The 144179-nt window shown below is 41.5% G+C and overlaps 2 protein-coding genes and 1 long non-coding RNA gene across 4 annotated transcripts in view; 2 read left to right on the forward strand and 1 right to left on the reverse strand.

Moving 5' to 3' along the window:
- Positions 1 to 15561: 15561 nt before the first annotated feature.
- On the forward strand, positions 15562 to 30788 carry MSH6 (mutS homolog 6). Of its 2 annotated transcripts, none has more exons than XM_059835797.1 (10): positions 15562 to 15809; positions 17645 to 17847; positions 20196 to 20371; positions 21807 to 24351; positions 25747 to 26012; positions 26642 to 26759; positions 29001 to 29090; positions 29580 to 29734; positions 29919 to 30118; positions 30619 to 30788. In XM_059835797.1, the coding sequence occupies exons 1-10, from the start codon at positions 15562 to 15564 to the stop codon at positions 30698 to 30700; spliced, it is 4083 nt and encodes a 1360-aa protein (XP_059691780.1). In that variant the 3' UTR covers positions 30701 to 30788. The 2 variants fall into 2 exon arrangements, with proteins under 2 accessions (XP_059691780.1, XP_059691781.1); XM_059835798.1 differs by having other exon boundaries at positions 15793 to 15809; positions 21810 to 24351.
- Positions 30789 to 30836: 48 nt separating this feature from the next.
- FBXO11 (F-box protein 11) lies at positions 30837 to 108160 on the reverse strand. Its single transcript, XM_059835799.1, has 23 exons — positions 108148 to 108160; positions 70617 to 70744; positions 70427 to 70508; positions 63647 to 63791; positions 62207 to 62336; positions 61040 to 61123; positions 60824 to 60956; positions 55714 to 55820; positions 55504 to 55615; positions 50323 to 50429; positions 50100 to 50237; positions 38747 to 38964; positions 38344 to 38429; positions 38168 to 38262; positions 36982 to 37104; positions 36791 to 36876; positions 36358 to 36434; positions 36102 to 36245; positions 35065 to 35175; positions 34097 to 34204; positions 32675 to 32783; positions 32184 to 32282; positions 30837 to 32105 (listed from the first exon to the last, which is right to left on the reverse strand). The coding sequence occupies exons 2-23, from the start codon at positions 70722 to 70724 to the stop codon at positions 31976 to 31978; spliced, it is 2532 nt and encodes an 843-aa protein (XP_059691782.1). The 5' UTR covers positions 70725 to 70744; positions 108148 to 108160; the 3' UTR covers positions 30837 to 31975.
- A 34519-nt stretch (positions 108161 to 142679) lies between these two features.
- The window catches only part of LOC132321985 (uncharacterized), a 7144-nt gene continuing 5644 nt past the window's right edge, over positions 142680 to 144179 (forward strand). The window contains exons 1-2 of the long non-coding RNA XR_009484983.1: positions 142680 to 142787; positions 144067 to 144161. This is a non-coding gene — a long non-coding RNA (uncharacterized LOC132321985). The remainder of the gene's footprint in view (positions 142788 to 144066; positions 144162 to 144179) is intronic.

Consider the following 144179-nt stretch of genomic DNA (forward strand, 5'->3'; position numbering starts at 1 on the left):
TTAAGGGTGGCAAAATGTGTAAGCAGGGAAAAAGATGATCATAGCCTGGCAAAAATGAAAAACATTTAGAAGAACCCACTACTGACTGTACTTACTGGCAGGATTTGAAAATACTGACAACTACAACAGGGACAACCCCCCTGCATATTTCTTTACAATACTATGTAAACTTGGAATTTTCCTAAAAAGTTATCTCATGGTAGAGCATTGTTCGATTTTACAAATGACCCCAAAGGTTACAAAATCTGCAATACTATTTTTTTTTTTTTGGTTTGTTTTAACTTAACAAAAGCTCTGGAAGAGGGGAAATAACGAGCAATCAGGCTAACCAGATTCTGTAGTCTCAATGTATTATTACAAGAAAGTATAAGTCATAAAATCATCTAAAGGATCTCAAAATTGTAACATCTTTCTATCAGTAATTTATGGTAAAAGTTAGGTTCAACATATAGCTAGTAACTATTTTTAAATGACAACAACGTCATCAGAACATAAACAAACTCACCATAACCCGAATCTGCAGTGTGACTCCCAGTGATTTAATCTTTTTGTTTACATATCTGATATACCGCCCAGGACCCACTTATAATCTGTTGGTTTTGTTTCATTTTTAAAAATAAATTATTTTCTTTTCCTTTTGAAAGTAAAATAACCATCCTGGGTCCAGTTTATCTAACTTGCAAGCATAAAACCCAGAAAGTTGAAGTAATCTGAACTCAATTATACTTTTAATGTTAGGAAAATACACTTTCTCCATCCCTTCGATACTGAAAAAAATTAGTCTACCCTGTGCATTAAGCAAAAATGAAAATTGAACAGCAATGACATAAAATATTATAAAAACAACATAAAAAATTGGAAAGTCTTGAAGCAATAACATTCTGCAACCTGTTTCTAAAAGATGCTTCTTTCCAGGCAATAAAAACAAATTCTAGTAAAACCACTTCAAGTACAACTTAAAAGTGCATGATATGTAAGCCTAACCCTATTTCCAGAAGCGAGTGGGCAGCCTTAACAGAAGCCCTTTAAGAAGCAGATACATACAGGGAGGAGAAAGCACCGTTTGACCATGTGTTTGTATTCTTTGGTCTTTAAATGCCTTTACAAGTCTGGCTCTTGAACATTAAAAAAAATAAATACCTTTTTTCCTGAAAAACCTATCAGGTCAAGATTCGGCAGGTAACTACGTTAAACTTTATTTGCTCTGTCTGTTGTAAAAAAGCCGTGATTAACATTGTATTAAGCTGTCACAGTTGCACTCAAAGGCAATAATTCCCAGTGGTGCTGCTAAACTTTTAGCACCTGGAGTTAGGAATCATTTTTCTAATTAGGTTATTTCTTCCAGTGTGCGTGAAGCACATGGAGGTATCCAGTGTCCTAACACGCAGAACATCATACTGCTGGAAGATGAGAGATAAACAGAAAAATCGCTATCATTGAACCAATAGAAAGCACGTTACGTACTCTTGCAATTATTCCTTTTTCTTCAGAGCTTTGGTCACTGCAGCAGACGTGCATATTTAGGTAAACGCAACGTTGCTGGAAAGTAGTTGAAAAGTGTATCTAACCTGTAAGCTGAGGCAAAGTGACCCACAACCGTCTAACAGAATAAACCCTTTTGGGTGGGGTTCTGCGTATCAATGTTCCTCTTTGATTACGTTTCTTACTGGGACAGCTCTGATTTTGTACTGGTTAAATAAATTGGTCCTTTGTAGTGATGGAGGAGGCCTGAGCATTCGGTACACGTGTTTCTTTCCATAGATCATTTTCTACCCAAGCAAGTGAGAGTTCACTTGGCTGAGGGACGTTGACGGAGAAGGAAGGTAAGTGCAATGTACTTACATCATCAATTATGGATGGTGATGATGTGGCTCCCTCTACTGCAGTATCCCAGATGGTGTTGCTGGTCCCTGGCAGGGTTCTCTGGCTTGGCTTTGAGAAAAAAGAAACAGTGCTTTTAAATAAAAACAAACCAACCAACCCCAAAGATGACACTAATAAATTTGGCTCACTAAGAAATAGCTTTACGATTCTCTAGAGTAAGTCACGAAGATATACCTCATTTCAGATAGTAGAGCTGGCAGAAAGACAAAACGCTCACCAAAAGAGATTCAGGTGCAGCTGGAGCCTTGTAGCTCCTTTTAAGGCAGGGAGGTGCCTTAAGGAGGGGGGGTGTTTCTCCAGAAGGGCTCCAGATACAGTCTCATGTCTCTTAGGGTTCCTTTTCCTCCTGCTTCCATTGATTACTCTTCTCCTTTTTCAAGTGCTTTTCTTTCTCTCTCCTATGCCCTGATCCTTGTTATCTCCTTTTGGTTTTTTCTCCCCTTATTCTTTTGGGCTTATTTTCCCTTTTTGATATTCTTTGTCTTACCACTTCTTTATAAGGCAAAACGCTTGGAAAGGAGTTGTTGGTTTTTTTCTGACAATAGCATCGACCACTGTCACAAAATCCTTGAAGTGGAGAAAAATGCACTGGCAGCCCAAAAAGAAACTGCTTCCGTGTCCTGATGCTGCAGTTATTACAGTGCACCAACCCCAGGAAAACTGAGCATTAACCACCTTCTGCCACCCACACAACCACGAGAGGAAGTATGCTGGGGACCGCGGGGCAGAGCTGCCTCTCTACACGTGCCCCATCTCCGCATGGTACGGCAACAGCGCGACCTGTCATCCCTATGCTACACAAAGCTGGTCTCCTCTCAATTAATCAAGTAGAAACAAATTACTGAGGCTCGGGGACTACATTTAGAACTGATGTGGACAATGGTTGAATAGCAATTTGCACTTATTCGAAGCACACTTGTTTGAAATCAAGATGTAAATTTACATCTACTTTGCAGACACCTGGGATGAGTACGGTGCTTGTGCAGGAGGTCACTACCTGGTCTCTCAGCAGCAGAGTAACGCTGCGTGAGTGTTATTCCTTTGTATCTTTGCAGTATCAGTGAACAGCCGTGATTTGAGCTCACGTCTAACTTTGTGGTGGAATTAATTGGCACTGAAGTTTTCACATGGTCGCCTCCATCTGAAGCAGATGTGGAAGGTAACGTCCAGCTGGTAGATGGCTATGAGTACCTAGCTCTTGTGCCATTTTCACCCACTTCAGCTAGGTCTGTTAAAAGATGTACAGCTACCCCCTTAGACCCTCCCCAGAATCACAGAATCACTAAGGTTGGAAAAGACCTGTAAGATCATCGAGTCCAACCATCAACCAACCAACCCAACCATGCCCATTAAACCATGTCCCGCAATGCCTCGTCCACACATTCCTTGAACACCTCCAGTGATGGTGACTCCACCACTTCCATGGGCAGCTTATTCCAGTGTCTCATCACTCTCTCAGGAAAGACATTTTTTCCTAATATCCAGTCTGAACCTCCCCTGGCGCAACTTGAGGCCATTTCCTCTTGTCCTGTCGCTTGTCACTTGGGAGAAGAGGCCAACACCCACCTCTCTGCAACCCCCTTTCAGGTAGTTGTAGAGAGCAATGAGGTCTCCCCTCAGCCTCCTCTTCTCCAGACTGAACAACCCCAGCTCCCTCAGCCGCTCCTCATCAGACTTGTGCTCCAGCCTACTAACAGGTACTTTCTCCGTCTCAGTGGGCAGTTCATGAAAATGGACTACCCTTCACGTACTACTGGAAAGATGGTCACTTCGGGAAAGGCAGCTTTCTGAATTTAGCACCGTGTGTCTGTGTTCATACCCAAACCCATGGGCAGACGCACTAGGTGATGCTCTCTAGCGAGGGCGCAGAACTGCCCCGTTGTGTACCGTCAGCTGCACAATTGCAAGTCCCAGGGTTTTTTTTCCGTGAAATTCACAACACACGATACCTTTTGTGAAACCCCAGCTTCCAAATCCCCAGGATTACACGAGAATTGAAGTTTTTATTTGAAAGGAAGGCAGGTTCTTAGCTTTCATCCTTCCAGATAAATATCTGAAAATTAGACCACTTGGAGCTTGAAAAAAATCACAAGGCAAATTTAAAAGTTCATTACATTTTAAAAACTTGTTATTTTTTAATGCCTAAAGCTGGCAATATAGCATAAGTCCTATCCTGCTGTCAGCTCACAGATTTTACTTAAATTAGATACTAAAGGAGTTCAGCAGTCCTCACCAAAAAAAATATGGGGCCATCTGTTTCTGAGAGTTTCTTCTAAAATTATGAAACCCCGTTGCGAGTGCTGCCCAGCTGTAATTGGCTGAGAGGTAAGTAAGCAAGCCACTGCCCGAGGGGAGAGAAAAAGACAGTGAACAGAAACTTCACCCAGAGAATTAACAAACTATACTTCAGCTATTTCATAATTTTTTCCAATACAAAAGCGTTTCAAACCAATGAAGTGCATTTTCCATTCGCAGAAAAAGAAATGTGTTTAAAAAGCGCACCAATTTGATGAGCTAGTTTAACCATGAAGCAGGGTTTTCTTTAAGAGACCCTGTGTTAAGATTTAAGGAAGAATGTGGGAGGAGACAGCAGATGCTCCAAGACAAGTGAAAATTATTTAGGTGTACTTCTATCAGTACAAAAGCTGCACTGTGTTATTACTATGAACGCAGGATAGTCAAGACACATGGTAATAGAGAAGTCAAGCAATGATGTGGGAGTCTTCCTGCTGAAGTTACCTTCCGGAAACTATGAAGAAAAGAGAACGTGTCAAACAGAAGACCATTAAATGTGAAACAAAAAAAAACAGTAACGAAAAGGTAGTGTGGAAAATGAGACCCTGTCTCCTGATAATCCTATGGGAAAGTCAAATTTAGCAATAGAGATTATATCTTAAATTATGCATAAATGAATGTCACAGCTAGAAGGTTTGACTTCTGAAGTTCGGGCAGCACCGATAGCAGGCTTGCCGTGCAACTAGTCTAACCTCTCAACTGCTCAGTGTCAAATTTGTGAAAGTGCCAGTGCCCACAGAATGAGCAATATAGATATTTTCTGTCTGGCCCAGGCACATGAAGTCACATTTCTGATGCGAACTATAACAGCTCACAGGTTATAGAGTCACATAGGCAAAGATACCTATCATTCATGGCTATGGCAGTTCTGTTTAGAGGTGCGTGATTATCCCGCTACAATTTCGCAAAAACCTCTAAAACCGTGCACTTTTTCAGCATCCCTTTAAAATCATATTTACTTTATATGTTTGTGACACCTGTGTTACACCTAAGATGAATATGGGTGGTGCCCATAATTTTTTAACACCCATCAATGTTTTAACGTAAGGGTTAATTGGACTTGGTTCTGCAAAGCGATGTAAGAAGCCCATAGGCAACGTAGGAAGCCCTTGGATAAGGAAGAGTACCACCAGGGTCACCCAGTATTTGAGGAGGGGGACCAGCTACGCCCAGCCTGCTTGTGCTCTGGATCACACAAAGGGGGTGGTTGAACATCAGTCTCATGATGAGCGCACGAGGGCTGGCTCTCATCCTTTCCATGACTCTACGTAGCAGGCTACCTGCTCTGTCCTGGCAAAAAGCCTCACGCACCTCTCTTCCAAATTCTCCACAGGAAAACAGAGAAGAAAATACTGCAGTGAGCCTAAAAATGGACCTTCAAATAACGTTCTTGCTCAGTGCAGACCATCAGGGTTGCATGAAGTCCCACTGCTATTGGCAGTGCGGGACCGCGTGGTTCCAGGGCAATACAACGGTCACCGGACCACGACTGAATTGTTGGCTTTAGCAGGGAATTAAAGGAAGGGATGGAGAAGGACAGCTGTATATAGTAGACTGTTTCAGACGTCAATAAATCTTAGGGGTTTTTTAATTAAAATAATAGCAACTTGCTTGAGAAAGGAAATAATTTTTAGAGCCTGATCTATGGAAAGAATTAGTGTATTTGGCACTATCTCTAATTTGGGAAGATACACCTTTGTCCTTACCTGAAATGCATTTAGTTTTAAATCCCCTGCCTCTCCAAGGTGCGGATGCCAGCTGCACAAATATATCCAACAATTCTGTGCTGTGGGCAAATTGCCCCTGTATCACTCCTTGCCTGACTGGCTCCCCAGCCTGCTTAATTGCCATATTGTGTCATCAAGTAGCATGCCAGCCAGATACATCTAATGTATTTTTATTTTCTTTTAACAACTACAATAGGAGATTACTAAACTGATTCCAGGTTATAATATAATTTATCAGCAAATAAACTGTGTACCAAAACAATTATACTAGCAACTGATTTCAACAATAACTATTAGGTACCCACTAGAAGACCAGTACTGGTTGTATCATTCGATGCTTTGATGGTATTTTGCCCTAACTTTAAAGCAGTATCAAAAAATAATGAACTGGATTTTATATCCAAATGTGGTGGTATTTGTCTGCAGGGTTTGCTGCTGTTTCGATTCAGTTTGGTGGTCAAAACTTTGTAAAAACTAGAAGGGGAATGATGACAGATTGGTAACCGCCTACAGATCAACACCTTGCAGCACAACATTGCCCTTACGTATGTCAGTTTTGAACAGCAGCTTGGTGGAGCGTGTAATATTAGCACCCTGCATGGCTTCCTTCTCAAAGAGAAAGAAAAGAAAAACAGCACCAAGTGGAGCTCTTGGCAGGGACTGGAGATGCCTGTAGAGAAAACGAAGGCTTACAGAAAAAATAAAAGAACGGGAAACCTTGTGTCCCCAGCATGTGAAGAGAGATATGGTACACACAGCAAAAAAAGGAGATAACCACAGAGAGGGTCCCGAGCTTGGGAGGGATGGCAAAAATGGTACAGAGAGGAGCAAGCGGGGTGACACACAGAGCCGCTGCCATGTACGGGCAGGAGAAGAGCACGGCACAGAGAGTCTTCGCCTTCATGGGGATGAGCGGGATGAGAGCCCTGGTAACTCCACTGAGAGCTCTCAACATCCCTGCTTCCCCAGGTTTATATTCCACCACACACAGCAGGGAGTGAGCCCTGCTCTACCTCGGGCCAAGCACGAGTTGTTTCTCTGCGTTTGAGGAGAGGTCATTACTGCTGTCTCAGAGATCTCAAGCTCTGTCTCTCTGGAAGCTTCATGTTATGTGGCTCCCAAGCCTGGCTGCTGAAATACAAAGCGAGAGTGAAAACCAAGCTACATTAAAAAAGCAGTGCTCTAAAACTGAAGCATCTTACAGTGTGAACTACTAGGTTAGAGAAATGTGTCTTGAACCAGCTCTCTAGTGCAGCCACAAGCATACAGGCAGTGATTTTCATGAAAATGAACTCTTGTTAAACATTTGAATTCATGTTCTGAGTCCCTCAGACCTTTTCCCTTTGTGCTACTTTACAAGCACTTACTTGGCTGTTATGGGGAAAATCAATTTCTAGACTCACTTCAATCAATAAACTGTTGACTGTCACAAACTCAGTGTACACATACTTTAAAAATAAATCCACACAGAGCTGCAAACAAAACAGAAACTTCAGGAAAGAGACTTCTCAGAGCATCTGCATGAAGAAGCCTGCAAAAAAGGGCTCAGAGTAGTAGTTCTAACAAGCTATTAATTCCCAGAAAGCTGACTGGTTATTATTTCCTAATAAAAGCATACTCATTCAGCAAAGGTTCACAGTTAAACTACATCTCTCTCGCTATGAAAAGCAGTTGTCAGCTGAGGACTGAGTCAGGGGATGGATCCAGCGTGGACAGGGCTCAGCGGGCACAACGCTGCTCCAGCGTGAAACTCAAAGCATGGTGTCATAGCGGAACAGAGACCACCTCGCCCCGGGTCACCTCAACCTTGTCCCGCTCTGCACCTTCAGCAGAGAAACAGCTTTTGGAAGACGTTTCCCAGATTTAGTGCCAATGTCGCTTGGCAGGAGATTAGCTCCCCATAAGGGATAAAGTTATAGATTTAAGAAGGAAATCAAGAAGCCTCTTCATTTTTTGCCCCCGCATTTTAATTAGGAGGAACCAATCTTCCTTTGGCTCTCCGAGCAGTATCTGGCAGGGATGCAGAACTGAAACATTTAATTCTCCAAGCAGTGACCGTACTTGTTCTTCATCACCAGGCAGCTTTCCCTTTGCCTCTCTCACCCATCATCAATGCTGACAGGTGGTATCTCTGAGGTAAGAGAACATCAGTCATGTAAAATACAAATACTTCCTTTTTGCAACACCGATTTGCTAATTCAGTGCTGGCAAGAAACCTGGAACTTGCTTAACCCTACCCATCCAGCTCAAATTTATGTTCCCTGCCTCGACAGCTGCAGATATCTCATGGTACTTAATTAACAGACCATTGTCATGATCTGTCTTTGCAGACCTTTAAATCAAAACTGCTTGTTTTCCACAAGAGATTATCTGATTTAAACAGGGATTGATTCAGGGAAATCCAATGCCCTGTGCTATGCAGGTCAGATTGTTTGATTACAGTTGTTTTTTTCTGGATTTATGAGTTATTTTTTCTTTGCAAATTGAAATTATTACACTGTATCATTGAAAAACCCCACAAACATTCATACTATTAATAGAAGCACAATACAACAGAAGGCAGGAAGCAGGATAACAGTGGGTGGCTACTACACTTTCAAAAAGCAGAAGCATCTCAAACCCAATGAAATCAGCAGCTGAATGTCCCTGCTCTGTGGGAGCAGGATGGAACCATGGAGAAGAGTTTGATCATCTTCAGCCCTGGCCCATTTTTCTTTTGTTTCCTGTGGGTTTTTTTTCCTTTCTATTTTTTTAGGACATTCTATTATTATGCACAGATCTATACTGTATCACATGAGAAACACCTGAATTGGAGATGCAGTCTGTCTGCGGCTTTGGTTGCGAATCAATTTCACGGGTTATTTTATTATTTCTGAACTCTTGTTTTTGGTAGTTCTGCTACACGTCATTCCAGCAGCTCTCATCTCACTTCAGACCTGCATCTAAAAGAAGGCACAGTATAAACAGAACATCCTAAAATGTCATTTATTCAGAAATGTTACAGTTTCATCTCTTCTTTATGCTGCTTTGTCATGTAAGAAAAATAGTAAAAAGATTTTAGTCATAGACTGTGTAATTAAAGGGACCCTAAATAAACATGCATTTCTTGCTTCAGTTCTTGCTGCTATACAAGCTCTTCTAAAACTGGCACAAGGAAGCTGCATGTCTGCAGACATGCAAAAAACAAGCAAAGAGGAAATTCATTCTCTTCTGTTGCTAAAATAAAGGCGGTATCTCAACCTAACTATGGAACAATGAGCTACTGAATAAACAGCCGTCTCTGACTTACTTTCATACTCTTGCTTAGCCCTGTAAGTATGCTGGATGCTGAGGGAGAAACCGAGAAGTAGTAAACTTAGCACTGGGGAAAAAATGCCCTGTAAACATGCTTTTACAACACCCTTACATACTCATTTTTCCAAGCCTGCACAAAATTAGTATATTAGGGTATCTGATTCTTACCAGCCTACCAGATCAAATCAATTTAGGTCAGAATGACCTCAGTACTCATTAACATTTTGTCATGGTTGTATTTTTCTCAAAACTTCACCTTTCACCGGTTACCTTATTTACGGCGTACATAACACAGAAACATCTCATGCTTAAATTCTCCTTCGGGGGGATTTCTGAGAAAGGTCAACGTTGTCTTCAGTCCTGTCTATATTAGCATGATGAAACTATTTCTGCAAATTGTTCCACCTCACAATCTAAGATTGGTCCGGCACCTTTTGTCACCAAGGTAAGGCCCATAAAGCATTTAGCACTGCTTTAAGGTTCCTTCTGATCATCTCACCTCTATGGGTATAAAAGCAGCTCAAGGTAACCTCAGAGAAAGGACACACATTAATTAAGTGAAGCAGTGGATTCTTCTTTCCACCCCCCAGTAAGCTCTTTGCATGCCAGAGTTATTTCACTTGGTTTTGATAGAGTTACTGGGTATTTGCAGCAGCCCTATGAAAAATAGTTAAGACTCACGATCTTCCTCTGCAGTCATGTCTTGTGCCAAAAAATGAAAATAAAAGATATTAAAAAATTTTCAGAAAATGCGTTTATACTAAAGGGAAAAAGTGAAAATTGTTACATTTGTCCCAGTGGGATAACTGCAGAATATTGGAATGAGAAAATCTTACAGTTTTGTTCAGAATGAAAAAATCCTACCTATAATAGCCAGAGTTTTTTTTCTCACTTCAAGAGCTTTCTGTTAGCTCTGGAAGACAAATTTGTTACTTTGCTCAGCAGACACATAAAGAGGGGTAGTGCACCTCTTTTGTCCTTCAAACACCCACCAAAGTGAATTTCCTAGACTGCTCTTGACATTAACCATCATAGATACAGCTCTTCTCCCACTGGTTTAGCAGATTTTGCCTGAAGAGCTTTCAGAAGTTTGTTATCAATAATTTATTTGCTGTGGTCCCCCAGCCCCTGCCTCCCAGATGGACCCTGGATCTGATCCACCCCCTCACCTTGTCCGGGGCTGTTGTGGTGATCAGTACCCTGCTCTGCCCACACAATTCCATATCCAAGTGGAAACCCGTAATGACTAGTGTCCCTCAAGGGTCCGGACTGGGACCTATACTATTTAATCTTCATCAATGACATAGATGGTGGGATCGAGTGCACCCTCAGCAAGTTTGCAGACAACACCAAGCCGAGCGGTGCGGTTGACACACCTGAGGGATGGGATGCCATCTCCAGAGGGACCTGGACAAGCTTGAGAAGTGGGACCATGTGAACCTCATGAGGTTCAACAAGGCCAAGTGCAAGGTCCTGCACCTGCGTCAGGGCAACCCCTGGTAACAATACAGCCTGGGGGATGAAGGGATTGAGAGCAGCCCTGCAGAGAAGGACTTGGGGGTACTGGTGGATGAAAAGCTGGACATGAGCCAGCAATGTGTGCTTGCAGCACAGAAAGCCAACCGTCCCCTGGGCTGCATCCAAAGAAGCGTGGCCAGCAGGTCGAGGTGATTCTCCCCCTTTGCTCTTGTGAGTACTGTGTCCAGCTCTGGAGTCCCCAGTATGAGAAAGACAGGGACCTGTTGCAGCGGGTTGAGAGGAGGGCCGTGAAAACGGTCAGAGGGCTGGTACACCTCTCCTATGAAGAAAGGCTGAGAGAGCTGGGGCTGTTCAGCCTGGAGAAGAGAAGGCTCTGGGGAGACCTTGTAGTGGCCTTTCAGTACTTAAAGGGGGCTGATAAGATGGAGAGAGACTTTTTACCAGGGCATGTAGTGACAGGATAAGGGGCAACAGTTTTAAACTGAAAGAGGGTAGATTTGGGTTGGATGTAAGAAGACATTTTTTACTATGACGGTGGTGAGACACTGGAACAGTTTGCCCTGAGAAGTTGCGGATATCCCATCACTGGAAGAGTGCAAGGTTAGATGGGGCTCTGAGCAACATGACCTAGTGGAAGATGTCCCTGCCTGTGGCAGCAGGGTTAGACTAGATGACCTTTAAAGGTCCCTTCCAACCCAAGCCATACCGTGATTCTATGATTCAGGTGCTGTGGGTCTGCATCCTGGTCAGCAAGGGCACTGCCTGTGCCAGGAGCACCCTTGCTCCTGCTGCTCCTTAAGGGAGCAGCTCTTGGCTGTACCTGACAACTTCAAGAACAAGATCCCTCACCTGAGGAATGACTCTTCCTTTCTGTCAAATGTTCCTTCTAAAGAATATTAGAGATAGCAAACACTACAGAAGATAAACAACGAGGCACCTGGTCTCAAGTGTACTTTGCTTTTCTGTTGCAGTTGTTCTAGGTATCCTTCTTGATTTACATTATTCCATTTTCCCATAAAGACCTCAGAATTACCTGGTCAGCATTTTCCTTATTCCAGCATCTAACAAGATAGAAATGATTAACTCCAAACTTTAGAGGGAAGCCTAGGTATATGGTTGGACTTGATGATCTTACAGGTCTTTTCCAACCTTAGCGATTCTGTGATTCTGTTATTCTGTGATCAGGGAATCACTGCATTGCAAGCTAGCTCTTGGATCCACTATTAACACAACAGTCCATCATCCTTTTCTGTATCAGCTGTAGAGAAGGTGCTGTATAATCTAGTAAAGCAAGGGATATCTAAAGTTGTTTCAGTTTCAAAAATTTTGAGATCTTATCTTGAAAAAGCCAAATCCTTGCCTTTTCCAATGTTCCTAGAATGGAAATCGTTCAGAAGCACTTAGGGAGCTAAAAAGCACAGTTGAAGGCTGTGTGGGAGTATTTGCGTATGCATTGGCAGGGGGAGAGGGAGGAAAAGAATTAAGATAAATACAGCACTTTTCAGTATTCAGCTGAGCTTGGTGTAAAGTCTGCACTACAGCAACTTAACAATTCCCTATGGTTTTCTCTTCAAAAAAGGAATGTTCAAAAAGAGGAGGAAGGGCAGAGGTGTTTATAATAAGTTTTTAGTAATGCCACCTTTCAGAGCTTCCTATCAAAGAACTTCAACAACTTTCATGTTTTAATTATTCTATAACCTACCGTGCTGAGACTGGTAGAAAAATAAGTAGAATTACATCTTTTACTAGAGAGAAACTGAAGACCATGTCATAAAAGCCCCTTCTGTGTGAGTCCGTGTGAATGGCTCTACCAGCTTCATGTAGGGATGGAGAAATAGGTACCAGAAAACAGAAGGCTGAAAAGAGGGAAAGCACGTGCCAGGCGGTAGCATGCTAAAGTCTGCCAAGAACTGGTAAGCTCCAGAGACTGGCAGTCCTGCTGAATCCACAAAAACGGATAAACTCTGAACACTGAGACGCTGCCGAATCTGTCCAAATCCACTAGCATCAACCATGGGTCGTGCAACCCAGGCTACATCCAAGAAGGCTGCTATATGCAAAATGACAAGATCTAGATCTAGATATCTATCTATATATGTATATAAATATATAAAATATACACATACATACATATATACAATGAAACAAATCATCTGGAGGGACTTCCTGAACGCCCGCCTCAAAGCCCTTGGCAGATCAATATGTGCCTCTGCTTTTATGTCAACAGCTGGGGTTGGTCTCCCGACTCTTACTCCACCTGGGTACTCGTTAGCGCACATTTGTGAACTGCGTGAGGGAATAAGTGAACGCAGCGTGCGATGAGTCCCTCGTTATTAATAACAGCATAATAAAAGGCTCTCTAACAGATGCTGATGTGATCTGCGTTTCCCCCAGACTGATCCCACCGGAGAAAAGGGGATGTACAATAATCCAGTATTGCGAAGTTTAACTCCTGCATTTTTGTGGATATCAAAGTGTGGAACTATCCCGCCTTGGGGAGGGTGCCTGACATTGGATCCAGACTTTCTAAAACACGGACTTAGATATGTTTCCAATGTGGCATTTCTTTACTTGGCTGTCACCATAAATGGACGAATGCCCAGACCCAGACATGGGGAAAACACAGACCTGGAGAACTGGTATCTTTGCATGGGACAAATTAAAAAGCTGCAAATCAAGGTATTAATCTTCTCTAAGGGACATGCTCCAGGCCCCTCGCTCAAGCTTTTGGACCACGTGGTCCATAAATTCCAAGGACCACAGTCTCTTCTCAACATCCACAGTTGTGCCAAATCAGTAACATGCCCCTCTTCCAGCAGAGTCACCAGGACTGACTCACGTGCTCCTGCCAGCCTGGAGAAATCCCAGGGCTATCAAAACCAACCCCTAAACCAAAGTGACTTCTGTGGGGCTCATACCATGTTGGCTCAGGAGGCCACCAAATTCAGATGACCCTTCATGTTTTCCTGTCATCTCCATTCCTCATATGAACTGACAACGCTCATCTTGAGCAAATGGCCTCAAGTTGCGCCAGGGGAGGTTTAGGCTGGATATTAGGAAAAATTTCTTCACCGAAAGGGTTGTCAGACACTGGAACAGGCTGCCCAGGGAGGTGGTGGAGTCACCATCCCTGGAGGTGTTCAAGGAACGTGTGGATGTGGCACTGTGGGACATGGTTTAGTGGGCATGGTGGGGTTGGGGTGATGGTTGGACTCGATGATCTTACAGGTTTTTTCCAACCTTAGTGATTCTGTGATTCTGTGATCTCCAGGGAGAAGCTACCAGGATCCATCAGGAGTCTGCTCAAAACAGGCTTCATCTTTAAAGACCGGGGCTGCTTTCAGCATTCTCCCAAGTTTTTCCCCTCCCTGCCTCAACCCATCTCCCTGCTTCTACCTGCCAGTTGGATGATCAGAGTGTAATTTTCCAGACAAATTTAAATAGGGTTGCCTATTTCTTGCAAACAATTGACGAAAATGTCCTACCCAAACATTTGTGCAGGTACCAGTCCCAGCGAGTGTTTTTGATAGGAACAGCAATACCTGCCGAGGGGGTTATCCTGCAGCGTGTTCCACTTCCAAGCACTTCACAGTCCACGTGCTTTGGAATGCCCTGGACTATTCTCAGGAAAGTAAACGCAGTTGTTTTTCTACTCCAGTTTGAGGTGTGCGTAGGTGAGGGCACATCAGATTGTTTAGGAAAGCAAGAGATGGTAAGCCAAACGGAAAGTTCGCTTTGAAATTAAGCGGAAAGAATTCTTTTAAGAAGGAACACGCTTTTAAAATCCTTCAGTATGGTTTGGGTTTGCGTGACCTCTCGTGGTCAGATCTCTACCTTGCAGTTCCACTTTTTCACTCGCAGTGGGAGCGCGCCTCTGACATTTTTGGCTACAGTTGTGCTGAACCGTAGGAAAGGTTTTGGCTTGCGATATTAAAGGGCAATTTTAGTGAAAGATAAAGCTATGTTAACAGACTTCTAGTGACAGTAAATAATTTTTCTCTGAATTTATGCTGATAGAAGTTCTTATTTTTGCTCTGTAATGCCGTAGCTTAAGCACAACAGTTAAGAACCGTGAAATGGATTGTATTCTAATGCTTTTAAAGGACATCGCCTCACCTACGAATATGAAAAAAACCATGTAGGTAGAGCGGAGGGAGAGATCCTATTATTTTAGCTGCCATTTGGCAGCTCTAATGCGCATCTGCCGGTAAAGGCGGCTGAGAAGTGCCATCTCGCCGCCTCCTTCCGAGCTTCTCCTCTGGCCACGGACCACCTTCTCCTCTTCCCACCACACCGCTGCCCTCGCCCTCCACTGCAGAGGCGGGAAAGCAGTTCTCCAAGGCAGGTGCCACAGCTTTTCCTTCCCTGAGGATGTTTTTGCGGGAGGCCCCCGGCTCACCCCATCCCAACATTCACCACAGCAACCGCTCTGGCCTCACTGCCGGCGGGGAGCGGGGTCTGAAGGGCTGTAGTGAACCAGGACAGGCCTCGCCGTGAGGCACTGAACTGGGGGAAGGCCTGCCTGGGAGAGCGCGGCGCGGCAGGCCGGGCCGCTGCCCCTCGGTAGGCCCGGAGGCGCCCCAGGCCCTCTGCCCGCGGCGGGGAGAGGCGCGGCGGGGCAAACACAAGCAGGGAGGGCTTGAGGAGCACCCCGCGGGCCGGGGCTCAGCCTGCCAGGGTGGGCGCGGGCGGCGGAGCGGGCGGAGGGAACCGCGCGGGCGCGGCGGAACCGCAGCGGCAACTCCCCCTCAGGGCGGCTGCTCGCGCGCGCGCCGGGGGGCGGGGCGGGGCGGGGCGGGCGGCGGCGGCCACGCCCGGGGGCGGGGCGGGCGGTGGCGGGTTTGGCGCGCGCTGGCGGCGGGCCGCGCTTCCCGCCGTGGCCATGTCTCGGCAGAGCACCCTGCTCCGCTTCTTCCCCAAGGCCTCGCCGGCGCCGCCTCGGGCGGCTGCACCGCCACCCGCCCCTCCGCAGGCCGGCGCGGGGACCCGCCGCCGCGCTTCGGGGGAACAGAATGGCCGCGAGGCCGCCAGCGGCCCCGCCAGCAACGGCGCAGCGGGCAGAGCTGCGGCCCGGCGCAAGGAGACGGGGGAGAAGGGCGGAGGGGAGGGCGCGGCCGCCAAGGCCCCCAGGTAACCGGCGCAGCGGGCAGAGGAGGCCGCGGGAGCGCGGCCTGCGTGAGGGGAGGGAGGGCGGGAGCGGCAGCGCGCGCGGCGGGGGGGTGGGGGGGGGGCAGCGCGCGCGCGCCGACTGTTGCGGGAGGGGGGCGGGGCGGGCGCTGTCGCCGGTGGGACAGCGGAACCCCTCAGGGAGCGGCGGCCCCGGTGTCCGCCGTCCCCCGCCCCGCACTCCCCCCGGGAAGCAGCGGCCGCCCGCCCCCGGGGCCCGCCGGGGCCTTCCCGGGGCGGGGGGGTGGTTTGCGGCGAACCCCGCGCTTTTGGCCGCCTCAGGCCGCGGTGCCCGTGCCCGTGCCCGTGCCCGTGCCAGGTGCGTGTGTCTGCGTGTGTCTGCGTGTGTCTGCGTGTGTAACCTCCGCGCCGAGCGGGCGGGCGGGGCCCGGGCACGGAGGAGGCGCTCCCGAAAGCGGCGTGTGGTGGGGGGTGCAGGCCCGCGGCCTTCCCCCAGCCGGGGCTCGGGGGGGCGGGATAGCGCCCACATCTGCGGAGAGGGCGGCTTAGGTTTAGTTTTTCCCGGTTTGAAATACGGTTTTTCACTCGTGCACCTGTACTCGGCGCTGGGGAGGCCGCACCTCGAATACCGTGTTCAGTTTTGGGCCCCTCACTCCAAGAAGGACATTGAGGTGCTGGAGTGTGTCCAGAGAAGGGCGACGGAGCTGGTGAGGGGTCTGGAGCACAAGTCTGATGAGGAGCGGCTGAGGGAGCTGGGGTTGTTCAATCTGGAGAAGAGGAGGCTGAGGGGAGACCTCATCGCTCTCTACAACTACCTGAAAGGGGGTTGTGGTGAGGTGGGTGTTGGTCTCTTCTCCCAAGTGACAAGTGACAGGACTAGAGGAAATGGCCTCAAGATGTGCCAGGGGAGGTTCAGGCTGGATATTAGGAGAAATATCTTTCCTGAGAGAGTGGTGAGACACTGGAACAGGCTGCCCAGGGAGGTGGTGGAGTCACCATCCCTGGAGGTGTTCAAGGAACATGTGGACGAGGCACTGCAGGACATGGTTTAATGGGCATGGTATCGTTGGGTTGATGGTTGGACTTGATGCTCTTACAGGTCTCTTCCAACCTTAACAATTATGTGATGGTAAGTGTCTCAAGCATCAGCTAACAGAATGTCGTCAGTTGTTTGGCTACAGCCTTCAGGAATGCCCGCAGTGGAGTGTGGCAGTGGCTGGGCTGAAATCTCGGGGGAGAAGGAGAGAGCAAATAAAAGCTGCTTCAGGTGCTTTGCAGTGGAGATGGAGGTTTTTATGTATTCATTTATTTTTTGTAGCTTGAGGGCTTTTTGAAATCTTATTCATTTCCTTTATGTGCCCTGTTGAGAATTAGTCTCTACAGGAAAACTTGTCTTAGTTATGTAGGTTGACAATTTATAATAGGTAGTCTGCAGTCTTTTTGTTAATGTCTGGTTGGACCCAGTTACTTTCTCCCCCTTCTTTAAGAAATCCACTAAGAGTCTGGTTACACATAGCTCTAGGTGGCCCTACTTGAGCGAGGGGTTGGACAAGATGACTTCCAGAGGTCTCTTCCGACCTCAGCTGGTCTTCTGTGACTGTAAAGCTCTATCTCTGTGGGGATCCAGTAGAACTTGGAGAAGCAAATCCAAAAAATTGTTTAAGAGAAGTATTGGTGGTGGTATAGAAGGACTACATAATCTAGGTTGTACCACATAGCAGCCTTCCAAGACCTTCGGAGGGCATGCTGCTCAGAAGCAGCGTGCAGTTACGTTTATGAAGAGAGCTGTTTTAAATGTTGTTTGTGTTCCTTAAATTACACATCTGTTGTCTTTGCAGTGTCTCCTGCGAGTATTTGCCTGGTGACTTGGTCTGGGCCAAGATGGAAGGTTATCCTTGGTGGCCGTGTCTCATATACAACCATCCGACGGAAAGAACAATAGTCAGAGGAAAAGGGAAATCCACTCGTGTCCATGTACAGTTTTTTGATGACAGCCCTACAAGGGGCTGGGTCAGTATTAAATATCTGAGGCCATATAAAGGTAAGACATATAAATAAAACTTTTCGAAATGGAAATATGCCACTTGTTTTGGAAAAATAAGCATGGATTATAGGGTATGGTATTCTCCATAGAGAAAGAACAGCAGAACCAAGATTAGTGTTGAGTGGGGAAAGCATGTTTTGTACTTTGTAAGTTAGAGAAAGCAAGTTTTTGAGGGTTACAGGTGCGTTTATGGTTATACAGTTCCTTAAACATCAAACACTAAGCCCTGTTGTTTATTACATGGAACACAAACGTAAAGCTTGCTTATGTTTTAAAGTTTTCTCCTTTATCTCTCCCATCGATATAAAAAAGATCTGAAAGGTAAATGCACTATTCCAATTTTTAGCCCTGAAATCCTTAAAATATTAGGAATGTCAACTCCATTTTTTTAAGCAGCTATTTGGGAGCTGCAGTTTGTCCAGAGTCAAAAGACTAGGTGCAGGATGTTAGGTAACTAAAATTAATTCTAAATTCTAAACAGTTTCTTCCTTTTTACAAGTCAGAGTTCCCTCTCATGTGATGATATAGTCGTCTTTCTTTGGCGTGTTTATACTTAAATGTACTGCACTTAAGCCATAGGTAGTTTTAAATTAACATGGTAATGTTATTACTATAAGTGTTAGCGTAATTTAACGCAAATGAATTGGTCCATGGTTTATATGTGTCTTTCCTGAAGGTATTTTAAAAGAATCCACTGCACACTGTTAAAATACATTTGTACTTCGAAGCAAATACAGGTGAGGAGAATTGATCTGTTTACCAAAAGAAAATGGCAGAAAAATAAGAAGCATTCAAAATGTTTAAGCGTAGAAGCACTGGTCTACCTACAAGAAATGTGGTTAATGCAGAACAGAGTAAAAATATTTGAAATACATGCTTTGCTTTTAAATTCAGACAAAAAGCATCTTTCTATACAAAGTAAGAGTGTTGGAGTCTTTGGGTAAGAAAATGGAGAAGTTTCTTATGTTTGTGTTATTGTTTGTAACTGACTAAATATAGACAGCACAGGGCTCGACTTCTAACAGTTGGGTGTGCTAGAAGTGGATTTTCGTACAAGTTGGTTAAGTGAATAGTGTTACACACCCGAGTATGCAGTGAAATTACGTGATGAGATTTTTCTCCTGCCATTGTTAAATTTTCAATATGAAACGCAAAGTATTTTTGGAATGTCTCACTGGATTTGCAAAACTGAGATGGAGATCTGGTTTGTTAATGTGTTGCGTTTGTGCTGTAGAAGCAGCTACTTGTAACTCTGTGCTTTGCTACTGTAAGCTCAGAGAAATGAAAGTGAGAAGGAATTCTGTTTTGGCTTATTTCTGAGATGGTTGGCCTCCTTCCTGCAAGTCAGCTGAAGCTTCAGTTAATAGCAGCCTACGAAGGGATTCACAAGAGCAGGTGTAAGGACATTTTCAAGCAGATCCTACTGTCGTATGCAGCCAGCTAAACTTGTAAGAGCAGAAAAAGTAATCGCCCTTCCCCATCTATAGCATACTCTTATCTCCCCCTTCTTTCTTTCCCCAAGTTGAATATGTAGTATGTTATATATATACCATTCATTTCTTGAACATGGCATTATGATGAACCTCAGCATCTTTGGGGACCCTTTCTAGAAATCAGCCTGTAGATTGGTTGGCTTTGGTTTTGTCTTCGCGTACAGGTAGTGGAAGGAGGAACTGTGGTGCTCAAGGGATATGAAAGAGGATGAGGGAATGGTGCGGTTATTAATAGTAGGCTTTGCTTGATACCCTGCAGGGTCAGGGTGAATTGCCAGCGTGATTGACGATCCGCTCATCTGGCTAATAGGTTGGCGTAGGGTCTGGATGCCTTGCTGCACTTACAGGAGCAGACTGAATGGCCAGTAGAGCTTTAGCCAAGAGGTGTATGTCATAGATGACTGATACCCATAACTTGAAGATGAATTTGTGATTGAACTTAATAGCTAAAATAGCCGTGTGGCCTCAGTCAGGTCCGCTGCACTGCTAGTATAAAGTGTTGCTTTTCAGTAGTAACTGTGGTTAGTGTGAGGGTGTTTAGGGCTTAGCTTTGAAGTACTCGGATGTGTTAATGAGCTACAGAAATAGAAGCAATTCTTCTAGTGTTCATGTACTAGGTAGGCATTTCATTTGTGAGTGTTTAGACTTTCTCTAGGGGTAGTTTATCAGGCTGAATGAGCGATGGGTTGCTATATTTAAGACGTGGTGGGAATGACTGGTAACAACACAGAATGTTAGATGATTATACTAGTTGTCTGAATACACTTAAAAGTGAAGTATGAACACTAACTAAAGGACTGGCTAAATGCTAGACTAATTTCAGTTTCTGACAAATTATTTGTGGTTTTACAGGTTCATCAGATGGGGAGACGCTGAAGGGAGGTATGTTTTATAGTACAAAGCCTGAAATTAAAAGAGCAATGGTGCTAGCGGACGATGCAATGAGTAAAGATAAAACTAAGCGGCTTGAACTGGCAGTATGCAGTGAACCTTCAGACACAGAGGAGGAGGAAGAGGAGGAAATGGAGGTAAAATTTTTCTTACTTGCTGTCATTTTCAGAAATAGTGCTAGAACTTAGAAGCTGCCTCTTGGAACTAAGTGACAGAATCCTGCAATTCTCTGGTACAGTAATCACAGCTTATCTGCTCTTTAGTCATGCATGCATGTCTTTTTTTTGGTACTGATTCTGTATTGTCAGGTCATACGCTGGTCTCTCACCTTGTCTAGTTGGAAAGACAAGTCTAATATCTCTTTGGTGTTCTGTATGGTAAGGACTGACCTCAGAAGTTGCTTAATTTCTCTAACTCTCTTCATTGATCACTCCCTGGGTAACCCAGGTGACCCACTTTCTCACTCCTAAATTACTTTTTTTTTTTTCTGGTGCATCTTTTTATCTTCTTTATCTGCTGTTTGTGTTCCAAGTTCCCCTAAGTTCAGTCGGAAGGTTTAATTTTTAAGTATTTCTGAGTATTCATCTTAAGGTGTGAAACTGGATTTTTGGAGCCTGCCCCATCTTGCAGAGTAGCACTAAAATACAAATTCTTGTACTGTTAACACCAATCTGTTGGTGTTACGATAAAAGAGTACTTTTATCGTATTGTATTCACATTGTATTGTGCATGATTCAAATATTATTTCAGTACCACCACGTGCATTGGAATAGATTTCTTTCGAAAGGAACGGTATGAGGAAACGGTCACTGGGAGAGTGGTTTTCCTTACCTCCTCTGTCAGCATGGCCCATCTACTCTTTCTCCACTGGGACATTGCCCCCATGGACGGGTGCCGCTCCAAGCGTTGTGTTATGTTCGTGGCAACAGTGCAGCGGGCTCTGGCACTTTGTACTCGTTACAGTCCCTCCACTGCTGTTTGTCTCCAGCACGGGCGCTGGAGTTCTTAAAGTTTCAGGCTGAAAAGGCAAATAATGGAGTTTCTTTTCTTTCTCCTAGACATGCACGATCTTCTTGAAGGTTACTATAAGGTAGTATGTTCATAGGTGGAAACAGGTAGTTAACGCAAAAAAAAAAAAGGGGGGCAAAACTCACATGGGCTGATACTGAAAGGCTGCAAACCCCAATCACATTTCTGACATAGGTCAGTAGGAAAAATATTACAGCACAGAGCTAGCTTACGGAGGTGTTTCTCCTTTGTGCTGAATTTCATATACCGTATGCCTTTTGTCTGGTTTAGATGTTTTGTTCATCAGCATCACTTAGGCAGAGTAATGAATGAGGCTGTAAAGAGTACAAAGGGGAGTAATTATGCCACTGGCCAGTAGCAGTTCGTTATCCAGAAAAAAAATAAATTCTGTGAAGGTAAATGGAATTGGCTGTGGCTGTACTGTCTTTTGCTTGAAGTATCATAGCTACTGCATTATTGTACATTTTTGTGCTGCTTTTTGGAGCAACGATACTTTACTTTGTAGCCAGAATTTTCCGTAGGTAAAATAATTTATTTTTCCAGCAGATGAGCGAAAGTGCCTCAGGCAACAGTGATGACTGCAATAGCGAGGAGGATGTGAAGAGTAATAAGCGAGTAGCGAGCAGGGAAAGTGCCGTAAAAGTCAAAAGAAGAAGAGTGTTGGATTCTGACAGCGATCATGATGGCTCTGATGCAGAGTTCAAGCCTGATGTGAAAGAAGCGGCAAGCAGCGAGGAAGCTAGTAGTGGGGTGGATGAAAATGAGTCCACTGACACAGAGACAGATGCAGAGAGTGTTGCAGAAAGTCCCATAAAAGTCCCTTCTAAACGAAAGAGAAGAGAGATAACCAAGCCCGCTAAAAGGAGTAGCTTAGAAAATGAACATTCCGAAACGCCCAAAAGAGCAGTAACGGTTTCTTTAGAAGCCAAGTCTAAGCTGACATCGTTTGCAGCACCTGAAAGTTTTGAATCTCAAGCAAATGCTTGCAGTGGAGGCAGCAGTGGCTTCGCAGTATGGGAACACGAAAAGCTTGATTGGCTGCAGGAAGGGAAAAAGAGAGACGCGCACAGGAGGCGGCAGAGTGACCCTGATTATGACCCGTGTACTCTGTATGTACCCGAGGACTATCTCAACAAGTGTACGCCAGGAATGCGGAGGTGGTGGCAGCTGAAAAGTCAAAACTTTGATGCTGTGATTTTCTACAAAGTTGGAAAATTCTATGAGTTGTATCATATGGATGCAGTCACTGGCGTAAATGAGTTGGGCCTGATCTTTATGAAAGGTACTTGGGCCCATTCAGGTTTTCCAGAAACTGCGTTTGGCAGATTCTCTGATGTTCTAGTGCAGAAGGGCTACAAGGTAGCCCGTGTTGAGCAAACAGAAACTCCCGAAATGATGGAAACGCGCTACAAGTCAATGGCCCACCCAACAAAATTTGACAAGGTTGTACGCCGAGAAATATGCAGAATCATCACCAAAGGAACTCAGACTTACAGCGTTCTGGACTGTGATCCCTCTGAGAACCATAACAAATACCTTCTGTGCGTTAAGGAAAAAGAAGACTCCTCTGGACAACGTGTTTATGGGGTCTGCTTTGTTGACACGTCGGTGGGGAAGTTTTATGTAGGCCAGTTCTCGGATGACCGGCACTGTTCGAGGTTTAGGACTTTAGTAGCGCATTACACTCCTGTGCAGGTGTTGTATGAGAAGGGGAACCTGTCTGTGGACACGCAGAAGATACTGAAGGGCTCACTTGTTTCTTGCATTCAGGAAGGGTTGATCTCTGGTTCCCAGTTCTGGAATGCATCTAAAACACTAAAAGTCCTTCTTGAAGAAGGATATTTCAAGGAGAAACAGAACTCTGAAAATGGATGTTCTCTGCCCTCTGTGATCAGATCTCTGACTTCAGAGAGTGACTCGCTGGGATTAACTCCTGGTGAAAACAGTGAATTAACTTTGTCAGCTCTTGGGGGATGTGTCTTCTATCTCAAAAAATGTCTGATTGATCAGGAGCTGTTATCGCTGGCAAACTTCGAGGAGTATGTCCCTGTGGATATTGATACGGCAAAAACTACAAGTTCAGGTAGTTTCTTTGCCAAAACTGACCAGCGGATGGTGCTGGATGGAGTCACCCTGATGAACTTGGAAGTCCTGCAGAACGGAACCAATGGAACCACAGAAGGTACTTTGCTGGAAAGGATTGATTCCTGTTGTACACCATTTGGGAAGCGACTCCTGAAACAGTGGCTCTGCGCTCCGCTTTGTAATCCTAAATCCATCAACGATCGTTTAGATGCTGTTGAGGACCTTCTGGCAGTGCCAGATAAGATGTCTGAAGTTAGTGAGCACCTGAAGAAACTGCCTGACCTTGAAAGGCTGCTCAGCAAAATCCACAGTATTGGATCGCCACTTAAAAGTCAGAACCATCCTGACAGCAGGGCCATCTTTTACGAAGAAATCAAATACAGCAAAAAAAAGATTGCTGACTTCTTGTCTGCACTGGAGGGGTTTAAAGTAATGAATGAAATTGTCGATGTCATGGAAGAAATTGCCAGTGACTTCAAATCTAAAGTCCTTAAGCAGCTAGTCACCCGCAAAGCCAAAAATCCAGACGGCCGCTTCCCAGACTTGAGTGCAGAGCTTAAAAGATGGGATACTGCTTTTGATCATAACCAGGCTCGAAAGACAGGAGTGATTACTCCAAAGGCGGGTTTTGACCCCGATTATGATAAAGCACTACAGGATATCAAAGCTGTTGAGCAAGATCTTCATGAGTACCTGGATAAGCAACGCAAACTGCTTGGATTCAAATCCATGCTGTATTGGGGGGCAGGCAAAAACCGATACCAAATGGAAATACCGGAAAGTGCAATATCACGTAATTTGCCTGAGGAATATGAGTTGAAGTCAACCAGGAAGGGATATAAGCGATACTGGACCAAGGAGATCGAGAAGATGCTGGCTGCAATGGTTAATGCTGAAGAGCGCAGAGATGCAGCACTAAAAGACTGTATGAGGCGTTTGTTTTACAACTTCGATAAAAACAGCAAAGACTGGCAGACGGCTGTGGAATGCATTGCTGTGTTAGGTAAGAGGTTTTCTTCATTTTGACATAGATTAAAAAGACTCTTGTGTAGTAAATGATGAAATCTGATCTGGATAAGCAAAAAAGGCTTGTTGCCAGCTTTTAATGTGTAGTTTAAAAACTCTGTGGTAACAGCATTGATAAGTAACAGTGATCACCTGTTTTCCTCCTGTCAGTAAATGGCAGAACAGTTGCTGGGTCTTGATGTTTGCAAGCTCTTTCTTCATTCCTGCTGTGTGGTTGTAGGTGTGCAGCTGAGTATTTCTCACAGCTCGGCGTAGCCTTGGTGGGTCTGTCGCTGCTTCTAGGATTCTCCTGTATGGGTTAGTAGCTTCTTATTAAATGAAAGCAGTGATGCAGATGGAGGTATAAAAATCTAACCTGCTAGTTGTCTCCTTTCCATCTGAGCAGGCTGCTTTCTCAGCAGCCTTTGAAAATCAAAAAGTGGTCATTGTCACTGCCTTGAGGAAGGTAGTCTAGTGGGAAGACTTCCCCAAATCTTCCTTAAATTTCTGGGGTAGAACAGTCTCCTGTATTCCCTTCTCAGGACTGGCGTACTCTGGTATGGTGAATTCTCTGCTAGCACGAGGCACTCTGCGATGTCTTTGTTCCAGGGAAAAATGAAAGCACTCTCTGAATGCCACTGGGGCAGAAAAAGGAGGACAGGCGGGCAGCGAGTGCTGTCCAGGAACGCATTCTCCGAGTGGGCTGGGAGAGGTGGGAAGCGGTCGCATTAGCAACGCCAGAGTACCGGGGCAGGTGCTGAATTGATTTTCAGTGGGGAGGGAGACCGCTTTCAGGCTCGGCTATAATACGCGTACATAAAGTCTCTAAAATCACAGAACGCGGTCCCATTTAGTAGGTGATCGGCTTTTAGAACCCTTAGAGCTAGGCTAATTGAGGGGGGTTGTGCTGCTGCTTTCTGCTAGGCCAACAGAATTTTAATACTTACATAAATTTTATTCTGGCAACTTTCAAGCAGTATTAATGATTCGTAACAAAGTAATTCACTGTCACAGAAGCTGATTTCCTCTTTACTTATCTTGTTCCAAACCAAAAAACAATGCAAGAAAATAATATTTTATACATGTACATTAAAAAAACAGCTTTTGAAGTGAAATGATGTGGATTTTAAAGACTTCTAAACTAAAAAAAAGAGGGGTGGATTTTTAATCTGACATCAGTAGAAATCTGGAAGGAATGAGGAAAGACGTTGTGAATATCCCCACCTTTTACTTTTCTTCTGGAGGACTTCTTGGGTGTTTTCCTTAAGTGGAAAATGGAATGGAAGTGGAAAGTGGTGTTTACAAAAATGCTATTCAATGAGTAAATGCATTCCAGTGCATGAACAAAGAAAGGTGAAAGCGTGACTTACTGGAATTTCTCTTAATCTTATAGATGTCTTGATGTCCCTTGCTAACTACAGTCAAGATGGTGATGGACCACTGTGCCGACCTGTAATTCTACTGCCTGTGGATAGTGCTCCTCCCTTCCTGGAACTTAAAAATTCACGCCATCCATGCATTACAAAAACTTTCTTTGGGGATGACTTTATTCCTAATGACATCGTGATAGGCAGCAAAGATGAAGATAGCGGTAGTGAAGCTTCCTGTGTGTTAGTGACTGGCCCGAATATGGGTGGCAAATCTACGCTCATGAGACAGGTGATTGACTGTCTACCTAAGATCGAACGTATCAGGGTACCTCTGTGTTTTGCATAAAGAAATTACATGACTTGGCCGTTCATAAACGTCAGAGGAGGTCCCAGCAGTGGTCTTCAGACTGTACAGTGCAGTACAGCAATTACACTGTACAGACAAAATATAATGTGGTAGAAAATGCCCGTGTTTAGACAGTAGATTTTCTACTTTCACTTACTTTAGTGAGGAGTAAGTTTTATTTCTCTTAGGAGAGATGGTTGGGGAAAAAGCGGTAGCATATCTTTTTATCTTTTTCAAGTGGCCTTATCCAGGACTTGGCATCATCTGGCAGAAGATGCTCTGCAGGTTGAATGAGATGGAAAATAGAGATCAGTGACAACTGGGAAAGCAGCAGGGAGTTTGCTTTATAAACACTGCTTGCTGTGAAAACTTGTGTTTTGAAGGCTTTCAGAGTAGTTTAGCCTTACTTGAGATTATGATGCTGCAGCCTGGAGCTGTTAAAACAGTAGGAAGCTATATGTACTCTAGTCTTTGTTTTCAGGGAAATACAGTTTCACTCCTTCGTTCTCTCTGTGGAACTGAAGCGCCAAGCACATAGTAAAAATTTAAATGTTTTAATATTTGTTCTGCAGGCTGGTCTCCTGGTTATAATGGCTCAACTGGGATGCTACGTACCTGCTGAAGTCTGCAGTCTCACACCGATTGACAGAGTATTTACGAGACTTGGCGCCTCAGACAGAATTATGTCAGGTGAGTTTCTGAAATCCAGCTGTCCAAAGTGCTTTCGCCACTGAATGAGTTTCCTCTCTTCGAGTGGCAAGTTGGAAAGCGATAGTCCGCTGATTTTGCAGGGAAAGTTGGGCAACTAATTTGTTGTCTCCCATCGTTCAGAGTAGAAAGAGGATTGTAGTTCTGCTTGATTTGTTTGATATGCTTGCCCTCCGTTGTTTTTGACAGACACATAGGGCCACTTCTTAATGAATTTTAATATTAAAAGCCTGCCTTCCAGCTGGATGCAAGTCTGAGGAATACCGTTTGGGGTATCGTACAGTTAATTGTGTTCTACCTACATAGGTATCTTTGTCTAAGTGTTCTGGAATAGGACAGTCATGTTCAGGTAGCTGTTGTAGTGGAGTTGTTTTTGTACCTTCTCGCAAGGACTAGAGGTCCCTTGTTTCAATCAGAATGCCTGCCTTATGTCTGAAATGGGAATTCTTCAGAGGATGAAGAGAGAGGCGGGCTTCCTTCTTGGAAGCAGCAGCTGACAATTCTTGCAGTGTTTTGTTTCTTCCATGGAGAGGAAGACAGAAGTGGAGGATGACACAACAACTGGAATGGGGAACTTTGCCTGTGGTGGTAGGCAAAGTGTCACGAGGCTAGAAAAACAAAGTATTTCTTGTGGTAATGAGAGTAGTATCGCAACTCATTTAAGGAGAGCGCAGATTTTCTGTGATCTTTGTGCTGAAAAATGTGGGTCAGTGAATATGAAAGGAGTTAAGCCTACTGAACTTGTTGCACGTAAGGAATTTGGAAATGAATCATTCTGAGTTCTTAATTTAAAAAAAATATTTACGCTTCCCCAAATCAAGGCTTTTCTTTGCAGTCAGAGAATTTTATTAAGGCTTTCTTTGCCCAGCTGTTTTCCATTTTGTTTAATTTCAGTACAAAAAGAAATCTTAAGAATGGAAGAGTACTTAAGTGCTTATGGTAGAAATAAAACCTGCTCTTTCTAGGCCACCTCTCTATTGCAGAAAAATGTAGCATTTTCAACTTTTTTTCTATCAACTGAGAGCTCTTCTTTTCTCTTCCAAATACGTGCACTGATGTTTTAACATTTCACGCCATTAGGCTGAACGCTGCGCAGCAGAACTAGCTTTGAAATTTGTTCTCGATGCACCGAGTTTCCACACTGTGTAGAAATGAAAGCGCAGCGGGAGTTGTTCCATCCAGTTATTTCGTTAACGGCTGTCAACAGGACTTGCATGAAGTAACTTTTAAGTAACGTGATTTTAAAATTGCCTATGTCATTTTAGGGGGTTATTTTCTAAAGTGAATAAAGTTATTCCTAAACATTGTTAAAAATGTATTAAATCCTGGAAACTTCTTTAAATAAATGCAGAAAATCAGGATTGCTGGACACTGCTTAACAATTCATGTTGCAAAACTTAAGTTAGAGCACAGCAGTGCTCATGAAGCATGTGTACAGGAAGTAAATACTTGCTTGCTCTGGAATTACATTAATTGCTGCTGCATGTGATTATTAGGCATGAACCCTACAAAGAACCAGTAAATCTGGACTTTATACATGTGGGTCTGAATAATTGTGTATGTACTTCTGCTTGTCATCTCCTGAAAGACAATTTTGGGTCTGAATTTCAGGCCTCGTATTATCTGGGTTGCTGGAACTCCTGTAAGATGTTCGGTCCTTAGCAGCAGTGTATTTCTTTTGTCATACTTCACTCAAGTAGAGTACAGATGAGTACAGCCTTAATCATCTGAATAATTCATTACCTTATGACATCAACAACCCAATCCATAAGCCTAGTCTCTTAGTCCTTTTTTTTAAGATTTTCTGCTTGCTTTTTCACACTGAAAAGCCATGCACCTTAGGCCTGCCTCCTGCATTTAAGAGCAAGAAGGGGCAAAAGATTCTCCCCATCTTGTATCCTTTGTGCCCCTCTCTTTGTCCAGCTGGTACATCTGACCAGCGCTATTAAAAGTAGACAGGTAAGGTCACCTAAAACTTAATTAATTGTACTTGTGCCCATGCCTGTACCCTTAAGGAACCCAAACGTGCGGTTTTTGGCAAATGGAGACCTACCGTTTTCATGCTGGGAAAAAAAGCTTTATGTTTTTGTTCATCTTCACTTTGCTGTCAAGTTTCATTTTAGTATGACCAAGACTCTGGTGCAGATCAAATAGGGGTTTAGTTGTGGTTTTCAGATCTTTGACTATTTCACAGCTTTTTTTTTTTTGTCATTTCTTTTAAAGGTGAAAGTACCTTCTTTGTTGAATTGAGTGAGACTTCCAGCATTCTCCAGCATGCAACAGAGCATTCCCTTGTTCTTGTGGACGAACTGGGTAATTAGTCTGTTTTGTAATAGATGGCAATTAAATCTAAGATTAAGGACTAGCTGTTGGGCTGTCCAAAGGGCAACTAAGTATACAGGGGCAGTTTTAGCATAATGCTCCTAAAATTTAACTGGTCAGTAGCTATGTAATTTTCTCTAAAACATATATTTCGTAGGTGCCCTGAGAGCTAATACAGCACCTGCCACCCCCCAATCCTTATTAACCTATTTCTAGTCAAGTTTTCCTGCTTTCCTTTACGTAACAACTTGCAGCAAGTCTCAGCAGAGCAGAAATGTCTTTTTCTGCACTGTGGAAGAATGTGTGATTGTTCTAGGGCACATACTCTGGTCGCTTCACCCTGACACTGGTGGCTCTGGCTACTCGCTGCTGTTTGTCAATCTGCCGTGTTGCAAGGAGAGAGAAAACCAAGCAATCCAAAGCGATACGTGGCAAACAGCGCACTGCATTGGTCTTCTGTTTTTTCTGTTTCTTCTCCAGGCAGAGGCACAGCTACTTTTGACGGAACAGCTATAGCGAGCGCCGTTGTGAAAGAACTCGCGGAGAAAATCAAGTGTCGGACTCTGTTCTCCACGCACTACCATTCGCTGGTAGAGGATTACGCTCACAGCGCGGCTGTGCGGCTGGGTCACATGGTAGGCGTAACACGCAGGCAGTGGGTGCTGATGTATAGGATTTTGCCTTGCGGCTGGCAGATCCTTGTGCCGTGCATCCTTCTCTGCACCCTTCTGCCCAGAGGTATCCTGAGAAAAGCATGGGGTGTTTTATGCATTTATTATTAAGTATTACATAGGCTGACTTGTAACTTACTCTTTCTAGGCATGTATGGTTGAAAATGAGAGTGAAGATCCAAGCCAGGAAACAATTACGTTCCTATATAAGTTCATTGAAGGAGCGTGTCCAAAGAGCTATGGCTTCAATGCAGCAAGACTGGCTAATATTCCAGAGGAAGTCATTCAGAAGGGGCACAGAAAAGCAAAAGAGTTTGAAAAAACAACCATTTCACTGAGAATATTTAGGTAAGACCTTGGTTTTCTATTCTTAAGTTGCCCATTGCTTCAAATGGATGCCTACTAACATTTGGGCAGTGGCTTTTGCAGAGAGTCTCAGGGTAGAGGGGGAAGTAAAAAACTCTTCCTTTGAATATCAAATGTACTTCACGAGCAGCGAAGGGGGAAGTACTAAAGCCTGACTACAACAAGATGGTGCATGTGATGAGTAATGCAGGATCTTAAGCCTTGGGGCACTGTGCTGGTCCCCAGGGCTGGGAGCTTGATTTGTGGGGAGGTGCTGGGCCAAGCTGAAGGAATGCGTGAGTAACCCCAGTGCTGGGGGGCACTGGGGGACATCACTGCTGTACTGGAGCCTCTGCTGGCCTCAGCATCAGGCACTGGTGGCTGCTGGCAGCCTTACACCAGGCACGAGACGGTGTCCACGTCTTCTAAAGCTGTGCGAGTAACGGGAAGCTCAGGTTCTGCCTGTGTTTGTTTGGCAAAGCTGACTTTGTTCTTTCGCTTAGGTATCTCTGTCTGGTGGTGGATGATGCAACAGGTGATGCAAACGCTGTTCAGAAACTGAGCACTCTGCTCACTCATCTTTAAGAACACAAGTGGTTTTGTACTGGCGGTTTGTCAAAAAGGTGGTATCAGACAACGTTATGATCTAATAAACTTTATTTTTTAAAAATGACCATTTTTCCATTGTCTTTCCTAGGAAATTAAACCCTTTAATTCTTACCTACCCTCTACATAATGGTTATTGAGTACTCCACAATATATTAAGTCTAGATGTTATGGTACATGCATACACTTTCAGGCTGTTGATTACCCACTGTCACCAATACACATAAATGGAAAAAAGCTATGAAACTGTATAGGGCTGTATATATACTTGTCTCAGCTTCATTAGAGCAGGAAATGGCTGTCATTTCCAGCCAGTTATGTAAGTAATGTCCAGACTGTTCAAAAAAAACTATGAACAGAGTAAAGTACAAGACTGTTTTGAGGAGACTTTCTACTGCGTACTTTAAAACATCGTAAAATCTCATTCACAAAACTCCGTTAGGTGGGTACTTTGTTTTATAGTGCATTATAGCCTAGGAAGTCTCATTAAAACACTCGCTTTTTTTCTTTTCGTTAGGGTGGTTTGAGTACAGACTATTGCTGGGGCAGGGAAGGAGATTATTCTAACTTCAGAGGACACCAGAAAAATTGCTGGATATAATTTAAGATTAGTGTTTTCTCTTTCATAGAAAGAACGTACATACTGGGACATGAGTACAGTTACAGCAAGTCTAGGTGTGCTAACAAAACAGGACACATTCAAGTACAATAAGATTTTTTTTTTTGCTTGAAATTAGAAACAAACTACATGAGATTAAAGCATTAAAATCATATTTCTCAATCGGAATAAATGTTAAAAAAAAAAATCAAAAGAAATGCAGAAGTGCTAGCTCACATTTTTTACCATGTTACAAAAGCAATTGGTACCCATGTCCATAAAGGCAGCAACAAAGAATGCTGCTTGTCTACAGAATAGTACTACTGCAAATTGGACTGCGCCTCAATGCTACTTGTAAAAACACCAGCTTTCGGAAGTTGGTATCTGTACAAAATTGCAGCTTATTTTTCTTCACTTCTGTCCCTTCAAAGTCTTTGTTTACACAGTAATGCTAAAACGCCCAGTTCTGGTATCCTGAGTCAACATATTGCCACTTTCTTTTTTGGTAGGTTGAGCTCCATAGTGTCACCACCTCAAACATCCGCTTTATTTAACACAGTCTCTTTCTGCAGAAATGGGCAAATATCACTTCCTCCAAAAAAAAAGTTTTAACAGTTACGATGTTAGAATGGCAGGACTTTCTTTCTGAAAGGAATTCAGTTGTGCTGCAAGGTATTAGATTCTATAGGTGGAGCAGAGTCATATAGTGTATCTGTATCGTGTGTAGGCTCTCCGGCAAGCGTACAGGGGTTAGACAGTGTTCCAGCACCGCAGTCACAGAAAAACCTGGGGAGAAAGAGAGCTCTTTAGTTTCTGCTTGACTTGCGCTGTCAAAATTGCTCAACGCGCTCGTTTGAAACGTACCTATCGTGCCTAATGAATTCTACGTCATGTCCTTGATGGCACTTCTTAATGCAGTTCACACATATGGCGTTGCGGTCTGTGGTGTTACAGGTGTGACACCTGAAGGAAAAGGCATCCCATGAGGCATGGATCAAAAACGGGTGAGCTGAGAAGACTGCACGGGGAGGGTGTGGGGGCAGAACTGCACCGAGGGGAGATGGGTGCAAAACTGTGACACTTGGGAATTTTACATGAATTTGGATTTTGTCACCTGTCCCCAAAAAGCAGTTCTGCCGTGTAAGCCCTCAGGCTCACGGCGGCGAGACATTTTCCTTAAGCCCACAGTAAATTCAAGACAGCGGAAACCTCTTTAACCCTCTTCCGCTGCAGCTGAGGAGGAGCACACGTTTGTGTGCTAACAGGCATACAGCAACTGGTTTAGGGGTCCTGCTGGAAGAGGAATGGTGTTTATTTGAAACCCTTACTGTAGGGGACGGAAAAGAACTGGTTACCTGTAGAAGTCGTGCATCGGATAGCTGGTGTAGCTTGATATCTTATACAAACACTGGCCTCTACTGACAGCTTTTTCTATGGCATCTTGATTGTTCATTATTTTGTTATCTGTTGGGGGGGGAAAAAAGCCAAGAAGTAGACTTTTTTTTTCTTGAGGTGTTAAGGCAGAGGGGCCCCCCCACCTCTTTTGAAGAGCTAAACCCATCAGGAACAGTTAGTTCTATGCCTGCATTTTAGTTTTGGCATTTAAGCCTATCAAACCTCCAATGCCAGATTAGCAGGCAGATCCTCAGACCAGACTGACTGCTGCTCTCTGCACGCAGTTGCATCAAACGCCTGATAAGCCTTCATTTAAATACTCTTTGTGAGCTGGTTTGTGAATAAACAGTTAGAGAAACAAGCCTTCCCATCGGGCTTTCTGCCGAGAAGGCTGAAACCCAAGTGTTTGAAAGCCTCCCGGCTGCCAAAAGGACTGTTACGCACCCCTTAGGAAGCGGAACGCCATGGCTCTCCCCCAGGGGAGTTCAAGAGTAAGGCACCTCCCAACACGACACAAGTGGGAATTAGGCCTGACCGCCTCCAGCATTTACAAGATGCTTCCAAGGCACAGTGGATTTGCCAATCCTCTGTGTTACTCAGCTGCCAGATCTCCCGTCTAGTCCCAGATTGCGCCTCAAACTAGCTTTGTCCGCTCCCAGTAGCGTCAGAGCACTGACGGATGCAGCCAGTGAGCCAGGAGCTGTGAAGCTGGGAGCCAGAGCCTCTGTTTTAAGTGGTGTGAAGAAAACCCAGGAAAAGGCAAACAAGCACAGCCAAGCAGGTAAAAATTCTGCAAACGGAACCTTTTTCCTCTAGAATAACCTCCTGAGGCTGTTTGGTGTTCAAACCATCACTCCAACCTCCTCCAAGAGGATCTTGTCACATGCACGCTTCCCCGCTATATGTGGGAATGTTATGTATGTAAACTGTTCCTATTTTCTGAAAAAAGTGATTTGGGATTGTGAATATTCATGCTGTTGGATCCTAAACGCCAAGTGAGGCATGTTTTATTTACTGGACGCTTGTTTTCAGATATGAGACAGAAGGCTTTCCATTATACTAACTTACAACTGGAATTTGAGATGGGCCAGAGGCCAGTAACCAGTTCGGAAACAATTTTGAGACAGAAGAGCTAGTAACAGAGTTTTAATATGACAGGAAAACCTTAAGTTGCCTTTGAAAGTGTCTGGCTGTCTGCAAATCTAAGATAGCTTAGCTTGGCTTATTACCTTCAGCCAGAATTCTTAGTTACAATTCAGCTTCAGGTGGTACCAAATCTGAGCCAAAAATGGAAAAAAAAAATGGTACGATAAACCCAAAAAGCAGCACCAAATCAAAAAACGCAAAGCGAAGAAACGCCACCAGCAAGGGCCCGGGCTCACCTTTCATTGTGACATTGACACCAGATGCTAGAAATAAACCTCCAAAGCGGTTGTTGAAAATCTGATTGCCTTCTAACGTTGCAGTTGCGTGATTTGTTATTTCAATACCTTTATCGGGTCAGGGGAACAAAGAAAAGAAAAGAAAGTGGAGAAGTTAAATCCTTAGTGGTTGTGCATTTGTACCTCTCTCATGAACTATAGTTTGTTTTGGTTTTTTTTAAATCATCATCAACTCAGGGGAAAAAAGGGAAAGTGACACAGCTAGAAATTGCACTGTGATTTGCTATAAAACTGAGGTTCAACTACTTCTGTTGAATCCTTTCGAAGAGCTACAGCTGGCATGCATGGCTTCTGCTAGTAACAATACACTACCAGTTTATCTGATGATAAAATAGTACTACGATCGTGTATTTTCAAGGGGGATATGATTTTTGGGTGCTTAAAGCTGTCCTCTTCACGTATATTTCAAAGTTCTTGTGCACATACCTTACCCTTTTTAAAACAGCTTTTTAAAAAAGTTCTCAAGGTGGGGACCTACAATTCATGTCTTTAAATCTTAGCTTTTATCAGTAACCTGTGTCTTCCAAGCCATTTGTCCAGGACTGCTCTTGACAGCAACCTATCCTTCCCCCCCCACCACACTGAAACAACACCTTTAGAGGCTCTTCTCAGAAAACTTGCTTCTTCTGAAAGAAAGATGGGAGAAAACTCAAGAATCCAATTTTAGTCAAGCTGGAATGGAATGCAAGACTTACGGAATTGCCATCATTAAACAGTAAATTGCACAAAAATCACTATTAAACATTCTTCGTCTCTTCTGGAGTAAGAAATGCTCGTTTTAATGATTTTTCAAGTATGAATGATATCCCAACCTCTGCTAAAATGTCTAAATACTGTTGGGTAAAGAAACTCAGAGTTAGTTTTATTTAAGCTCTAACACTTAAAAATTTGATTTAAACAACACAAACCTGCAGCAAATCCATCGAATATCCGATTTTTCCTTAGCACTGGGTGGCTGTTGGTGCTGATAAGAACACCGGCTTGAGCATTCCTGAAGATATCGTTCTCTTCCAGAAGGCCTGTGCCAGACCAACAAACACAACATGTCAGCTTGTTAACGTTTCCTTACCCGTAACCCTTCTGTGAAATATTTTCAGATCTCATGCATCATCACCCTGCTAATCCCTTTCATTTGGGGAATACCCACCGACGGCACTGAAGTTAGTCCTACAAGTTTAACGTCATTCTCAGTGTATGATCATGTAAGTGTATTTTTTCAGTTTAGAGAATAGAATTTGGGATTGTATGCTCCCTTACAGAAAACTCCGTTTTATTTTTGAGGAAACACGAAGTCTTCTCACTTTCCAAATTTTTCTTCAATTTTTCTAACACCTTTCTGTTCTTGTCTTCTAAAACAAGCAGCCTGCCCAAGCAAAGCTTAACTTGTATTTTTGTTATTGCAGGACAGGATTACTTTAAAATGCTTAACTTACAATTAAAGCTCACTTAGAACAAGTGATTTATCTACGAAATATCAGAAGCTGATATCAGGACACACAACAGTCAGAGGATTTCAGAGGAGGACCACTCCTAAATTTACACGTATACAAGAGATTCCTTAAAGATCTGGTTTTTTTCCCCCTAAGTCACTGACACCAGCAGAACCTGAACCGTTCAGATGCATGATTTTGGTTACGCAACTTGAATTCAATGCTGTCTTTCAGTCAAATGGCAAAGTTTACAAAAGCAGACGGGATAAAAGCACTGTCCTAAGCAGCAATCGAACAGGCTGCTTGGATGAGATTAATTACCTCTCTGCCTCCCACAGAGTTCACTATTACTGAAGTAATTATGGCTAAAAAGCATCAGTGTGTGTCTGTTATAACTATTACTTCAGAAGACAAGAGCTAGGTTTCTAAAGAGCACTTTAAAAAGGACACTGCTTAATCTGAAATTAAACTCTTATCCAGAATATTCAGTACATGCTAGTAAAGGAAAAAACTACCTCTTCCCCCATTAAATATACAGATGCCTCCATCTCTTCCATCATGGATTTTATTTCTTCTTAGTGTAGGATTACTGTCTGTTTTAATCCATACACCAGCCATTGCGTTATCAAAAATTTCATTGTCTTCTATAAATCCAAGCCCTAAAATTGAAGGAAGGGTGAAAAAAAACAAAATCAAAAAGGATAATTAAATGGGAAGAGATAATATTGCAGAACATAAACAATTCTGGATAAATGTGAAAAACAAACCTACCAGAATTATAGACAAGAATACCACCATTCTGACCACCCCAAATCTTGTTGCGTCTAATTTTGGGGTTGCTTCCAGTTCTGGAGAGAAACATAAGCAAAGTCATTTAGAACAGTTTACGATCTCCCAAGGCCAAACGTTTAACACACCTCTACAGAAGTGCCCCATAGATCTCACTGCTTAAAAATCTTACTAAAACAGGGTTATTTCCAAATAGATTCTAGCTTTACAGATTTCAAGGGCCACACATTCTGATCAATATCCACACTGTATTAGTAATAACCTTCTTGTAAGTTGAAGCAGAGGATATTCAGACATACTGGATTTCCAAAAAAATTTCTTTTTAGAAACAAAATGACAAGAACAGTTAAAAAGACACAAAAAGGCACAAGGCAAGCTACGCCTGTTTTGACATAAAAATCAGAATACATTTTACCTTATCTGAACCCCTGAGTACATGTGATTATAGATGTCATTGTCTTCTAACACGCCATGTCCATTGTCGTAAAAATAAACTCCAACCTAACACATCAAGAATTCAATCATTAGTTCCAAAGTAATGAAGTATAAAACCACAAAAGAACTTTCTTCTCTATGGCCCCCCTGTAACCACAGAGCAAAACTCACCTGTTTCCCGCTGTGTATTCTGTTTCTCCTCAAGACTGGAGTGCTCCCTGTTGTCACCCAGACTCCAGCCAAAGTATTGCTGTAAACTTCATTCTCCTCAATCACACCTTGTCCTTTTTCATGCTAAATACAAGACAAATAAAGAGTTGAGAAAACCTGCTAACTGTTTTGCTGGCTGCACCCATCCCTCCCCAACACGGCTTCTTTACTGTTGCAAAGTAATTATTTTCTGTTTGAGTACGTATTTCCACTTTTTTTTCCCCCCCAATAACAGCACATCATGATTTTGAATGTTTGCCGTGAAACGAAGAACACTCTGTATGTAAATCATTGTATTTCAAGGCTCTGCAGTAGTATTTGGAAATCTCTGCTAGCGGTTGGTAGAAGAGGCACCTCCCCATGGCCATGCAATCAGATGGCACGTGGCACTTAAACCTACGCCCAGCCCTGTCCACCAGACTGACAGAAAACTGGTGTCTCTCTTAAGGTAACTATCTTTACCACGTGTTTGTGCTTAAAAGTAAAGCAACAGTATTCTTGGTCAGGGGTAAGCTGTACTGGTTAGATTTACGGAATGAATTGATGAAGCTGCACACTTGCAGCGTTAGCTGAAGCTTAGGTGACTTTTGGCAGAGAGGTAGGCAAATATTTCTCAAAATCTGGTATTGCTTAAGGGAACCTGACAGCTCTTTCAGTTCAATTAGCAGAGCCCTTGCACACGCTGGAAATTGCGCTTTATTCCTCACTTTTACAATACACGACCGTACAGCAATTGCAATGTATATCATCCTGAAGGCAAAAAAAAGAATATTTTCTGAGGTTAGTGGTAAACACATCACACTCCAAAAAAGCTGAACAGATTTCTCATTTTCCTTTGTTTTAAATAACGACAAACTACTATAAAATTAAGCCTTTAAAAAGCTTTTAACCAAGAAATGGTGAAATTCTGTTATCTATCCCATTTTAAATTTTTTACTCTGTAATAGAAATAATTCAGTGACATTCGTAAGAGTCTTCATCTTTAAAACATCAGCACCAGCTTCAGTCTATTACAATTAAACCTAGCTTATAACGTAAGAAATTCAGTCATCGTAAGTACAATCAAACACTTCACACTAAGTACCCTTTTCCAACATTTACATGAACAGAAAACAAGTTCGTATGCCTGTCTGTAGGTAATACTTACTACGTAAATTCCACCGTGTTGACCATCGTGAATCTTGTTGTGTCGAACTATGGGACAGCTGTTTGTTCGAATCTGTATTCCTGCTAATGCATTACCTGTTAACGAAAATGTCATTTAATACAACTTACATACTCATTTTTCTCAGAATTCAAGATGCAATAACCAAATCAGCTTACCATAAATGTCATTTCCTTCAATAAGGCCTCTTCCATCACCAAAGATATAAACGCCACCTTGATTCCCATTAAAAATTGCATTGCCCCTAAGAACCAAAAGTATCCGCATTATGAAACTGTTATAATACGCTGTACAATACTATACATGTATGTAGTGTCTAGGACTACACAACATTTAGATTTAAAATAAAGAATTTATGTTCTGTTGCTGTAAGAACTACATACTTCCAAGTAGACATGCAAATTACAAGCGCAGTTCAACTGAACACAGACAGCAATTTCATTTTTACATATACAGGAGTATTTACAGTTCGTTATAAATAAATGAAATAAAGTTGCACTTGTCCTATCCCCATCAAACCTCTTCTTTGAAGTAGTAAAATATCAATGAGGAAAACAATACCTTATTGTTGGGTCACTGTTTGAGGTAATCCAAACACCTGCAAAATTGTTTGCATAGATTTTGTTCTCTATGAATTGTCCTCTTCCTTTTTCATGCACATAGATTCCTCCAGTCTGGCCGTGATGGATTTCACACCGAACTACCGTTGGATTGGCATACGCTTTCACTTCAAAGCCTGCTATCCTGTTTCTGTGTATGTTGCAGCTTTCAAAATAACCCTTAAGACACAAAACATGCAGTTTCCTGTAAAAGTCCTTTTTAAAACGAAGGCTATTCCCTCCCCACTAAATACAATCCTCATTTAAAAGGAAACAGTACCAAAATTGACAATAGTTAAGTACTTATATAGCTAATTAAAACAGCTACTACCACTGCATCATTTTTTTCCCCCAAAATAAAATACTGTTTCAAAGACACTGTGTTTGCATTGCTATTTATTACTACCCATGGAATACCAAGGAAAAATGGCAACTCTGGATATAGCACCTCGAAGAAGACGGAACATCAGGTTTCCTTCGCAGCTCCTGAGGACCAGACTCCTTTCAAAGGCCATAAAGCTCACAGGTCCAATATAAAAAGGACAGTGCTACGGAGAAGACTACCTACTTATTTTCAGACCCAGAACCATATATATTTGGTAAGAGTATGATTTATTTAGGAAGAACTGTCCTAAATGTCTTTGAAATAACTGGTCAGGATAAATACATATGGATGGGGGAGATGAGTAATTTTTCCAGGGCTGGATCGGTCTGAGCAGCCAAACTGGTAAAGTTTCCCCCCCCTCCCCTTTTTTTAAATGGTGTACACTTCCATTTAGACACTGCAATAGTAGCAGTAGGCCTACAACAAAACCATATTTAAACAAATGCTTTCATAGCATAGCTATGAAGAAAAAAAAAAAAAAGAGACATTCCACAAAGCCATCCCAGGCATGCTCCTTCTGCTACGCCAACAAGCACTCGTGTAGCAGCACGATGAACCAGTCTACCCAAAATTTCATCCGGCAAAATGGTTGTTTTCTGCGCAATGATTTCTCTGATTCTAGTTCATTCCAGGGCTGTGCAAAGTAACCATGTCAGTCCTTTCAGAGCATTTTTCTGACACTGGTTTTCAACATTTTGATACTAAAATTCAACCTATTCTTTGTGGTGAACTTTAATGGTATTACATGCCCATTCTGCCCAACTAAAAGAACAGAAACTAACCAACTGGAAGAGAGGACGCATCTCTTATTGGAGATGGTAGACAATCACCAAGCGACGTGCTGTAATTTGTGGATGGCTTGGATGCAAGCTCTTGAAAGCTCTAACCCAGACTATCTCCAGCAGGCAGCTGCGGAGGGCAAGACTAAAACCAGAGCACGTGATATTCAGAGCGGTACTCCGCTGCTGACAACCAACCAAAATCGCACTGTCCCTTACATCCAAGAACACATGGTTGAAAAAGAATGCGAACCAAGCTTAGGTCTTTCTTTTCTCCTAGATGCCAGTCTCTGTGCTCTGCAGAGCCATCTATGGTATAAACAATCGATACGATTCCAGCTATGGTTTTAGCAGTATCAGTCCTTATCATGCAAAAGATTACCTGTTTAATGAACTGGTAACAGGTACATAGGTAAAACATCTGACCCAAAAGGAACGGGGCCCAACATTCACTGATCTTTGTCACCCTCATAGGCACCTCATCCAAATACTGTTTTTCCTGTAGCCACTTAAGTTAGTTACTTAGTCTCGCTAATTGTGAGACTTATTTTACTGGCGAGCTACAAAAAACCACAATTCCTCCTACTGCTCAGTGTAACTGGATTCCAGTGTTGGTACTCACATGACCTACTACCATCAGCACCTCCGTCCTGGAGTTTCTACTACCTACCCACACGGAATTTACTCAAGATACTGCCAACCTAGGTAGAAAGCACTCCGTTTCACTGTTGTATTACTTAGGGGCTGTGAATTGCTAAGAGACTTCATCAAACATATTTTGATTACAGAAGAGCAGAAATACATACAGTTAGACGAGGAAAAAAGACAGCATGCACTTCTCCCTACTTTGAGGACTGCAGCCAGGAAAGGCACTGCATTGATTAAACATTCTCCAAAAAAAGTACTATCAGTGTGCACAGCTTGGCTCCTCAGGCCCCTCTGGGTGACAAATAAAAAAGTCAAATGGAAAAAGCCTACTTTCTGTAAATATTCAGAATATATTTTTTTTAAGGACTTAGGATTAGATTGTTAGATGTTTTCAGAGTTCTCAAGGAAGCTACACACTAACAGACAGGGGAATCTAAAGGAGATCACCTCAGAAATATACCTTCATGCCAAAAGGCAGTCTTTGGGACTTCTTATCCCAAAAGGAACCGGTTCTTTTTTTTTTCTTCCTCATTTTCACTTAAAATGATGCCCTCAGAGAAACTTCAGTAAGATGACAATTTGGTATGAAGTAAAGCTTAATCCTCTTAATGGAATACGTAAATTCAATTAAAATATTACTATACATGGTCTGGTATCTTTAATTACTTCACACATTATCTTCCCTTTGAGTGCCAAATATGTTGCGACTACAGCAGCATGATGAAGGAAAAGAGGTATTTCAGATGCACTTCACTGCAGCCATTTCAGACGCCACTGAGAAGCTGCAAACAAGCAGACCCTTTATCATGTGGTCAGCAATATCTTTGCAAGCTTCAGCAAGCACCGTTATTTAATAGTAAGGAAATTTTGGTACAAATAATTTTAATTCTTGAAAAGTATACCGTGTACAGTGTAACTTTTAAACTTGGTTGGAAATGAAGTGAAAGAGAAGGCTCCTTCACTTCTTGTTGTGTCCCAATGTATCTATGTAACATGCAACTTCACAGAGGAACAGAAGAGGTACCTATAGATTAATTGTACTCTGCCTACTGTGTCTTAGAATACTGTAACATCACTTGACAGCAGAGTGCAAGTGTCATTTCTTCAAAAAGTAGAAAATGAAGCCTTCAAAATGACTGTGCCCCTACCTTCTCAAAAAAAAGCTGGACCGCTGATTCAGAAGAAACTGAGAATTTGCTGTAAGCCTCTGTGAGGGAAGTGCTCCTCAAAAGGGGGAGAAGAAAAAAAAATCTCTCTCAGATTCCTTTGTAAGGCTGACTGCTGGGTCAGAAAGTCAAGGCTTTCTGCTAGGTAAGATCCTGTAACATTCAATATTCATAAAGAGAAACTGCATTAAAGAGTCCAGTCCACTTCAAGCAGAGTCAGCTTAAGCTGAACTGCTGACTTTGAGCTGATGCAGTTAAACCCAGTGTATTTCTGCACTTGTTAAGACCACATCTGAACACCACCTGTGTGCGCAATTATTAAACTGTATTCAGTTAAACCAACAGAATTGCCGTTTGTCAGAAACACACACTCTTCCACAGTGCTGAGCAACCACCTCATTCCCAGACTGCCTATTTCTGATGCCGTTCTCTATTGAAACCAACAACTTTTGGCCCAAATTCACCCCCTAGGGAGAAGGGCTAAACTTATCTCAGTCTCTAAGATGCCCCCAGGCAATCCCTGGTATCTTTTCCAGACACCACAGCCACTCCCCTTCAAAAGGCATTGCTGTGCCTTTGAACTATATACTCTCAAAGATGTCTTCCCTTTTATATATATATATATTTTTTTTTTTTTTAAGTGATGAACTTCTGGATCACAAGAAATCACATATGGGTTCAGACAACATTTTCTTCTTGGAAAGTTAACAAATATTTTGTTAACAAGGAAACTGTGTTTCTAAGTATGGAGTTAAACGATCTATTATCCGTAGGACCCACTAAGACTGTTTGCAAACCCAAAGCTTACTGCCGCCTCCAGGTATAACCACTAACACCATTAAAAACGGCCTGTTCCTTTCTTACCACTTCTGCCTAACAGCACACAGGGGCTGCCCAACCTGCACCTCTTAAGCTCCGTCCCGCCGTCGGGCAGCTCAAGCCCAGATCCTTTACGGAGATTCTGCCAGGCAGGTATTAAGGTCAGGAAGGTCAATACTCCGTCCTCTGCATAGAAGGACTGCAAGCGTTATATTGCCTCCACCTCCTTCTGAGAATGATTTTTCAGTGTGCTGGGTATTTTACCTGTGTTTTCTGATGGTTTCTGGTTATAATTCATCAACTAGCAGAAGAAAAACTTGGAAGACGGAGCACCCGGCAGTGCCAGGATTGCTTAGTAAGAAAAAGAGGCCCCTGTGATTAAGAAGAAGGAATAAGGGATGCATGTGGAAACAAATACTACAATCTTACAGAAAAATACCAAGCGTAAGGAGACTCAAAATACCTTAGCAGTAGCTTTCTGCATGAAAAATCCTAAATATTAAGAAGTAGCCCTGTACACCAAATTTATTTAAGATACCAGGCAAAGCACTAGCTGCAGGCACAAAATGAGAGCTACAGTGACAGAAAGCGTGGGCAAGCGCAGCCCACTGCAGCCTATTCCGATCTGAGCAGAGAAAGTAATCACCAGACAAACACCACAGTAATGGTAATGTTGATGTTTCCCCACACTACTTAGTGCACAGAAAAAGCTGATGTGATGACAAAGAAGGGTTCCTGCACAGCTGGACAAGCTCGGAAGTCTTTTTACATCGAGACTAACTCGGTAACTGAACTTAGATATTTTTTTTGCCTTCTACATTTTATCCAGTCCAACAAATACTGCTTTGAAATGCATAGGGTTAAAACTTGTAACCGATGGGATTTTGTTCACTGCTTTTCTTCTCAGAGGATTTTTTTCCCCCCATGTATTTCTAAAAGGGCTTTTTTTCCTTTCTCTGTCTCAAAGATCACAACATTACAAAGACGGAAAGGTATTTCATGCTATTGTTTGAACAATACAGGTTTTTAAAAAAAGAAAAAAAAAGAAAGAGATAGTTGTGCAAGCTTTAACACTGCCTAAATATTTATTGACACTTGTATTCCGAACAGGGTAAGAAAAAAACCCAGGAGACCAAGACAGAAAGCATGAATTGCTAAAGAGTATCTGACTTTGTATCAACTTAATTAAATAGCAATAATAAGTGTGACTGACAGCATAAAAAAATACGTTTATAAAAATTTGCCTCCCAAAGCCTAGAATAGTGTTTATTTGAGGGCTGGTGGATTTTATAAAAATCCGAATGCAGCATAAAGAAAACCACAATCAAGACGCAAAACAAACCCTTTATTTTTAGTGCATAGGAAAAAATTTGCTATTGCAGCAAAAGGCCAACCGAGTTTTTATGTAGTCTGTATAGAAATTGGCATAAGCTTCATTTATATTTTTTGGACTTTATATACGCACTTCTTTAAAATTATCTGATTTGTAGTATCTAACAGACTGAGCTGCCAACTAGTCTCAATCACCCAGCTTAGACACATGCTACTATACTTTTCTTTCATTAAAAAGAAAAAATAAGCAATAGTGCTATGTTTCTCATTTGGGAGTAACGAAAATGAAGACTGTTATGCCTAGATCTCGGCTTTGAACTATAAAATTATGGTTATTCTTACAGTAAATCAGAACTCTCTCTTGTTGGCATACAACTACTAAATACAATTCATGACAAATGTCTGGTAACTCGTCTCAGGCAACTGGCAAGAGGGGTCAGAGTAAGGCACTGAGGGCTGCCAATGCCATGCTGCATTTTTAATGCCTGCTTGTTAAACATCTGGCACAAGCCCTACGGCAAACGTCAGAATATTGCCAGTTTAGAAATAAGAGGTTAAGTTTCTACAAGTATCAAAACACAAAGAACAGTCTGAGAGCATGAAACTGAAAAACAAAGTGCTCTTGAACCTTTCAGAGCCAGCACTCCGGCACAGAAACCCACGGGAAAAGAACGTGTAGGGTAGGAATTCAGCCCTGGAATGTACTTATCCCACTTCACAGTCAAAAGCAATAAAAAAAAAATACACACCCAAAAATAACAGAAGGGAAGTGAAAGAAGTGAACTTAGAAAATCCATTAATTTGTTTGGGTATATAGGATTTGTATCTGGAAGATGCCATGTCACTTAAAGAGTATGTAAATATTGCCAATGATGTCATTTCATCAACTCTATCACTAAGCATGATACAGAACAGAGGATGCTGCCAAAGGCAGACTTTGAGATGGAAGGGGAGGAATCTTTCAAAGGAGTTTATGACTGTGAAAGATTTCAACAATATTTGCAGCTGCGATAAATATTATTCACATGTTCTCTTTAATGTGCTAGCGTTTCCTTTAAACTAAAAAGCAAAAGTCATTTCTATTCCATTCTTCTTGTGGTATCACACTGATCACAGCATTGGAACAGGCATTCCACCAGTAAAAAAGTAGATCAAATACACTTTTATTTAAAATGAATCAAGTGAATTCAGGCTGGCTTTTAAATTTTTTTAATATTTCAATACTCATATTTAACATTTATACTTCAGTACTTAAACAAGAAGCAGCTCCTAGCCAGACTTTCCAATTAACCCTCAAGCCTACATACAGGCATCTCCCCTCCAAAAGTTATTGAAGCACTCTCCTTCACCAGCTTTTCTATAGCTGAAATCATTTCATGTTTCCGACCCTGTTTATATGTATCCACCGAAGCGGATTAGGAGTGCTTATACAATACGTTAATACAGCTTAATGGGGCAGCGGCAGTGTCCAAGCAATGAGATAATACAAAACAAAGACATAACGTCTTAAGTTTGCCACCACTCTTTGCAAAATGGCCAAACAACTACATCTCTAGAGAATATAAAATGATGTAAAAGATATCTGTCAGGACTGCCAGAAGGGCGTTCTTCTGGGCTGGTATAATCTTGCCCAAGACAGAACAAATACGCTCCTTAGGATGTAACTAAGGGAGTGAAGAAGAGGCACCTAACAGAGCAGAATCCCACCACATTTGACCTTCCACTGGCAAGAAGATTTTATGCCAGCAGCAAAAAAAATAACAGCACTCTGACCTGTTTACCTTCCACTGAGACCAGGAAACTGCAAATCAAACAGCTACAACTAGTACTGCATTGCTCCTTTACCCCGGCAACTTGGGTGGGAAGGAGAAAGGCCTCCCTAATTTCTGTCCACAGTGGATTTTCTGTTAATACTATTTCCAGACTGCCAACGCTCATCAAGAACCCGGCCAGATTTGGGTTAGAACTGAAGTAATAGGACAAGCACTTACAAGGGAAGGAAGATACACTAACAAAGGGAAAGAAGATCCACAATTTAGTGAGCCTAAAAACACCCAGTCAAGGATCAAAATACCGATCTTCAAAAACCAGCTGCTTCTCTTCTTCCTCTTACCCAATTAAAGCTACATGGGTTTTTTTTCTGAAAGCTTGCTACGTTATGTATTAGCTATAATTGCATTAATCATTCATCAAAATTATGCAAATTCATTTCCCCAAAGAAATGTCTTATTACAAGAGATTATTATTTTATTCAATGGGCATCTGAGACCTAACACACAGTCCCCCAACACATAACACACAGTGTAGAAAATCCTCACGCAGGTGTTCAGTAGGAAAGCTAGAGCAATGTAGTACCTGAATTAGTGAACATTTTATTTAGGAATAAGAATACTTTAAAATGGTGGTTTATAGTTTCCTTGGAGCAAGCATCAAATGAGTCTTAAGTTAACAATGAACGTCTACTGTAGTTAGATCTCTGAACATACTAAATTGGGGGGGAGGGTGGTGGTGACAGCAAGATGAAATACATGAGGGATGTGGAAGGAACAGTGGATCCAAAGGTCAGAAGATAAAGTGAGAAAATTCAAATGAGAAGAGAGGTCCAGTCTACACCGAAGCTATGTCTGCAGAAGTGTGACTTAGCTAGTCAAAACCATTAGTGTCTAACGCTTGCATTTTTACAAGCGTTTTTTTACAAGTATTACTTATCTTTCTCAGGGACTAAATCAGATCTACCAGCAAAACTACTACTTAGATGATAAGAGACATTTACTTAGGAAGAACATCCATGGATATAACATACCAGATCTAATTATGGTTTTCTTGCCAAAGAACAGGCCTAGCATATATTTAGCTGTAACCAGGCAAGAAGCGTGTCAGGTAGTAAGGCTAGGAACAAAACATATGGAGGGGAACATGCACTAGTATCCCAGAGTACATGAAACATGCACTGGTTTAGCTGACCTCATTCTTCAGCAGCGTTCTGAAATCACGTCTGTTACAGTGAGGTTTTCATTACAGCAGCAGCACAGCACCAGAGAAGAGGTTCCTATATATCTACAGCACCTTTAAAAATGCAACCCCCAAAGCAACTTACTATATAGTTTATTATTCCCTACCACCAAAGTTATAGGCTATGCACGTCCTGCAGTATCCAACGCCTACAGCACGATAATCAAATTCTCCAGTATCCTTGTGAAGGCAAGGGGGAATCTGAAATCACGTTGATTTTGAACACTACACTTGAACTGACAGCAAGCAGTATTAACTTCAGCATCCCTTATTTAGTTTGACATTTAATTCACCATACTCTGATCACATTTTGTACTTTTTATGTGTGTAATTTTCATAGAATCATAGACTAGTTTGGGTTGGAAGGGACCTTTAAAGGTCATCTAGTACAACCCCCCTGCGGTGAGCAGGGACAACTTCAACTAGAGCCCCGTCCAACCTGACCTTGAATGTTTCCAGGGATGGGGCATCAACCACCTCTCTGGGCAACCTGTACCAGTGTTTCACCACCCTCATCGTAAAAAAGTTCTTTATATCTAGTCTGAATCTACCCTCTTTCAGTTTAAAATTACCCCTTGACCTACCGCAACAAAAAAAAGTCTGCTAAAAAGTCTGTCCCCATCTTTCTTATAGGCTCCCTCTAAGAATTGAAAGGCTGCAATAAGGTCTCCCCAGACCTTCTCTCCTCCAGGCTGAACAACCCCAACTCTCTCAGCCTTTCCTCACAGGAGAGGTGTTCCAGCCCTCTGATAATTTTTGTGGCCCTCCTCTCAACCCTCTCAAACAGATCTATATCCTCCCTGTACTGAGAACTCCAGAGCTGGATGCAGTATTCCAGGTGGGGTCTCACCAGAGCAGAGGGGCAGAATCCCCTCCCTCGACCTGCTGGCCACACTGCTTTGGATGCAGCCCAGGGGACGGTTGGCTTTCCGGGCTGCAAGAGCCCATTGCTGGCTCATGTCCAGCTTTTCATCCACCAGTACCCCCAAGTCCTTCTCTGCAGGGCTGCTCTCAATCCCTTCATCCCCCAGGCTGTATTGTTACCAGGGGTTGCCCCGACGCAGGTGCAGGACCTTGCACTTGGCCTTGTTGAACCTCATGAGGTTCACATGGTCCCACTTCTCAAGCTTGTCCAGGTCCCTCTGGAGATGGCATCCCATCCCTCAGGTGTGTCAACCGCACCGCTCGGCTTGGTCTTGTCTGCAAACTTGCTGAGGGTGCACTCGATCCCACTGTCCACGTCATTGGTGAAGATACTAAATAGTACTGGTCCCAATACGGACCCCTGAGGGACACCACTTGTCAGTGAACTCCATCTGGACATTAAGCCTTTGACCACTACTTTCTGGATGCGACCATCCAACCAATTCCTCATCCACTGAACAGTCCACCCATCAAATCCATCTCTCTAAATTAGAGAGAAGGATGTTGTGGGGGACCATGTCAAAGGCCTTACAGAAGTCCAGCTAGATGACATCCATAGCTCTTCCCTTGTCCACTGATGTAGTCACCCCATCATAGAAGGCAACTAGGTTGGTCAGGCAGGACTTGCCCTTGGTGAAGCCGTGCTGGCTGTCTCAAATCACCTCCCTCTCCTCTGCATGCCTTAGCATAGCTTCTAGGAGGATCTGTTCCATGATCTGTCCAGGCACAGAGGTGAGGCTGGCAGGTCAGTAGTTCCCAGGGTCCTCCTTTCTAACCCTTTTGAAATTGGGTGCAATGTTTCCCTTTTTCCAGTCACCAGGGACTTCACCTGACTGCCACGACTTTTCAAGTATCATGGAGAGTGGCTTGGGAACTACATCAGCCAATTTCCTCAGGACTCTGTGATGCATCTCGTCAGGTCCCATAGACTTATATGTGTTCAGGTTCCTCAAGTGGTCACGAACCTGATTTTCTCTTACAGGGGGAAGGACTTTGCTCCCCCAGTCCCCATCTTGTGATCCACCCACTCGAGAGGTGTAGGAAGAGAGGTTGCCAGTGAAGAGTGAAGCAAAAGAGTACCTCAGCCTTCTCTTCAACTGTTGTTACCAGTTTGCCAGTCTTACTTACCAGGGAGGGTATGCTTTCTTTGACCTTCCTTTTCTGGCTGACATAGCTGTAGAAGCCCTTCTTACTAATTCTTTGCATCCCTTGCCAAGTTCAGCTCCATCCATGTCTTGGGCTTCCTGGCCCCATGCCCACACACCCGGGCAGCATCCCTGTACTCTTCCCAGGGTACCTGTCCCTCCTTCCACTGCCTGTGCATTTCCTTCTTGCCCTTTAGTTTGACCAGCAGGTCTTGACTCAGCTGTGCCTGTCTCTTGGCCTTCCTTTCCCGATTTCTTACACCTGGGGATCAAGAGCTCTTGCACTCTATGGAAAGTGTCCTTAAAGATCTGCCATTTTAAGACTGACTAGAAGAAAACCGCTCATTTTGCCAGCTGGGTGGGGGGAACTAGGACTTTGTCATTCCAGCAGGAAAAACAATGATTTGGCACTGTTTGGAAGACATGCGGAATATTTTGCTAAAACAAATCAGCAAATAATTATCTTTTATTTCAGTGACAAAAATCCATTCTGTTATTTCAAGGGCTATGCACACTCATTACTCACTACTTTACACGTACATGGAAGTTACCACCTTCATCCCACAGAAACAAGTATTTTTATGAAAGAAAGCCTGAATTCTGAAACGAAATTCTGTGTTAAAATTCCACAACTAATCCATGCTAGAAAAGTCCTCTTCCCAGAGAAGTTGGACATACCCTGTTTCAGAGACGTAACATTTAAATAAGATTAAGTCTCCACAGAGCATTTTATTTCGTTTTTAAATCTTCCAGTACCTTATTTTTTGTTCCGTTTCAAAGGAAAAAAGAATGAAGAGATAGTGTAAATGCAAGCCTACCATTTACATCCTATTTCAAGAGGTATTTTGTCACTGCAACATAATTCAGTGTAACTGGCTGCCAATCACCTGCAAAAAGCTTGCTTAAACCTCTTTCAGCTAAAATTGTCTTTAAAGTGAAGTTGCCCACTGAAAGGCAAGAGAAGAACAGTAGGCATATTTTAAAATATCTGTTCGCATGTAAAAGCATGGGGTTTTTTAAACATTTCTTCAATGACGGGCAAAATTTGAAGACTTAGTTACGCAACATCTATATTTCTTTCTTCAAAAGAAAACATATACGTTACCATGCCATGGTCAAAAGTGAAAACGCCAACATCACGTCCATGGTGAATGTGATTCCGTCTGATAATGGGATTTCCATGGTTTTTAACCCAAATCCCTGCTAATGCATTATTGGAGATCTCATTGTCCTCATATATTCCCTGGGAAATAAAAATGTAAATTAAGACGGGAATCAAGAACAGTAAACAATTTTACCAAAGTAAAGAAATTGATATCAAGAAATACCTGCGCATGGTCCGTAATATAAAGTCCAACATTTTCACAGTCGCTGATGTTACAGTGTTTAATAGTAGGACAAGCTCCCTGGCCACTAACACATACTGCAGAGCCAACTGGAAGAAAACAGTACAGTTACCATAGCTTCAAAGCATAGTGTATTTATAAATAGTCTGGCAGTGCTTTTGCAAGAAAAGTTAGGGTGAACTGATATTTAAAAAAGATTTGGCGTGCACAGTGCCAAAGTGTTGCAAGCCACAGGCAGAAAAACACTAATGTCATCGTTTTGCAGATGCAAAAAACCAAGGTAGGAGTTGCTTTAAAATCACTCTGCCAAGGTTACGCAGCTGCATATGATTGTGAGAAAAGACAATAGTTTACATAATAATTCATGCTTATGAAAGTTCTCATTCATTTATTTCCCTACCTTAGGCCCACTGTATACTGACTGTTCACAACAGAAATATAAGAAAATTCTATGCTAATTACTGCCTTATTTTACTTCCCTTTAAACTTTCATAACTCAGTACTTCAAAGAGCCCCAACAAATAATAATTTTGGAGCATACAAAGACACGCTGTCTAACTAATGATGAGCAGGAGACAAACAGCACAATCTCGAGCACAGAACTACGCATCAGAAACCAACAGGTCTCTTCCCAGCTGAATTACAAAGGTCCTCGCTGCAAGCTCCTTGGATGATTTCAGCTACCATACCATCACCCAGAAAACAAACTCTTTTCAGGCAACTAGGACTCAAACTGCTCAGGACTTCATCAGATCAGCTCAATTCCCTGAACTCCATGAAGTATGAAAATATGAAATTCTGCAGCCACTAAAAATCAGTGGCAGATTCACAATGATTTCAGAAAGATAAGACCTCATTTCAGAGTCTCTGGCCTATGGAACGCACACCTTCCCTGCAATTAAACATCACTAAGTAAGCAAGCCAGTACATGCTCTATTAGTAAGTTTTCATATTACCTTCTAGCATAGTACCACAAAGACTATAGTAAATCCATAGACTCATTTACAGAGCCCTTTTTTTTTTAATTCCTAAAGAAATTATTTTGATTGTCTCATCTGACCTTATGAATAATACAGGCTATAATAATTCCCTGAATTAATTCCTGCTTCAGTTCTAGTAGCAGGAACTTCAGCACCTATCTTTTAGAAACACACTTAATTTTGATTTGACTATTTCCAACAACTGAGAAACGACCATAAAGCTTGTTAGCTGGTTACAGAGTTGTTATCCTGTTAATTTGCAATCTAATTGCTCATCTGAATTCCTCCAGCTTTAGCACCCAGTTACTGGTTCTCTTTATACCAGTGGATGCCATACCCAACGCATGCACGTATTTAGTGCAAGCAATTTACTTTATCAAGGAGAAGGCTGAAGGAGTAACAAATTGCAGTCAGTACGTTTTTCTTTACAACTGAATTTTTCTGCTTTATCTTTTAGGACTTTTCATTGAACCGTTTCTAAATCTTCAACATGTTGCTATGGACACCAGGAAAGAGCACTTTCTTCTGAAGCAGGACTAAGCAGAGGCGTAACACAGTCCCTCTACTTCTGCTCGATATTCCCACAGGTATAACTAAGGATCACATCAGTTCTTTTGGCCACTCGACTACATGAGGGTTCTTTTTAGATGTTTACCCACAATGACTAAGTTTTTCCCAGGAATCCAGCTACCCAGGAGAGAGGTTTATCACTTAAAATTGGGAACAAAAGCAAGTTATGTGTATAACTTCGTACTTGTCCTCATTAATGTGAATATTGTTTGAGCCCACCTTCCAAGAGGGCATAGCAACCCACCCCCCTAGTTATTTATAATACCTTAAGTCTTCATCATCTACAAGTCTCATCAATATGCATTTTATTTCTTCTTTGCAAGTCATTGATAAAGTGGCTTAAAGTCAAGAAGTCATCTTTGAAGTAGCCACAAAAAAGCTATTTATAATTACCCTGGAAGTGATTTTTCATCTATTTAATGTGTGCTCTGGTAATTCTGTAAAATTCTAATGTTTTAAGACTTCAAATATTTTTCAAGGAGCTATGTAATTATACTGGCACTGCTACCTTCTTTTAGTCAAAGAAAGTCATCAAAAATGCTAACAGTGTGATGCAACCATTATAACTTTCTGTAAATACACATTAATTTGCTACAGTCATAAATTTTAAATTCTTGATTGACCAACCCCCCCGTATTTACTATCTCATTATTCTACCCAGGATCAATAGGCAGTACTACTTGCCATACTTCATCCTGCTTAGTCTCCCTCATGCCATCACCCGCCCCCCCCAGGGACATACACCATTTCACCCAGGTTTCAAGTTACTGCTGATACATAATAGGAGCCTAGAAGATTTCTCGGCCAGTTCTTTTTAAACTCCTGCATGATTTTAGAATGTCTATTTTTACAGCTGTTCAACCTCATCCACGGTTACTGTCAAGAGTGGCACGTATTTCATTATCCCTCTAGGGTATGAGCACATTTATCATGCCTGCCTATTCTCATTAAATATGGAACAAAAATTACACAACACTTTGCCATTCAAATTCTTCCATTCTATGATGGATCAGCATCACTGCTAAAACTCCCTTTGTTTCCCAAGACACAAGCACTGTCTCTTCTAGACAGGTGTTATATATCTTGTCTTGTTTATTAAGTTCTTTTAGGGGGGTGAGGGGGTATTTTGTTGGGGTGTTTGTATTTGGGGGGGGTCCCACATTTTTGTGCGATTCCTGGTTTCCTATTTATATTAATTGCTAATGTCTCATTTCTTGTATTTCATAATTGCTTTCACTCCCCTTTCTTCTACCTCTTTTGGTGACACTGAGGAACTGTGGATTTTGGGGAAGCCAGTGTGATATTCTAAAAGTATACCTCTATCACATTTTGCTTATTTAAATGAAAGCAATCTTTATTCTGACTGGAACCTCATTATTGATTGTGTGAAATTGGTCCTTTTAGAGTAACAAGCATATGTATTACTGATTCAGGCTTTGTTTTGTTTACTCAGAATATAATGATTGCACACACTTAAGCAATACTTAAAAAAGGCACATTGCCATCCACCACTACTTTTATCTATCAAGGTGAGGACTAATACAGATTTCCTCTACAATGGATGCAAGAGAACCTCTAGACTCAGGATCTTGCCATTTAAACTTTATTTAAAAATATTTCAAAGATGCTTTGGACTGGCAACAAGAGACCTCCAGCTTAAATCACTCACACTTACATAGCTCCCATCTTTACATATTATATACATTAAGAACTTTACATATGACATAATGTAGAAATATGCTTTAATGCAATTAGGAGATCTACAGAAAGGGTATCAAGGTATCAAGTATGTGCTAGGAAAGAGATTTTGAATGCTTATGGATCAATATTTCAGAGATGTCATTGACTTGGAAACAGCAAATGCCTTTTCTGGCAGGCTGCCATTCTTCCTCCCTCTTTACACACACTCAGTACCTCCTAAGCAGGTTATAGCAAGGCTTGGTAGGATTAAAAAGTCAATAAAAATTAATAATCAATAAGTGATGATCGTACAGCCTACACACAGCCTCCAATATTGACCAGAAATTTTAACTTTGGAGAAGAGAAGCAACAATTCAATGCAGCAAACATTCAGAAATCCAGAGAATTGAAGAGGGCAGAAGTCCAAAATTCTCAGAAATAGTCTTCCGTAATAAAAAGTGGTCATGAAAACAGTTAAAGCTTAATTTTAATAAACTAGTTTCACAAAAACCATCGAGACCTACTAGCTTATCTATAAGCACATGTTTCAATATAAAGCCATGCAGCTCTTCAAACTACTTTTATAACCAAGCTGAATGTGGTCCAAGAAACAAATCTAATTCCTCTCATTTGTTATCAAGGTCCCCAATATTGGTATACAGGAACTTCCAGAACAGGTTTTCTTCATGTATATTAGCATTAAACAGTATTTAGCATTAAACAAAGCAATCAAGATACTGAGAGCAGCTAGCTGTCCTTTGTTCCTTTTTTTAACACTTCCACATATTAGCTGATATGTCTCCAATAAAACAGATGGTGATGCAAAGCATAGAGCTGCCTTGACCAAAAGTGAAGTAGTGTTTTATAGCCTGAAACCTCCAAGAAGGAGTACATCTTCCTCCACAAGGCACAGACAAGGAATCCTTCCACAATTCTTATTACGGTTCCCTGCACAATTCCCTCCTCCATACTTTCTACCGGGAAAGTGTAGTTTTATGTCTAGTTGAAGATCTCCTTGTTTCCTTGCCTTTATGTTGAGCTGAGCAACCTTCATGCACAGCCTGCTGTGTAGATCCATTCCATTTCATTAGCTGAACTTAGGTATATAAAGTTCATATTGCCATTTCCATGCAAAGACTCAATATCTTAATTCTCCTGTACCTCTTCTTTCTGACACTCCAAGTCCATTTCCTCTGGTTGCGTTCAAACATGTTAAACTCGCCGAATCTTGTGCCTAGTGATTGCGCACTGCCATGTCTTCCTGCCAATGACTGAACTGCCATCCAGCCTCTCACTTCCACTGCCTCTGACCCTTTCTCTCCTGAATCTAGACTACCAATGTTTCCCAAATCAGGTGGTATAAATGCCTCATTATCTCTGATGGTAAAATTAGTCTAACTTTCCACACTATGCACTACTTCGGCCTGTATAGCTAGGAACTCATACTCTGGTATGTCAAATCATTCCACTCTTGACAGGAAAGTGAACTTAAGCTTAGCAGTTACAACTCATGACTGTTTTAATGCCATCAATCCTAATACTGCATATCGCAATGAACCTAATGTAAAAGCCCCACGTGTGCCCCCTTCAAATGCCCTCTCCGGCCAGCTACAAGTATATGCACGCCAAATTCAGGTAAGTTTATATAAACTGTCCCTTTTCAGGTTTTAAACTAACTGCCCAGAGAGTCCAAACTAATTCAAACCAAAGACCAAGTATACATTATCACAAAGGTATTGTACACAAAGAAGTCACTGTAATAATGCCATTTCAAGGTAAGTAAGGCTTACAGACCTGTATTGAACACCCGCATCAAAAAATGAATTATGCCAATAGTGATCATAGGCAATTTGTATGCTGCTTCCATGTGCCCTGGTTAGTTTAGTAACTTTAAACACAGTGTTAAATTTCAAACAATAAAAAGCCCACTAACCCGTACAAGTACTTCGAATAATACAGTGATCTATAATTGGACTGCAGTTCACGGTAATCTCTAAGCAGTGGTGTGCATTGTGGTGCTGAGCAGATTTGTCATCAGGGTTGAACTGAAAAAGGAAGACAACACAGAAATGTAGTATTTATTTAATTGCTCAGACATTCAAATGAAATTATTAAAAGCTCTGCTGAAGTTTGAGATCCTTACCCTGATTGTCATATATCCAACATAGGCATCTTCAGAACCCTCCATAAAAACGAAGGTGGAATCTCTAGTGTTTTCTATTATAACTTTATCTGCTACTTTTCCAGGTGCTGTAAAGAAGACATTAAGTCTTAGTTTATGCCACTGAAAAAAAAATCCTCAGAAGACTTTCAGAATTCTGTTCAAAGCAACAGAGGAAAATGAACACTATTCTTGGCACATAAATAGTCTTCATGTCAGAAGAATCTTAAACCAGAAAGTTTCAAAGACAATGAAGAAACTAGTCTGTAACTAAGACAATCTTGCACCAATTTAAAATCTAGTACCATGAGAAAAATCTTCTCTTGTACAGAGTTAGTTTTTGACTACTACCTATTATGAAATGAACTAACAGTTTAAACACGGATACCAGTCTAGAGGCACTGTAATTCAGTTACTAAGTACAATTTATTTTGGTATTCTAAACCCTTTTATTAAAGCTAAATACATACATTCCATCACTAATTTGAACCAATTTAAACAACTACTTAGTAATCTGCTCATGACCTACAAGTGACCTCCCCACACTTCTCAAATATAAGTTTCCAAGTTTTAAATTGATAGCCTCATTATTCTTTAGAAGAAAATCTTATAAAATTAAACTATAGTTCTGAAAGTATGTATAGACAGTGCCAAAACGGTTCATTTGCGAGCTCCCATAACCTGCAATTTGATTTCCTGCATTAACAGCAAGGCTGTTCTCTATTCTTTATCCTTAACCCAAGGGAAGGCAGTGTTTACATCGGTATGGCAACAGCCAGCAGATGGAGCACAAGTTAACAACAGGCTTACATCGAATTTATACCAGTGATACTCATTCACAAGCAAGATTCAAAACTGCGCCTTAAATACGCAAGCCAGGAGAAGCCTTCCTCAATACACGACATGTAAATATGGAATTTTCACATATTATAGCAGATAACTTATCTGATAGCAATTTCAAACCCCTCCCAACTCCAGACACACAAGTGTGACCAGGTATTTGCCCTAAATTCTGGATTTTATGGAAGAGCCTACGCACAGGATTTCTCACGAGCAGATCTTTTTCTGGTGTCTGTTGACACTAGTACAGACAAGTGGTATGTCCTGTTCTTTATCACTCAGGCAGAAAGGTGCCAGTCAGAATGAAGCAATGTGTACATCATTACCCAGCTTGTTCTCACTATCTAAAAGCCAGATCTCTGCTTTCATTACTGCAGAGCGGCAAATATTTTAAGGTAGTCTAGCTCTTCTTCTTACCACTATTCACATAGTACTAGATAACAACTAAGATGCTTTGATGAGGACTTGTGTCATCATACGAAGTATTCTTCTGTGGCCTGGTAACATCTCTATATATTCACCATGGTGCAAATGCACTGGCAAACACACATCAGTATACTTCAGCATCTGAGGAAGAATGGCACCACAGTATTGCAGGTGAACCAAACCCAGAAAATAAGTGGAGCCCTTAACAGGAAATAAGAGAGCCATAAATTAATATCAGAATTGCTTTCCCTCTTGGGGCGGGGGCAAGGAAAAATTGCACTTCACGTTGGATGATCTGAAACACTATCAAAACAAAGCAGAGATTTGTGGAATTGTGCTTGGAAGTGTTTGCCATGCACTTGGATGATGTTCTCTGCAGACATCTTCCTCTCAGCACATGAGTTACTTTACAGGTCCCTGAGTTTGGGAGGTCCCAGAAGGCCCATTATGGAACATACCAATTAGTAAGACCACTGCATTTAGATCCCCCCCTGGAAAAGGCTGAAGAGGGAAGGGGACTTGCTCAAGCACTGGTTTCATTCTAAACTCAACAAAATTCTCTGCAACATCCTATTGAATCTTTGCAAAAGAATTAGAGAAATACCTGTATTTCAGCTTTTGGGTTAGACCACTTTAGAAGAGAGAAACCAGTATAAGAAAGGGAAAAGGGCCACTAATTTCATAATCAAGCAAAACATAGCTCCCAAGAAGTCCATTTGCTGAAGTCTAAGGGAGTCATGTTCCATAGGATCAGAATTCACGCTCAGTTTAAGGACCAGGATGAGACCATTTAGAAATAATTTAACAGAAAGCCTACAATAAGGGACTGCCTAAAGAATTAAAAATTAACTGGATGTTGCCTCAGAATTCTTTTGTTCCTTAAAAGGAAGAAAACAATTTCACTTTTCAGTGCATTAATAGAAAAATAATTAGATATTGCAGGAAATAATTGTGACCCTGTTCAATTGTATCAGGCAACAAATGCAGAGGCCCTTTTAGATCTTGAAGTCTGTAAAGTCTACAGCAACAAACAGCTCTCAACTAGTCTAAAATATAATTTTCAATTCAAAGATGCAGAATGGGTATTTAAAGAAGAGTACAGGCATGTGAAAGTTCTCTTGCACTCAAAGGTAAAAAAATACCTAATTGTGACAGTCTTTACCATTTTAGATTTTTCTATCCTTAAAATGACAATAATTCTTCTGGGTTTACTAATTTTTTTCTTGATTGGAAAATCCTTTGATAATCCCTTTTTCACTTACTTGCATATTATTTAAGTCAAATGGAAAATAAAGGGAAAAAATGAAAGCTGTATCTCCTAAAATACAGAAAACACATAATCAGAGAAGATTCTCAGATCAGGACACGTATCTGTATAACTGCTGAAACTCAGCTATTTAGATGAGAGACTTTGTGTCTTGAGTGAGATGAGCACTCCGTGGAAGGCTTGTATTCATGCAGTAATCTGACACACCCTCCCCAACCCTGGAAAATAGAATTTCTTTTAAGAAATTCATAGGTATTTCTGTCCACTGAACCAGATATATCGATTTCCTTACAGGACCTCTACTCTTGCTTCTTACTTGACAGTTCAGGTAAGCCACAGTACTAGTAATACCTCCAAGGGCTTCCTTCTGAACCTGACGCCTTCCCCTAGATTTAAGGAAAGGCATAAATAACCCCAAAATTAAACAGAACAACAAAACTAGAATACCAGGCACTATTCTGTCAGAACATTTTGCTTATATGAGAAAGCAGAAGCTTCTTGAAAGCTTGTGGTATGTAAAGCTGCCTTTCTAATAATGTTGTGCTTCTTCAGAAGTCAGCAGAAGAAACTATTCAAGAAATTTGAGTAGAACTGCAGAGAGATTTGGTGCTGCCTTAATCCTACCATTCTGAAAAGCATGCCAGACTGAACAGAGAAGAGGTAGTTCTCCAAGGCTTAGTGGTTCACTTTAATTTGTTTTCTTTTCCAGACAAATGAAAATTGACTCCCTCTACAATGTCACTGACCATTCAGTGGATGAAGTCTGAGGAAGTGAAGAGTCAGCAGTGCCAGAAACTGAAATATAAGTACATCTAGCATTTTTGGGTTCCTCTTGGAGGTTTTGTTCCCCAGGACAGCTATTCTGTTACAAAAATACACAATGCAGATCCTTTGCTTTTAAAGAACTGTAGTTAAGATAACTGTTTTTCTGAATAACTTCGGTTAATTCCAGTGGAAGGGAAAGCAGAGGGCCTTTCAAAACTTAAAAGGAGCCAGAGAACATGCAGAAGTTTAACCAGATATCAAAGATGTCGTTTCAAATTTCATGAAGTAATGGAGAAATTTTATATCTTAGGACACCGCTGATCCAGTTTCTTCTGGATTTTAAACACTTCACAAATATGACTTGCCCTACTTGTACTGGTATCTATTACTGTCATCCCCTATCTGAAACAGAAGCCGGGGGTATTTTGTTGTTTGTCTAAGGCCACGTCTGCATTAGCAAGCACTGCAGCATAACAGGAATGGTACTATAGAGTAAAATAGTGCTGAGGATCAGACGTCCACACCACATACGTTGCAGGACAGGGGAGGGTAGAAGAGACTGACTTTGGACTAGTCCTAGCCTGGTCTCTCTGACTGAATGTACACCGACTACTAGAGTGCACTAAGAGTATTCCAGGAACACGTCTCTTAGATTAGTCTCATCCAAAAGGAATCCAGTTTGCGCTCCAAAACGTCTCCACAACGCAAACCAAAGCACTGTTAAGTGGGGATGTTCCGAATGTTAGCTTCAGAAATGTAGTCATGAACTGACAAACTAACATACTAACGCAGCTGCACCTTGCAGATCTGCAAGGACAAATTTTAAGACTAATACTGGAACAATCTGACTGCATTGCTCAAAACCATTCTCCCTGCCAAGGCTGCAAAACCCAGGCAAGAAATGCCAGAATAGGCTCAACTCAAGAATCAAAAAGCTGGTATGCAGAACAGACAGATACCTGAAGAGAGGGACTTTAAAAAACCAAACACCCCCAAAAACAAACCAACAAAGAAAAAAGCCAACCCACACATATAGTATCTCAGAAAAAGCAGGCAATTGACTTCTGGGTCACCATGGAAGCAAGAGGTCCGAGACCTCTAACCAAAATCTCTGCCAGACATGAAGACAGTCTAAATTCTTACCACGCTATCATGCTACTGGGGATTAGCATGCTCACAGTAGGGACAGGAAAAGCAAACAGCTCCACAAGCACCGCAATTTGCAGCCAGGTGTATTATCTTATATTAACTTCCTAAACCTTTCCTATTCTGAAAGTCTTATTCCCTTCTCCGTAAAGGTTCTCCTTTAGAGAAACAGTTGGGAGATGAACAGAGAAAGAACTTCCACCGTCTCAGAATCTTTCTGCTGGATGTTCTCATTTCCTTCCTCGAGATGGAATTACGATATTGAAGAAAATGGGACAGATACTAATTTGGGCTTGCTCTCACTGCTGGATTCTACTCTGGAGATAGGTTATATATAAACAAATTTCCTAAGAACCACCCGAAAATTTCAACTGCAGTCATGTAACTGAGTATACTTTCAAATTCAATTTTTTTCTCCTAATGAAATAAAAAGATAAATAAAGTTATTCCAAGAACTAACAAGCAGACAAAGGTACTTCAGTCCAAAGCATCAGCTACTTTTTAGTTGGCGACACTTGTACAGAAAATACTGATTTACTAGGCTGATGAAGAAAGATGGGCATTTATACTGGATATTTAATACACCAGAATATCTTTATAATTAACACAAGTCATACTTTAAGACAAAGATGCTCTCAGTTTAAATACCTGCACCGATCATGGTGATTGGAGATTCTATATATATCCATTCATCAGTATATATACCAGAGTGAACAAAGATAAGTCCATCAAAATGAGCTTCTTGAACTCCACCAAGAGCATCCTCAATGGTATCATAATACTAGAAGAAAAAGGGACAAGTTTAGAGAGAAATATCCATGCAAAGATATATAAATATTCTTAAGAACTGCTTTAGAAACATACCAACATATTTTCTCTTCCTTTGTATCTTGCAGGATTACTGTAGAAGTGTTCAGCAAAACCTGGCTTTACGTGTGCTCCTTTGTACTGAAACAATGAGAATAGTTTATGATAAGCCTGCAGATAGGTGGATCTGAATGCACGGACAAGAGATCTACTAGTCCCCTAATTAACAAGCCATTTGCTGATATCGGTTTGTTCCAGGAACTAAGGATAATATTCTTACCTCCCACATTAGGCACACAATTTGAAATGGCAACACCAAAAAAAGTCTGAGCCTAAGACAGCGATCAACTAAACCAAGAGGCTAACCTACTTACACAGCCAGAAGCCTCTGAAGTGACTGAAAAGCTTCGTGTACCTTATCCGCCCTACAACAGATGTTCTTATTTCCATCTTTTTATTTTCTAGCAGCTTGCCACAAAACAAACTGCATTTATATGGTGAGGGAAAAATAATCCTATACCCTCAACTTTTGACTGAGTACTGAACAAAGAAGCCAAGTCAAGCATTTGTCCTGAACAAGCTTCAGAATTTTATTAACCAATTACACACAGCATTGTATAATACACTCACCTTGATATTTATTTCCCTTATGCTTTTCAAATATCATGCCCAGCCATTCTTACACCACCTTTGACACTTTGGATTAGAGGTTCAATCATGTCTTAAAAAGGTAACTTGTTTAGCTCCAGTCACGCTGGCTGTAAATCACTATTTAAGCCCAAGTGATATTATCAATATACCATTTGGTTTACCACAGGAAGGTGCATGCGAATCTGATAACCAACATGCACACTAGTTTAATAATATATGACAACAACAACATATTTGAAGTTTATTTGCGAGCCACAGACCATGACAATCTCTTCCACAGAATTTCAGTGATGCAAAACATGAGGAAAAGCCAAGATAGAAGAGCTGGATGCTCAAGTGCTCCACTTTACCATGATGTGCCTCTCTAAAGTGTGCCTCAAAACATGAAGTAACTTCAGATATCCCCCTATTGCATAACACAATACAAGAATCTCTCCCCACCTCCTCAGTCCCATCATCTTATTTACAGCCTAAACCCAAAATAATTACTATTGTCAGCCACATTTCAGAAGTTGGGGTTTTTACTTTCATAAACCATCTCTAAATCGGAATATAAATGAATACTACTGTTACCAGTTGCTGAAAGCTTTCTTTCCAGGGATTTGGATGTTCATATTCTTCTGGATTAATCTGATAAAATTTACCAGGTTCAGGATGCATCATTGGACGAGTGTACTCAAATACTTCCATATACAATCTTTTCCTGCAGAAGTGTCAAGCAGAAAAGAAAATCAATGTATTTCTGATTACTCTTCCATTTTAATATAACACACCAAATGTTAAGAACTGGGGTTTTTCCAACAGCATTTGCCAGTCTGTGACAGTGAATTCGACCAAGATCAGTACCAACCACTTTATAACACTTCCAAAACAATTTTTCTGTTTGACTGACTTATGTGTTTTTCTAAGAAAAATTCTGACATGTGTTTCACGATCCAAGGGAAAGAGTTCTCAACATATAATTTCCATGAAGAAATTTAAGCAGTTAGTTACACTGTTTGTGGAATCAGAGTCTAACTGTATATTAACTACAGCATTGCTTCAACCCTTACAAAAGCTAGAAGCATAATAACAAAACTTAAGACAAAGCGTGCCACCACCTCTTCCTCACCTTGCTAAGAAAAGGCTGAAAAAGTGCATTCAGAGAGAACAAATGATGCACTGTATTTCAAAAACAGTTCATCAGTGGACAGATTACAGTGGCTTAGAAAGAAGAAAATAGCACATGAAGCACACAACAATTGGATTATTTTGATTAGTGCCAGAATACAAATAATTGCAGTGTCTGAGCCTGCTGATACTAAGCCCAGGCTTACAGGATGCCACTGAATCTCAGAAGTTGTAATTCATCTGACAAGACATCCCCAAAACTGTCTTTAGGACAGGAAGAAAAAAAATATTTCTGTGATGTTATACTCAAATTTTATTATTTTTCTTTTACTCTTAATCTTTATTTAAAAAAAAACAGCTTAAGAAACATGTTATTGTTCCGTTATAAAAAAAATACAAGTTTAGATCTCATTTATCCAAGCTCTCAATAACCCAGAGGCAAGGTGGATTCATATGGGTAAAACAGCCTGAGTATCCAACCATTAAACAAAAAATCAAATAAAAATTTAAGTAATACTAGACAAAACTTGCATCTAACATTAAGAAATGTTTTGTTTCTTTTGCATCAAAGTAACACAATCCCCACAGAAGCCTGAAAAAAGTTAAAAAGGGGAAGAAGGAAAGGAGTGGCTACTGAAGGAATACCTCACCGATTTTTTTTTTTAAACAGCCATTATTTAACTAGTATCTACACTACTAGAGAATCTAAAGGTTTTACTGTTTAACCTATGAATATCTCATTATATGTGTAACAAATAATGCTTAAGTAAACCAGACATATTAAAAAACAATTGGTTTTAATTCAACTAATTGCAACCAACATTTCAATTTTTCTATTGTACTGGCATCTCGTGCAGCGCATCTAATATTTCTCAAGATAATGAGGAATAGCTTTTCACTTACCACAAAATTGGATCATTAGCCAGCTCACTGAAGCGTTTACACACACAAGCTGCTCTACAGAGATCCTGCTCCAGCAGGTAGGAGAAGATCTTTAGAACCACTTCATCTGGCAACTTCTCCTGAAGATATTGTTCTGCAGGTGCTGCTATTAAACAGTAAGCTATGTAAGATTATTGACATATTTAACCAGCCCAAATTCTGACCAAAATAGATCACCAATTTGCCATTTGAAAGATTCCCATTTAAAACTCCAATGATCTCAAAGCAGCTTTTTTTTTTTAATTACATTTCATCTAAATCTAAAGGCAAAAAAAAGGTAAATGGTTGATTTTGGAGTCAGGTAGAAGTTACAGACTTCAAGTTCTGTTTCAAAACTTTTTAGTTAACCTTTTCTATTGGAGAAATCAATCTGCATACAATTGCAGACGTTAAGTAGGCTACTGGGCATGTTCCAGATACCAGTGAGGAGCCAGTATATTAGCTTCGTTGTGGTTCAATTAACCCACATCATCCATATAATAATAATCATCCAGTCCTAAAGTTTAAATCTCTGCAAAGGTTTTACAAAAGAATTTACTCTGAAATAGTCACTGTCTGGAAAAACTACTAGTAAAACTTCTTGATCTCCCACAATGAACACATTAGGACAAAGGATGTCTGGGATGCAGGAAACCAGTAGCCAGCGATTAATTTCAAAGTCTCCTCCTTCCACTTACTCCCAATTTATGATCTTCCTTTTGAAATGAAAAATGCAAGCCAGAAGAAGTGTTAGCCTTGCCAGATGTTGTATTTCTTGAGAGGTTTGAGAAAGTGGCATTCCCGTATCACTGTGTGGAGACGTGAGTGCACTTTATTAAACCCCTGCTCTCGGGCACACACGCTCTCTATGTACAACTGTTCATATATGAACTATTCAAATATGAAACCCCCATCTGTAGCTTGTGTTCTCACAAGACCCCTCTGTAGCAGGTATCTCATTTGCACAGGTCACTTGTTTGGTTATTGTCTTCAGGATCCTTTCTCAGGCAGAACCATACAGAACAGCTTCCACAGTTCAGAGGATTTGTATGCAAGGCATTAAAAGCTCCTGCTACATTCATAATGCAATTACATCCATGTAATGCCCCTTGCATTATTCATTTTTTCCTGGAACATCTGAACCTAGGGAGCAATAGGATCGTGATTTTGGCTACTACAGGAAGACTACTGAAGCGACCCTCAGAAAGACAACCTACTAAACTTGAGTGAAGAACATTCTGAAGAGCAGTTTCCATGTGAGATTACACAAACACACACAAAAAAAGAAAGAGATAAGCCACAAGTCTTCCCTGGGCAAAGCAGCACAAGTAACTACATTATTTCCAGCTAGAAGAGAGAGAAGATGTGAAGTTCAAGGACGAGAACTGTGGCTTTTACGAAGATTCTACACTGTGGTCTACAGACCACATCACCAGAACCTGTGTACTATGAGAGAATTGATTAAAGCCGTTTTTCCAGGGTATCACGCTTACATCTGCGGTCAGACCAGTTAGTAGAAATTCTGAGATATTACTGACTTTGCAGTGACTTTCCCTGAACCTGTTCCTTGTTGCACCATTGTATGAATGTCACCCTGGTGATTCACAAATACTGATTTCCTTTAAGATGCTAGGAGGGCATTTACCAATTGACTGATGGCTGCTCTCAACAGTCACAGAGCTTACAGTCATAAGCTATAGGTACACACCACTTTAATCCAACAAAAATCTATGCTGGACAGAAGGTATGAGTCTCACCATTCCACATGCCCATAGGTATTTGCTCCCAAAGTACCCTTTAGGTCAGTAGTACTGATGACTGACAAAATAAACCAGAGTTTTTCTTGCTCATCCTTACCCATCCTGCCCCAAACTAATTTTTTTCATGGATCAGCTCCTTGCTGTAGTGCATTGCAAGCTACAGAAGTGCTAGCATGGGCACAAGGAAGGAGACAGGAATGAATGTCCAGAAGCTGGCCACGACAGTTCCCTTCAGCAGCAGTATTAGTAATGCCAAATTAAAAAACTAGTTTTACTCAAAAAACAAACAAAAAAACCTTATGAGCCAGGCTGAAGCCAGCAAGTTAGCAAAATTAGTAAAAAGCAAGTAGTCTGGAAAGGCTTTATGCTCAAGAGACACTTGGGAAGCCCAAGGTCTGGGGAGCATATACCAGCAGTCCGTAAGGTGAGCACAGTTGGGCATCCCCAGAAAAATGTTACATTAAAAAAAAAAAAAAAATCAATCAATGATGGTTTTTAAAAGGTCCTTTTCCACTGGAGATATGAAGGGTCTTTCCTGTATCAAACAGGCAGCAGCAATTCATTCTACAGTCCTAATTACCCTTGAAATGCATCACAGGATAATTGGACATTGCTTCTGAATTCATCTTTTTCTGGTAGCTTTCCAGTTAGATGTGGAGATACAGTATTCTACTGTCTTACAAGCTGGAATGTGATGTTGTGAATGCAAGGCAGTAAATCCCCACAAGCCTTTCACGGCCTGTCTTCTCCTTTAAACACACAAATCCCTGAGGCATACAATTTGATCTTCTTCCCAAGACAATCAGTTACTTCCCTAAACAACCTGCAGAATGTATTCTTCCTTTATATATGTTAGGACCTTGATTAACTTTTTTATTGAAGAGGGAAGTTCACTAGTGCAGCGCCTCCCATTGCTCAACAGTTCATACTCCCATTTTTCTCCCTAGGACCTATCTCAACATGAAAATTGAAATCCAGATGTGTTTTCTTACTGAAAGGGGCAGGGACCAACTTTGAAAGTGTCAAAAACGTTCTTGCAATTAAAAAAAGCCAAAACTAAAATTGAAAAGCCACAATAACCCCTCCACCCACTGCAATTTTTCAAGCTGTATTTACTAGGAAACTTAAGCACTGCTTGCAAAATGAAGATGATTTTACAGGTGTTTGCTGTCCTCACCCACCTTTATCCAAAATCCTGTAGAAGTGAGAGATTTAATTTAAATTGCCCTTCTGCTCAATTAAGAAGGGGCTGATTTAAGAATTCTCCACTCAAATCACTGATACAGCGATTACTAGGTGGAATTCTCCAGTACAATTTGAAAAAGCTAATTCGCTTCTTAACGTGAAGACTTCAATATCCTCTGGGTCCAAGAGAGAACTCCCTGCTTTTGTTTTATAAATTCTTACTTCATATTTTGGGTATCTTTCAGTAATCTGTCAAAGCAAGGATGCATTCAATATGTTCTTCCTCCCAGTTTACAAAAATAAGCCAAAACAGTTTTAAAGGTTTGTCTGGCCACCAAATCAGAAGTGTTCATGTGCTGCTACTCCTGACAGTTTTATGCCTATTGACAAAGTGAAGGTTAAACACAAATGCATACTCTTAAAAAAAAAGACAGTTTTCCAGATGAGTGTTAAAAAAAGACAAGAATAAAAATAAAAACAAAGTGCAAGAGGTCAATCAATCTTTATCTTTGCCCTAACATAAGTTGACAGTTGAACTATTTATTATTTTAATAAAGTGTTAATATACTAGATAACTGAAAATTAGAAACACAGCTGGTTATGTCATTCTGTTTCCACAGGATATGCGTGAAGCTAATTCAGTTTCAATTTTGATCATTTGGTAGATAGAAACTGGTATAGTAATACCACGACAAAGGGCAGAGAAAGCTGCCTGAAAGTGAATTACCTTCTTTGTACAAAGATTGCCATCCCATGAATCCTGAACTGTAAATTATGTCTTGTATGGATACCTTTTTTGGTCCATTTTAGTGGAGAAGATGAAGACAAATAGCTTTTGTTCCATAGGGAGGCATTTAGTAAAAATATTTTTTGTTAAGAAGCAAAAATATGTCAGAAAACATAGCATGCAGCACTATTGGAAAAATATCTTCTAAATCGATAGGAAAAGTCAAAAATAAATTTAAAAAGGTAGCAAGTTCTGTGAACTATGAGCTGTGCACGTACCTAAAGTACAGAACAATCAATGAGTGATCCAATAACCTAGAGTCTCAGTATCTACTGCAACACTGTAGGTTCAGTGAAAAGCAAGAAATTACTTGTCTCTGAACTGAAGTCTTCCAAAGATGGTTAAAAGTCAGCAAGAACTGCCCAGTATAAAACAGATATGCAAATGTAGCGATCTTAAAGCAAGAGAGGAAAAAACCTATGCAGTAATAAACAAAAAGGAAGAGTATGTCAAATGATTGAAACCCTGGATTAAAAATGACATGATGAGACAAGTGGTTCTGCAGACTGAAATAACCTAGTAAGCGGAAGCATACATTTACAGTTGAGGTAACGTAAGGTAACAGTCAGAATATACCGAATTTAAATCTTTCTGTAGATCAAGAAATATTGTATTAGCATATGACACAAATATTTGTATCAATAAGCTCTAAAAGCTGTAAATGTTTTCTACAGATGTCAAACAAATGCTGAATTTGGAGGTTCCCCAGTCATTTGTGATGTAAGCAGCGCAGCTTCACCATACCTTTTTCTTATCTAAATTTTTGGTTTCTTCATTTTTTGTATTCTACTTAAAAGAGATTAAGTGAAAGATTATTTAGATATTTTCTACAATGTGTTGTTCTCTCATCAAGATTCTTCTATATTCATTAATCTTTCTGTCTCAGGGTTGAAGAACTCATTGCCCACTGCAGAGACCACTGGAGGACAGGGTTGCACATAACAGAAAAACAACATGTCAGTATCTCAAAATTCTGATGTGTTCTTGACAGTATCCAAGACTGATTTTTTTTTTTTCCTCCTTACAATTTGAAACTCTCTCTCAGCAGCACTAATTCTGAAATCAGCATTAGAATAAGGAATAGTCTTCTGTTTTTCCAGCTACTGGCTCCACTCTAGTTGAAAACTCTAACTGACGGGCATTTCTCCTTTCATCTCCGCCAAATTTTCCTCAACTCAGAGTCCACACGAGAAGGAATGGTTCTCCACCAAGACATTTTCCTATGTTTCTAGTCCCATGCCTTCATTTCATCTACAGTTCTAAAATAAACAGCTCTATGTTCCAGATTACAATATACAATCTCCACTGATGATAATCCAGAAAGCGTCATGCTTACAACTCAGCTGCAAGAGCTATCATTACCTATGCCAACAAACACCGGGGGGGGGAAAATCTCACTGCAATCAATACTTGTACAAATTTAAAGGAATATCCCAAAAACTCAATGGGGAAAATAAAAAATAACCATCATCCATACGGAGAAAGAGATTAATAGAAAACGGGTTGAGAGGGACACTCCCTTGTTAGATTGTGACTGGTTTGAATACAATCTTAAAAGTACAATTACAAAATCATTGCTTACAATTCCTCTGGTAATTCCATGCTGGAGAAGCCTCCACAACCCCCGTACTTTCCCCACATGAGCTCAAGAATGTAACAAAAGGAATGCGCAGCGAAAGCGTGGAGAATTCCTTTGGAAATTAGTGTCATTCATGCTCTAATTTGTACCACAGGACTCCAGTAAAGTTACATACCTTCACTAAAGCAAGGAGGCTAGTAAAAGGGTAATGAAGAGCACATCAAAAGTGAATGACCTTGAAGAAAAAACCTAAGAACTGGCAAGAGAAATCGAGTCTATGACAAGATGACTTTGCACAAGGCTTCAGATATCAGATCAGGAAATGAAACTGGAAGTAGAATGACACAGGTTGATGTTCAGTTGGTTCTGGCTATTTCAAGGATTTAAATCTGAGGTTAAGTGTTTCTTAAACAGCTGCTGAAATCAGAAAAGTTAATCAAAGGCGAGGGGAGAATAAAACAGAGGGGAAAGAGACAGAGGACTTGAAAGATAAAATCTACACTGTGGAGAAGCTGAGAAGCCAGAAAGAGCAGACTTCAACATAAGCAATGAAAATGGACTAGAGCCTTGTGCCAGCTGCTCAGTTTTAATTCACAACATTAAGGGAGACATGGACTAAAAAAACCCCAAGAAAAGCAACAGAAACCACATCAATGGGAGTTGGCAAGCGTTGGTGTTGATTTTCCAGGGAAAAGTGACAGCAGATCTCCTGGAACTAAAGAGTGTGTCAGGAGACAAAAAGGGGTAGAAGCAGAGAGACTGAGAAGTGACGCAGAAAAAACAAGCAGGATATGTGCGCCTATATATATATATATATATATGTGTGTGTGTGTGGGTATATAATGTGTGTGTGCACAAATAAAAAATACATAGAATATAATTATATACACATGTATTGCATGTATGTGTTTGATATACAATGTACATATACTGTATATATGTGTGAAATACATGTACATATATGTATGTGGGTATATATGTATTTTTTTATTTATAAACACACATAAACTCTCTCCCTCTCTCACCAGTGAAATGCTATAATGACATACCAAAACTGCCTCTAAACTGGAACAATACATCAATATGAGAAATGGTAAATAAGCCTAGTCAGAATGCTGCACCATTATACTGCTTCTAACAGTAGCTTGGATACAACCACACAGCACTTTGAGGAGAATAAAAACCAAACAAAACCAAAAAACCCCAAGCCAACGTGCCTGCAATGAAGCAGGCAGACTAAAAGACCAGATTCTAAAAATCAAATTAAAATGATGCTTCCAAACTGGAAGATCAGAACAAGTTTGTAGTTGGTTTTTTCACTACTGTTTCTTCGTTGGAGAACAGACGGGAAAAATAAGTTCGGGGGTGGTGTGCGTGGGTGTGTATGTGCGAAGCCAAAATGCCTCCACCCCTTCTCCCCCACCCCCTTTTTTGTCCAAAAGAGTTATTACCTGATAGATCCTGGGATTTTCCAGATACTCTAGCACGTTTAGCTCTGTGACCAAAGTTTTCAGTAGCTGAAGTGGAGGCACCCTTTCATGAAGTAAATAAGAATTAGTTCAGTCATTAGGTAACTTATGAAAAGCACTAATTAGCTTCCTATTCTTAAAACAGTAAGAATTAAAAACAAACAAAAATTACCTCCATACTGCTCTTTGTAGGGCAAGCTGTTCTTTTAGGTAAAAGAGTTTTTCTGCGAAGTTGGTATGGACTATTTTGTGCACCAGGACCTGATTCTTCTGCAACCATATCTGCAGGTACATCATCATCTGTCAACAAAAAAGGAAATTTGCTAGTTAGAATTGTAGTTTTCTTTTATACCAAAAAAATTATACAGAAATTTTCACATAAATACATCCAGTCAGGAGTGTGGGGAGGAAGTGCTACAGCACAGAGAACTTTCAGTGAAAAAAGTCAGAATATACACAGCATACCTAAAATTACATGAGAAAGTACACATGAATTAACTTATGTTCTCCATATGTACACAGCAGCTATACCAAAAGCTGCTTAAAAAACCCAACAAAACCCCAAAAACCTAGGCTTTCAGTTTCTCTGCAAGCATATAATCCACTGTGCTAAGTCTATCACCTCAAATTTGTCACCTAACACTATCAGCATAACGAAGAACACTGGAGTTTCAATTATTAACCAGATGTTATCAGGAAATCCTTGAGTAAACATGGCATTTAGTACAAAACTCAAGGCAGAATTTTCCCTAAACACTTCAGGAATAGCCCAGGCCAGCATACAAATCCTTCTATAAAATGGAGGGAGCTTTAAATACATACATTCTGTTTGCCTAAATTATACTTAGAAAAATAAGAGTATATTATCTCCCCAACCTTTAAGAAAAAAAAAAAGTGCAGAAAGTGCAATGAGTGTAATTTTAAAAGTTTTTGATTCATTAGTTTCAATTTTCTATGTTCATGTATTTATGGAACATACTCGAAACTTATCATTGCATGCCCTACAACTAGCATCACATAATAAAGTTACAAGGATTTAAAAAAAGGCCAGAACAAAAACCTTCTAGAAAATAAATTAAAGCTCAGCTCCACTTAAGTAAAAGATATACTTTCTGCAGATGCTTAACTGTGAGAAAAGAATTTTGGACTTCCTTTTCTAACTGCTTTTTCGTTTTGAAACTGGGTAAAGCATGATGTAAAAGTGACAACCAGAAAAGCAATACGGTAGACTAAGCAGTTTTCCTGAATACATTAGGGTGAAGAGAGACCGATGTCAAAAAAAAAAAAAAAACCCACCATAAAACACCCCTACCCTTCAAATATTAAACCAGTCTGTTTAAAACACAAAGAAAGGCAATTTTAAAAGTTCTAAAGATTCCTTTACATTTAAAGATCTTAACCTCATGATTTTCCTAAGGTTTCGGGGCGGGGGTGGGGGGGAGGGTTTGACATAAATTACAAAACATTGCATTTATATAGGATTATGCACGCCTTTATAGCCCAAGCTACTGCATCAGTAACAGCTAACCAAGAAAATTTTGAAGAAAGAGCTATTTCAGTGTCCTCCTGCTCTTTTCTGGTCCCAATTTCTCCTCTACCTTAGCAGATATTCATAAACTGCCAACCTCGCCATGTATCATAAACAGGTCATCTAACAGAGGACAGAAGCTGGTATAAAGAAGAAGTTAGCTGGTGGCACGCGTGCTACTTCACACAGACAGCTCAGGGCAATCTAGGAGTGTCATCAGCTCGTTAATCCCCCTGAAAACTAACCCTGCAAGAAGTACCTCCATTTTATTTACACATTATGTAAAAACCCTGGAGGACATCGATAGATGGACTGCAGTGCACTTCCCTGTGAAGGAGTGTCCGGTCCAGCGTTGGCATCACGCGCCTGCGAGAGGTTACAGACCCGAGAGCAGACCCGTGGCACGCTCACGATTCACTCACTAGTTTTACCTGTTTCTTTTCACCTCTGATGGAAAATACCCTACCAATTTAACAAGATATCAGCGGGTGGAAGAGAGAAGCTGCCGCAGGAGAATTCCCAGCCTTCCCTCGTGCGCCAGAGCGTTAAAAAGAGACGGGGGTCTGAAGTGGGCCCCGCCAGCAGCAAGGCTCTCATAGCCAAATACCCAAACGTACTCACACCACAGCATCTATCTATTTTGCACCCCTTATTTCTATTTAAGATCCGATACAGTAATTACGATTTCTGTTGCTAATATCCCCCCAAAGCATGCTACTCAAGGATTTTGAGTGCCTTGCCTGAAGCCCGTTCCCCTGTTTTGCATTGAAGACACAAAATGACTGTCAGAACGGCTGCGTTTTTCCCCCCCTTCTTCTGGATGGTCAGTACAATAGTTCAAAATTGCCACGTGAAACACAGCAAAAGCATAAGCAGCAAAGAAAATAGGGAAAAAAAGAAAAATAAAAATCAAAAGCACAGAATTTTGATCCCTCGGTAGGTGATAAAAAGGGCAGACAAACCCCAATCAGGTCCTTAGAAGTAAACCCGTGGAGGCCACTAAGGACAAAACATATTACTGCTGGAAGAAAAGGCAGACGCCTGTGGGGGAAAATGGAAGTAAAGGTCAGTTTGGCTGAAACACTGAAGGACTGGCTAAGCAGAAAAGAAATGTATTCATTTTCTTGCAGTGGATTTAGGAGGATGGCAGGAGTCCCGCTCGAAGATCACTTTTCTAGCACAGATGACGTTAAGGGATATGCACACATTCACTCAGATTCACAGCAGGTATCAGAAGAATTAAAGTCTACCTTCCATCCTAGCAGCAAGGAAGATGCAAGCAGGGCACCAGGAGAAAGCAGGAATCCACGCGGTGTGTGGGAAGCAGAAGGGCACCCAAGGCACACGTGTGCCAGGGTGCCCGGCGCTGCCGAGCAATGCTGGCCTGGAGGCACCGGTGCACATGGAATGTATCGGTGCACACGGAACATATCGCGACAGTGGCTCACATTGTGAGAGCGGCTCACGGGGAGGAGAATGCTTCCGGAACCAAGAGCCTCCAGCCTGGCCCTGCCAGGAACCTGCTAACTGCACACAGGTAATCTGGTTCTAGAAGGATAAGGAGAGTCAGGCGAGTTAGAGGACTTCTTTCTCAACAGCAGTTTGTGGTCACACGTTGAGGGGTTGATCAGCTTCCGCACAGATTTCTAGCATTTCGGGAACAACTGACAATATTTTTCCAACTGTGGCCTCCCTCTGTAGTTACTGTCAAGCAAAACACTATCAGGAAGCCTGAAAGTCTTAGGTGATCCATTACAGAAGTAGCCTCAGTGCTTGTTTTTAGCCTTCCAAATGTTCCATTGTAAGCTCTGAACAGACTAAACCCAGCTGCAGTGCTAGCTTTCAGATGAATACCTCTCAGAAAGCAGTATTTTCTGAAGACAGCACATTACCCTTCCCTGAGCAAGCAACATGACAATGCTCATCATACAGACTGAGAACTCCAAGAGCCGTATTTTGAAAATCCTCCTTTAAAAACCACACTCACGTAACAGACATACGCCTGCTTTAAAGCGGAAAAAATCAATTTTAAAATACAGACCCTCAGTGCCTTTAAAATATTTTGAAAAAGCCTATTTTAAAGCCTAACAGTATCAGCTACTGCATCTAGCAACGTAAATAAAAAGCATTAGGATCACATTTGTTGATGGTAGAAGTATAGAAGTCAATAAACAAATTTGGGGGAGTGTGTGTGTGTAATATTAACATCCTCATACAAACACCTGCTGAAATGACTGCCAGATGCTGTCACAGTTTTAACCAAGGCAATATATTTGCAGTTTAAGAGATTAATTGAGTTCAGTCTGCTCTCCAGTCAACATTTACCCGAATATTTTACACTGATTATATTGTACAGTAAGACAAAATAATTTCAAACAAAACCATGTTTATTGAAAATTAAAAACTTAGGTTTTGACCTGTCAGTGTCACTAAATTTAAATTAAGGAGTATCTTCTCTGACCGTTCAAAACGACTCATGAAACCTGACCCATACCACTACAAGCTTTAACAGCCACAAAAAACCAGTAAGCACAAATACTTCCAGGAGGGAAGGAAAAATAAAATTAATCTGCCAGTCTGCCAACTGCTATAATCAAGACTGTCTTGCAGTCCCACAAATGCTATGGAAGTGTGTACGTTAAAGTGTACACAATTAACTTTTTTTGTTTCATGAAGACATTGTAAGTTACAGAAAAGTGACAAAGGACTGTCAAAATAGTTTATTAAAAAAATAAATACACAGATCACTCCTAGAAAAAGTTTATCATGTCCACACCATCCTCTTCGCAAAAATATGCGCATGTGGTTTCACTTCTACCTTACACATGTTCAGATAATATTTCCAAGAGTTGTCCTAAATATTAACAACTGTTGTGAAGACAATAAGGCTGATAACAGCTTTAAAAAAATTTTAACAAGTATTTAAAACCCCCAAAACATACTCTTATCAGAAAAAAAAAAGAAAAAAGAAGGGGTTTCAAGGGAGGAAGTTCAGACACTAATCTGTAGGGCTTAATCACTCAGTTTTAACACTGCAATTGCACTTTTTTGTGCTGTTTTTCCATATCTTCCCAAAACAGGACAGGGGGAACAAAACAAAACAAACAAGGTCTACGGTCAAGAGAGCCAGATGCTGGGGGTGGCAGGTATTCCCAAACAGACACAAGATTGAAATTGTTCCTGCAGACTGGGGGAAGAAAATGGGGAGAAACATAACCAACTAGTTTTAAAATAGAGAAGTCCGTATCAAATTGGGAATAGGTCCTAGAAGAGTACCTCTGAAAAATAAAGTTAACCCATATTGAACCTATTTGAATGAAGTGATGATTCATCTTGCCTATCAAACAAATTTCAACAATAACGAGAGTTCATCATACAGTGTCTTAAGTACTGGTGGAATTTTTGAACAACAAACTACTATGACAAAAAATCCCAACACTGTCCATCTTCATAATTAGAAGAAAAATCTGAGAAATGCAACTAAGATGTGAACCGATAGAGCTCAGTTGCTTTGGGTAGAGCAAATCTTGCCATATATTTGGTAAAACATGGATAAGGCATACTGCCAACCTGCGAGATGACAGCTCCAACTACCTCACTGCTGGATTCGCTTAAAATTGCAACGGAGAAGACAAACAACACAAGTTTAAGGGAGGAGAAAAGGAAGGTACACACGAAAGAGATAGCATTAAAGGCAAAATAACCTGCAGAACAGAAATACAAGGCAGGAGTTCTGTATTTGCACATACGAGAACTGCAAAAACATGAACATCTCTAAAAACTGTCAACCCAAAAACTAAGGAGAACACACCCACCCACCGTTCTTCTTTAAGCGGCAAAAGTCTCTGGGAGTGAGCTGTACACTCACCCTATGTCCTTGCAAACTCCCAACAAGCAGCTGACACTTAGAAGTGGATACAGTAACAAAACCTGAACGATAGAGTAGAATGTACCATTTCTATACTCAGTATCTCAGAGCAAAAAAGCTTTCACACCAGCAGAAGCTTTCCCATTGATTCAGGGCAACATTTAAGGGTTTGTTTAAATTATGGATAGAAGGTTGCTTTTGAAATGGAGACTTTTTTTTTTTTGAAAGCTATCTGAATATCTCTTCAAAGAGAAAGCCACTAGCTAGGAATACCACCACAAAAATAAAAAACCCAAAACCCAAACCAACTCCAAAAACTGAGAAAGATGACATGCAAAGTTCACTCAGGCCAGATCCAACATTTCCTAAAGGCAAGAGCATTCTGGTGGGCTTTCACCGTCAAGTTCCACTTCTCCAAAGAGGACTTCAAAAAAACCCCCCAAAAAACCCCAAGAGAAACAGGAGGCATGTATACAGCAGTTCCCTCCCTTTTATGTTTAATGTTAAAAAAATTGATATTAAAATAAGTAGGAGCTGCAAATTCATCTACTACTAACACAAAAAAGAGACTTAAATAAACACTGTAATATATTTTAATTATCATTATGGATAGAAACCCTGCAGTATTTTCCAAGCAGTATCCAAAGCAGCTTGACTCACATAAAGATAAAATCTAAGAGGTGGTATTTTTGTAAGGTTGTGATGGCACCGGTCAACAAGAAGGATTAATCTCTGACAGGAGGCAAGGCTGTTTGGGAGTGGAAGAGACCCAGCAAGAAAAAAGATTCAGAGACAGCTCTCCACTCAGGGTAGCAGGCTTTCAGTTTGGAAAGGGGACAGACCTAACATTAAAAATAAAGTCTTAAAGACTACAGAAAGATCAGACTTACTGAACACCATATGGAACAAAGACATTCTACCTTCTGGGAAGCAACAACTAGGCACGATAACCATTACTGACTACTAGAATATTTTAAATACACATGCAATTTCTTACTGATAATAAGACAGCTTATTACTCTTTGGAAATAGGTCATGCAGTCATGATGGCCTAAAAAGAGTAAGAATAGATCAGACGCTCAACTATCTGTTTTTGCTCAAAAGCCCATGTTAGTTTTACAACACATTTAAATGTATTTTCTACAAGGAGAAAAGTAACTACTACTTCTGTCTACATAGAGAGTTTCTTAAGGCTCAGATTATTTGTGTGTTATCTCTTAGGATCTAATGGAAATTAACTTTTATTTAAGAATCTGCTATTTTCTCCTCCTCAGTGCATTGCGAAGCCCTCTACAGCAATCCTTACACAGGTCACTCCAACCAGACGGGAGAGAAAAAACAGAATACTCCCTCAAAGGTCTGTTAGGTCAACTAGCACCCTCAAAATGCTGCATACTAAAATACAGCTTATACACACAAGGCAAAAACTGAAGTTCTTAGAGCTGGCACAAAGCAGACACAAAGTGAAAGGAGACAACTGGGAAAGATAAACTGGCTGCAAGCCTAAAACTTGTCCCCAACTATATTTCTTTAAAAATTATCAACCATCAAACAGCTACTCACATCTCTGAACCTTGTTCACTAGGGAGTTCATAGTCTAAACCCATCTAGGACAAAAGCCATGTGTGAACACTAGTTAAAAACCCCTCCAGGTACTATGAAGAATATTTTCCTTTTCAGAAGCCAGAGGCAGAAGGTGATAACTAGGATCTGATGAAAAATTCTAGTTCCTTGCCACAACCACTCCTCCAAAAGAGATATTTCACAACAGGTTGAAGACTGCATTTCTAAAAAAAAAAAGATACATTAACATGCACATTTTTATTAGACATACAGAATAATTGTGCAAGTACCTGCATACTTGAGCTACTTTGCTAGGTAACACATTTTAGAGAGGGAAGAAAAAAAATATCTTTTTCTTAGTACAAGCAGCTCTAATAATCAGCACTAGCATGTTTCAAACAATAGTACTAACAAACTAGAATAAGGAGATAGATTTTTCCTTTGGTATTTTTAAAAATTATACTGTTTTCCCAAAGTGATGATAACTGTATTACAGCATCGTCTGTAACATTTAGCAAACTAATAAACAAATCTCCAGGTGGTTGCTTTGCAAGTATTTTTTTAAGAGAACTTCCCTTCCTGCTTAATAGGCAGCTTGACTCCTGCTCTGACAAGCTTTCATTGAGAAGGGACAAGGATCCCTTTTTGGGCACACTCCTCATTAATAAAGCAATACTTTCAAAGCTGTGGCCTTGCTGCATGGTTCCTTGATGCTACAGCAAAAGAGCTGACCAAGTAGATTTTAAAAGTTCAGGAATATACAGTGTTTAAGAGCCTTTCCCATGTAGTGCTTAAGAGCTTTTCCTCATTACATTTCTGAGTGATACTAAAGAAAATAGACTTTCTTAGTACAAGCTGGTTTTCCCCCCCCAAGTCTATTCTGACTACTGACTCAAGTTTCCAACTAGGACCAATTTAATTAAAATTTCTACCTGGTCCTATCACTTCATTTGTTAGAGCAGTCAAGTTACCAGTCTCGAAGGTCATCCCCCTCTTTAGCTGAACTACAGCAACTTTCATCTCATTAGAAGAGCATAGCCACTGACAACAATAAAAATACACCGAAAGAGGTTCAAGTATTCCCATTTTATTCTGCATCACAACTGACCAGAAAGATGTTTCTGATCAACCACCATACTTTAACTTCAGGCAGTACTTCAAGATACCTGAACAGAGGCGAGAACGCAACCCTGTGACCACTACTGGGATGGAAAATAACACCAAACAAAAAAACCAAACACAGACCCCGTCTTAGTCTTCCTCCCTACAAAAATCCCACCTTACCAGGAGATAGTGTCTCAGACAGGAATAAATGATACTCTCTCCAATAGCAACACCAAAGTGACCAGAACACCTGCACTTTGGTGGCACAGAGAAATTGCTGAACCAAGCAGTCACCAGCACTTTAAAAAACCAACCGAAAGAGAGAACTCTCTTCCCTGAACTATGCTGTTAGAAAATGGCTGGACACTGACAGGATGAAAACCAGCCTCCAGAACTTATATATTGGGAAGAGGACAGACTCTGGCTGGGGTCGGCTGGGACAATTAAGTAAATTAGTTTTACAGAATGGCCATTAAGGCAAACCAGTATTTCCATCTTGTCTGACAGCCTGGGTCAGACTAGATAACATTTTTCTGAGAAAAATGCCACAGCTAGCGTACGTAAAATAAATATGAGATACTTGTGAGGATAGATTATTTCTAATAAGCAGAGAGTAGCTCAGCTTTCAAGTAGAAAGCTTACATTCTTTAATTAGAATAAGTCTAAGGATATTCTTGATACCCATAAACTCCAAAAAGAATGAATTAGAAGTTTGTAAATTCCTGGTTTTATTAACTTCCGGTGGCAATTATTTCCAGCTTAATCTCATCCTGCATGAGCAACTGCCTTTAGCACTGCCGGAACTAAAGAATGAGCAGGACACTTAATTTTTTCTCCATTTATCTTTGAAAAAAAATGGGGGGAAACCCACAGTATAGGAATGAGTAAGTTCAGTGAGAATGAAGAGATTTCACTTAATGCATCTACAATTTACACTTCAAAATTTCTATGGCCCGTAACTGATCCATTCACAGAGATTTTCTGTGATGCATGGGAAACCACGAGAGACCTTGCTCAGAGAAACATGGCTCCCCTTGAAAGGCCAGGAAAGTTTATCTGCAATAAAACAATCCACATAGCTACAAGTCTCATTATGACTAAACACCATTGCAACTATTCAAGCATAACTCCCGTAAAACCTAATCTCAGGGCACAATCATTTCACCAAATTTTCAGGAAATGAAAGCCTCCCACAGATTTATCTGCCATAAGCCACATCTGTAGAGCACTGTTGTAACACAGGCAGAAAACCCCACCCATGTATCTCCTGCTACTAAGAGTGGTAGCAGATTTGGAGATACTTGTCATGCAAAGCCATCTGCTTTATATGGACTCTACATCAGAAGTGACTGACATCTATCAATACATTGGCCCAGCAGGAACCTAGTTATGTCAAGGAGCAGTTTTGATATAGTAAACTAGGAATTTTCCTAAGGTTCTTCAGAATTAAGAGTGTTTCTGAAACGCCTATCACAACAAGGAAAGGCAGTCATGGATCTGTCTTGCAGTGGCAAAAAACCTAAGGAAAAAAGGCAACCAAGATGAAAGCCCAGACAGTTCTTTGTGTGCTGGGGGGGTGAGGGGGGTACAGTCAGTATTATTGCCTCCAAGAAAGAAGCAAGGGGAGGAGAAAGTACATTAACAGTACTTTAAAAAGCTTACTGGGCTTGGCTGTCATTCTTCCCTTTCTGTATCCTACTATTATGTTACATCAGAGGAAGAAAATACAATAATCAAGAACTAGGAACCATTACCTTAAGCACTTATGTAACTAGGAAAATAGAGGGTCACCAAGAAAATCTTAGTTTGATTCTTGACTTTTTAGAGATCCCAGATAACACTTTGACATAGCCTTCAGAAACACCACCACCCACCAGACTATGAAGCGTAGTTTTCTGGAGAAATCCCTACTGGTATGGATGGGCAGATACATACTGTACCAAGCAAAGTTTCCAAGTCATGTTCAGCTGTGGTGGCAATTTACACCAACCATTAGTCTAGGAAGAAGCAGAGGGGCACCACAGGGTCCAGAGGCAAAGAGCTGGACCTTGTCACTTTGACAGACAGTTGAAAGAAAAAAAAACTACCTTGAGCTAGTAATACAATTTTGGATATCCAAAAACACGTCACTAGAAAAAGATCACTGTGTGAACCGCAAAAGCTAAAATATGAATTCCGCTACCTCTTTTGGCTATTTCCCTTAACTTGCTACTACAATGACATTGAACATACACGCTACTTCCTCCTCCTGCCCAAGTACTACAATCAACACTTAACACAAGTATTTCAAATCTCACAGCTGAAAAAAACCCAACTACCCCCAAAAGACCCATGGAATGCCAGCATATGAACAACGTGCCTAGCAACAGCATACTGAAAACTTAAATACACTACAGACTGGGGAGGAAAGAAAAATACTGTTCACAAATTCACAAAAAGACAGACCCCCTATTACCATATATAGTTATTTTTAACCTGACTTTCAGCAAGGTTATTCAATGATAATCATGCCAGAAACACTCACAAAAAAAGAAAGCAAGCATGTATTATCCTTGGACCAGTCAAAAGTGCGTTGTATCTAATGTACTTTGTAATAAGGCTGAATTTTACAAGACTAACTGTGGCAAAGTTTGCATGCACCAAGCCAGACTTATCTAGTCTTTACTTACCCTGAAAACTTTTCTAAATGACTGTTCCTATTATTCTCTTACTTGAATTACAAACTCCAAAGTGCCTGACAAGAGCAGGGAAGCACGGCTCTGTTTAGCTTCAGGGAAACGACTGAGAAAACAGCGTGTGGAACTATAGTAAAACCAAGCACCATCAGGGCGCGGGAAGAAAATGCTTTGTTACTCATTACTCATTTGCCAGCATGTATGTTATTAAGATGGGTTAAGAAAACTGTCATCAAACTATAAAACACCAGTGTAGTAGGCAACTTCTGATTCAAATCTAAATTTGTTAAGAGCTACAGTAAAAATAAAAAAACTGCTATCAACATCAAATACTGTAGTACTAGGGGCCAACAGCCTACCTAAACCCAAGCTGCTTTGAGAAAAAAGGAAAGTAAACCCTATACAGAGAACTACCCATACTGAAACCTTCTACTCTGGGAGATAAAGCTAAATAGATTTGTCTACCAAGTTTTACAATATTAATACATTACATAAATACAAATTGGAAGAACACAACTGTCTGTTTTCCATTGCCAACATGTGTTGCAAAACAAACACCAGGAAAGCTGGAAATAAGGCTTTGTATTATATGTTCAAGGAAATAGCGGCACAGGGAGGACACTCTGTTCTTCCTTGCCCTGTAGAGGAAGGATCTCCTAAGCACCCCAATCCAGCAGTTACTGCTTGTGGACATCTGGAGGGAGAAAAAAATATTACATCCTGATTTTTTTATTAGAAAACCAAATGGCATAGTTTTGATATATCAATCCAAGTTTCTACCTTTGTTGTTTGTTTTCTTTCCTCCTAAACAGAACTTTTTTTTTTAAACCACGTTTATTTTTAAAGACACATACTACTTTTTTTAAACCTGAACACTCTGTGTAAATTCTCTACACATTAGTTACCCAGCCCATTCCACAGCACTTCATAACCAACCACTCCACAACACTCACCTAGTTTAACTTTCCCCTGTCTTCAACTGCAATGGAAACATGCCATCAGATGCAGACTGATCATGTATTTTTACCATTAAAAGCAGTATCATGCATGAAAAGCTGCATCAATGAATTTCTAAAAGCTTTTTCTAAGTAGCTATTAAATTGCCATTAGTATTTTCTATTAACACTGTCATTTCACATTGTGGGTAGGTCTTACATGTGGGTTTATATATATTCAAGTGTATTTGAACTTCAGAAGAAAATACATTTAATACATAAAACAACTGATTTTGACACAGGAACTCAGTTTTGCTGAAAACTTCGGAGACTAAAACACCAGCAGCTGCAACTGCTAAGGTGTGTGGGGGTGGAGGGCAAAAATCAGTGCATTTAGCTGTTAATTATGTCTTTTGGCAACTAATTACACTAATTAAGATACATTGTATTTCAGAATTTCTCAGAAAAAAATGTAACAGCAGCTTAATTTAAGAGTTTCCAAATTGAGATGTGCTTGCAGTGAATGCTCTCAAGTTTAAAACTCTGCAGATGATGCCCTGTACCTTGATGAACTATTTTCAACTACTGACAATTTCATTTAAAAAAAAAGTATCTAGCTTCTTTTCTCAGCATCTCTCAACTGTTTTTCTCATGGTCCCAATTTAGCTAAAGCTCTGTTATACTAAGCAACATGGAAACACCATCTAAAAAAAGCCTTTTAGATTCCCCCATATAAAGGAGATGCTTGCTATTTGCATTTCAAGTTTATTCTTAACAACATTAAGAGACAATAAAGTTCAAGCAGGCAGTGTAAGCTTGGTTACCTGAGAGCAAGCGTTAAGTCACAAAACAGAGAGGAACTACTAATTTTTCATGTTGTCTGAAATATCCAGAAGTGCTGAAAGTTTTCAAGGGTTGTTTTTCCTCCCTCCACTGCCATTTATGTCCAGTCTTTCTGTATACCTACAGCAGAATCCTGAAATTTTCTTAAACAGGTCCTCCTTCTCATGCAACTAAACACCCATTTTGTTTAGTTTCCATAGTTCCAGGTATTCACCCATTTTAAGACCAGATAGAATGGCTCTTTGTAATTTATTCTATATCCATTTTGAAGTCTGACCCACCACACTTCCTACAAACTCCCTATGATTTGTCATGCCTCAGTACGGTAAATTTCTATTTAAAAATCTATTTTAAAATAATGTGCATTAATTGTAAAAGCTGTTTGAACATATGCAACAAAAAGCAATGGGAAATTGGTACGGCTGCAGAAAGAGTCCAACACCACAGCCCCTTCCAGACTCTCAAAGCCCTTCACTATACACAGCAATCCCATATTGTTAGCCCTTAAAATACAGTTTGAGACAGCCATCAAAAATAACCCTTATGCTAGAAGGCCACAAGGACCTAAAGAAGCTTTAAAAGGAAGAACAATGTTCTTTATCACCATGCCAAAAAATTAAAGATTATCTAGAAAACTAAGCATCATAATATGCAACTTCTCCATTCGTGTCTGGATAGTTCCATCACTATTCATCTGCCTCACGTATTTTCTCTTGGGCATATACACAAAGCAGGGTATGTAGAGACCAAGACACTCTGGAGAGAGTCAGTGGACAAAACACTTGCAGATAAAACCTGAATCATTAAACTCCTTTGCTGATTTTTTTAACCTACATTTCCTGATTATTTTTTTTTTCAGAAAAAAAGAATGGAGAAAGACTGAGTAGAGAATATTAAAAGATGTCAAGATTTCCCATGGCAGCTGCCCCACAGGGAGGTTCCCCTCTATCCCATAACTACTGCTGACTCCCGCTCTACCCCCATATTCCCAACAAGCCTACACAGTTTGATCCTGTCCCTTTTAGTACTTCTTAGTGTCGATGAAAAGTTAAACAAATACACACAGAATAGAAGTGCAGCTGTTTGCATATGCATAGCTGTCCAGGCATTCTTCTGCAGACAATTTTGATATATATACACACAAAAATACATCCTAAGAGTCACAGGTGTACAGTCCTGCAACAGTTCCAAACAGGCTGATCCACAAGCAAAGATAAACACCTCTCATTTAGCTGAACTAATTTTACTTAGTACGTCAGACTAGGTCAGTCGCAATACCTCGGTTGAGGAGGGCTGCCACTTCATAGTATTAATTTATTGTGGTTTTTAGGTCATCTGACTACATCCTTAAAAGGCTGCAGGAATAAAGAGTATTAACATTAAGAAGGAACATCATATTACAAACAAGACAGATGGCTAACAAACCTTCAGATAAGTTCTGTAGGACAAATAATCTTATAGATAATTATCTCTTCTGGAGGACAAACTGCTCAAATATTATGTAAAATAAAAACAAAGACCTCTTTGGCCCAAAGCACTGCAAAAGTTCATTTAGCTTACAGCTCTACACAAATAAGGTGAGAAAGCATTTAAGTGTTGGAAGGACATTATAAAAAAAATTTCCATCTGAACATAAGGAGACTTTTTTTTTTTTTACTGAGTGTGACTGAGCACTGGCACAGGTTACCTGGAGAGTTTGCAGAGGCTCCAAACTCTGTGAGCCCTTTCCAAGGCAGACATGGCTTTGCTAATATGGCTTATTTGAGCTAGAAGAAGATAATAAGCAAAAGATCAGCTCAAAAGGCTGTTCCATCCATTTTTGAAGGATGACCTAAGTTATGAGCCCAGACTCCCCACGCAGTCAGCAAAGGGAGAAGGTACCATCAGAGAACGATTCACTCATTGCTTGACTCCAGCATTCTCATCAGGCAGGTAACAGCTCTCCTGCTCCCGCTGAACATATCAAGACTTTAAGCATTTACCCTCTACATTTCCCATTACACAGCCTCACTAGCACACTGAAGCTCCAATCCAACTGCTTTTACCCAAGGAATGCTTTGTTATAAAGTATACATTTGTAGTACATTAGCATCTTGAAAACCTCAGGCCATTTTCACTCTGCTGAGTACTCCACACATCCAAAAAATCCCAGATATCGTGACATTAGGATAGGAAGACAGACCACAGTATTTTCAACCGTACATACGTAAAACTACACAGCTTTACATAGCTTACACTGCTACATAAACATGGGTATTTTCCACACTGGCAAGTGTTATACTATGTTAAGCAATCAAAGAATCGGTATCAAAATATAATTTTGTCAGCAAGAAATCTATTATGAAGGAATTAGAAGAATATTTTAGGTTAAATCAAAATGTCCTCAGCATATTAATTTAAAGATTTGGTTAAAAGTACCAAAATATAACTTGTTAAAGTGTTCTGCATTTACAGAAACTCCCTTCTCTTAAGATTTCCATAACATATACATTACCTCATCCCTTCCCAACTGTTAAGACTCTGTTTTATTTCATCATCTTCCTGGTCCAGAGGTTTGAGAGGAAAAAAACACCATTACCAAGCATTTTGACCAGGAGTTAGGTTGTAAACCAGCACAGGGTACTTCTACACACTTGACCAGGCAAGTGAAACAGCACCAAGCCTTTACAAACACACTATGTTTATTTAATAACCAACAGCTAAAGGGTTAGCAAATGATGAGGTAGTTGTAACAAAAAGCTGGTTTAGAGTAGTAGCAACCTTTTTACGATATTGTATGCTGATGAGTAACTGACCAAAAACACCACTTTCAATTTCTTAATTATATCTACAGAAGAAAAATACAGAAGAGGTCAGTCTCATAGGCGATCTGCAGAAGTTTTATGCAGGAGGACTCAAGCTGCTTCCCTCCTCACCTTTCCACATTAAAGACTCTTCCAAAAGGTAAAGAGACAGGCACGAAGACAGCCACGCAGATATAAAGAAACTGCTGCCTAGCTATGTGATCTCATTTACACTGCTCAAACTTGGTTATAACAAAAATAAAAGCTTTGATTACAGAGGTATAGGAAAAGATTTATCCCTTACTGCTAGAGTTGAGAAAGGGAGACAAAGTCCAAGTCATCCAACAGATCTTCCTTAAGAGAATTAAGCTTTCAAAATTGAATGCTAGGGTGGGAACAGAGCAGTGAAAACCCTCCATCTCGGTTCAGAAGTGAAGCCCTCTGGGGCACAGCGACCCGAGCAGAGGCTGGCAGTCCCACCAGGCACATACTGCTGGGCTGTGCACCCTGAGCTCTCCCGCAGCTCAGAAAGGATAGGCGTCCAGGCCAGGAGGCTCCGCTCCCTTCGCTCTCTTCCTATCCCCATCTTGTGTTCTTCCAGTCATTTCTGTTTGTGCCAGGCTGGATGACATACTAGTACCACCTACTTAAGGGTGATCTTCAAAATAATGTCTTTCCCCTCGCCACCGTATCTTTCATCTAGAAAGAAATACTTTTGTATTGTACAATATATTGCTACTATTGTACATCTTTGTACAAATCTGTAAATATCCTCCTGGTACAAAAAGAGGTAATTCATTCTTTTTCCGTATTATCGTTTTAGGCTCTCAGTGTTTAAAAAAATAAAATAAAAATCAAGAAACGCTACTGTGCCAATTCATGGTTTCAAAGATCTCCGCAACTGTACATTGAAGTATGCTGGAACACTTGCTAGCTGAACACATTGAAAAACTCACCTGCTAGACAAGATCACACCAGCTAGAAAACCAGAGTAATAATATATTCAGCCTCCTACATCTTCACTCTAAATTACAGTCAATTTGCTAAAAGCGAAGCCACACGCAGTCACTCTCCCTTACAAAGTATGTTCTCAAACTAATAAATCTACAGGCTGCACTAAGATGGTTACATAACATCAGCAGATTGAATTTATTTTCCTGGCCCTATTTTCTGTCAGTCTTTGTAATCACCATCTTAGTTTCAGTTTCCTTCATCAAGTCATCCTGTCACAGTTTCACCTGTTCTGAACTCACCAATCTGACACACCTGTAAACTACTCAATTGTTCCACTGTTATTAATTTGCAGCAGCACCTGGAGACACAGCCAAGTTAGTCACTTCAAACACTTAAAGCAGGGGGGAAAACCCAAACTTACCCTGAAGAGCTCATGGACATGGTTGCTTGCAAGCAAGACTAGAACAGGAGAAAGTAAGACACAAAAAGTAATCGTGTTGAGTTTGTTTTCACGCAGGCTTATGCCTGCATATTGACTGTGCAGTGTTTTGGGGTTACATGAACAACGTTCACATCTCTCTGTCTCTGCTGGCTTGCTTACGGCCGACTTCTCCTGGCTGATCATCTGGGATGATGGCCACATGGTTTAAGAACTCTGCTCTCAAAGACTTCCTTCAAACTGATAGAGCCAATCCAGAACTGGCTGCTCCCATCTCAAGATACTCTACCCAATTCATGAGCACGTAAATTATTCATGTCTTCCAAAAGTAGGTGGGGAGGGCTTAAAAGATGTTGCTGCTTATATTCTTTCAGACATCACTGCTATACAGCAGGGGTAGAGTTAAGTATTTTCTATGAACTCCTTTGAATTCAAATACCACTGAAAACTGCTGGTGACAATAAAGGAGCATCTAGTGAACGACAGTTTCCAGTGTTTGATCTGAATTACTTTACCTTGCGCTAACACTTAGGAGATCAGTTCAGTACCAGAAGTCCTTAATTACATTAACCGCATTTATCCCATGTTTTTCTTTACCGAACTTGCAAACTATACAGTCATGCTCATTACTGTGCTATTGAAATTTTGATAGAATGGCCACCTTTTCACTCCACCCCAAAGCTAACAAGAACATCTTGATGCCATGCAAGCATGCATGTATTTCAGAAACATACCACCCCCAAAAGGTCTTTGGGCAGCAGTTAAACTTGTGAAAAAAACATACAACCCACGGCTTCTCTATGCTCCCAAGTAAGGGCTGGACAAGTGGGCATTATCCAAACCCTGTGCAACCAAGAAGTCTCCAGCCAGCAAGGCAGGCTACTTTGAAATACAGATTACACCTTGAAGAACCCTGTCATTGTATAGTAGCTGGCTGACAGTATTTTTTTTCCCCCTAGATGTCAGAGCATATGCCACCATTGATGACTAACAAGTAAGGAGCACAAAGAAATTTTGGTGCATCAGTCAAACCATGATTGAAAAACTATGAAGCCTGACATCAAATCAGGCTGCTATCTTTCAAGGGTAATACTTAAGAGTCAGTGAATTACTTCACGTCAGTGCTGTGTGGATTTCTGATACTGCCACAAGATGAAAAACGGGCCAGAGCCTGAACTATGATGGAATGAATCTTTATTTCCAGTTGATAGGCACAATGGACACTCATAGCAGACAGATGCACTGCATTATCTACAGTGATATTCTGGGAAAATATTATGGTAGTTGGCAGTGTCCAGTTATAACCAGAAATGAAACAAAATAAACAAAACTGAGACATCACCATAGAGATTTATTTCCATTAATTTATTTCCATTCCACATGTCTCAGATATGTTTTTGAAGTATAAAAAAATATTTCCAGAAAATAATATTCCACTTTGTATCTCATACTCTCAAAGGACTTACAGGAGGTTCTGTCTCTGGTGGAAGAAAGTTCAAGACCTCTGTCAGAAAATAAGAGCTATGCATGTGTGCATACAGATACTAGATAACAAAAAAGAAAGAACCTTAAATACTGAGAAGAGTCCAAGCCCACTTCATCCTGCTCCTGTCCTTTCACCCTTCCTGCATAATTTGATCCTGGAGAACTGCAATGCTTCAGGGAACATAGGTCAATGCCAACAATTCAGCCCCAATCCAGTACTAACCACCGTTTCTGGAGACAAGAGGTTTTTATTGATCATCTAGCACCTTCACCTCGAAGCGAGCCTCTCTAGAGTGTCTAAGTCTTCCTAGAGGAAAACCCTGCACGCAAAGCATCTACAGACTGACGATACTATCTTTTACACAGCCACTCCATATGCCACATCCACCTTCTCGGCAGACCAATGCCTATCATAGGATAGCAAGAGTATAGAGTGCAACCTCAGTACAACGGATCACAGTAAGTTCAAATCCTACGCATGCAGAACATATAGGACACCGTGCACTGGGAAGCATAGAAAACCCCCATTACACAACTACATTCATCCAGTCTGTTATGTTATATTTTAAGTGCGAGCATAGCCACACGCAGATTCAGTATCGCTAAATACTCAAAAGAAAAGAATCCTTCATGAGTCGTTCTTAATCACAAACATTCAAAACATTTTTAGCAAGTAAAACATATTTTGTGCACTCAAAGCATGATCCACGTGGATCACGAACACAGTTAAATCCAGCCTACTAAATAAGGGGATGTTTTCCTCCACTCAACTACAATACTTGTCAACTATTAATTATACTCCATCCAGAAGAGCATCCTTAGATCTCTGTTCATGGTTTATTTTTCCACTAGCAAAACTGGGATATTCTAAGTGTTCTAATATGTATCAAGGTTATTTTACAAATGCATTGAGCTTTGCTGTGTTTCCCCTGTACTTTGGTTTAGCACATGGAATATTAGCCACCTTTGTTATATTCATGCTCAACATAACCACAAAAATTGTCTTAAGATGTATTCTAAACAACTGTCAAACTGAATTCTCATAATGTTTATTTTCAAACTATGGCTAATTTAAAAATGAAACTGTTCATATTCTATAGACTAAAAAATAAACATTTTACACTAAAAATGCCAGTATATTTATTGAAGTAATTTGTTCACATGTAATTTTTATGACTATTTTACACAGAATACAGATTTTAAGAATAATGCTTTAAAATATGAACTTTCAGCATGCATCATGTCTCACCATTCTGAAGTTAATACAGAAGTTTTCTACAGTGATCTTTACTCTTTCCTCCATATATATCAATATCCATATGCTATAAATATGCCATATGGGTTAGCTTTCTGGGGTTTAGTTGATTACTGGGGTTTTTTTGTTCCCAACATCAAAAACTAGTATACTGGTAAGAACACATTTTTCTTTAAGAACTTTATACCTCCCCATTAAGGAGGGGTGGCTAGTATTAATTTACTAAGAACCATAAACCCCTTTCCAGAAGGCTCTTCAGTTTTTGCAACATGAAAAACAAAATTCCACCACCATCTCACCTCTTCCACATTTTCTCCATCTTTCACTTACTTCCTCCTCACATACCCTAACAGAAAGCTGTGAGAAGCAACCTGGCCTTTGTTTTAGAAGTCTGAAATGTTTTTTCCATCTGACCTTTAAATAATGTACCAGTGCAAATTTACTAATACAGATAAGATAGATAATGCAAAGCTGCTGTAAAATTTGAGGTTTCAGTGTTTTGGACTACAAATTTCACTTGCAGAAAAAGCCACGGAAGGCAGCAAAGGAGGATTCCAAACCTACGAATCTGTACACAAAGTGACCAGCCACAGCAGCTGTGGCTGGTTCCTGAATATTTCCAGAAGTTTAAGGCATAAAGCACAAATGAGAGGAGGAAGCCTCCACAGCACAATTCTCCAATATCTGCTACCTCTTTAGACATGACTTGTTTTTACAATCATTTAGGCAAAGAAATAAACACACTCCAGAATACATCCACCCATTTCTAAGATTTTTGTCCCTTCAATTCCTTCTCATGAAAAGCTTCATACATTTAGCCTTCACCCACCCATCACTAACAACAATATATAACACTGCTAAGGTCTTCTCCACCTTTTCCTCTTCATCAAATTGCTTTTGCTTCTGTGTCCCCCACGAGGATGCACCCAACCTCCCGTTTTTGACTATAAAGCAGACTCTTTCAAGGGAGGTTGAGATTCCTACATTTGGTTGTTCAGTTTTAAGGACTAAAAGAGGCTGCAGGACAAGACACCTGCCCTGAGTCAGGACACTTACCTGCACTTGATTCTCCTCTACACCTACCATCCTTAACTGCAAAATTAGAAACCTCACCCTCCTTGCAGTCACCAACTAGTCTCTGTAGACACAGCTGGGAATAGATACCCTAAGTCATTTTTTCAGCAGAAAAGTCATTCGCCTTAGTTGCATGGAATATTCAAAGTTTTGAGTTTCCAAATATTCTCATCCACCTACTTTTTATTATCTGAGTGTGCACGTATGGTACGTAAAAAAAATAAGACAGCTATAACAATAAAGACAACAAAACTAAATACAGTAGCATGGAGGGGGGAATATGAAACAGGAGGGACACCGACCAAGTAAGCAACCCAATACAGTCAAGGGAATCCATCATCATGATCATCAACACAAGTGCTGTGACGTTTCCTCTCCTACTGAGGAGTAAGGGAGACCTAAATTCTTGTGCAAGACTAATACCAGACATAGTAAGTTGGAAATGGAAAAAAAAAAACAAAAAACCCAAACAGTAACCAGAGTTTAGGTTATAATAAAAAAAATAATATTGAACTTCTACACCTATTGCAATTAAAAATAAAAGTTTTGCAAGGAAGAAAAAACCCAGTCACTTCTCTTTGTTCAGTACACCCTCCAATTCTCCTGAATGGGGGATGGAAGGACAGGAATTACGCAATACAAACTTCGGAATTCCTATTTTCTAGTAACTTCTCCTGTAGTTTCAGATGAAGAAACTGCTATTCCTACCCTTCTTCCCAAGACCAACCCTCCCACCCCCAAAGAAAAGAGCTCTGCTGGTGTTAGGTAACAGCTATATGTCATACTAGTATCTTAAATTGATATGTGGGCAATATAGCAGTCTATACTACTCAACAACAAAAAAGTACATACATAGGCACCATGTATGAGAAACAATCCACAAGCAACTCTAGGTCTTGCATGCAGGCAGGAGGCTGATAGCTCCTTTAAGCAATACACACTTATTCCTTTTAATTAAACATAAAGAGAAGCAATTCACATATATCAGGGCTCCCACCTGGTACTAAGTAAAGCTTACAGCAAGAACATGTTAGATACTTTCTGGATCAAGTTCACTAGTCAAACACGGTTACCAGAATGAAAAAAATTAAACATTAAACATTTATAACAACATAGACTGGGAGAGTAAAAGTCATATTTAGAGCTCAGACTAGATTTACTGCCAGGCAGTAAACGATTGAATACAGATAATTAAGCATACACAAAACAGTATTACGCTAACAAGATTAAGGGCAGCAGTTAGGTAAAAGGCTAAAACCATCTTTCATTGCAGCAAACTCTTCTATACTCCAAGGGTGAGAACCATTTATGCTATATGTGGTGCCATCTATTAGTCAGAAAACGTCAGCATTCCTGCAAACAAAGTGAAGAGCTGTGAGATAACGTAACAGGTTTTGAAAAATCTGTTAATCATGTTTCACACTTGAGAGCTAGGGCCCTCAAACTTAAAATCCAGTTTGGCTACTTCAGCTTAGATTTTTAGGCAAAAGAAAAAAGCCTTTTTAAAATATCTTTTGTGTTCTTTAGAAAACAAATGGGAAAGGAGAGGAACTTTCCTTTAATGAAAAGTAATGGACTGTGGCTGAAGATCTGCAAGTCTTCAGCTATGACAGCGTTGAGAATGGACAAAAATCATACAAAGGGAAAACTTCTGGAACCAACACAGCAACAGAACTGCTAATGACACAAGTGCCAAAAAAGATCTGGTTTGGTGCCCTTAGTGGACAAATACAGAGCTGCAGACATCTTGAGAGCAGTTCAAAATTAATTTTCATCTTCTATAAAGCCAAACCTTACTGCAAACTAGCTGCTCACTGTAAACAGAGAGGAGTTCTGGACACCCAATGAAGAGACTTGAGATAAAGAGAACGGGAGGAAAAAGTCGTACTGCCACCACATTCTCCCACTCATCACCGCAAATGACATTGGAGACAGGAGACCAATGTGTATTAAAACACAAGTTAAAAGCCATTTAAAAAAATAAATACCAGGACTCCACAGCCCCGCCCCGCAGTGGGACAGACAAGTGGGACAGACAGCCTCAGACAAGACAGCATGGTTACCAACATAAAGCTGTCTTTAATGTATCCATTAGGAAGCATGGTGCCAGAGTAAAGATCAAAATCAAGGCAACTAAGTCACAGACTTGAACATCTCAATACGGACAATATCAGGCAAATCCTTTATCAGAAATAATTACACTGGAAGTAATTTTGAAAGTGCCACTGAACTTTGCTTTGCCAGTACAAATGAGTACAATAGTTTGTCAGTGCCCTTTCTGATACTTACAATTGTAACTTTTTATTCCAAGTCATTATAATTTATTTTTTTTTTAAATCAACTATATTTTTCAGACCGAAAAGTACAGACAACTAAATATAATTTCCTGGAAATTCGAAGCAATTATTAAAGACAAATGCTTCCTCCACATCTGAAAGCAAAAAAAGTTTCCCATCAAAAATTTGCTTTCACCTAGCAAACGACGTAATTTAGGAAGACAGCTCTACAGAAAATTTTAATTTCAGGCTCTTCTCCAACCTACACGTAGCAATGAGGAGATGCTTCAGACATGTCCTACTGCACGTTCATAAGACTCCAACCTTAACAGCCTGGGGGCCCTACCAATTATTTCTAAACATTGGTAAGTCACACTGAGACAGTCTGAGTCCAAACCAGTCTCTTACCAGCACAAAGTCAATAAATGCATGTCACGCATATTCCCTTTAATGGTCTCCAGTCTACTGGACGTGCCATAAAAGTGGGGAGAGGTGGACAGAGCACACGTATGCCATCATCTTTATAAAGGTCCTTTTAGAGCAGCCAGCAGCTGGTTTAATTTAGAGCACAATATCATCTGCACCAGTCCAGATTATGATTGAGGACTAAGAATCCATTATTAAAGTTACACTGTTTCCTATGCTCTACCCCCAGCATATCAGCTGGCTGCATGGGATGAACATGTAATAGCAGCTAGACTTATGCAAGAGCCAATGTAAAATGCTATCCTGGGCTCCCTGAGACTTCCTGAAACCAGTAAACTATCAACTCATTCCTAGTCTTGAAAAAGCAAAAGCAAAAAAGCCAGCCAAACAAAAAGAGAGGGAACAGTACCCCCTCTTCCAGTAAAAATATCTAAAGCATTTCAAATTAAAAGCCATATACTGGTTGACTGCCAACTGCAGTGTTTTCTCCAACTACTTATTTTCCCAATAATTACCTTTCATACACCCATGTAGTCTTCCTCAGATAAAATGATGTTATTAGTGTTTTTTTTCTCTCTCTGCTCACAACAAGCTGTCAATATGATCAATACAATTAAGATTTCCCACGCCCTTACTCAGGAGCCTGTAAAATAAGGTTTCTCAAGAGCTCGTGCAAAATCTGAATGTCTGAATCTTCCACATGTTCCTTTCTATAGGTTGTCTCTCAACATTTTTCCTTCAGTACTTGTGCTTTCACAATATAACACTGCATTTTAGTAAAAGCATGTAATTTTCTTGTGCCATATGTATGGTTCAGTGCACCCACAGGCACACCTATGGCTTCACAACCGTCACATTATTGTTATATCTCAAAACCACAAGAAATAGTCTATAAGGAGGACACAGAATGCAAGTTATATGAACGTCATTTATTCTCACAGAAATGCCCACTGTTTCTCTTGGGATTTTTTAAGTTAATTACACAAACAATTAAGGCAACCCTTACTCTCTTCCTTACCCACAAATAAGGGCTCTGACTGACAAATCAGTGGCAAATTAAAAAAAAAGTCTGCCAGCTGAAGCAAGCCTCAACCCTGCCAGCTGCCCCTTAGAATACAAGTTGTTGCCCCAATGACAGATGGCCATACAGCTCACATGGCAATTCAAGAGTAGCTCCAGTTTTCAGCCTAGCATAATTAAACCAGCCAACTGCTATTCCCATTTACCTTAATATACTGCCCTGAAAGACTAAAGCTCCACCGCAACCGTATTTTGAGCCATTCAGTGATCCTTGCCTTGAACAGGGATCAGCTGGGAGCACAGGACAAATGACAACTGAGAGAACAACTCCCAGTTCAACCATCCAGTTTTTATCCTGGAACAAGCTGAGCACTAAAGTAACTCCAGAAAGACAACAGGTATTGTGTCAAGAGAGACTGTGTATTTCAAAACTAGGCTACCAACCACAGGAACCCCAAAGCATCATGTTCAATTCTGTGCTTTGCCACAGATTTGGTTCCATGATAAAAGTTAAACCAATTTAAGAGTATAATACTGCCAGAAAGGAGAGTACAGACCTTTTTCCACCAGCTCCCTCACACAATGGCCAGTGATTGTACAGGTGCACTGGCAAAACCAAGAAAGGAAGGAAGCAGCAAAGCACCACTGAGAAAATCCCTTTTGGTGGCCATCTGCAATTACACTGCTTAAACCAATGGTGAAACCGTGCCTACAGACTTCCCTGGTGACTTTGGGCAAGTTATGTCATTTCTTTACGCTTTCGTTTCCCACCGCTGATGTCAGAACAATGGTGCTTCACTACATCCCAGGTGTGCAATGAGGACAGCTACAGACAGGACTGAAAGCCTACAAGGCACAGGAGTGCCGCAAGACAAATGCCAAATTAGTAAAACAAAGGGGATCCTTTACCAGTACCCGAAGTTACTCTAGGCCATCGCTAGAATCACTGTAAGACATGGTGGGATAAGAGACATTTCCCCACATTTACTGTAACCCCAACCCAAGACCTTCAGGAAGAAGGGTAGGATTAAATTTGGGTGCGCTGATTAGCATCTTTTTACATCACTGAATGCTTGAACAGCTCTTTCCTTAGTAAACTCTTAGCATATATAAAAATAAGGATTTTTGTGAAGAGATCAGTAAGTCAGGAACCATCTAGACTAGAAACTGCTCCTTAGCCTCACTCCACCCACTGCATTACTGTTACTAGAAATACTGAAAGATGAAACAAAGAACTACTGAATTACTCCTCTCACTTTAAAGAAAAAAGTTAAATATGCACACATACATATGAGTCTATTCTTAAAAGAAGTCACTAAAAAAAAAAAGTAATTTCTTGTTTAATTTAAACCGCCAAGATCATTAAGTCTTTCATAGAGACTCTCACCAACAGATATTTTACCTAGGTGGGGAGACTTTGACAGCTAGGTTTGGAGAAAGGGATACTTAAGAATTTTGTCTCTACATACGTGAGAAATATCTGATGGGGGGGAGGAAGAGGCATGTCTTGGGAGGAAAAGTATCACTTGCCTGTATTAATAAAAAAGGAACAGGTTGATTTTTTTTTTTAACTGATCTACAAAACCAACACAAGCAGGATTTGTGGATACCAAGTTCTCAAATTTTGCTATTCTGATCTATCCCTCTTTGCCCCTTTCTCTAACCATGTTTTGATTTCACAAACTAGAGAAATGAAAATTTGTTTTCTGTAATATTCGCCCACTTCTGCAGTACTAAAGAATTTGGGGGAAAGGCAAAATATACATCCCAGAAATCTTTCAAAAGAAAACAAAACCAGGCTCAAGCACTTGCCCCAGCCACCATAATGCACACGCAGGTTATATTTTTCAGTAATATAAATACTTTCTGCCAACAGGACCCTGTGCACAAATATTAAGACAGAATCAGAGTGAACGTTTAACACCCAGTATATACACATAATTTTAGTGACTACATCTGCATCAAAACATCAAAATACTAAAAGAGGTCACTTCAGTTTTTCTTATATTTAAAACTTGCTCATTATGAAAGGGGTCATTATTTCCACCGCTCAAGTGACTGAAATGGTTGAAAATTTCTGCCTTCCCCAGCCATTACAGTACTACTTCACCAGACTCATCTGTTTGCTAATAGTGGTAGTCCAGAGGAATGCTGAAGGTCCAACCTTGCTGCTAAGGAAGAAACACTGGGGTGGCACCCAAAGTATATTTAGTATGAAAATCACTGTGCCCAACTCACTAGGATTTCAGCACACTCAGTGTTTCAGCTACTGTTCTTGACTTCACACAACTGTATAACATTTAAGTCTTACACAAAAAAAAACCTACGGTGGCAGCTCATAGCTCTCTTTGGGCTCTTGGTCATTAAGACGACTGAAATAAATGCAACAAACTATGCAGTCAGTCCGTTGGGATTTACCCAAGAATATGGTAATGAATCTACTCTTACAGCATCAGTGGATAGCAGATACTGCCTTTCAAATAGAGATGTTAAAAATCATGATTTTTCCATACACTACCTATTTTTAACTTCCACTGTATTAATCAGCTTAAGAGCAACCCACAGCAGAGTGCACGCTCAAATCTTCAGTTTCTTGAAAAACATAGGCTGAAAAATTCAGGAAGCGGATGTGAAAACTCATCTTAAACTGGACTATGACATAATATCAATATTGAAAATTTCAAATAAAATTTTGTTTAAAATTAATTTTCCATTCTTCTTTTTCCCCACATTATCCACATTTTTACAATTAAGTTAACACATCCTTTATACTCACGTTTTATTTTCAGCCCAATTACGGAGACTATAGCTAACAGCTACACTAAAGCAAGAAGCCCCTAAAAAATAAAGTGCTCATTTCAACCTTAGCATGACCAATATATTTTCCTTTAAAGTTACACATTAAAGTTATTTGGTCTATAACTGAAAATCAGAACAATTTCACCTCTTCTTCTCTGGCATTTAAAAAAAAATAGTTTTAGATGAGACGGAGCTGTCAGAAAACATTATTTCCTGTTAACACTTAACATTAACAAGCTCACATGTTCAAACATTACTTAGACAAAATGGGAAATCCAGCATCACCTCGACATGTACTATGACAACTTTATCTTCCGAACAGAGCTTCATTAGGCACCCACTGAACCTGCTCAGGTATGCCTTTTACAGTTTCCTAAACCTTTTAAAGTAAGGTAAAATTTGACAAAAAATTTGACACTGATACTGTCAAGTGTATCAGCAGATTATTGATCACAAGCTGCTGATCAATAAGCAGCTGCTGCTAAGAAATCTGGCGAGATATGAAAGGGTCTAAACTCATTATCAAAGGCTACCTGAAGTCATTCAGGTATTACCCATTATCACAATCATGCCTATTCTTCTTCTAATCATCCAGACAGCAACAGTAGCCCAAAGCATTTATCTCCTGCCTTCCCACTGATGCTTAGCTAGCCAAACAACTGCCCAGCTAGTGTTGAGAGAACCTCCTTCAACACCAATCTGAAGCATATGCCTTAGAGGCTCAATTACTATACAGTTTTGCAGAGAGTTAAAAATGGAGCCAGAGAGGAAGCTCCAAATGGATCTGAATAAAATGGTTCTTCTGTGATGGAAAACTCACTACTCATTTTCACATACTGCAACCACCCTAGACCTTCAGTCTTGCAACTTCCAAGGTCATGAAGGATGGAGCTCAGCTATCTCCTGTCCCCATCCATGATCTCAACTTCGGCAATTGTAGTCAATACAGGTCAAAACACAGCAAGTGAAATTCCAGAGTAAACTCTGGTTCATTTTGAGTAACTGATCTTCAGTGACTGTTGAAGAAGGTGAAGGGGCAGAACCTTTCTGCCAGAAAGAGATTGTCACAGATCTTACCATCTTCAGAGAAAGGTGAAGTGTCACATCTTCCCAAAGACTAATATAACAACCATCTAAACAAAGTTGCTGTCCTTCCTCCTTCAACACAGCAAGAGCTTAAGGAAATAGCAAACATTAACTTGAACAGCTACTACACACAATTTAGACTGATGACCCAACAGCATTTGGGTCATCTTTCTTGCTTTCTCAATAGTCAGGAAAGGCTTATTTAGCCAAAAAGCATCCATTTTGTCCTCAGCTCTTAGAAAAATGATTGAATTCCAAGTAAAGAAAAAAGTCACACTTTTCCACTCACTTTCCCGAGTACAAGAAGCTTGGGAACTGCAACATTTACCTAGTACCTCCTAAAAAACTCTCATTGGCCAAGGAAGAATGAAAAATGAGGAGGAAGCTTTATTTATTTGTCATATATACAGAGGATCAGTAGTGCAGTAATTAACTAACCAGTTTCATCTGTGGGAGAAGGGGAAATGAGGCAGATTCAAGAGTTTCTGTTCAGGAGCCTCAGAAATTCAGTAAGGCAGCAAGACAGGGTGGCCATATCTGACTACTGAAAAGTCCTTTTCCATATGCATTTAAGCAGTATTTTAGATTTTTAATAATTATTGATCAACCAGACTGGATAGCTATGTATTTACTGTTGCAAAATCAAATTTCAAATAAGAACTAAGCACTAAAAAGAAAACCAATTATTTTACCTTTCATGTCATTTCAGACCAAATTCAAGTGCCATTTGTGGTCAATGGGAATCTTTCAGCTAGCCAGGATTTTTCAGTGGGCTTTGAATCAGAACATCCAAAAGCATTGTTGCACTGTCAGAATGATTTCAATTACCAAGCATCTTCTGAAAGAACTTGAAGCAAAACCTACTTCTTTGAAAATAAGAAAGAAGTATACCAAGATCCTGTGACATGAACAACTTATTTGTGGTGTTTTAAAATGCACTAATAAAGCTTTTGTAAGTTTTGCTAAAGGAAAAGGCACCTGGTAATTATAACATCTGACTGATTTTCAGGGTAGCATCTTTGTAGCATTCACTCCTTTAGCAAGCTATGGTCTCAAAACAGCAACAATACAGGAAACTGTGGCAAAGGCCTCTTCTTAGTGTTGTATAGAGACACCCAAACTAGCTTGGGGACAGAAACTGCATTATTGTCTTAGCCAAGGCACTCCAGCAGGTCTAACAATCCATGTGGAGAAGGGAGTGCCTTGAAAGAGCGTAATGAAAGAGGGTCAAGCTAACTCAAATTACCTTCCATTTGCCACAGGCTAAGAGCATACACATGAACAATTACTGTGAATCAGATACCACAGATCAGCTGACATATGGTAACCTGTCATCCTACAATAACCTGTCCAAATACAAAGATAGCTTGAAATTTAGGCCGGCTGCAGAGCTACAACTCACCCCTATCCAGAAAGCAAGAGGCTAAACCCTTGAACCTTTGCTTCTAGATGCGCAAGCTGAAAACAAGCAACGGAAGAGAACCCACAAATCGGAGCCCTTAAGGCGAACAGGCTGTTTCCAAACACTACAAACTGGGATTACCAAAAGGAAATAGTTACTGTAACATGACCTATTCATGCTAACCAGTCCTTTGGTATAAAAGTATACACAGGGCATGATGACCGTGAGACTGCAAATTCAGCTCTTCTGCTGGTCTGGACAGTGGTTATTTAAAACAAGTGTAATAATTCCAAGTATCTTTGTTAATTTTGCCTTTTAATGGCAATTCACAGTAGGACAAAACCCAAGTTTTTGCTTCCCAGCCTTATTCCCAGAAGTGCTTGTTTCTCTATGCTGTGTTCAGGAGCTAGGAACCAAAGAGTTCTCTGGAACATAAGGAGAACTATCCTTCTAGTGGCCTACAGCTAGAATAACCCACATGTACTGTTACTGTTCACCTCCGGTATTTTCCCACCCCAAAAGCAACGTCTGATAAGAGGTTTAGTTCATTTTGAAAATCAGTTTTCGCTAATAATTTCAAAACCCATCATCAAACGACCCTGATCCAAACACCTATCAAGCTCAATGAAGTCAAGCAGGACAGAAAGGCTGAGGAAAAACTTTATATACTCTGTCAACACTAGACTGGCACTCACATGGTAGAGCTATATGGTTGAATCAGTTTTTTGGAACACAGAACCAGTTGCGTAAGAAGATAAACACAACTATTGTTTCGATATTGGAATACCAGTAATATCTAGTATGTATTGGAATGGTATTTCTATACACTTTTGCTGAATAAACTAAGTAGAATCAAGAAAATATAGCTGCTTATCAGAAAAAAACCTAGCTTCAGCGACGTTTCTAGGCAGAAAACAACTATGCAGCAGTTTGAGCTCCTACAACAAAGCAGCGCCTGAACTCTCACATTTAAGACACAAGGAGGGACCTGTCAAACCTGGCAATGGGGTGGAAACGGCAGGTTTCTGTTACAACCAACAGCAGGTTTCATTGTACGTATCATAGCACACATTGTAGAACAGAGCCACGGCAGCATTTCAACAGTTTCTCTCGAATGGAGGCGACCATCGCCAGTCACTGCGTGAGGCTCCAGTCTCACACGACCGCTAAACTGATCTAATAGTTAGCTGTGAGGATGAGGGGCAATCCCACTTCCTTCCTCCCTTCTCCCAACCGCGCCCCTGATGACCACTTCTCTTACACGCTCACTAAACTCTGCAGTTAGCTAGTTCAAAGAGCTAAACCAGCGGACAACTATTCAGGGTGTTTTGGAGGCTTAGTTTCTGTGGTGATCCGGTTCGGGGGAGCTACAAGTGCTGAGGCAAGGCAGGGGATAAGAACATGGGGCTAGAAGCAGGAGTAATGGAATGACCCCTTCCTCTAGCAACCAGGCTCTAAAATTACTTCGTTACCTTGTCAAAATGTAACTAAAGGAAGTATCTCAGAGGACAGCATAAAAATAGTCCCCAAAAGCTTGCTGAAAGGGCTGTTTTACAAGCCCTTGTTCACTTGTTGCTTGTCTGCTTCCTCCCAGCTTCTACGTATGGATGAACATTTTAAGAACAGGCAGCAGCATAACCAGCAAAACGTAGTTCTTGAGAAGAACCACCATAACTGCTATGCAAGTTATCTTTTAAGAAGTATTCCAGAGATTTTAATCACCTCAAAAAAAGTTCACTAAACTTTCTAATATGAAGCACAATTTAAGTGATAGGAGATTCTTCTAGAGTGTCTTCTTTACTTCAGAATCTACATCTAGATCTTGCTCTCCTCTGTTACGACAACAATCTAAAAGTATTTTTTAAAAGTAGCAATATATTATAAAAGCAGAATTTTGATAGATGTTCTGTAATTTCACTGTAAGTCTTAGTTTGCTCCCCCCCCACACCCCCAGCTCATTTCATCAAGAACTGAAGGACTCAGACTAAAATCCTAGGCTACATTCAGATGCTATGGTTTAGTACCATGAACAATAATAAAAATCACCAAGTATGCTTCCCCTCCTACTCAAGTACTGCATGGAGAAACACCACATAAGCAAGAAACAAACAGAGGTACTTAACAACCAGAAAACATGACAGGATTAGGTAATGACAAAGTCAACTGAACAAACCTTTCATTTTCTCAATTCCTGTTAGTTCAGTCATGTTCTCATCTCTTCTTTGCTTTTATTGTCCACACATTGAACAGTTCTGATTTACTTTTCCTACACCATCTGTTGTAACGTAGAAGGCTAAATATATTTAATCAGCACAATTTAGAAATCTTAGAGAAGCAGGCTACCTCCTCTTCCAAGCAGACCAAACAGTTCACAGCCACAAGCTGTAAGAGGACATTTAAGCTCTGCCACAGGTGACCCGCATTACAACACACCTGGTGCACACTCTCTCCCTTTGCAGAAGTGACCCAGACCAGAGGGTGGGCCAAACTAGTTGTCCCTGCTGCAGAGCAGCCCCCTCTGGCAGCCTCTGCCATGATACCACCCTGCATGTGCAGAGTAAGTGCGTTTAATGTGCCGAACAAACACAGGCGCACAGCACTCCCTCTGCACAGGCCCTGCAAATTCAGCACTGGCTGGGCACACCAGATTTACCACGCTGGTGAGGAAGCTGCCGATGTCAAGCAAGCTGCAAGCCTGACGTTCCCAGGCAGCTGCTGGGCTGACAAAGCGTTCACAGTGCTCCAGTTCTATGCATATACATTAAATCCTCCATATCCAGGGCACATAATGTTTATTATGCTTAATGCCCTGCACACCTGCAATAAAAGCCTGCCACACGTGGGACAGCTCTGGCCTACTCTGTAACTGATTCTCCCAGGAAGCACCAGAGCAGGAGGGGGGCACAGAGCATAACCTTCCCCCAAAGCAGAAAGATATCAAATAGACCAATGTAGGAGACTTTGTTACCTCTTCACTTAAACCACTGGGCTCAAAGTTTTTGGAACACAGAAACTAAATAAAAAAAGATTTTATATTTCTGGGAAACTGTAACAGATGTTAATGGTCTTACGAAAGACCAAAATATACCAAAACTGTGGGCAATGAACATTACTGTGTATACCAAGAACAAATAGACTTGATTTTGATCTCTCCAAAGCAGATAAAAAGCTTCAGCGTAACTTCAGGCACTTGTCCTACATAAAGGACAACAGAGGTGCCCAGACACTCCTTTGTACTCATGATGCAGAACCAGGCTTTGGGAAACAGAAGTTGTACTTGAAGTATCAAGTTTATAGATTCTAACCTTTTATCTGTAAGGTAGACTTTAGAAACTTTTTCATTGCAGAAACAAGGATTACACATCCATACGTAAATATATCCTTTCACAGCCCAGGACTCTCTTTTAAGCAATACGGAAAATCCTGTATTAGATTTCTTTCCACCTGGAGCAACTGATGCCTGACTTCTTGACTTCTTGCCATAAGGGATGATCCTACAAAAACTGAAACCAATTTAGTTATTTTGATGCAAGTCTGGGCATTTGCTTCAGAATAAGAGTCATTTAATTCAGTTACTGTTACAGCCCAGCATGCACCAATGTAAGCCTTTTGGTGCATATATTAAAAAAAAAAAAAATATTATGCACATGCTTACACACATGCAATTGAAATAGGGCCAAATAAAGACTCCTTAACTTTCCTGAGATATTTATCTCAGCATTACAAAATTCACGCTTTGTGAGCAAGAAATTTACTGGAGCTTAGTTTCTACACGTTTGTCTTACACAGCCTAACCTACTCTTTCTCCCAGTACTTCAAAACCCTCATGTCCCCTATACAGACAAATGACTAATTCAATTACCTTGTGTGCTGACAGGCCAGCTGGTTGCTGCTTCTTGGCATGGGTAGAGAGGGTAAGTTATAAATGTCGTTCCCTCATTGTCTTCTTCCTCTGCCCAGTCAATAACTCCCACAAAACTTGAGAACTTCACCCCCCTTTGTCAAATCTGGTTGAAATGAGCTGGCAAGTTCAGAAGTTGCAGAGCGACAGACAGACAGACTGCATGGGTGTATAAGTCTTGTTTTCTTTGGAAAACAGATTGAGGGGAGAGGGGGAAGCAAACTTGCAAGGTAGGTTTACAGGCTGTATGTATTAAACATGCCTCAACTCCGAAAGTATTGACCCAGCTTAACCCAATCTAAACCGGAGCTGCCACAGTCCCACCACACCTACAGGCATTCAGTGTTATCCCTTCCCTTGTACCGGCACTTGTGCCAAAAATCAACCTGAAGGGAAAAAAAAAAAAAAAAAAAAAAAAAGGCAGTTAGCATTTGGCGCAGGCAGCTCCGGAGCCAGCTCACTGCCTTGTCACATGGACACCGCGACCACGTAAAAGGAACGCGCAGGAGTGTGGCAGACGCAGCTGCCATGGTGCTACACATTCAGTACTTAACGGTATACAGGATCCAACCCTAAATGCACTTAATACTGGACACAAAGCTCAGAACCTCATTAGTACCATACCCAGTAACGTGCTGATGTTATAAAGAAGGACATATGCACTAATGTAGTTCTTATTTTGAGAAGAACAAGAACAGAAACAAGGAAAAAAAAAAATCATATGTGATACATCTGAGGTTGACAGTTCTAGCTGCATTCTGGACAAGAATATATTTTTTTTTTAATAAGTGTCTAACCTTGCCTTCTTCCTAAAACTGTAGCCAAACCTATACCCTCAAGGAAAAAAATAAACAGCACTATCAACAAACACAGGAATATTAAAACACAGACATCACCCAGTCCAGATTTCCTTTTGGGTAGACCATTGTCCTAAAGAAAATGAAAGGACCCATCTATTCTATATCCTTCATGCAGAATTCCAAAACCACAGGACAAACCACTGGCAACCCCATCGGTGACTGGGGAGGAGGGATCAGGAGGGAGAAGGTAAAACAGAAGTAGCATAGTGTAGCCAGAGTGGCTAATTTAGACGGAGGGAGGTGTGAACAGCAGAACATAAGGCAAAACATCTTGGGAAGTATATCCTGATGACATCTTGGCTGTACAAGACAGTGAGTTTGGGGGAGAAAATTTTTTTATCTGCAATCATTTGTGATCTCCCTTCCCCACTAACCAGAATAAAGGTACACAATCATTGTTTATCAACGTACAATACAGATAGCATGATTATGCATTCAGTAGCTCTATTCATACTACATATATAAAATACATTAAAATAAGAATCGCTTCACGGTATAAAACACAGCTTTGTATGATTTTTAAACCCTTGCATGGAACCTTTGATGGAGGATTTTTATAAACCCATTTTTTTCCTAGTGATCTATTTATTAATAACAGGAGTCATAACTTGATTTTTACCCAATGGTGAAAATGTAACAGCTGTTACACAGTTGCAAAACACTGTCTACTTACGCAGCATTAAATAATAAATAAAGCTCAAGACCTAGTACACGTTTTACTAAGCAATCTACTTTGATGATATGAAAAAAGAAGTTCCAAAGATTAACTATGTGCTACATTATCAACTCTGTTCCATGATAAGTATAGATATATCTCTCTCTCTCTTATAAGATACTTATAAGTACTGTGCTGTAATATGAAGGAGGAAAGAAATTAATAATAACAAAGAATAATTTCCATTTAATCACAGCTGCACTCACATTTTTTAAAACAAATTTAAATCTGAGTTTAATAGAAGCCCTTTCCTAATAACTCACACTGCTGCTTTTGTACAGCCTTTTTTAAGATGACCTACATTGCTTGGGAATAAAGGTGAAAAAAAGTCACCACTGACTTGTGTGGTATCGTCTAACCCTAGTATATTAGATTATAATTTAGCAGCATTATTCGGCATCCTTTACAGTACAGCCCTGCACAAAGAGACCAAAGTCACAGGTAAAACTGGAATCAGCTTCCAGAGACAGTGGATCAGACCTTGCAAGTTCTGAGATAGGAATAGGAACTGCACTAGAAACACCCCAAATGTTGACAGAACACTAATAACAGAAGACCCAAATGCTGTTGGTACATTTTCAGGCAAGTCAGACCTAGCACCACTGACCTTCAAAAACGCAAGGAATAAACTAGCACTGATCCACATGGAACAGTAATTTCAGCAAACTGTGGAACTTGATTTTGTTACATTTTTATTTATCACCACTGAGCGGTAAACAGCAGTGAACAATGTAAAATAAAAAAAATAAAAAATTAGGTGAATGCAGAGTTCCACAAAATGTCAGAGTAACACAAATAAATTTCAGCCTCATATTTTAACAGAAAAAGTTTCTGCCTGTATCTTTAGCAAATTAATAACATATGAACAGTTTGAGACAGGCAGTCCACTGTAAAACTGAATAATCACAGCATTTAATCCATAAGCACACCTGTCCGGATGCCTTTTAGAAGTTATATTTTCATCTGTTTAGAAGAAAAACTGAACTGTGGGGTTGAAAAAATTCTATATTCTGCTTACGGAACATCGACGATGAAAATCCTCCGTGCATGTCATTGAGAGGAGGAAGTTCTCTTCGTTGTTTTTTGTTTTTTAAATGTCAGTATACCAGAGAAGTCATTTTAATTATATAATTACTGAAGATTTTGGAAGGTTTACACAAGACCCATAATTGGGCATAAGACATCACATCCTCTGGTTATATACACAGCAATCTGGTCTGGGTAACATTCTTTGCTCTGACCAATGTGTGCGAGGGGGGGGGCGGGGGAAGGAAGGGGAGGGAGGGGAGGGGGGAGGAATGAAGAATTAAAAATACTTCCTCAGATTAAATTTTCTTTACTTCATTTGCTTAAAATGTTTTGATTGCATAAAGCGCACTAAAATTTTTATCACGATGCATCTCCGTAGTTAAAATACCTTGTTCTCGATGCGATATCCTAGATACTCAAACAAAAGACATTCAGATGACAATGAAGGGGTTTTTTTTATTTTAAAAAGACATTTGTACATCTAAAACTGCACCACGGATCAGTCTCCTTCATCACGCCAGAGTTGTGACAGCCAATGCATAAAAAATTAAAATCCAATCCACCAGATAAGACATGCAAAATGTCTCCTCCAATCCCACCCCCATCTCGCCTTCAAAAAAAAAAAAAAAAAACCCCAAAAACCCCCCCACCGACCCTGCACCTACGGAGCGCATCGCACCCCCCCAGAGCCGTCACTGGGGCGACAGTGCCGGGGCTGAGGGGACCCCCCCGAACCCCAGCGCTAGCGACCCCGCTCCGGGCTCCATTAGGGGAGGAATCCCACCTCGCCGCTTCCCCATCCCCTCAGACAATGGTGCTTTCCCCCATTAAGCTCCAAAGTGTCAACATTTTCACGCTAGGCCCCGGCCCCACCGGCGCGGGCGGACCCGCCGGGCAGGGCTGAGGCGCGGGGGGCCGGAGCCCCCCGTTCCGTTCCGGCCGGCTCGGGGCCGCCGGGTGCCGCGGCGGGGGCGGGCGGGGTGGGGGGGAGAGCGGGGCGGTGTGGCTGAGGTAAATAAATGGCCGATGGGCCGCGGCCCGCGCCCCCCCGCCGGGCGCTGTAACCGAAGCTCGGGCGCCGAACTGCGCAGCAAACATTGCGCGGCGCGGCGGGCCGCGGAGGCTCGGCGAGACCCGGGCCGCCGCCCCCGGACACCATTTCGCCGACGGCGGCGGGGAAGGTGTCGGCGCAAGTTGCCCGGCACCGGCGGACCCCCCCGCCCCGCCGCCGCCGCACCCCCCCCCCCCCCGCGCCCCGCGTCACCTCTCCCCTCCGCCGGCCCGGGGGCCCAACCGCCGCTCCCCGCGGGGAGGCACCGGCTCCCCCGGGCGAAGGCGACTCGCCTTCCCGCAGCCCCCGGGGGCGGGGCGGGGGGGGTTCGCCGCGTTTCGTTCCGAAGGGCCGGCGGCCATCGCCCCCCGCCCCCCCCCCCCCCCGCCTCAACGGGCGTGGGAGCGCGGCCGGGGCAGGGGCCGAGCCCCCGCCTCCCTCCCGCTCGGCGGCAGGGCCCAGCGGCCCCGAGCCGGGGCAGAGCCCAAGCCAAACAAAGCGCGGCCTGAGCGGGAGCCAAGGGTGAAGCAGCCTGGGCTTTTCCTGCCGGTGCCCGGCCGGGCGCGGCGGGGCCCAGCGCCGCCGGCGAACCCCGCGCAGGCCCCCGCTCGGCGCGGCGGCGCCTGGCTTACCCCGATCCCCGGCGGCGGCGGCGGCGTTGTTCCTCTCCTGCTGCTGCTGCACCGGGCGCGGCCTGGACACTCGCCTGGGTCTCCTGTTGGCGGCTCGGACCGAGTTCATTTGCCGACTCGTGTGGGTGGCGGGAGGGGAGGGGGGGAATCCTCCGGCAACCGGTGCCTCGTCGGGGAGGGGGGGGGAAGGAGGGAGCCCCGGGGCGGCCGCCTCGCAGCAGCGGGCAGCAGGGAAGGAGGGGGGGGTCTCCAGGCGCGGGTCCCGCCGCCGCCGTTGCCGCCTCCTCGCCGGCTCGCTCGAGAGGCAGAGGAGCCGCCGGCCGCTGGCTCTCCCGAGCGCTGGCTGTGGGGGACGTTCGCGCCGCGGCCCCCCTCCCCGGCCCCCCCGAAAATCCCTCTCTTAAAGGAGCCCCGCGGTCCTGCCCGTCTCAAGCCCGTCGCTGCTCCGTGGCAGGAGGAGCCATTGACACTGCCAGAGACACACACTCGCGCGGAGGCAACCGCTGGCGGCCGCGCTCCGCCAATCGCCGCCTCCCACACAGCCGGCCGGCGGCGGAGCGGCCAATCCCCGCGCCGCTTCTATGGGGCGCGGGGTGGGGAGGGGCGGGCGAACGGCTCGGCGCGGGGTGGGGTGGCGGAGCAGGATATAAGGGTCGGGGCGGCGGGTGTGGGGGGGCGGCCGTGGCCGCGCGGGGGATGGCGTTGGCTGCGCGGGGCGGTGCGAGCGGCAATGGCGGGGCCGAGGCCCGGGCCCGGCAGTGGCGCGCGGCGTGAGGAGGGGGCGCGGGAGCCGGGCCTGGTAGGGCGGCGCTGCCCTGCCGCGTCCCACCGGGTCCGCCTGAGGCCGGTGGGCCGGCGAGGGGGCTGGCCGGCGGCGGCAGCGGGCGCTGTGAGGGCAGCGGGCTGTGTGAGGGAGGGCGGCCCGGGTGCCGCCGAGCCTGCCCGCGGGCAGCCGGGGGGGAGCGCCGCTGGAGAGGGAGCTTGGAGGGGCCCGAGTGCCCGCAGCCCTCCGCTGAGGCCCTGTGTGAGACGGGAGCAGGAGGGAGGCCGGCGGCGGCTGCCGAAAAGGCCTTGTTGGTGCGCTGTGTGCCTCGGTAACCCTGCCCGGGGTGTGGGCCGAGCCGTGCTGCGGCTCGGGCGGGGGGTGCCGTCTTGCTTCGGCTTCCGTGCACTGGCTGCTGCTTTCTGACTGGTTGTTAACAGCTTTTTCGCTCAGGGAATGCGTATATTTCTCGGACAGTGTGTGCACTTGGGTTTGCACTACCTTTTGCTGATTATCCTGGGCTGGCAGCTCAGACAGCGTATGAGGCTTCTCCTGTTTTATTATATTCGTTGTGTTGGTGCTCAGCCGGTGGCCTGAGAGCAGAAAAGAAAATGGTTGAAGTTAGCTGTGCTTTTTTTTTTCTTTTTCAGAAATCACGTAATAAAATGGATGGCAAAATCCCAAGCAGTAAGGAAGATACCTTCTCTTTGCAGGGTGGCTCAGGAGTCTGCTTCTAATGCTGCAAAGGTGGGTTTGTGTGTGGTCCTACTTAAACTAAGCACTTGGAGTCTGCAGAACCAGGGCCCGTGTCCGCGCCTGAAAAGCAAAAGTGTGTTATCTAGTATAAAATGTAAATAAATGGTTGTAATTAAAAACACATTAGGCAGGAGCTTGTTCAAAGCTGACAAATGAAAGTATAATACAACTTTAGGAAATGACAGCTTTTAAAAAAAATCGGCTTTGAAAGTGTTTATACTTGTGCTTCTAAAGTAAATGGCAGTGAAATTGTACTTTTAAGTTCATATCAGACCAGAAATCTTACAGTAGCTGTTAAGGAGCATTTCTTAGACTTAGCATTTTGTTGCTGTGAGAAGTGACTGGAGAAACAGTGGAGGATTGTTTTCCATGCCGGAGAAAGGTAATTCTTGCCACCTTCTCTAATAGTAAGGAAAGAAATAATGAAGTTAAGCTCTCGTGAAAAGAACTTCATAGGGAAAGAATAAATGTCACTCTGTTTGGAGCCAGTTTCTGTCATAACAATTGCTAGGCCTAGTGTACTAAACATTCAGTAGAGCTACACAATTACATGTGCGTATCGTAAAAAATACTTTTTTCTTCTGATAGTAGCATTGTGAAAACTGTGCTTTAACTTTTGAATGGGATGAATGACCATATCCAAGAACTGTGCTGAACTTACTGTGACATGGTTGAGGATTTTCACATCATTAAAAACCTATAATCTTTTAAAGTAGCATATTTTAATAGTTTAAGTGCATTTCTGTTTGACTGTTCTAGCTGTGCTCTCTTCACCAAGATCTAGCAAATGAAGTGCTTAGTGTCACAAGGTTACCTGAAATTACTCAGTATTGGTGTACTCCAAACTTTCAGCACTCTGTCTTTGAAAACATGTTCAAGGGTCAAGATGGATGACAAACTAGTTTTCACCTAATGTAAATAAGAATCTAAAGCTTCTGATATTAGAATAAAACTTTATTGAAAACTTGCATCAGAGCAGGCTTTAGACTTTTAAAGAAAGTCTTGAACTTGCTTGAAATCCAATGATCTCTTGGCTTAAAACCCTCTTTTTGCAATTGGCTTCTTAAGGTGGTAACTCATGTGAGGGACATGATGGTGGGAGTCTGGTAAAACTTACTGTAAATGGGAAGAATGTGAGTCTATGTATAAGCAGTTCTAATGCATAGTTTCGCTGACTTAGCCAAAATGCATTGAGGGTAATCTATAGAAGGTTATACAGAAGTCTGTGAAAAATGCTCTGAGTTGATACAACGAGAACCTCAGATGCTGAGTAAGGCAAACTTGATTAAGCTACTAAATTACTGGTGCAAAAAGTGATACCTGTAAGCATTCAGTGGTAGCTTACAAGGCATGGAGTAGAGAGATGGTTACAGTGCTCTTGTCTGAAGTTCTTGGCTGTGCTTTAGAAGGCCAGACACTAGAAAGCCTGAAAACTCATCAAAACAGTTTTGACTAGAACTCTGTATCTCTTCTCATAACAAAATGAAATCTATCCTATCTGCTTTGTGGCAGCTGGGACTTGATCATCGTAATTTCAGTTTTGTAGGTCGATCTTTAAAATGTTATTCTTAACCATCCTATGCCTCCACTGCTGCTGTATAGCCTCTGTGATGAAAAATACTGTTTTGTGATGAAAATGCACTGCAAGTCCAAACTAATATAAGGCTTCATTGTATTGGCCGCTGTGGAAATGCTTTAAGCCATCCTGTATGATGTGCCAATAAAACATTCCTGAATGTGGGTGCAAATTATACTGGCAAGATAATTTTGCCTTTGTCAAGGCAGCTTTTTCTTTATTTAAATTGGGAGGAGAGGGAATAGAAAGTGGAACTAAACTATAATATGGGTTTTTTTTGCATAATTGTCTACAATATAAATGCTTGCTAGACTGGTTATGTTGGCCACAAATCACCTTTTGGTGACCCACGAACAACTTATGAACAGAAAGGCATAAGACCTGGGTGAAGAGCTTACTTGAACCATTTACAGCATAAGCAATTCAGATAGAGTTGTCAAGTGCTAGCTTATCATATGAGACTATCTTCTAAGCTGCACTGAATTTCAAATGTATATGTATTTAAACGTTAATGTTATTTGGTTCTCTGTATGCATATAAAGAGTTGGCTGCTGCTTTGAAGAGATCACCTTCCTGCGTGGAGGAAGGGACGCCGCAGAGTGCATAGCGATAATAACATAACTTGTTAATTATGTGCTAACATAGAATAGTTAGACCTTTGTAGCTAATGAGGCAGCTTCATAGAGAGAAGTAGTGCAAGTTGTAGTGAAGGAAATACTGATACAGGGCTTCCTATTTGTTTGTGAGGGTGACCTGCAGAGACGGGAGAGCGACTTTGATTCAGCTGACTTGCTGTAAAGTGAAGAATACTGTTAAAACAACTTGAAGATCTGACCAAGATAATGGAACAGTTAAGTATTCCTTTTCTAGAATCTCAGTAGGGAATAGATGAGAGACTAGAGATGGTGAGGGCACAGAATAAGCAAGATTTGGAAATGGGTGTGGGGCAGTGTAAACTGTTAAGTCAGCAAGGCTGATTCAGGCCAGGGTGATCTGCAGGAATTGCCTCTATTTTATTCCCTTTAATGTACTCATCTGCTAGCAACCTGAAAAGCCTTGCTTCAGAGACTGTTAGAAATGCTTTGGATGTGGGACAGATTCGTATAAGTTGTTATGATCCTTTCTTGCCCTGAGGTTGTGAATATTGCTTTAACAGTTGACCAAAACAAGTCTAGGATAATAGGTTTCAATGAATGGTGAGCTGTGGATTACTTCTAAGGAGTTCACAAAAGGTAAGTAAGAACAGACTTCAACTTGTGTATGACAGCGTAAAGCTCTATTTAAAAATTGTTCAGAAACTGCAAATCGGAAAAAAACCCACTGAATCGCTGGCTTGCTATTAAGTGAAAAATGCACAGTATTCTCACTAGCTTTTGCTTCCTAATATTTGTGAGAGAACAAGAAATATTTTGAGAGCACTGTTGCAGTTTGTGACACAAAGCCCACTGCAGAGCCTTTAGCTACAGCTCATGGATTTGAACAAGAAATACAAGAAGTCAGTGTTTATCGTGCTTTTTAATCGGTTCAAGTGGCTTTGCAAAGGAGCCACATGTCTCTCCCTCTCCTTATGGATGAAAGGGAAGCAAAAAGGGCTGAAATGACTTGCCCAAGAGCATTTACAGGCTATTAACAGGGCCAGGAATAGAACCCAGGATGCAGGAGTCCCTATCTAAGGCTTTCTCCACAGTGTCACATTACTGCTTTCAGAAGCAAAGACTTTTGCCTATTATTTCTAACCATCTCATAAGCTGTTAACATATCCCTGGACTAAAAATACTGCATTGAAGATTTGGGACTGACCCCAGCGTGGACTACTGACTTTAAATCCTTTAAACCTAGAGGGTTGTTTCTCATGAGCTTGGAAGAAGTGAGCCTTTTAGAAACAGTGATACCTAGAACAGGTTGAACCTGCTTGCTGTGCAGCTCAAAAATATTAATGTTATTTTGTTGTGATTTCTCTGACCCTCGCTTCCTCTTAGATGGTATGTAAAACACAACTAATGCATCTAAATCTTCCCACTCTTACAGAAAAAGACTCTTAAATCTCCCCTCCATTTACCTGAAATCCATGTCTGCTGAAATCTAGCTACATGTTAGCTGACCTTAGTGGGTTGTCTTCTGGGGGGATGTCTGTGGCTGGGATGTTTTCTGTTGCTGTACCAACCTGGTTTCTGCAGGAAGAATAAAGACCTCGGAGTGGGGAAGTGTGTGGCGTTTCCTATAAGCTCACATGACTGTTGTAACATTTAATCTAACATGTTAATTTTGATTCTGCCCTAACAAAAGCTTGCTGGAAGCCTGAATGGTACTTCAGTTCTCGTTGTTTTTTTTTTTTAATAAAAGTACCTGCTGAAAAAAAGTCCTGGAGGGATGGTGTCTGAGTTTTAAAGCATTATTGGCTGTCCTAGTAGAAATTTCATAACCAGATAGATATATACACATCACCTGCCTTCTGGATTTTTTGGGAGTACTGTCAGAGGAGGGAGAGGGGGTATGAAGATCTTTCCATCTGAGGGATGTCAGCTGCTAGGAAGAGCACCCAGTTTTATGTTGTTAGCTCACTAGCAAGGAGAGAGGTGTGGGGGGTGATCCTGTGGGCTGCTGCCATAGAGCTCTGGGTGCTGGCCTCTGGCAGGGCTATCGCACAGTGACTAACCCATTGGCCCTTGAGAGTCAGAAGCAGGCTTGCAGCAGGGCTCAGTACTGTGCTTGCTTGTGCAGCTTGATGTGCTCTATATGGGAGCACATGGGAAATGGGGTCAATAGCTATCTTTGTGTCAATGAAATTTTGAGAAAATGACACGTTCAGTCCCAGCTATAAATCAGGAGCGTAAGAGGTCTGGAGCTCAGAGTGAAAGGAGCAAGAGCTGATACAGGAGATGAAGCCTGAATGACAGTTTTAAGGTAGCATTGGGGCAGAGATGTTGCTGTGCTGACCAGCCTCCAGTCAATGACAGGAATTCATGTTGAGGAGGTGGAGCGGATGACATCCATTGCTTGTGAAGGTGTAACTGTTTCAAGCATCCAGTCTACATTTTCAGCCTTGTTTTTCCAGTGACACCCACTGCCCTCTGCTGAAGTCCCCAAGCTTAGTCCTCTGGATTGTACTGAATTTAGATGTTTTGAATAGTCTGAACTGATACAAAGCTTCATTGCTGAAATTAATTAAAATACATAGGGTATAAATCACATAATTTTATGGGTGACCTGTCAAAATAGCATGATTCTTCCGAATGATCTGTCTAGACACAATATAATACTGAGAGAGATAATATTTTGAGTTGGTGGCTGTCATTCATTCAAGGTTTGCTTCTCACTACTCCTTTTCAAACCTGCATGTACAGAGATAAAAAGGCATAGGCTATTCCTTATAGTTCCTCTCAAGTCTGTGGCTCAGATTTAAGAAATTTCCCCAGATCTTGCTGTTAGTTTTGAGTTTCAAATTTGTCTTGGACTCAATTTTTATTTCTTGGAGTCTACTTTTGTTTTGCTCATTGCATTAGTAATGTGTCCATATGACAAGTTCTGTCTTTAGAGCTGGGGTTTCTCACTCCCAAATATGGCTGGTGTGTTTGTTGTTTATATTGCCTTGGGGAGGATACAGCCTGAACAAATCTTTCAACATAATGAATTGAGTCAGGCCCAAAACAAGAAAGGTCTATAAGAAGTATCTCCAATACCACCAACTGGAAAAATAAATCATTTAATGCCAAGAGGCTGGAGTTTATGAGGTTCTGCCTCCAGATTTAGACCTATGAAAGAAAAAAATGGCTTCTTTAGGGAACTTTTTACTGGTTTGAGGGATAGTTCTTCCCCAAAAATCTCTCAGTGGGGTTCTGAGCTCCCCATTTTTACAAAGTGTTCATGTTCCCTCATGCTTATCCAAGACAGGCCTAGAGTGGCAGGAGCACTTTCGGACACTGCTTCATCTTCATTGTGAGCGGCTAAATCTGAAATGAGCACCAGAAATCCCAGTCTTAGTTTTTAATATGTCAAGCTGTTGCATTGTAGAGCATCCAAAGGGTGCTTCTTAAATGGGATTCAGTATCTCCATACAGAGGAGGATCAGCAGTGAGAAGTGATACTTTTCTCAGTCCCGGAGAGAAGAAACTGAAAGCATCTGTAGTCTCGCCATCAGCACGTGAATACATGAGGTACAGTTGCCTTCACTTCAGATCTTGAGAGCAGGTGGGTGTGGGTGCTATTGGTATTATCTGACAACTTTATCCTACTAACAACTGATTTTGTTTACTGGTGGGAACAAGTTCTTCATGGTAAAAATGGAGAATATGAGGAATATTACAGTTTTTCACTTTGCTGCCTGGTAGACCAATATTTTTTTAAATGTCCTGCTCCAAAACTGTATCCTTTTCTACAGAGGAGTTCTTTAAATGTAGAAAGGTTGTGATATTAATCCCCATGAACCCACCCAGAAAAAAAAAAAAATAAAAGGTGTAGCACGTCGGATGTGTATGTCTTGCCAGTTTGCTCCTTCTCTAGGTTGGGCAGCTAGAAGAGAGGAGTCTCAGTCCTTTTTCTCCATCTCGCAGTCTCAGTTGTATCTCTCACTCATGGCTTATCTGATGCGTGGGGGGAAAAGGTCTAGTTATCCTTGTGACTTAAAGATATTTCCCTAGAAAGGGTTTTTGAATGTCCTGAAGAGCGTTTTGCAGTTAGGGTCTAAATTGTCATTGCTATTAGCAAGCAATCCTGCTCTTCACAGGCATCTTTTTGCTGCCCCTGCCCTGTCCCCTGTTCTGTGAACTAGCATTTATGTAGCAGCACGGTTAGGCAGATCAAGGAGGTAATCCGACTGAAAACCAATCCAGCTGAAAGCGCAGCTGTTTTTCAGGCACATGTGCAAGTGTTAGCGCAGAGAAGTGGTGGGAAAGGGTGGCCCCTGTGTAGTGAAGGAAGCTTGCATACGGATTGGCTTACTGTGATCCTGGAAGCACGCCTTTAGCGTTTCCCTGGGCCTTCGGGTGAAAGTCATCTTTAATTAGATACGTTTTACTGGAACACTCTCAGACATAGCTGCTCTGCTGTAGGATCTGTTTGGGCTGCTGCTGAAGCACCACATGCTGTTTCTTGGTTGAGCTATCCATTTAAGCAGGTGGCAGCATGTACTTTAAAGATGACCAACTTGGGATCGCACAGCAAGTATAGACTTTAAGCTAGGTAATGACTTTAAGCGGTTCATTTCTCTTCGTTGCCACGTGGTGGTGATGTTGGTTATTGCCTTCAAGGAGCTTTGGACTTCGACTGCTGAGGGCAAGTGGCAGATAAATTGGCAAGGAATGTCTTACAGGTCAGTACGTACAGATGACTTTCTTCAGTGCTGCATGGTTGTTCCAGTTATCCACATGGTGGGGACATTTTTGCCCCTATTTGTACTCCACTTTACATGTAAACGTTCCTACACCTCAGCAGGGTCAGCTAATCAACAACAAAGTATTTTGCTAAGGATAACTGAGAGAATATAATAGATTTTCAGGGTAGCATGCTGCAGGTATCTCCTTTTGAATCTTTGCTCGGCTATCATCCCAGGTTATTCTAGATCTAGAAGGTTTTCCTAGTCTATCTTTATCCCATCATTCAAAGGCTTGGTTGTGATTTTTTTGTCTCCCCAGTGACCCTGTTTCTCTGGTGAGATCTGAACTCTGTCCCCTTGTCCTCAGTAGGTCAGCTCTCACCTTCTCTGGACATACTGTCCTTGATGCCTTTCACTATGGCATTGCTGGTTGAAGCATAGTCTTTTAATCTCTGTCCATCTTGAGACTCCAGGGCTCTTGAGTAAAGTCTGTTTTATGTGGAATATTGATTCGTTTCAGGGTGACAATCTTTGTCATGAGTCTTGAATGTTTATTTGCCACTGACTAGCTAATCTGGAGATGATGGGTGTTTATGCTTGCCAAGGTGAGTGGTGGGGTGGTAGGTTGCATCCCTGGAAGACTCAAGGATTTTGCAGTGGAAGGGAACTGAGTGCCTGCATTGCTTTCTTAGCAGAGTGTGTGGTATATGCCCTATAGGTGTGTATTCTCTAGTCTTGACTATATGTCACCCAGCATGTGAACATAAATACCAAAAGGTATGTGACCTTTTCATTATGCAAAGGACATAAAAACAGGAATTCACTCAAATTAACTGATAAAGAATAACTATGCTGTATAAGGAAAATGCTCTCCTCTTTCAGTTGCCTATAACTAATGTCTCGGGATCTCATCAGTTTATGCTGACAAGCAGAGATCATCCATTCAGATGAATGTGTGTGTAAATGAGATCAATAGCACTGTAAAATCCTCTCCACTGACTATTGGTGTTGAGCATCAGTGTGATCTAGGCCTTAAAGAAACTTCTATAGTATAGGTAAATGCATATTCACTGTAAGGACAGCTTACAAAACAACTGGTTTAACTCTGTTAAAGGAAGTCTGGTTTTCCTCCGCTTGTCTGTGTCCAGTACTACAAACTCAGATTTACTGAGTCCCTGAAAGTCTTACATCTTCTCATTCCTCAGCTTAAGTTTTTATGGTTTTCTTCACAGCAAAGCAGCAGAAGAAAATGGAAAGTCAAGATTATCATGTATTTTCAAGTCTCAATTAGCTAAGATAAGAAGGAAAACTGCGGTTAGACAAGACTAGTCTAATATTTCAAAGAATTTTCCTATTAGGAGTAGTACAAAGGGAAGTGATGTGTCTATGCTGTTTTGTATATACAGGTTATTGACAGTCACTGCAAGTGCATGTTTGAGATAGGTAGACTAGCTGTCACTCTAGGAGTTTATAAATGTTCAACCTTTATTGTTTGTTTTGTAATCTTCATTTCTTAACAGCTGATCTATGTCTTCCTTTTTTATCGAACCGGTGATCTTATTACTGTGTGTAATTAAGTGGATGACTTTGTCTCATAATGTGGCCTGCAAAACCAGGCACATTTTGATGCAAGATGTTGTTTTTTTAGATTTACATCTGTGTAGATAGCATTACTTCTGTGAACCACTTTCAGTATGGACTAGCATAATATTTGTTCACAACAAAAAATGGAGTCAGGCGTTTTACTTTTTTTTCAGTGATACATGATGCAGAAAACAACTGAGAAGAAGGAAAAGCATCAAATCAAATTTTCTTTCTGTTCCAACATGATGTTAGTTGCAGTAGTCAATGTTGGGCAGTGCTGGGTTGTGGCAACCCAGTGCTGGGATTTTGCATAGCTCTGAACATGGATAGGGAAGGTCCAGCTATCACAATCATGGAGTTTCCACAGCCTGCATGAGCATCTTGACAGCTAACTACATTCTGTTGCAAGACACTGTGTTGGACTATGTGTATGTAATATTTCCATACTCAACCTGTGAGGTGTGGGAGAAAGAAGGTAGCAGTCTGATTTATGAGTCAAATTTTCTGGAGGTGTGGAAGAGTAGTCAGTGAAGGAACATAAAAAGATGAAGATTGGGGAATGGAATGTTAGGCATTGGTTTTAATTAGAATCATCCTGTTCATTGCTCATATAGTGAGATAAAAGGGGAAAAATATCCATTACTATAGCACACTCAAAGAGGAAATATTTGTATCATAGTTAGTGAGCAATTCTAATTGACCTGCCAGATATAATTGAATTGAAACACAGACCTTATTCCAACAATATCTCCCTTATTGTAGTGTATGAGAAACATATAGCTGGCATTATATTTGTCCCTAATCTGTCTGCAATCTAATGACTTTTGTCTAAAATTCTTACTACTATTAATTCAGTACTAAACTTAGCAATTATCTCTGTCAGCCAAAAAATGAATAAAGCCCAATCAATAAACCTTTCTGTCATGAACACAAGCCTTCTTGTGCCTCTCCCCTTAGAAAGGTAAAGAGACAGTGTTCGTATTGTGGCCGGGGAGGGCGACTGTTGTAAACCAGAGAAGGAAGCTGATCGATGACTTTGAGAGCTCAGAGCTGAAGGTTCTTCAGGTTTTGGGGGGACTTTGTTCTCGCCAGGGAGGAACCAGCCATTGAACTTCTCTGTTCACGTTCTCCTAGGTGTGGTGCTGTGGCATGATGAGAGAGGTGTGTGCTACCCGTGACTGTAGCTAGTTGTGTAGAGTGACCTGTGCTCTCATCTCCCTTCCAGCAGTGCAAACCCATGGAAGTGACCCATGCTGTTACTTCATATGTTGCTGTAAATTAGATTAGAATCTGCTGCTCCTGGATTTGTTTAATTAGCTGGCAGTATCTTTAAAATACTTTCTAGAGCGTTTGGACTGTGATGTGAAACGTGCATCATTTTTAAGGCTTAAACCTTACAAAATGAAGTGAAACAATCTGAGATCCTTCCACATGTCAAGGGGAAAAGTTTAAGAGGTTTAAATTCAGATCATTCTACATTTTAAAACTTAATAAATAACAGGATAAGTAGGTACAAGTAACTCTGTCACCCCCCCCCAATTGATACAAAAGACTTCTCTCACTTTACATGAATGTCTCTGTGTAGACTATAGCTTCCTCTGAATCAATTTTTTTTTGGCTTCTGACTAAAAAACATGCAAAAAGATGTTCCAGGGTAAGTACTTTGAATTACTATGAAGCTGCCAGATGTCTTACCTAAAAATAGTGGTAGAGGAAAAAAAACTCTTAATTGATTGCTTTCCTTTTCTAAAATACACGATAAGGCAGTTTTGACATTATTCCATTCAGGTCATCAAATTCATATAAGCTATTGTACTACAATGTAAGACATACATTTTGGAAGAATGAAAAGTGCAGGAAGTTTGAATGATGTGTGAACATAAATTTACTCATCTTTTATATAATGCCTTCTTGAGGTGCTGACATTTTCAGTACATTAATTGTTCATAATGAGTACTCTTGCATAAAACATTTCAAAGGTAATTTTCTGAGGCCAAAGAATGACTAAAAAGTTATTCACTAAAGAGCAATCGATAATCTGTATCCAAAAGGAGACTTACGGGATGTGAAATAAACTGATGTAAGAGGCAAGGAGTTTGCTTATATGAAAGAATCTGCCCTTTTACAGGTTCGATGCCCTAAAACAGAAGCCACAGAAGCGGTGTTGGCTGGTGCAGAGGCAAAATCATTATGTTCTAATCACGTGCCATTGAAGGAAAGGAAAAAACCAGCGTTGGGCAAAGTATCCATACCTTTTGTAGCAGAAGTCCATGAGGTGGTCACCTCTGCTGCGGGTAATAGGCGATTACTTTTGTGCTACATACTTCAGGATGGATAATACTAATCAGTGAAGATAAGGTATGTTTAAAGAATATGTGTAAAAATAAGGAAAATAAATTAGTCGATCTATCAGACTGCTTCCAGGCAGTAGATTTTAAACAACTTGTCAAATATTTCTTGGCTGTTACAGCCTTGCATAAGAGCTTTTCCTGGTTCATAAAGAAAATTAATGTGAAATCAATAGTGGTATTTAAAAATTCACCAAACATTTCCCATCCAGAGAAAGTCTCACTTTCAGAGTGCCACTAATGCAACAGGCAGAGTGGGAAAAACACACAGACTTGACCTTAATGGTAAACAAAAGAGAGTGCAGATGGAAAGTGCAGTGAAGAAAGATGCTTTCAGAAACAACCTGCCTGTTCCCCCACAAGAGCAAACCTCTAAACGGAGCCACGGTGGGCATCAGCTTGCAAAAGTCCTTTGCTTGAAGATGTAGTCTAGACGCTATGCTGACTTCCAGCTGAAGGATACAAACTGGCGTGAACAGCAACAAAAAATTCACGTAGTGGTGAAAACACCAACAGAAACACGTTAATATAAGTTTCCTATAGCATATTACAGCCATAGGATCTGCTGGCCTTCAGACAATGAAGAGAAAACATTTGCTACTTCAGGTTGCTTCATTCTGCTATCCCAGAAAACCTGGGATCATTGTGGAAATGGGAAGAAACAAGACATATAATTAGATTTGCTTGTTAGTTTATATTTTTAATAGAAGCACAAAGAGAGGTAATACAGTACATGGTGATCTTGCGCCTGCATTTAGGCTACTTCTCTGCTGCAGAAGATGCGTGGCAGTTACAAGTTGTACGAGTTAATACAACTGTAATTACCAGCAGTTGCCACATTTGATCTGTGAAAATGAATAGGATTTGTCAGTATCCCCTCTCCTCCCGCTTCCTCCCCAAAGCAACGCAGAACTGTTTTCCAACGTGTTGCATGGGGTTGTTCAGAAATAGCAGAAGGCAGCAGCAGAAGAGCAAGCCTGTAGAGTTTGGGCGCGGTGGTCTTTCCTGAAAGGCTGATTTCCTGAGCCACCGCACCCAAGAATGAGGTTCGGAGAGTTTGCTCAACATTGTCATTTCCAGACACCCGTGCCCACGCTCTCTCAGTGGCATTCAAACAGATTTTAAAATCTGCTACTTTATTACTCATGGTGATTTCTAGTTTTGGGGGTTTATGTGTCTCACACTTCCCCAAGCTTTTTCTCTGAACTTCAGAGTTAGAAATTCGTTTCTTCTTAGGTTAAAATTCAGATTCACATGGAAGCACTCGACTCCAGAAGCTGCAGCTTCAACCAGCAGATAGGAGATTCATGATAAAATTGGCAGAACTGTACTGCTCTAAGCACTTTCGGAAACATATGCTGCTTTTCCTACTCCTGGAAGTAGTCCCGCAGATGTCTCATGATTATTCACTTGAGTCATGGTTGCAGAATTGAGTTTTTGGTGTTTTGGATTCCCAGATTCCTACACTGCATATTTGCGGTGTTTAAAGTGCAAATTCTAATAGAAGACCTGTCTGTTTTAAAACACAGATGATACGTTTTACCAAAACCCAATGTTTTGCACTTAAACTAAATTGCCTCTTGACTTACAAACAATATTTGGTCAAAATGAGACATCTGCAAGGACAAAGAGACAAAAAATATAAACTGGACGTGGCATGCTGCTATTATAAGTTTTGTGTTTGTTTTTCTTCCTCTTGTGGTTTTCACCAGTGATATTATTGTGGTATTAGTCACTAGGTGGTGCTCCTCTACATGGTCTTCTGCATCCCTGCTTCCAGGGTGTGAGGGGACTAGGCTCTAAGTTCTCAGCTGGAGTTTATTTTGGAAGGAAAGTATGGGAGTTACAAAGCTAGACAGCAACATTTCTCGCCCGGTTGGCCTGGAGTGAATTTTTAGAGTAAAATTGCTCTAGGGAGACTGGTTGGGGTTTTTTTTGGCCAAGATTCCTGAAATGAGAGATTGCCTGTGTGCCATTTATGACCCTCTCTGCTCCCAGGTTAACGTACTCTGTAAGAAACGTGGTAGTGCTAAGCCTGTACTTACAAGCAGTTTAACTCTGTGCTGCAAGGCTTTAATATCTAATATATCAACAGAATAATAGCTTTTTTTTCCCAGGTGTGCTTTTACTGTTAAACAACTGAATTATTATATTGATTTGTATATGCTGTACCACAAACAGATGTTAGGCAACCTGAGAAAACTTACAGACTTTTCCTTCATTTGCTTTGTCTTTTTAAAATTGCATTTCACATTCATTCCATCAGGGTTTTTTTACAGAAAAGGAAAACAAATTCTGTCCGCAACAAGTCCTTTACAGAGCTCAGAATCTTAGACATGAATCTTAGATTCATTGAATACTAGAGATGGTCTGAAAATGCTAAACATTTCTCACTGCTTTCTCTAAATTTTCCACAAAGCTGCTGGAACATTTCAGTTAACTGAATCTAAGTCAGTTCAGTTTTCAGGCAAAGAAAGTTGTTTTCTTTTTCCTCACTTGTAGTATTTTTACGAGAAGTGAGGACAAGATCAGGCAGATGGAAGGAAAAAAAAGTGTGAAGGAATTGCAACATCAAAATCTTTAAAACTGCATTATTGGTTTGAAAAATGAAAACATTAATTGTGTAGCTTCTGCGTCTAAATTTCAGGAAGTTTTAAAAATGTCATTTTGGTTTTTAAAAATGCTGCATTTATTCAGAGAGGGCTGAGAATGAAAAATACTGATAAGCTCCACTAAGCGTTTTCATATGGAATCTATTTTCAGCCACATACCAGAAAATGTCTTTGTTATTTTTTTGAATGAGACCCTAATCTTGGAATGACTTTTCATTTATCAGAGCCTTTTAAGTCTGCTATTGTGTTTCCAGTCGGATCCTTTCCACTCACTTCTTTTTTCCTGTGTCAGCCTCTTGCAAACTCACCATAGGGCAAAGTTCGCAGTTATTTTCCACAGGCACAAGGATTTCCCCTCTCAGGGGTGCACTTGGGCTTTATGCAGTGGAAGCCAAGCACAAGTTAATGCCAGCTCTAATTGTTTGTGATAAAGTTTCTCTTGGTATAGTATATTTAACAGCGAAACCTACAATTTGTGATTTAATGTGTTAGCAATTCAAAGGCCTTTGTTTCTTATGCTGTTTAGTCAGATGAAATGGCTTAGTGGTTTTTTTGCATCACCAGCATTGGCATTTGTCTCAGTGTTGGTGTTTTTATGACACTTCCTACTTCAACAATAATTTAATAATATTAAAATACCACTTTCTAGAAAAAAAGTAAGTTCTGGTATCTGCAGTTGAGAAGTTGGAAAGCATGAGTGCAGTGTGCCAGAAAAACACCAAAGAAAAATAATTGACTCCTCTTAAAATGTTATGATTTTTCTGGTTTTGGGGATTAGCAATATTGTGGCATTTAGATTCTCTGAAATATATCTATTTTAACTTGTTCCAGTGTATGTTCAAGTTTATTTCCATGTATTTTATAGGCAAGAAGTAGCTGAAATTCTCTCAAGGGATTAAAAAAAGCACAAAACCTGTTTGTTCTCCCCGATTCACTGTTACAGATTTTATGACTCTTGGTAGCAACAAGGATTTGCGTTGATATCCTTGATCGAAATTTCCACCTCCCCATCCTTCTGCAGTGAGGATGTGCCTGTTGTCAGCCTGGCTGCCATCTCCCAGGCTCCCGCAGCTGCATGGAGCTTTTAATTGGTCTTGGAAAATGCTTTGCCATCCCTTCATGTGAGAGGCTGATGTTCAGACAGTAGTTACTCGAATCAAACATGCTTTTGTATTTCTCACTGGACATTCATTGCCTTCAGCTGGAGCTGAGACCAACAGTTGTTTACCAGTGTCAGGTAACTAGCTATAACAGGAGAGAACTGAGGATGCATGGGTCAAAAAAGAGACAAAGCTATTCTGGTTAACAGTACCCTGGGCTCAGATGGCTCAGTAATGTTTTACCAGGTACTAGTGTAAAAATTTAATCCATCGGGTTGTTCAGGTAACCTACGCTACCTATTAGAGGCCAATAAACATCTGCATCGCAAAATGAAAGCGTGGGCAGGAAATCTGGGGCTTTTGTGCAAGTTTTGTTTTGAAAGAGCCAGCCTCATCAGAGTCAGGTCTCTGGAAAAGTATCACCAAGGTACCAGCACAAATCAACCGGGGCTCGAGAGGCTGCTGCTAGCACAGGCTGGCGCTGGCAACCATCCAGCTCAGCGCCTCATTTTGCTTTTCCTTCTGACACTGAGATGTGACCTTTGGCTGATTCCCTTCCTGTCTCTCCGCGCTCTGGTCTCCTCCTACCATTTGATTGCTTTGTCTTTTTAGAGTTGAGCTCCCGGGCAGGGCGAGGCTGCCAGCTCCATCTTATTAGGTGTTTGCAAAGTACAAGGCACAATAGGACTGATCTCGGTTAAGATCTCTAGGCACTACTGCACTAGAAGTAATTGTTACTATTAATAACAAAAACAACTAGTTGTAATAGAGTGTGGAAAGGGGAATAGCTTGGCATTATTAATGTCAAGTTCAAAGAGCAAAAGCTGCGTTTGTGTTATTACCTGTCATCCTCTGGAGAACTGTAAGCATCTCCCTGAATAGGGATCCAGTTTCTGCCCTTCACCTATATAACCTCATCGGTTTCAAAACAAGATTTAATGTTATTAGAGCAAATTGGCACGAAACCAAGGAGTTTTTTTCAAGGCATTCAGGTTGCCTTTACTTATTTTTGTAAGCACATGGCATCAGAAGGATCACTGAGAAACTTACCCCTACCAGCCTTTCTTCCCAGCTATCTCAGGTCCGGCCCGTATCACCAGCCCTTTTGCCTATGCCGCTTTCCACTCCACTAAGCGGTGACCATCTTTTGAACATCTTAGCATCCTTCAGGATATTTTATACTCCTCTTGCTCTATCTCATCCAGACACAAGGGATAATTGCGTGGTCTGGTCGTTATATAGGAACTTGGTCAGCCCTCCTCATGTTCTCAAGATTGGATATAGATTAATAATCCTCTCTGGTGTTGCTGTGGGTTAATTATTGTAACTCATCAATGGACTAATGTGTATGGCTAGCATTTAGTTTTACGCATTCCTCTTCCTTTTCTTTCCTGCTGTTTTGTATGAGAGTGCCATGATAGATTGTGTCTGGAAATCCAGAATTAGTGATTTAGGCTATCCTACTATTGTTGTCTTTGCTTGCACTTTAGAAATCCCTTTGCACTTTGAAATGTCTGCATTTCAAGAAAAGCAAGAAAATTCCCTCCAATATGGAACTGCTTAGATTTCTTTGGTAGTCTTTTAGTGTACCAGTCAGTGCTTTGTTTCCTGGTAGATACAACTGCTCTATAAATGTCTCTGTAAAATCCTTTAGGGTACCTCCTAAAGGAACGTGGAGTCAATATAGCTCACAAATTGTTTTAAATTATTTGTTTATCGGCTAGCCCGTGTGTAGTTCATTGTCCTTGACAAAATGCAGTCAGTTGCTTTGCATCATTCCTCATAAGCTACAATTAGAATCTTCTTTTGTTTTTCCAGAGAAGGATCTAAACCCTGACCCCACCACTGCTTTGAAGTCTTCCCTGATAGACAAGGATGAAGCTTGAGGTATCAAAATGTCCTGGGAAGGATGTGACCCTGAAGTGAATGAGGGTGGGCTTGTTGCACAGGGCTAGAGATGGGAAGGAGTGTGACCCTGCATGGAAGTGTGGCTGCTCTGGAGCCCCTATAATTACAAAATGTAGCTGAAAGCTGGAGAGAAGCCAGGAGGCTGTGCTGGGCAGTGTATGATTTCCCAGTGTCATTGCAGGGGATTAGGCAACATGCTTTTATGGGGAAAGAGGGGTTTATCTTTGGAAATTGATGCCCATGTGGATCTTGGATCTAAAAGAGAAGGAGTTGGAGATTTCCACTATGGTATTTTGATTCCAAGAGAGACAGTGGCTTTGCTAAGCAGTAAAGAAACAAGACTTACTGTGATTCTCAAGGAAACTTTCAGCAGAAGAAATAGAGAGTATGGAAAGGCAATTTGGGGATGTGGTATAAGAGAGGATTAATTCAGATCACATAGCAGATAAGGGTGTTCCCGAAGTACAAGATACTCCTTTAGGAACATCCCCACATAAAAAGGAAGTGTCGGATGCCTTAACCAAACTAAATCAATCTTCATGACATGACACGTCTGTGGGCATTTAACCTCCTTGCTGTAGCATCTCAGTAACTGCACTCTCCAGTCCTATAGGTGTGTTCCAGGCATAAAAGTTGAAGACATAAACATTCCATCTTTATTGAAGAGTAGGCTGAATGAAAGGTGTTTAAAACAACCCTGGGGTTTTCTTCAGAGAGCCAGAATGCGTGAGATAATGTCAGAGGTAAAGAAAAATTCTGAAATTTGCAGTGAGAATATTTCAGGTGAAATGTTTCCTTCTGAACCCAAGAGAAAAACAGAGGAATGATACCGGCTGATTTCTTGTCATAGATCAGCTGTCAGAATGAGTAGGTAATACTTAACTTAATGGCATCCAAAGTAGAGATCCTCCAGCTCAATCTGCACAGCCCCTGTTAAAAATAATCAAGGAAAAAATAATTTTGGGGTAGTTAAGCATTTGAGAGGTACACAATGACAAAATGCAAGATAGGAGAAAGCTCTCAGAGATTAACTAGTACAGAACAGTTGTTTTGCCTTTTCTCTCATCATTTTCCTTCCCCTCTCCTGCCTCTTCCTTTCACTTTTTTCTAATACGTATGCCAAGAACTCGGTTTCCAGCGACTCAATTCAGACAGAGGTTGAGCAGATAACTAAGGGAGCAGCCTTTGGTAAATCAAGTAGAAACGTATCGGTAGAAGTAGAAATGAGTGGCACAGGCTGAACATGCCTGAATAACTGAAAGGTTTTACTTATTCAGTCCCACAGATGCAGCATAGCAACGGGGATGTGACATATTGCTTATTTAGGGGGATGTGCCAGAAATTGTGAGGTGCAGATAAAGTCCTGTGAAAGAAAATCAGACCAGTTGGAATCTTGTCTAATGTTTTTAATTAACTTAAAACTCAATCTCTTATTTCTAGAAAGGAGTGCTTGAGAGAATGGAGGCACTTGGATACAAAACCATCTTCCAAACCATTTGGAATTCACTTTGATAAGAGTGATTATTGACTGAGCTTTATTTCCAGCTAAATTTTAAAGCAAGATGCCAGGCAATACAAACCTGTATGAACTGAAAATAAAGAGGAAAATCCTACTGGTTTCTGATAGCTATATATTATACCAGTCACTCCAGTTACTACAATATCTGAGCATGTAGTCTTTAATGTGCATAGCTTCAAAACTTCTATACAACTAAAATTGGTTTTAAAGGTCAAAATCAACTTCTTAAAAACCACTCAGAATGTGAGAGCCTGTTCCTAAGAAGAGTTTGCCTACGTATAACAGGTGAAGATATATTGCAATATGCTGGTTTTTTCTGATTTTTAAATTTATGAAATATATCTTTCCCAAACATACAACCAGCACAACCCCAAATATAAAACTCACATAATAAGCTGATAAAAAGCAGAACATCTTCCATGACCCTTCAATCTGCCAGTTCTTATATTTTTCACCCACTTATGCTGTTCTCAGTACATCTTTTTGCCTAGGGAAAACCACAGGATTTATAATGTACCAAGACAGCAAAAAATCTCAATCCTTGCCATGCTAAGGTGAAAGTTTCAAGTAAAAGGATCATCTCCCAACACATCCTTCTCCGTGTTTATTTTAGTCTAATCTACTCAGATTTTATATATTTTTAGATTATCTTCATCATCATACTATTTAAGCATTACCTCCTACAGCCCACATATGGAAAGAAATACTCTTGTATATGGCTGGTAGATATTCAGGAACAAATGGGAGTCCAGGAGGAATAGCCTGAATAACTAATGACATCTTCAACACTTGCAGGCATTTGCTCAAGATGCATCGAGTTCTGATCTTGCATCAGTAAGATCCACACCTCAAGTCTGAGTGCTGCTGAGTGATAAATGAGGAGCAAAATGCACACATGTTTTCAGTTCCCCTAAAGCTATAGTGGAAACTTCCAGCTGATCTGACATGGTGTCATGGGATGACTGGGGGGAGAGTCAGGGGGGAAGAAGGGCAGGTTATGTGATACAAACCCCATTCACTTACGTGTTTAATAAAGTAAGCACAAGGAGCATCTGTGTCTTGGCTGCAGCAATGCCTGTGAAGCAGCTGTGAGGATGTTCAGCAGCAGGCGTGGGACTCTGCTCAGTCCCACTCACAAAATGGGTTACGTGGAAGAGTTATGTCCAGTTAGGATGAGGGGGAGAGATGTAAAATACAAATCCATAGGAACTTCCATTGTTCATGGAATAATTTTTGGGCTTTGCATCTTATTGGCATGCAAATACTGGAGCGAATGTATCCTGCCTTTTTAATAGGCTGCATGGGTCTGTGAAAGAAGCAGCCCTATCCAGTCATTTGCTGAACGAAACCCGAAAAAAAGATGAGGTTGGGCTCTATAATGCCATGCTGACAAGCGATACAATAGTTTTACTCGTCTTTTAATCCTCTTCTTTCAGGTGTCTGATTTGGTGCTTCCCCTATTAACTTTCTCATTTCTTTCTGCGCAGTACATCAGAGGCCACCGTACCTCTTGTCATAATAGTTCCAGTTTATAAGAGGGCAGAGGGAGCAGAAAGTAACTACAAGATAGTTCTGAATCTTTCATCTTCATTTCTAAATCCTGTAATTTCTTTATAGTACACACTCTCTTTCTTTCTTGCCACCAGAAACAAGAACTTATTTGAATGTCAAACAGGGCCTTAATGAATCCCACAAGATCATCATAGCAGCAGCTGTCCAAGTTAGTTTCTTTAAATAATTCTGTATGATCTTTACTTAAGTTTTTAAGTGCTAACTCGAGAGTCTGCCTTTTTCTTCCTCTCACACACCCATTTGAAAACAGGGATGTTAATTTACTAGTTAAGGCTTTTTAAGTGCTTCACCTGAGGCTCAGATTGTGATACTGAACACTGAGCTCCTCAAATGTGCCAACTAAAATGAAGCATGTAATTTTGAGGGGTGAGGAACTCCTGAGTAGCCAATACTGCGACCATGAAATTGTTGATGCAAATATTTAGAAATGTCTTGAAATAATGTTAGTTACCATTCAGGAAAGGTTGGCATGTCTGGAATGGTGGGTTACTAAATAATCTTACGCTTTATTCACTTGGTTCAACAGAGTATGTGTCTTAAGGGTTTATTACCGTCTCTGAGGAGGCACTGAGTACATGCAGTGCTTTTCCTGTACTCTACCCTTTAAAAGTTTCACATACAAAGAAGGGCAAGTGACAGTAAACTGAAGTTTTGTTGCCTCATCTTCTAACATTTGTGTGCTCTATCCATTACTAGCAGATGCTTATGCCTTCCTTTTGGCCATAAAAGAAGTCTGAGGGTATTCTAAATTTGATTTGCTTTATTTGCGCATATATACCAGTCCCAAAATGAGGATGTGCAGCCAACATGCAAGGCAGTTCCTTCATGTAGGAATCCTAGCCCAGCATCTCTGTCGGGTTCCCAAGAGACAACTCTTAACACCAGAATTGATTTAACAAGAGGCAAGGCACACAGCCAATTTTCAGGCTGTTCACATTGCCTCCTCTTCTTCTGAGTCTGCCAAGGCACAAAGTCCTTGCATAACCCGAAGACAGAACAGCAAGACAGCAGGTCTCTCTAAGAGATGAAAACCTGCTTCCACGCTGTAAAGGTAACATTAGAAGATTTTGTAGTGATGCTACATGGTGATGCTTCCCATAACGATATGCCTGCTTATCTGTTAACAGAAAAGGTGACTGCAAAGCTTTAGAGCTTCACTTTTCACCAGCATTCCTGCAGTTGGGTTCTTACTCAAATTATTTGTGCCTGCAAAACAAGGATAGGAATCAGCTTTCTCATAGTACACTGATACTGTTTCCATTTATCTTTAAAAAATTTTCAGTGTGTTTAGTGACAGGCTGATTCTCAACAATTTTCATTCCCAGCCTGATCAGTTACACAAATGGGGACATTTTTACTTCAGGAACCTCCTTTTTCTTCTTTTCAGCTTCATCCTGACGTCTTGTAGGGCATCCCTCAAGAGTACTGTGTTTCACACATGCTTTTCTCAGAAGAAAAGAAGGTTTTAATTTTTTTTAGTAGCTCAGAGCTGGCTGTCTCTAGTTCTACTGCACCTTTTCCCTTCGATTGTTTCAGATTTGCAAGTAAGATGCCACTAGTAACATGGGAAGCCTGCAGTCACTTCCAGCCTGTTCTCAGCACTGCCTACAGACTGATGCAAATTGGCACATTTAAAGCCCAGGCAGACAGCAGCTGTGTAATCCAGCGGCATTTCCTTCTAAAATTTTCTGCACAGAACAGGAGCTTGAAAGGAACATGAAATGAAGTAACAGTTTGGGGAGAAATCCAATTCCAACCCCAGAGGCAATACTACACGAAGCAATAAATCTTCTTGTCTGTATCTACAGAAAGAATAAGACACTCCTGACTTGCCAGCTCTGTCTCTACAGCCAGGCAGGTGCCTGCAGACCCGCTTCCCCCCTCATCAGGGACCTATTTGACCGTGCTGCAATTCCCTTTCAGCGTATGCTCCAGGTTTTCTTTTCCATGGAAACCAGGACACCGTCAAAGGAGGAGGATGGGAGAGATGCTGTGTACCTTATTTCAACCTGACGTGGCTTTAGAACATGAGCAGAAAACAACACCAGAGCCAGACACAGCTCAGGTTTTTTTTAGCTTGTTAGGTATCCAGGAGTTTCAGGCAGTCAGACAGTGTCTGATGTGAAAAACAAGCTCAAAAAGTCTGGAAGCATCTAATTCATACAGAAAAGTACCTGCTAAACTGGACGGAAATAGAGACTTAAAACTAGTCGCTGCTGCAAAGTCAGAGACAGTTACATAGCTTCAAGGTAGTGATGCCTCCCATCTAATTCCAGCACAATCTGTCACTCAGCTTTGAAAAAGGCAGCGTGAACAATAGTCATTCAGTAGCAGAAAGCATTGGTATCTATTGTGCCGGCACATCAGTATTGGAAGGATGATTTCTGCATGATTTCATTCCTGAAATACCAGGGGTTTTTTTTTGGACTATTCCTTTTCAGTAAGAATAGGCCTGCTTCTAAATTTCCCATTAAAACAATATTTTTGAGCAAAAATGCAGTTTCTGCCACACGAGCAACTCTAACACACTAACAACTGCTTTATCGGGAGACATAAAAAAATAAAACGGCTTGCTTTTAGGGTTGCCTAACCTAAGTTTACTGTCCTTCAGTGCGTTGAGCTAAGCCAAAAGGTTGACAGCTGAGTTGCTTCCCTGCGAGGCCAGCCGGGAGCTGCCCCCACCGCCCTCCAGCTTCCCTGTCCTAACTACTGCTCCAACAGCAAAATGTACTTTTGTGGCTGGGCTGGGGCGAGGAGCCTGCTGTACGCGGCGCGTGGCAGTGACATTTTAGGAGAAGGAGTCCAAGGTGGGAGGCCAGACTAGAGAGGAGACACAGAACCCCAAGCTGCAGCTCTCAGGGGACATGGCTTCCCTCTGCAGCGAGATGAAATTTAGCTTTGAGCTGTCTAAATATAAAAGGCTGAAGGATTTTCCTTTCCCACCTCCCTTTTACATCACAAGGGTATTCTTCTCTTTACCAGTATCTTTAGGCTTTCAGTTCCTCTACCCAACTACAGTCTGTTCTGCTTCTGGGAAAATTTGGGGAAAGGAACTGCGAATGGAATATACGTCCCCTTGTTTCTATCCTCCTCTTCCCCCACGCACTTTGGTTAAAAAAAAATAAAGTGCAGATCTTATATCTCCTTTTCTTTAAGCCCAGATTCTCTTAATGCTTTCGCTAGTGATTTCAGCTACACTTTTTCGTTCAAGAAGAAATAAACCACTTCACATTTAAAAGCCACAAATTGTTGCTTCCATTTTGTCAAAAAGGCTGGGCTGCTTCCAGGTTTAGAAATACACTCAAATCTGCCAAGTTTTGTCAAACATTACCTTCCTGTAACAAAAAATATTCATACTTCTGGGACTAAAGAGAAAGAGGAAAAGCAGCCATTCAAACACCTTCTGTAAGAGGGAAGGTTCTGTATTTTCTTGGGTGCAGACATGGGGGAGGAGGAATATGGAAAGACAGAATAAAAAAAAAAAAAGCAGACAGAAATACCCAGCTGAGGGCCAATCTGAATTTATAATTGGTATCAGATTCTGTCAATCTTACTCGGGTAGCACAATCCCTATTGATTTCTGGAGGTTCCTCACAGGGTAAGCTAATGTTTAACACAAACACGGGTTACCGAATCTTGTCCTTGAGAAGTAGGGGTCAGGAAGCTGTTATCAATTCAACAGCTGTATTCCTGACCGGCAAGCCTGCTCGATTCAGGGTTAATTAACTGATTCCATAGAGTGGAAGTGTTGTGGAAGAGCATGATCATTACCATTTATATTCATTCTAATATGATGTATTTCAACTCCCCCTCCATCATGTCTTACAGAGAGCGATCTGGGGAAGGAGGATGACAAGTCTTTGCGAAATGATCTCGAATTCCACCAGATACTCGTAGTTTAGCAGTGCAAGGTCAGACGTGGTGTGAAAGGCAGTAACGCACACATTCTTTATTTCAGATTATTTTCTAAGCTTGCATGATACAAAACCTTATAATTACTGGGCAGCTCGCTCACTTTTCATTTCGGCCCTTGCTACCTAGCCCACTCCAATGTGCAGGGAAGAAACGTTGATTTGAATTCTGCCGTGGTGCCATGTATCTTAATAACACTCTGGAGTGATTGGCATGGAGTCCGGATTCTGGGGTTGGATCCAGTCTCGCTGCCAGGAGGCAATGTTGCAGAGAGGGGCTACAGCTGTGGTCTCTGAAGGGACCTGGCTACTTTATCTGTGTATTCTTTCCCTGTGTCTCGCAGTGCTTGAAGATGCTAATTTGTTCACGTTTTCCTCTGTTCATTAATGTATTCTGTCCTTAAAAATTCAGCTTTTTAAAATAGTAATGTGTATTGTCTATGTGAAAGATTAATCACAAGGAGGTGCTTGAGGTGGGAAGGCTTTTCCGGAGAGGTTCCACTTGTTGTCAGCTAGTCACTCTGAATGGCAGTTTCCAGTTAGGTCCCTTAGCTTTTGGAAGTGACATTTAGTCTGTCATGTGCCAGCCATGCAATCTACCTAGCCCTGCAAAGTGCAAATATTAACATAAATGCATATTAAGATACTGTGTGTTAGTTCCTTGAGTGAAATAAAGAGTGGGTGTTCCAGGTGAGGCAAGCAAATAGTGTTGATTTACACTGGCTTGAGAATTTGGCCCATTATCACTTCCTTATATACTTTTTAGAGGAGCTGCAAACTAGATAGTTAAGGCTTCTCCTGGAACATGGCAAGTAATTGTATGTTTAGGCAGACTAGTCGTAATGTTGAGGAATCTTTCTCAGAAATCGTTCTGCTGGATAACCGATTGCTCAGGTGAGAGCTGCTTATTTAGTTCAGTCCTCCATCCTCGGCCTGCTCCTTCAGGTACGTCCTTCTTCTCTCAGCAATCTCATCTGAGCAGTCTTTGTAGAACAGCTCAGATGATCCAGGATATCTGTGTGTCTGACCAGTCTTGTCTTTCGAAGGAGGTCCCGGACCAGCTGCATCCATGCTGTGCCGAGCAGAGGCCCCGGCAGCAGCCCTGCACCTCGCTCCCAGCGTGCCTGTGTGGAAAAGGTACAAAAGCCGCCCCAATAGTTTCTGAAAAACTCTAGTGTTACTGCACAAATGCAAAGCACGTGAAATAATGCCAATGCTTCCAGAAAATGTTGACCTTCCTGCTCAAGGGTGACGTACCTCCTCTGCACCCGCAGTGCGCTGGGGTAAGGGCCACGGGCTGAGCACCCCGTGTGCTGTGGTTGCCCCAGCAGTTCCCGAGCAGCTCCTGCTGATGGTATCATTCTGGTGGCTGCATTTGTTTAAAAAGCTGATTTCATTTATCGCATAATTGGATCGCAGTTTTCTTGGGCGTGTTTGCCTCTCTGATAAGTATGCTGCGAGTATATCTGCAAGCATTCATATGTTGAGATAAAATTACTGGTGGTGCTCATCTTCTCCTATGCTACTGCTGCTACCTCCAGGAAACACTTGTGTGCCTGAATGCCCACGTACAGCCACAGATGTGTGCGCACAGCACCTGATCCTGCTTCTTAATTATTTTTAGCTCAATTCCCTGAGTTGTTCTGCTTCCTGCTGATGAATGGAAAACTGTAGTAGTGCTGTTTCATTTCACCAGCCTCTCAAGTGTAGAAATTATGGTAAATTTGAGAACAAGTGAGATTAGATTGATGGTTACACCTCCTCCTTTAATTAGCCAGCCACGGGATCTGTGGAGACAAGGGAGGTGAATGAGATTTTACCATGGCAAGAATGCTGGAGGTTCTTTCTTGTCTGTTCTTTTTTGTCCGTCTGTTCTGACTGAGAGTGAACCCTTTCGTGACGTGTATTTTATTTACAACTGCCCTGACTATGCTACATCAATGGTTTCCCTGACCTTGATTCAATGATTATGCAACAGAGCGTTGTAAATTATCTTGTCACCAGAATCTCCATTTAGGCAAGTATAATCACTTCCTTGTAAGAGCCCAGGCCTTGGTGTACAGAAACAAAAAATCTACTGCATATTAACGAGAGTGACGTGCTATTAGGGATGAAAAAGCCCTTCTGGCATATGGAAAACTACCACATACAGGTGTTTGGAACCTGAACATCATTCATTTGTGCAAAGTGCTTAGCAATCCTCGGCAAAAAGGTGATAAAGTGTAAAATATTATTTTTAGCTGCATTATGAAATGCAGCATGCCCTGTCCTTTATTTAACGCGGTATTGAGTCTCTCAGTGCCTCGCTGCAGTGACACTTGGCAGTGCTGCAATTGCTGCTTGGCAATGCTTCTGTGGGCTCCGTATTGCAGGGACCATTCTTTGCTTTGCTGGCTCTCTGATCAATGTGGCTTGCAGTCTAGTTTTTCTACACCCGTGGTAATAAAACATGTAATGCTAGTTCCTTGCAATGCATCAGAGGAATGAAGTGGAGCGATGGCATTCTGCTTGCTACAAGAAAATTGTATTATGGAGATGACGAATCAAATGGCCGGGTGGCTGCAGGTGTGTATGTGCACACATGTGCATACTGATGCCTTCAGGGGTATGTATCCTTGCTTGGCTTTGCTAGCTGGGTTGCAGGAGATGTGAACGTGATTGGCTATGATAGCGATGGTTGTGTCCAGCAAGCTACAATCAATTTAAGATGTAGCATATTTGCTAATTCCAAATCTGTTCTGGTGTTTCACTTCAGCTGAGAATTACACTTTCCCTTCTTGTGTCTCAGAACGGTGGAAAATGTCCCTCCCATAAAACAACCCTTTGGTACGTCTCTAGACCAACTCATCAGCAACTTTCCATTTTTCTCTCAAAGCCTTGAATGTAAAACCTTGGGCTGCTGAATTATTATTACTGTACATGAGGGAATCACACTATCTTGTTCTTACTCCAAAGATTTTACAATTAGTCCTCAAGCACAGTACTTTCTCCTCTCCCTCTCCATAGTAACAGCGGAACTGTTATTTTGGTACATTTGTTAGAAATGTAGTTAGTATTCACTGAATAAACTCAGAAAGCAATATTTCACATAGAATAATTATGAATATGTATTTACTTGAATAAGCTGTTGATTTTGCATGAATTCTGCACACTGTTTCTAAGGCAAATATGCTAATGATTGATGTGTGAAAATTTACTTTATTTTGGGCTTGTCAGACTAACTAACATAGTGATCCAAATCCAGAAAATTATTTCCTTGCGCCTAAAGAACCATAACAATTATAGGAATATTCCAGAGAAGTTGATTACTAATAAATCAAACCCTTCTCTATGGATATGATGACTCTGCAGCAATATTTTCAAACAAAATTTATTTTGCAGTTGTCTCTTGGCATTGGTATTCAATCAAGTCCTCATAGCTATATTAGCTGTACCAGGAAACCAATTTAATTAGGATCCTTTCACGCGGTCTCTGTGACAAGCACTGTGGACAACACCAAGGGCAGTGACGCCAATGGGCAGTGACGTTGGGCCCTGGGCAGTGAAATGGGCAGTGCCGGTGGGCAATGGCTATCTCAGCAGGCAGTGGGGTGCAGTGGATGTCGTTTACCTGAACTTTAACAAGGCTTTTGACAGTCTCCAGTAGTATCCTGGGTGCTGAGCTGGATACATGAGGACTGATGAGGAGAATGACAAGATGAATGGAAAACTGGCGGGACCACAGGGCTCAAGGAGTAGCATGCAGCAGGTGGAAGTTGAACTAGTGAGTGGTTACTAGTGGTGTTCCTCAGGGGTCACTACTGGGTCTGATACTATTTAATGTCATCATTAATCATGGACAATGGAATAGGAGGAACCTCCTGATGACCCAAAATTGGGGGAACAGTCAATACACTGAAGGGCAGGGCATTGAAGAGGGATCTCAACAGTCTGGTGAAGTGGGTTGACAGAAACTTCATGAGGTTCAACAAAGGCAAACGCAAAGTCCTGCACCTACTAAAAAATAACACCTTGCAACAGCACAGGCTGGGTCCAGCTGGCTAGAAAGCAGCTTTGAAGTGAAGGCCCGGGGGTCCTGGTAGACAACAAGTTGAACAGGAGTCTGCAGTGTGGCTTCATGGCCAAGAAGGCCAGCAGCATACTGGCTTTATTAGCAAGAGTGCAGCCAGCAGCTCAGGGGAAGCGATTGCTCCCCCTTACTCAGCACAGACATGGTAAGACGACGTCTGCAGGTCTGTGGCCAGTTTTGGGCTCCCCACTGCAAGGAGGACATGGCCATTTTTACTGTGAGGGTGGTGAGGCACTGGAACAGGTTGCCCAGAGAGGTCATGGATGTCCCCTCCCTGGAAGTGTTCAAGGCCAGGTTGGATGAGGCTTTGAGCAACCTGGTCTAGTGGAAGGTGTCCCTGCCCATGGCAGGGGGGTTGGAACTAGATGATCTTTAAGGACCCTTCCAACTCAAACCATTCTATGATTCTATGATTCTATACTGGAGTAAGTGCAGCAACAGCCACCAGGATGCTCAGGGAGCTGGAGCATATGGTGTACAAGGACAGGTTGAGAAACCTGGGTGTTCTTCCTGGAGAAGAAATGGCTGAAGGGGTATCTTACATCTCTGTAACTACCTAATAAGTGGTTGTAGGGAGGATGGAGCCAGACTTTTCTTGGGGGTGCACAGCAAAATGGCAAGGGGCAGTGAATACCAGCTGCAGCAAGATAAATCCCAATTAGATACAAGGAGAAGAGCTTCACAGTGAAGATGATCAAGCACTAGAACAGGTGCTCGGAGAAGTTTGTAGAGTCTCCATGCTTGAATATATTCAAAACCTACCTGGGTAAGGCCCTGAGTAACCTCATCTCACTTCAAAGCTGACCCTATTTTGAGCAGTGGTATGGACTAGAGACATGAAAGCTCCCTTCCAGCTTATTTTATGTTGAGTTTATGGCGAACACTTGTAGTGAATTTTGCGCTTGGAAAAGTACTCCTTTTATCTATATTTTGGATATCTCATGTCACAGTAAATTCCACCAGAAAGGCATGGAAAGAATGGGAGTTTTGCCAAAGAAATGAGTGCTGAGACTAATTTGTATCATGACAGTCTGGCTATGAATTTATAATTGTATCACTCTAAAAACTGACTGGTTCCATACCTACAGATCTCTGTAGCTGAACATTAATCACCTGCTTCTAGGGACAAAAACCTTCTGGTGCTTTAATCTACAAGTTGTGGTGGATGCAACCTCTACCCTTCGCTGGCTAGCCACACGTGCTGGCTCTGTGTTTCCAGCCTGCCTGACTGCACCGAGTAGGCTATGCAACCCCACGTATGTATGAAGGCGTGACTGCTCTTCAGCGCAACTGTCAAAGAGCCAAACGTACAACCTAAGTCTCTCCCGCATCGTTTGCGTATGGGGAAGTATGCAGAGAACTTCCAAGCTGACCTCAGTTTGAGTCAACAGGAATTGTGCCATTGATATCAATGACAGCAAGATATTACAGCTCCCCTCCCTGAAACGTGTGTGTACAAATCCTAAAGGTAATTCACAAGTTTAAAGGCAACGTTTAACACAAGAATAAGCTAGGTAAGCAGATTTACACCAAAATGCTAATTGTTCACAAGCGTTGCCATTTTCTTTTTTGAAATGTGAATGGGAGGTGGCTTGAAAGCTGAATTTAATAGTTCATTCCTGATGATGAACCAGAAACAACCATTTTGATGTCAGTTTGTATATGGAGGAGTATGCTTTGCACTTTGCTTGGGCATTTCAGTGGCAGGGCATCTCTTCTTCTAATTCTCTGGCTGATGTGCTTAATGAAGCATGCATAGAAGAGCCCTCCAAACTGTTTAAGAAGCTTTCTTAAGCCCCCAAAGAGTATTTTAATTTCTGTGTGTATGGAAAATAAACGTGTAAGAAGAATTAAACTTGGGGGTAGCTACATGGTACAAGGTTTTTCAGCATTGCCCTACTAATGTAACTGATTGAGTACAAGATGTGTTGCTTGCCATTTCCCGGAATAAAAAAATGAGCTGTTGAGTCTTAATGCACTATTCCAATTATGGTTATAAAATACTGAATCAAGTCTTTCTTTAAAAAAAAACCCCACTTGGAATTAAACAGTTCAACAGAATTAATAATGATTCCAGATGGGCCTGTATTTGGCACTAAGAAGTGTGTGAAAGGAAATGTTTTCAACCAGAAGTTTGAATGATTTATAAAAGTTCTTGAGAGATTTTTCACTGGTAAAGATGCCCTTTCAACCTCTGCGCATTTGGAGTTAACAAAAGAAGTGACACCGAGTGAAAATCTTGGCATTGGTGAAAACCATGCATATGTTCACGAGCAGAAGTGCCTGAAATAGTACAGCAGCAGAAGTGCCTGTCCTAGGACAGCCAGGTTCTCAACACACTCTCTGTGCCTTATTTCCCTACTAGTAAAAGAGGAAGAGTAACCGTTCCTCACCTTGAAAAGGTACTGAAAATAGGAAATCTTTTGTGATTGTGGGGTAGATAGGTATTACGGTACTGATACCTGTAGCGGTATGTTGGGAATAAAAGCAGCTTCTGCTTGCAAGTTAAACCTTTCCTTGGGTCTGGAAGAGACAAGACACTGGGCCAAAAAGAGAGAGGTCTATGTTTGACAACAATTATTGTAGTCTCTAATGTTGGGCAGACTTGGGACTACTGGAAATAGCAGAAGGCAGAGTTATAAGCTCTTATGCAAAAGTGAACATTATCTTACTCCACTAATTGTCTCCCTTTTCCACAGCATCCCTGGTATAACCACAAAGTATTTAGTAGACATTTAGCTTTCTTAAATGCAAGTCAGCAGCTGGAGTTAGGAAAAGAGTTGGCATCATGTGGTCAATCAACCTCTTTACTGGTCACCGTGATTCATGGATTATATTAAACAGAGGAACAAGGAAACAGATTACACACACTTCATGTGTTACATTAAATCAATTATTAATAGACAGCTGGGTATCTTGCTGCCTTGTACTCTGTTATGAACTTGTGAGAATGATGAACAGTGAAGCAGAAGCTAACAGACTGCCCCAAACCACTGTTTTACCAATTATGGTTTTAGCCTAGTGTCAGTTAATGGAAATTACCAAATTCCGCATCCTGCCTCTTCTGTGATTTACAACCCATTCCTTGATCAAGACTTCAGGGAGGATGTCTTTTGCAGCGGGAGTGGAAAGGACAACATATGGCTTCTGTCTCATATTACACCCATTTGTAATCTACAGATTTAGCTGCTGTTTTTCCTACAAAGCCCGAGAGACCCCCCGGTGCAGCTAGCTCCCAATGCCACAGAACCTTCCTCTTTGCAAATTCCCCCCTTTTATTCCACCGTCCCTTTCCTTTATTCCACCACCTTAACACTTTCTGTCTGCTAATGTCACAGTCTTTCTTTGTACATAAGACTGCCCCATTATTCATAATTTCTGGGCCCAGGTTCAAGAAGTCTGTTTGGAGATGATAGTTGCTCTGCACATACAACTTCCTTTCATATTGGTGGTCTTGAGGCTTGTATCAGGCTCCTGAGAGATCATCCTTTGTAATGAATAAATGGCATTCTTATTTACCCGTTTGAAAATGTTAACAAATGGTTCCATAGGCAAATAATTGGATTCCAGTGCTTCCTAGTGCTGACAATTGCATGACTTTATCCTGTAAGTGTCATGATCTTAAAGGCAGATGCAGCGTGATCAGGAATGTCATTCATGCATTCTAATTATTGAAAATAACCAAGAGTGAGCCTTTAATGTTTCATTTTAATTCCATCTTAGTGTATAAGCAGTATATCTCTACCTTCTATTAATTGTATATTTAAGAAACATCAAAACTGCTTCCTTTCACTTTCTGAATTTTCCAGGCCTTCAGTTCTTTCCTCTTTACTGCTGCATGACCTTGGGGAAAAAAAAGAAAATCTTACAGCCTGCATGTTGGATCTACGAGGGTTTCCTTCTTGTCCGTGCACCCCGAGGCAGGTTCCGACACCCCGCACGCCCCACAGCACTGCGTTCCTCAGGTTGTGCTCGCCGCTGTCTTCTGCCTTCAGAGCTATGGCCACAGACCCTGCTTCCCCTTCACCCTCACCATGGATTTATCCCCTTTAAAAGCGTTTACAAGGTTGCTCAGCTCTTCTTGTTCTTGCTCGGTTTGTGCTCTTTGGCGGAAGAGGTTGGTAGAGAACCTGATCATGCGCTTTTTCTTCTCTCTGCCTTCTTCAGTAGCCTCCGTGGAGACAAAGTGTATCATGTTGTCCATAGCTTCGTAACTCTTCCATGCGTTCAGCGTGTTCAGATGAATCTGGCTTACTAGCGTTTAAACCAAAACTCATCCAAGTAAATGGAAAAATTCCTAATTCCATTTCTGGGCCTCATCAACTTGGCTTGTTTCTCCAAAGCTTTGCGCCTTTTGTATAATTATTTATAACTTTGCAAAGTCGTGGCCGGGCAGTTTTTGTAAATGTTGCCCCAATGGAATATCAGGGTTTCACACCCCCTCTGCATAGCTGTAAATGAGCTAGAAAACCCAGAAAACCTGTTGTGCTGAATAAAATCATACTAATGATTTGGAGTTCATGTTGGGCTCAGGGAGGCAGAGCAAAGCACCAGCAGCTCCGCCTAGGAAATGTAGGGAGAAAAGCCAAACCTCATAAACATTTCCTTTCAAGGAAAATAGGTTTTGAAACAATGTAAATAAAGACATTACCAAAAACATGTTTTTCTTCTAGGAAAAGACCATCCAGGATGGAGGGTTTTTTCCATTTAGGAAAAAAAGAAGCCTGTGAAAAAGCTATCAAAATCTATCAGAAGCGGAGCAATCTGGACAAGAATAGGAACAATCAGATGAAAATTAACCTTTTTTTTTAGGATTGTAGGAGCTGTCTGTGAAATATTTTGTGTTTTAAAGGTCTCATTTTCTGACAAAAGATCAGTTTCAAGAGAGAATTTTCGACCTATGCTTTTTTACATGCTTCTGCAAAAGAGCAGATGCTAACGCTAACCTTTATTTACAGAAATAACCCTAGATTCGAATGAACCGCTTGGAAGAACACAGCCTTGCTGTTCTCCCTCGCTAAGAGACACAGCCTTCCTGCCTCCTTCCTGACCGAGCCCATGATAAAGGTACGAGTTGAGACTTGAATCCTGCAAGACCCTATGGCAGGCTGGATTGGTTTTTGCTTGCTGAAAGCTGTGTTGCGGGGTTATAACACGAGGTTCAGGGCTGCGTTATGCACAGTGTTATTTCATTTTCAGGATATATCCTTTGCAACACCTTTCAGTCTTGAGTGAGAGGCTTTTAGCTGTTCCCTACCAACTAGCGAGCTCCCAGCCCGTTCCCTGGCTACGGTCTCCATCAAATCCTTGCTGCCGCAACTGTGGGATCCCCGAGAGGAGAAATCAAAATGAGGAGAGAGGCTCTACTTCTAATGCAGATCCTGGGCCACTGAATAACTGCTTGGGTAGGCGGGCACACAATGCCTGGGTTAAAGGAAAAGCTACAAGCCCAAACTGATTGTTTATCGATACAATTTTTCTTCTTAAAAATGCAGATTTGCGGCAGGACCACATGTATTTCTGATGTGCTGGAAAAAGGCGTTTGAACCAACTGGCGGATTATAAAACCCACTAGAAAGTGACGCTCACTTCTGCTTTCCCAGTTGCCTAGGTGATTAACATGAGATAAATACAGTTCTTCCTATGTCTATTCTTAAATCTTTAAGACAAAGAGTTTTTTGACTTTGTGTTGCAAGACGCAAAGGTGTTTCAACAGCCAGATTTCACAAGAGCTGGGCCCTCCTCCTTTCCCTTCGCTTGTGTCGCATTTCTGCTGTGAAGGTGACCTTATAGTCACCAGCTGAGCACCCTCCAAACCCTCTTAGGGCCGGGAAGGGGGGGGCAACTGTCCCTGGGGGCAACCAAGTTCAGCGGGGTGTGTGCCTGTAAGTAAAGCTCCCACTAGTTAAAAATACCAAGTCATATATGATTATCTTTAGTGCCGTTAACACCCCGTAAGCATTAGAACAGCAAAAGGCGGTTGTCCGTGAGAAAGAGCAGATTGCTGGGCTGGAAATCAGAACACCAGGCTCCCGCCTTTGGCGTCCTCACCGAACTGTGCAACCCTGAGCTAGTCGACGCGTTTCTAATCCCCCCCCTTATTTTTCCTCCATTGTCTCTGTTCAGAGAGTAAGTCCTTCGTGACAGGGATCATCTCTCACTGTGTGTTTGTACAGTGCACAACGCAATAGGCCACGATCTCCGTCGATGGCTCCAAAATGCAGGGCCTTCAGACGAGGCTTCTGATGCAGAAATCGTCATGTGTGATGGCTTCGGAAAACCCAGCTCTGCTGCGTGTTTTCCCTTCTCCTTTCTGAGGCTCTCGGGTTGTTCGTAAGCGAGCATGAACACGAGGCAGGGAAATGCTGTTGCCCTTCTTTGACAGATCAGGAAGGAGAAGTACAGAAATGTGGAATGGGTTTCTCCAGCTTATAGAGCAAACAGGCGGGTTTTTTTTTTTTCTCTCTCTCTCCCCCAGTTCAGTAATGCAAAGAGACAAAACATTTTTAAAACCGAAAAATTCCCAGCATATCTTCAAGCTTTTCCCTCCTGCTTCCTTTCCCTCTTCCCGGGCTGGCAGAAGCCGCCAAATCTGCTAGTATGTGCTTCCTTTAATGTCTTCATTTTTGTCCCTGCTTCTCTGCTGACCTCTGGAAACTCTCCAGGGATTACCGGAGCAAATCTTAGCCAGTCAAAAAGGTGTCTTATTTACAGAGGCAGCTACTGAACCTGTGTGTTATGTCTAATCCAACCTGAGGTTGTAGATACCTACATCCACCTAGCCCTATTTACCCACAAATTAGGCATTTTTTGGTGAGACTTGAACAGCCACACATTGATAGTCATCTGTTTGTTTGTTTTTTTTATTTTGCATGTTTTTAACTGGGAAGCAAAAGGAACATCATCACCCTTCATTTAACCTCGCAGCTCCGTGGTGCAGCAGACAAATTAGAATAGCATCTATCTTAAAGATGAGTGTATCGAGGTAAGAGATTACAGCACA

This window comes from Gavia stellata, chromosome 2 (assembly GCF_030936135.1).
Source record: "Gavia stellata isolate bGavSte3 chromosome 2, bGavSte3.hap2, whole genome shotgun sequence".
Taxonomy (NCBI): domain Eukaryota; kingdom Metazoa; phylum Chordata; class Aves; order Gaviiformes; family Gaviidae; genus Gavia; species Gavia stellata.

Coding starts and splice junctions, on each gene's coding strand:
- MSH6 (XM_059835797.1), top strand. CDS start 15,562: ATGTCTCGGCAGAGCACCCTGCTCCGCTTCTTCCCCAAGGCCTCGCCG. Junction 15,810..17,644: donor GCGGCCGCCAAGGCCCCCAG/GTAACCGGCGCA, acceptor TTGTCTTTGCAG/TGTCTCCTGCGAGTATTTGC. Junction 20,372..21,806: donor AGGAAGAGGAGGAAATGGAG/GTAAAATTTTTC, acceptor TTATTTTTCCAG/CAGATGAGCGAAAGTGCCTC.
- FBXO11 (XM_059835799.1), bottom strand. CDS start 70,724: ATGGTTGCAGAAGAATCAGGTCCTGGTGCACAAAATAGTCCATACCAA. Junction 70,509..70,616: donor CTACAAAGAGCAGTATGGAG/GTAATTTTTGTT, acceptor ACTTCATGAAAG/GGTGCCTCCACTTCAGCTAC. Junction 38,965..50,099: donor TCACTTTTGACCATGGCATG/GTAACGTATATG, acceptor TTGTGTCTTAAG/GGTTATTTTGAAAGCTGCAA.